The sequence below is a fragment of the Lutra lutra genome, chromosome 15 (assembly GCF_902655055.1).
Source record: "Lutra lutra chromosome 15, mLutLut1.2, whole genome shotgun sequence".
Taxonomy (NCBI): Eukaryota; Metazoa; Chordata; class Mammalia; order Carnivora; family Mustelidae; genus Lutra; species Lutra lutra.
In genome coordinates, this window is record NC_062292.1 from 18,845,350 (window position 1) to 18,989,528 (window position 144,179).

The 144,179-nt window shown below is 38.8% G+C and overlaps 2 protein-coding genes and 1 pseudogene across 3 annotated transcripts; 1 reads left to right on the forward strand and 2 right to left on the reverse strand.

The window, feature by feature from the left end:
* Positions 1–7,163: 7,163 nt before the first annotated feature.
* Positions 7,164–60,991, forward strand: DHX9 (DExH-box helicase 9). 2 transcript variants are annotated; one of them, XM_047704615.1, is made up of 28 exons: positions 7,164–7,301; positions 10,796–10,928; positions 11,434–11,574; positions 25,757–25,871; positions 26,849–26,961; positions 27,562–27,710; positions 30,053–30,099; positions 31,834–31,970; positions 32,269–32,358; positions 32,448–32,609; positions 32,758–32,835; positions 33,575–33,766; positions 40,364–40,505; positions 40,947–41,029; positions 43,541–43,697; positions 46,061–46,161; positions 47,700–47,913; positions 48,092–48,186; positions 48,475–48,548; positions 49,926–50,078; positions 53,091–53,251; positions 54,004–54,115; positions 54,714–54,875; positions 54,967–55,094; positions 56,506–56,735; positions 57,088–57,203; positions 57,911–58,111; positions 60,286–60,991. In XM_047704615.1, the coding sequence occupies exons 2-28, from the start codon at positions 10,818–10,820 to the stop codon at positions 60,680–60,682; spliced, it is 3,861 nt and encodes a 1,286-aa protein (XP_047560571.1). In that variant the 5' UTR covers positions 7,164–7,301; positions 10,796–10,817; the 3' UTR covers positions 60,683–60,991. The 2 variants fall into 2 exon arrangements, with proteins under 2 accessions (XP_047560571.1, XP_047560572.1); XM_047704616.1 differs by lacking the exons at positions 7,164–7,301; positions 10,796–10,928; positions 11,434–11,574; ... (1 more) ...; positions 26,849–26,961; positions 27,562–27,710 and adding an exon at positions 29,093–29,228.
* An 8,003-nt stretch (positions 60,992–68,994) lies between these two features.
* Positions 68,995–111,598, reverse strand: SHCBP1L (SHC binding and spindle associated 1 like). Its single transcript, XM_047705481.1, has 10 exons — positions 111,042–111,598; positions 108,759–108,908; positions 94,961–95,175; positions 93,984–94,070; positions 93,690–93,908; positions 77,669–77,774; positions 72,794–72,947; positions 71,263–71,513; positions 70,418–70,540; positions 68,995–69,543 (listed from the first exon to the last, which is right to left on the reverse strand). The coding sequence occupies exons 1-10, from the start codon at positions 111,459–111,461 to the stop codon at positions 69,292–69,294; spliced, it is 1,977 nt and encodes a 658-aa protein (XP_047561437.1). The 5' UTR covers positions 111,462–111,598; the 3' UTR covers positions 68,995–69,291.
* Positions 111,599–124,886: 13,288 nt separating this feature from the next.
* On the reverse strand, positions 124,887–125,419 carry LOC125085556 (60S ribosomal protein L23a-like; annotated as a pseudogene).
* Between the last annotated feature and the right edge of the window lie 18,760 nt (positions 125,420–144,179).

Below are 144,179 nucleotides of genomic sequence, written 5' to 3' on the forward strand. Positions count from 1 at the left end.
CCAGGGTCTTTTAAGTTCTTCCAAATCATAATCAGAAGACTCAACTATTCCTAAGCCCCCATTATTGATAATAATTGAATTAAAGGCTACAGAGCTGGGGCCACATTTTATTTTATTTTATTTTTAAATTTTATTTATTTATTTGACAGACAGATCACAAGTAGGCAGAGAGGCGGGCAGAGAGAGAGGAGGGGAAGTGGGTTCCCCGCTGAGCAGAGAGCCCCATGCGGGGCTTGATCCCAGGACTCTGGGATCATGACCTGAGCCGAAGGCAGAGGCTTTAACCCACTGAGCCACTCAGGCGCCCCTGGGGCCACATTTTAATAGTTGTTGAATAAAACTTGTTTTGTTGAAAATCTAATACTGCAAGCTGTTCAAAGGGCTGTGGTTTGCCCCATGACAGACGAAAACTAAAACTAAAAACAGAGGAGCCAAAGACGTAATCAAGAATGTTCAAGTTCAGGGCGCCTGGGTGGCTCAGTGGGTTAAGCTTCTGCCTTCGGCCCAGGTCATGATCTTAGGGTCCTGGGATCGAGTCCCGTATCGGGCTCTCTGCTCTGTGGGGAGCCTGCTTTCCCCTCTCTCTCTCTCTGCCTGCCTCTCTGCCTACTTGTAATCTCTCTGTCAAATAAATAAATAAAATCTTAAAAAAAATGTTCAAGTTCATAGCAACTTTATTCATATCAGCCCAAACTAGAAATTACTCAAATGCCCATCATCAGGGGAATGAAAAATTGTGAATAAAAAAACGGAGTACTAACAGCAATTAAAAAAAAAAAAAGTACATGCGTGAATCTCAAAAATATTATGTGGAGTCAAATAAGCCAGATGCAAAACAGATGCAAAAACTACATCATTCCACTTCCATGAAGTTCAGGAACAAGCAAAACTAACTCGTGTGGTAAAAGTCAGAATGGTAGTTACCTCTGAGAAAGGACACGAGAGAACTTTGTGGGTGATAGAAATGGCCAATATCTGGATTTAGGTAGTAGTTTTATTGGTGTACACACAGGTTAAAAAAAAGAAAAAAAAAGAGGGGTTGTAAATTTAAGGGTTGTTCATCTTCACGTATGTAAATACCTCAGTTAAAGGGATGGTAATTAACTGAATTAATTATGTATGAAAATTTGGGGTGAGTTGTTTTAGTATAGTCTGTATATAACTAAAAACGTGGTGATCTGCCAGAACAGTTCACCCCCTTGGGAGGGTTCAGGAAAGACTCACGCTTGTGGCCTATTGTCAGTTAAATCACAGACCTTTCTTATAGGGGATTGACTAAAAGTGGATCAGAAGGAATGAAATAAAATGCAAAAGCTGTGGCCACCAGCTCTGGTTCCAAGGGAGGAATTTGGATCATACGGAGAAATAACAGCCATTTATCCCCCACTATCCTCTCCTCCCAAATATCCAGTTATCTGTGCTGCAGACCTCTCCTACTCAGAGCTTAGGCCTTTACTCTAAAGAGTTGCCTTGGCCTGTGGTACAGATTCCCCTTGGAGAGGTCTTGTCTCGAACTGATAATCTTTGGAGCTCCTTGGCTGGGAAGATCATGGTGCTTAAGGCATTTTGAGAATAGACACTGTTCTGTTTCAAACTTTATCCAGTCCTACCTGACTTGACTTGTTACCTCTTTTCCTTCTTACAGGGGCATATAAGAGCCTGCAGTGTTCCCCTGATTCTCACATGGATTTCTTTTTGTCTGCTTTTCAGATGTTAGCTTAAATATTACCTTCTCAGAGATAATATTTTTAACCTCCAGTTTAAAATAGCCACCCGCTCAAATTCTATCCCAGCATTATATTTAATTCTCTGCATAGCAACTTATTATCAGTGAATATTTTACTTGCATCCTTTTTTATTATCTGGCTGCTAAAATGCAAGCTTTCATCAAATCTGTAGCTCTATGTCTTCATTGGTTTTAGAGAATACTTCTTCAAATACTGCTTTTTCTCCATTCTATCTCTCTTCCATTTCTGAAACCTTAATCATATGTACATTAAACCTTTCACCATGTTCCATTTATCTTTTAGGTTCTTTTATGTATCTATCATTTGTTTTTTTCTGCAAGGTAATCTGGATATTTTCTACTGGTCTATTTCCAGTTGACCAATCCTCTTTTCTGCTCTGTACAATCTGTTTTTTTAAGATTTTAATTATTGGAGAGAGAGAGTGTGTGAGAGAGAGAGCATGAGGGGAGAAGGTCAGAGGGAGAAGCAGACTCCCCATGGGGCTGAGATCCTGATGCGGGACTTGATCTCAGGATTCCGGGATCATGACCTGAGCTGAAGGCAGTGGCTTAACCAGATGCCCTCTGTATAATCTATTAACCCATTAATTGAGTCCTGAATTTTGGTGATTCTATTTTCACTTCTAAAATTTCTATTGATACTTCTCATTTATTTCAGCTCTCTGTAAATTATCTCCAATGTTTTCATATATTTTCTTGAACATATTAATCACAGTTTTTATAAAGTCTCTGATAATTTCAATACCTGAATCATTTATGGGCACATTTTTGTTACATTTTCTCCTCTTGATTTTCAGTCATTTGGCTTATCTCGTGGCTCGCCTGGAAACTTTTTTTTTTTTTTTTAATTAAATTTGGCCCTTAAAAAATTGTACAAGAAATAGGTCATTCTGTCTTCCTCTTCTGGCAGAAAGAGAAAGATAAAGCACTTTGGTCCAATGAGGAAGCGAGATGATTTAAGGCTGGTTTTCATTCCCCTGAGTTTGTCCTTCCTTTTAGAATCTACCTCTGCAGGGGGTGTCAGATGAAAGCCTGGTCTCTCTTCCTTGGTGAACTCCAAGTTTTGTCTCTCTAGAACCATAAGCCTCCTGAACACTCTACCTAGCTTTTCAGCCCTGTAGTCTGTTTTCTATGGGGCTTCTTGATCTCTTAGGAATCAGTAAATGTATCAAAGCAGCTTATCAAATGTATCAAACGTATCAAAGTGAAAAGTGACACAAAAGCTCTGCTGTTCCCTCTTTCCCAGGATTTTAGCCCCTCAGATATGAGCTGCCTTGCTTCTAATGCTTCAAACAGCTGTCTTATTTTGACTTTTTTTTTTTTTCCTTCAGATTTTGGAGTTGCTTCTGGGAGGACAGTTGGTCTAATAAAAGCTACTCTATCATACATGTCATCTCTAAATGCAAGTTCTATGAGAAAAAGATCTCATCTGTCTTATTTATGGCTGTTTCCTCTAGAATAGTGCCTAGTACCAAAAGCAAAAAAGAAACAAACAACAACAACAAAAAACAAGACCCTCAATAAACATTTATTTAACTAATATAAGAATTAGACCCTATATCTATCCTTGACATCTGTATTATTTACAGCCAGAGGAGCCCAGAATTGTTCATGTCTCTCTTTTAAAATAATTTCTCACCCTCATTCTCCCCTCTACAATAGACATCCATTCTAATGTGTTTAATGTGTATCTTTTAAAAATTTTTAGGCAAAACGTCTACTGTCGTTTTATTTTTTTTTAAGATTTTTATTTATTTGACAGAGAGAGAGAGAGAGAGAGAGAGAGAGAGATTACAAGTAGGCAGAGAGGCAGGCAGAGAGAGGGGGGCAGCAGGCTCACGGCTGAGCAGAGAGCCGGATGCGGGGCTCAATCCCAGGACCCTGAGATCATGAGGTTTAAGCCACTGAGCCACCCAGGCGCCCTCTACTGTCATTTTAAATTTACATAAATGCTGTTGTATAACTTATGTTGTTCCTTTTTCTTTTCACTACCCCTGTGCCCTTAAGCTCTGTGTATATCCAATTCATTTCTTCTGACAGCTGCATTGGATTCCATGGTTAACATCCACTGCATTTTATCTGTCTAGGGAAAGCACCAAATTGTCCCTAAGTCCCTGCCAATAGGAATAATGCTGTAATGAATATATTTTTAATCTTCTCTTACTTACACGAAACTTTCTTATATATTCATATACCCTGGAATTCAGGGTGTATATTCAGATATAGATATAGATATAGATATATATTCTGCCCCCTGATACATATATTTATCAGGGAGCAGAATAGTTTAATTTTAACATACACAGTTTGTTTGGCTAAGTAGTACCTGATTTCTCTCCAGAGTGGCTGTACTAGTCTACTTTTTTACTAGCTGGCCTGGCGAATCTTATATCCCAACATCATCACCAACATTCAACATTTGACAGTATTCACTTTCCTAACATTTGCTGGTCCAATGGGCATCTGGTGATATCTGTTTATTGTTTTCTTTGTATTTCTCCTGTTACTAATACTTTTGAGCATCTTGAATACACTTAGTGACCTGTTGGGTTTTCCTTTTCTGAAATTGCTTCTTGTCTTTTGCCCATTTTTCTGTGAGGATTGCTACATTTTTCTTGTTGATTTGAAGGAGTTCCCTGAATAGTTCAGAAGAGTTAATCATCTCTTGACAAGCTTAAACATCATGAATATCTTCCCCAACTCTGACAACTATGCATTAACTTCACTGTGTCCTCTTTTGAGGAGATATCCTTTAATATAATCAGTGACTTTTAATTTTTTGTCTATGGTTTGTACTTTTGAACTTTCCTTTTTTTTTAAGATTTTATTTATTTATTTGACAGAAATCACAAGTGGGCAGAGAGGTGGGCAGAGAGAGGGGGAAGCAGGCTCCCCACTGAGCAGAGAACCCAATGCGGGGCTCGATCCCAGGACCCTGGGATCATGACCTGAGCCGAAGGCAGAGGTTCTAACCCACTGAGCCACCCAGGTGCCCCTATTTTTTATTTTTTTAAAGATTTTATTTATTTATTTGACAGAGAGAGATCACAAGTAGGCAGAGAGGCAAGCAGAGAGAGAAAGGGGAAGCAGGCTCCCCACTGAGCAGAGAACCCGATGTGGGGCTCGATCCCAGGACCCTGAGATCATGACCTGAGCCGAAGGCAGAGGTTTTAACCCACTGAGCCATCCAGGCACCCCAAGGGGACTTTTTAAAATAGATCTTCCCATTCACCTGTCTGATACCCAGGTCCCATGGATGTACTTGTGAGAGTGGCCTAAGAGTTTGGCCCATAGGAGACCTTGGACTGGATACCCTCCTGCAATGCAGAGAGCATCCAACTTGTTTTCCTTTTTGGACTTTGCCTTTCTATTCTGCCCTTCCACTTCTTTTGCCTTTTTATATACTCTTGATGTACACCTACCCATTTTAACCTAATGTATTCTGGGTTTGGAAGTGAAAAGAGTATAAGGATTCTGGGAGGACCCTGAATGCAAGGACCCCAGCCTATTCAGCAGTGTAGGCCACTTCCTAAGACTCTGAAGTCAAGCTACCCCAGCGGTCAGGGAGTCTCTGTGAGCCTTTTACAAAACAAAACTTCATTCCTGTCTGGATACAGCACTGTCTATGGTACTATAAGAGTATTGAAGGGCGCTGGTGTTCATGGGTGTATGAGTCTGCTCAAACTTCACCAGCACACTCTTCCCCAAGACATCATGACCCTACTTAAATCCTAGTTCTGGTTGCAGGCTTTCTTATTCCATTCCCCCATCCCCAACCCTCTGCTTATTTGAGAAAAAGAAGAAGAGCAATGAACCAAAACATTCTCCCTCATTTCTCATCACCCATTTCAACTATAGGTGTTGGTGATTACCATCTCATTTTCCCTGGAAGAAATTTTGCCCCAGTCCATTGAGTTGGCATAAATAACTAATGACATGAGAAACTTTGCTAGTATTTTTTTATATACCCCACAGATTGAATTTAATCCATATCCTTATAACTTTTATACCCAACTCCATAACTAAGTCAACTCTTCCATAAGTTATTTCTAGCCAAAAAGGTCAATGTGGAAGATTAAGTAGTAGTTACACTGCTCTAGCCTGCTTTATTAACCTCATTAGTCATCTAGACAGTCATATACTGGGAACATCTACTTGTTGTATTGAAATCTGACCACACCGTACTTCTGGAGCAGGTTTTGGAAGTTTCATTTACAAACATTAAGCTCTAGTTGCTGGTTGCGAACAGCAACCTACAAAGGTAAGGCCAATTATGGCCCACAATCCCCTTGGGACTGTAGGTCTCACGAGCAAGACCCAAATTAATGAACCAACTCAATAATAAAATTTTACATAATCCTTGGAAAGATCCACTTCTGAAAGTTTTATTTATACTTAATACGTTGACACTTTTGCTGTATTCATTATCTGCTACAAAACATTTGTCAGCCATGTAGGCAGGTTGAATTCCCTTATTATAAATAACTATCGGGGAACCTGCTGCTTTAAGCACCCTGAAAGGTACAAAGAAATAAAAAAATTAAGGTCTTTCTCTGATGATTTTACTCTTAATCGAAGACCGCAAACACATGAAGAAAGTAAGAGTAAATGCCAAACTGTTATTTGGACTACAGGAGCAACAGAGTTTTAAAGGGGTTGATCACTATGAGCTCGAACTGGGAAAAAAAAAAAAAAGCAGTAAAAAGTGAAAAATCAGGATAGATGAGGTATGATGGGCCCAGACAATTGAATCTCTGAAAACAACCCCAACTGGAAGTATTTTGTATTGTTGCCTTTATGGGAAGCACTACAGTTCAAAAATGTAACAATGACTACTACAATAGCTAAAGATACAAATTATTCCAAAGGTTCTGGAGACAAAGCTTATCCAGTTTAAGCAAACACAAGCTTGCACGTTTTATCCACTCATCCAGCTGGTTTTTACCGAGCTCTTAAGATGCGCCACACACTGCAGTGAGTGGCCCCAGCTAGCCAGGCAGGTTTCCTGCCTTCACTGAGCTTCTTTCTTTCAGAAGACGTCGGCATTAGACTATCTGAATCACTACAATAACAAGACCTATTGAACACCAATTCTGTGCCAAGTACTCTTCATAGCACCTAAGATTTCCGGCTCCGTCTTCTACCCTTTATCTGTCATCAGCGGGAGGTCCCCATGATAGAAGCTACGAAATCTTTTGCTGCGTCAAATGCTTCAGGTCCCCACCGCTCAAAAACGTTCAAAAGCTAGGAACAAGGGAAGAATCCCGCCTCCAGCGCAGCAGGCCCAGCGCTGCAGATCTCCCTGGCGACCGCATGCGCCGCAGGGGCAAGGTAGCTGCGGCCCCGCCCCTCCTTCCGGGCGCCCTCCGCCCTAAACTCGCTTCGTGCGCATGCGTACGCGCACCGACCCCGCCCCCCTGGCGCCGCCGTCGGAGCCATTTCTCCGCCGCCTTCACGCGAGCTGCGGTGTGTTTGCCGGGTGTTTCTGACGAAGGCCGCGGCCACCGGCGGTCCTAAAAGGGCTGTGTTCTCGGACGCCAGGAAGCGGACGCCGGTAGGGGAGAGACGTCTTTGCTACCCGTTGAGGGGCGTGGGGCTCCGCGCTCCCGCAGCCGGGCTTTGTTGCGAAGCGCGGGCGGCGGTGGCGGGTGGGGGAAGGGGCGAGGCGGCCGCCGGGTTCCCGGATTGCGGGCTGCGTGCTGCTCGCCGCGCCACGCCTGCGCTGCCCGAGCCCGCGGTATAGACCCGTTCCCCCCCAGCCCCCACCCCAAGCAATGGCCATTCTCTTGTCCGAAGCCGCCAGACCCCACTTCCTCCTCCGGCCTGCGCGCGGCGGAGGCGCTGTTGCCGCTGAGTGAAAGGGGGTGCATGGCCGGGTGGTGAGCCCGCGGTGACGCCACACACACCTCGGGCCCTTCATCCATTCATCCGGCCACAAAGACCAGGCGCCGCCCTGCGGGCTCGGTGGTGGGGCCGTAAACACGTAGGGGCACAGCCTTTCCCCTCCCGCGCGCAGGTTTCGGTGGTGGTGGGAGGTGACGGGGAAACAAACGTCTGCAGGTTCAGTAAAAGGATTGAGGAAATGCAGCTTGTCAGGGGAGAAAGCTAGTTTCACCATGGTGGCAAGGGAAAGCGTTTCCGAGGAGGTAGACTTCGTAGCTGATACGTGGGCCCTGAGGTCGAGAATGCGTCAGCTCTGAAGATGCGGGGAGGGGGGAAGCAGAATGGCAGAGGTAAGAAGGGATTAGCGCTCGAGAACAGAGACTGGGAAGGAACAAAGAAGGCCATCTTAGCGGAGTGCGGAGTATGGTGAGAGGAGTGACGAAAATGGATTTTCGGGTGGTCAGAGTGGAGACGGGGATCTAGATCTAAATTTCCAGAACGTTATTGCGGTAGTCCAGGGTGCGGTAGTGGTGGCAGGGATGGAGAGAAGCGAATGGATTGGAAACCTGTTTTGGAGGCAGAATTGCGTGTAGGTCCGGAGTCAGACTACCTGGCTTGGAATTCTGGGTCTCCCGGTTAAGAGCTCTGTCTTCTCTGGGGCAAGGTATTCTTTGTCTCCGTTTATTCATCCGGAAAGGGGGAGAATAATCATAGTCTTTTCAAGACCTGTACCCCTAGGGCAAATAATACATTAAATGTTAATAAAAATAATAATCATAATAAAGTTAACTTTAAAATGCTAAAAAAAAATAATAGACTTATCTGTATAAGTATTGTAAGGGTTAAGGAAAATAGAGGATCCTCTAAGGTTACCGCCTGGGGCATTCTGAGGGTTCTCCCAAGGGATAGCTCTGGAGGATCTGGAGGGAGTGTACGACTCCCAAGTTGTGGCAGGAGTAGCTTGGTGGATGGCGGTGCCATTTTGGGAGGTGGAAACCCTTGGTCTCAGGGAAGAAGGAACAGGTTTGGGGAGGAAACTTAAATTGTTTTTACGGAGGTGTCAGGTTAGCATTTGCACATGAGTGCTGTGGTTGAATGAATTTGATTTTGGAGCTTTTAAAGAGAAAAGATGAAGTTTGCAGTATATATTTGGGCATCCCCTATTGTTGATACTGAATATAATGGAATTAGAGGAGACTGCCTAGGAAGGAAGGAATTTTATCGTGTAGTCCCTTTGTATTTCATGGTGCTCATTCGTCCTGAGGTCTTGTTTTTTTTTAACTATTAAGGAGTGGAATTTACAGATCAATAGGAGCTTTCCTCAGCTTTTCAGTTAAAAGGATTTCTGCAGGGTTAGCCTGTGCCTACGGAGTAAGTTTATACTGGGGTCCAGTTTTATGATGTTAGATTTAAGTGCTAACAAAATGCACTGAACAGAAGACAAAGGTTTAATGCTAGTAGTAGGGTTTCTTCTCACAGAAGGCCAATTTTTTTGCATATTTTTTCTGGATCTTGCCTTTTTAAAAAAAAAAATTATTTATTTTTGAGAGAGAGAAAGAGCGGTCCTGTGTGTGCTGTGGGGAGGAGGAGAGGGACGGTGAAAGAGAATCTCTAGCAGACTCCCCATTGAGCATGGAGCCTCACACAGGGCTTGATCCCACAACCCCGAGATCATGGCCCTAGCGGAAATAAAAAATCAGAGGCTTAACTGACTGAGCCACCCAGGCACCCTTCAGATATCTTGCTTTTATTTTTTTATTTTTTTTTTAATTTCATTTATTTATTTGACAGAGAGAGAGATATCACAAGTAGGCGGAGAGGCAGGCAGAGAGAGAGGAAGAAGCAGGCTCCCCGCTGAGCAGAGAGCCCGATGCGGGGCTCGATCCCAGGACCCTGGGATCATGACCTGAGCTGAAGGCAGAGGCTTTAACCCACTGAGCCACCCAGGCGCCCCAGATATCTTGCTTTTAATTTAGATTCAGATTTTAGACTCAACAGGCTCCATATCTTTTGGTATATTTATAGATTGGATTAGAGGGAGAGGGTCAACAAGTATGGTATGGTACACACCAAGAAAACTTAATAACCTCAAATTTAAATGAATAGCAGGAACTAAAGGAGAGATTTGGTACTTAACAGGTTGGTGTTTCTAGTCTAAGTACTGAATACTTATTGTATTTGGACTTAGTACAGTAATATACAGCGTACAACTTTGAGGACAGTCTACTAGGAGATATCTCAGAATGAGAATAAACTCTGATTTACACACAAAGTGATTGATGACCATTTCTCAATATAGTAGTTTGACTTTTAATTTATGCCTCCACAGTGGGTTAAGGTTAGGGAAAATTAAACATTCTATGCCCTTGTTTCTTGCTCTGTAGAGAACAGTAATAGTATTTACCATATAATTTTATCTCGCATTATTTGAGGGTTAAGTGAGTTAACACATAAGGTGCCTCTTGTAAAAGGTCGGACATTACATAGTTTTTTTTTTTTTTTTTTTTTTAAGATTTACTCATTTGAGAGAGCAGGAGTACACATGGGTGGGGAGGGGGAGGGCAGAGGGAAAGCGTCCTCAAGCTGACTCCCCTCCTAGCCCTGAGGCAGAGCCTGGCACTGGGCTCAGTCCCAGGACCCTGAGATCATGACCCCAGCTGAAATCCAAAATCAGCCACTCAACAGACCGAGCCATCTAGGCACCTCACAAAAAATGTTTTTAAGAAAAGGTCAGGGGTACTTGGGTGTCTTAGTTAAGCATCCAACTTTTGATGTCGACAAAGGTAGTGATCTCAAGGTTGTGAGCCCTCCGTCAGGCTTCAGGCTGAGCTTAAGATTCTGTCTCTCCCTCTCTCAAAAAAAAAAAAAAAGTCGGAATCACTTGTAGTCACGCAAAGATCACCATTTTGAGGGTTATTTCTTTTTTTAGTCTTGATTTATGCATATATACTTTTATGTAGTTCAAATCGTGTAGTTTTGTACCCTACTTTTTTGTATAATGTCATAGGGGTTCCAATTACGTCATTAAAATTTTGTCATAAGCAGTTTTAATAGCAGCATGGTAGAATAGCGTCTGTTTAACCTAGATTTTCAGTTGATTCCAGGTATTGGTCACTTGCATTGTTTGCTTTTATAAATAATGCGATTTAACTTTTGTTTTCTTAGGTTGGAAGAAGACACTTGAATCATGGGTGATGTTAAAAATTTTCTGTATGCCTGGTGTGGCAAAAGGAAGATGACCCCATCCTATGAAATTAGAGCAGTGGGGAACAAAAACAGGCAAAAATTCATGTGTGAGGTACTACAGAATGCAGTTTACATTTATGTGATTTTTTTTTTTTTTTACACTTATTTTGGTGTTAAGAAACTGTTTTCTGTTTGGAAACTGTGTTTTATGTTATTGTTGCTTGCCTGCTCTTTTGTCTCATTATAAATCATTTCCAAGTGAGCATTACTTTTAAAACAATCTGATAGGTAAATAATTCTGGTTAGAACATGTATCTTCCTCAGCTTCCACAGTACTAATAGTGCAGATTAGAAAAGTTGGATCAGCTGTTTTCAGTTTTACTAATTCCTGTAGAAAGTGGAGCAATTCTTGATTGCTTAAAGTCAAATTGCTTAAAATAAATGCACATGGAGAGCTTGTTCTTTGGTCTTATAAAATCAGATTTTAATGTGGAACATTCTGTTACAGAAGAAGAGAATATTTGAGCTACATAAATTACATATTTTTTAAGTCCCAGAATTAACCCAAGTCAATTTCTTCTAATACTTTTTTTTTTTTTTTTTTTGGACTGTTAAAGGTTCGAGTGGAAGGTTATAATTACATTGGCATGGGCAATTCCACCAATAAAAAAGATGCACAGAGCAATGCTGCCAGAGATTTTGTTAACTATTTGGTTCGGATAAATGAAGTAAAGAGTGAAGAAGTCCCAGCTGTTGGGGTGAGTACTTAGGCAGGCCAAGTACCTGGGATGAGTTCCTGAAGATTTTGATTTTAGTCTGATTATGTACCTGACTTGTGGGCTTGGGAAATTCCTTTAATCTGTGTGTCTTGTGGTTTTATATATTTCATTCATTCATAAACTGATTTTTCAGAGCCTGTTGTGTTCTGTGTACTTCCAAAGATAACTTTTTTTTTAAAGATTTATTTATTTATTTAACAGAGATCACAAGTAGGCAGAAAGGCAGAGAGAGAGGAGGAAGCAGGCTCCCCGCTGAGCGGAGAGCCCTATGTGGGGCTCTATGTGGGGCTCGATTCCAGGACCCTGGGATCATGACCTGAGCCAAAGGCAGAGGCTTTAACCCACTGAGCCACCGAGGTGCCCTAAAGATAACATTTTTTTTTTTAAAGATTTTATTTATTTATTGGACAGACAGAGATCACAAGTAGTCAGAGAGACAGGCAGAGAAAGAGGAGGAAGCAGGCCCTCTGCAGAGCAGAGAGCCCGACGTGGGGCTTGATCCCAGGACCCCAGGACCCCAGGATCATGACCTGAGCCAAAGGCAGAGGCTTTAACCCACTGAGCCACCCAGGCGCCCCTAAAGATAACATTTTAAACAGAATATAAAAATGAGGAAAACTTGAAGACACGGTGTTTACTCCCATTGATAATTCCTTATTACAGCAGAAAGAACATTCTATTTTATACAATGGCATACCATTCTTGTGTTGTTTTTTTTTTTTTCTTCAAACATTTTATTTATTTATTTGAGAGAGAGACAGTGAGAGAGAGCATGAGCGAGGAGAAGGTCAGAGGGAGAAGCAGACTCCCCATGGAGCTGGGAGCCTGATGCGGGACTCGATCCCGGGACTCCAGGATCATGACCTGAGCCGAAGGCAGTCGCTTAACCAACTGAGCCACCCAGGCGCCCCATTCTTGTGTTTTTGATACCATGATTACTTCAATTATATTGTATAAGTATGCAACAGACTCCTTTCTAGTACTCTTTTCTTAGAGGTTAACTTTATTTCTCATTTAATTAAAAAACGAAAATTTTAGTTTTCACAAAGATGAATTCTTAGCAGTATAAAAAAATTCACATTATGATTTAAGTAAATACCTAAAGTAACTTAAATGAAAGATTGAGTGTTTGTAAAACCTTTAGGAATAATATCTGTGTCGGTTTTAACAATTTATTTTCATCGTGTTTGTATTCTGACTTATTTATAAAGGTTGATATAAATGTTTTATTTTCTTCCATTGCTTTGACCCAGAAGTTAGGAGACTTACTCTCTAGTATATTGTACCAGTAGATAATTGCAGTTGGTTGGCCCATATGCAAAATAAAGGGATTGGACAAGGTGATCTTGGAGATTCTTCATAGCTATGAAAAGAATGTTGAAAATATCTTTCAAATACTTGGAACATTGGCATTTGCTCCATCTGTTATGACCTGTTCTGTATCTTTTAGCCTCTTCCTCTTCCTTAACGTGTAGGTTTACTCGTGACAAATTCTTATTTTTGTTTTATGTGAAAATGTTATTTTACCTTCTGTCCCACATATTTTCACTAGATGTAAATTCTAGTGTGCCATTCCCCTTTTCTTTTAGCACTTGTTTTCTTCCATTGTTACCTGGTGAGAAGTTAATTATGATCAAATCATTTCCCCCTATATGTAACATGTTATTTTCTTTCGTTGCATTAATTTTTTTCTTTGGTTTCCAGCAGTTTGACTATGATGTGATTAGGTGTGGTTTTCTTTGTACTTACCCTGCTTGGAATTTGCTGAGATTCATAGTAAATCTATGTCTTTTACAAACTTGGGGAATCTTTGGCTGTTATTTTTTCAAATACTTATTTTTGCTTCCTTTGTTCTCTTCTCTGACTTTTGGGACTCATGGTAAACTTCTTTGTATTATCCCAAAAGTCCCTGAGGCTCTTTCTTTTTTCTTTCTGTTCTTCAGAGTGAATGACTTCTGTTGCTTATCTTCAAGTTCATGGGTTATGCTCTCTCAACTCCCTTTTGCTCTTGTCTGTCCATCCAGTGAATTTTTTATTTCATATATTGTCTTTCTTGTTTCCAGAATTAACAGGTTGTTCTTGTTTGTTTGTTTGTTTGTTTTTAAAGAGATTTTATTTCTCTGGTGGCATTTCTTAGTGTTTCGTTCATTATAAGCATATGTTCATAATACGAATGAATTTTATGTCATTGAGCCTAGTTATAATAGCTGTGTTAAAATTCTTGACTAAATCTGACATCTGGGTCATCTCAGGTTGGGTTCTTTTGATTGTATTTTCTCTTGAGATTTGTTTACCTTCTTCTCTGTATGTTTTGGATTATATCATTGGCATTGTGATAATTATATTCTAGAGACCCTAAATAATGTTATATTTCTCGAAAGATTGATTTTGTACTGTCAAGTGATTTGTTTGGTTGTACCCCCCTGGCAGACACTTATCTTTTGGGTAAGAGCTCAAATCTCATTTCAGTTTTCTGATCCTTGCTAGGGAGCTTGGAGTTTGTCTTGTCCATGTGTTGTTCAGGGGTTAGCCAGTGATTTGGGCAGAGTTTATACACAGAATTTGAGATTCTTCCTTTTTTCTTTTCCAGGATTGCTTTCTCATTTTCTAGCAGCCGTAGTTTCCCCAAGCTTACATTCTCTGATTGTTTAGGCCAGAAAGACTGGGTTTTCTTTAGAGTTTTAACTGTCTCACATAGTCTTCCCTTAGGCTAAAAGCCATAGTAGACTGGAATTACAGCCTTTGCAATTTCTTGCTTTCTCATTTCAATTTTGATGAAGCTTCCAAGAATGAAGCAAACTGAACTGAGTCAACTTCTGAAGATAAAACTTAAAAGAAGTTACTGGGAGCTGCTAATTTATATCATGACTGCTTCTTAAAATTTTGTTCATGGATCTGATAAAATCTAGACCACTTAATATTTTTAAGGCCAAGCCCCTAGGGCACCACAGTTCTTTCCAGTTTTTGCTTATACACAACTCACTCTTTGTAGATAATTAAGCCGAAGAAGCCTGGGAATAAAGTTTGAAACAAGGTGAATAAAGTTCTTTGCATACCAAAAAATAAACTATCTTGTAGGCAGCATATAGGTGGTTCATGTTTTTTTATCCGCTCATTCACTGTTGTTTGATTGGAGAATTTAGTCCATGTACATTTAGTTATTAATAGGTGTGTGCTTATGCCATTCTGTTCATTGTTCCCTAGCTATTTCTCTAGTTTCTTTCTGTTCCTTTTCTTCCTCTCTTTGTGGTTTGAGGATTTTCTTTGTGGTATGCTTATACTCCTTTTTCTAATGTGTATTTCAGATTTTTGCTTTGTGATCACCATAATACTTACATGTAGCAATGAATGTTGTTAATGTTTTAAGTCAGTTAACTTAAGTTCTAAAGCACAATTTTACACTCTTCACCAGGATGGTTCTATATCTTTGGTGTGATAGTTTACATCTTTTTTTATTTTGTGTATTCTTTAGTTATTAAATTCAGTTATTTTTACTATTTTTGTTTTTTAACAAATATAGTATTTTTTAAATATTAATTTTTAATTTAAAAATATTAATTTTAAATTAATTAATTTAAAAAATAAATTAGTAAACATAGTATTTTTGTTCTTAACCTTCATACTAGTTTTATAAGTAATTAACCTATTACTTTTATTATATATTAGCTTTTCCACTGAGGTTTATTCTTTCATATTTCTTCTTGTTACCAGTAAGTGTCCTTTGTTTATGGTAAAGACGTCCTTTTAAAAAGATTTCTTTTATTTGAGAGAGAGCACAAGCAGGGGAAGCTGCAAAGGGAAAGGGAGAAGCAGGCTCCCTGCTAATCCTCAGTCCCAGGACTCTGGGATCATGACCTGAGCCAAAGGCAGACAGTTAACAGACTGAGCCACCCAAGTGGCCCAAGAAGTCCTTATAATGTTTCTTGTAAGGCAGGTTTAATGGTAATGAATTATTATAGCATTTGCTTGCCTGGGAAACTAACTCTCTCTCCTTTGGTTCTGAATGATGACTTTGCCAGATAACGTATGTTCTTGCTTGGAAATTTTTTTCCAGCACTTTGAATATATCATGCTACTCCCTTCTGGCCCACAGTTGCCGCTAAAAAATCTGCTCATGGATGGGGATTCCCATGTGTGTAATGAGATATTTCTCTTTTGCTCCTTTTTATTCTCTCCTTTCTTTACTTTTTGGCATTTTAATTATAATGTGTCTTGGTTTGGGTTTCTTTGCATTCATTTTTATAACCATCCAGGCTTCCTGGATCTGGTTGTCTTTTTCTTTCCCAGGTTAGGAAAGTTTTCAGCCATTTTTTTCTTCAAATAAGATTTCTGTCCCTTTTCTCTCTCTCTTTCCTTCTCCTTGAAACACAGTGATATTTTCCTGTAAGTCCCTTAAGGTATCAACATTTTTTGAGTTCCACCCCTGGCTTTGAGTTAACTGATCTTTTCTTCTTTTCCATCTGGTCTGCTATTTAACCCCTCTAGTGTTTTTTTTTTTTTTTTTTTTCAGTCCAGTTACTATATTTTTTTCATTCTCTATAACTTTTCTAATTGGTACTTTCTTATATTTTCCATCTCTTTGTTGAAGTTCTGTGTTTGTACATTCTTCTCCCCAGTTTGGTGAACATCTTTATGACCGTAATTTTAAAGTCTTTATCAGATAAATTACATAGTTCCATTTCATCAAGGTTTTATCTGTTTCTTTCATTTGAAATATATTCTTGTTTCATTTTGTTTATGTTGGTTTCTGCTTCTCCCAAGTCTTGAAGGAGTGGCCTCCCGTAGGAGATGAACTTTTTGTTTCAGCCCCAACCCAGCTCTTTGCTGTTTCTTAAATGTCTGTGCTTGTCCAAGCCAATATGTTGTATTTTTAATAGCTCCTAGTAGTTAAGGATGTGCTAATAAGATCACTCAGTGTCCCAAAGAGTAGGATCTCAGCACCTAGATTCAGGCAGGCTAGAAGCCAGACCCTCGGCAGCAGCTTTTAAAAGTATGTGACTATATATATGGTTCTGAGGTGCCAAAAGCATAAGCCCTGCTGGCCCCCAGAGCCGGGTAATCTAGAAGTGTTCCCTGGGCACCAGTTGCAAATATTTGGGCTCCAGATGAGTGTGTAATTTCCTTTTTTTGGGATATACCAACAAGCTAGAAGAAGGCAGAGGAAGATCACCAAGATGACATCTATAGCGTATGTCCTTCAGAGCAGCTGCATAGGCAGTGTGTGCCAAACTTGGAGCCTGCCTCTCTCACTGTACAGTGCCTGGTGTTGGTGACCTGCCAAGAACTGTTGCTCCAGTTGACATAGTCCCATGGGACTCTGCATTCCCAAGAATGCAAGCCCCTCTGGCCCTCCCAGAGCCAGGTGATTGCGGGGCATCCCTGGATGTTAGCCGCAAAAAGCAGATGCACGTAAAGCTTTCCTTCAGGAGACACTGGCGCTCTGGAGCGCAGTAGAGGGAGATAGCACGTTCCCTCAGGGGTCTCTGGGAAGGAAAACAGTCACCCCCTCGGTGCCTGTTTGATTGGAAGCCTACTCCTCAGACCACAGTCATGATAATTAGCACAAATAGGCCTCCTTCACAGAAAGACAGCTCCTGGATCTCTTCCCTCTTCCTGTGGCATGGGTATGATAGCTGTTTAAAGAGCGATCTTCAGTAAACACGGTATAACATATACACTTGTCAGATCACTATGTTATACACCAGAAACTAATCTAGCATCATATGTTGACTGTACTAAAAAAATTAATAATAAAAAAGAATGCTTTCTCCATTGGTTATAGTCTCGTGGGACCCAGGAGTGTAAGCACACTGGCCACCAGAGCCAGCAAAGTAGAGGTGTCCCCTGGTGGCCGTCATGAAATTTGAAGCCACAGACAGGTTCTTGAGCTCCTTTCTTTGTTCCTTTTTTTTTTTTTTTTTTTTTTTAAGATTTTGTTTATTTATTTGACAGAGAGAGACAAGACATTGTGAGAGAGGGAACACAAGCAGGGGGAGTGGGACAGGGAGAAGCAGACTTCCAAAGGAGCAGGGAGCCTGATGCAGGACTCGATCCCAGGACCCTGGGATCATGACCTGAGCCAAAGGCAGATACTTAACAGCCAAGCCACCCAGGCGCCCCTGAACTCCTTTTTAAAGGGTGATGCTGATTATTACAGTCCTGTGTGACAGGAACACAAGCTTCCCTGGCCTCCAGAGCCAGGTGATAAAGAGGCATCCCCTGTGCAGCAGCCCCCAAAATTGGGGCACCACACACATGTAAACCTTCTTTTCTAGGAGATACTGGTGCTGTGAAGCATGAAAAGATAGTTCTCACTGGTCTCCATTCCTGGGTAGTGTTCCAGCAGACTTCTAGATGTGTTTTTAAAGTAGATGCCTGTGCCTTGGGCCAAGATTTTACTGTAAGCTGGTGTCTCCTTCACTTTAAGTGTGGGTTCAGTTGGCTGCTTCTGAGCTGGGCCCTGGGACAGGGGACTCCAAGCACATAAGCACTTTAAGAGGCTTTTTACAGATTGCTACCTCCTTGTGGGTCTTGGAGTATAAACTCTGTTGGTTTTTAAAATTAGGTGTTCTGGACACTTGTTTCAAGTGTATATAGCAAATCTTGAGGGTTGAATTCTTTGCTCATCAGGGAGGAGTTCCAGATTGAGTTCCCACCTGGTTGTGGGTTGCCACATCTGAAGTGGGGTTTATGGCAAGATTGCTCCATCTTCCTACCTGGTGGGGTAGGATTTGTTTTTTGATGTGTTTTTTTTCCCCTTGTTTGCCTGATATGTAGTCATCACTCAGCTAGCTTTTAGATTCTTTTTTAATTTCAGAAACTGTTCGCAAATGTAGCTGTAGACTCCGTGTGTCTGAGGAAGTAGGTTCAGGATTTTCCTACATCACTATCTTGAACCAGAACGCTTGGTAGCCTAAAAAAATAATAGTTTAACTTCATATGCATTTCTTCTGTTATTTAGTAAATGGAATATTTCTTTACGATGTTCACTCTAATTTTTTTTTTTTTTTTTTTTTTTTTTGAGAGAGAGAGAGAGAGAACGTGTGTACGTAAATGGGGTGGGAGCAGGGAGCAGAGGGAGAGAATCTTAAGTTTAGCCCGGAGCCGGATATGGGCCTCTGTCTCACAACCCTGAGATCGTGACCTGAGCTGAAATCAAGAATTAGATGCTTAACCAACTGAACCACCCAGATGCACCTAATTTTCTTCATTTGAATTGTCTGTTGGTTTATTTATCAGCTCATTTTTATTAATTAGGTATATTATGTATATAAGTTCTAGGCTTAAATGTTTTTACAGTGTTTAATACATACTAATTACAAAAATTTTGCAAAACATACAAATTGTAAAGAAGGCAGCATGAATGAATGATGTTGTTGCCAATAGTTTTGGTTTTGCTTTGATATTTATTTATTTAAAGATTTTATTTATTTATTTGTTAGAGAGAGAGTGCACATGTGTACAAGCAGGCAGAGTGGCAGGCAGAGGCAGAAAGAGGGAAGCAGGCTCCCCGCTGAGCAAGGAGCCGGATGTGGGACTTGATCCCAGGACCCTGGGATCATGACCTAAGCCGAAGGCACCGGCTTAATCAACTGAGCCACCTAGGTGTCCCTGCTTTGATATTTAAATGTGAATTTTAATTGCTAGAATACATGTTGCATATACTGTTTGTATATGTATATGTTTGTTTCACTTAATGTAGTACGTTTTTCAGATCATTAGATTTTCCTTAGAGCCAAGGTTATACACTACCATACACTTTTAATACCCTCTTACTTATTTTTTAATACCAGTAGTCTTAACAATGTTTCAGGTATAAAATATGATTCAGCAGTTACATAACATCACCTAGTGGTCATCAGGACAAGTGTACTCCTTTACCCCATCACCTCTTTACACCCATTCCCCCCACCACCACCTACCTCTCCTTTGGTAACCATCAGTTGGTTTTCTGTAGTTAAGAGTCTGTTCTTGGGGGCGCCTGGGTGGTTCAGTCAATTAAGTAAGTGTATGTCTTCAGCTCCCGTCATGATCTCAGCATACTGGGATTGAGCCCACATTGGGCTCCCTGTTCAGCAGGGAGTTTGCTTCTCTGTCTTCCTCTGCCCCACTTTACCCCTCTTGTGCTTTCTGTCTCTCATGCTCTCTGTCTCAAATAAATCTTCCCCAAAAATCTGTTTTTTGGGTTGTGTCCCCCCCCCTTTTTATCCTTTGCTCCTTTATTTTGTTTCTTAAATTTCACATACAGAACTGTATCTCTGCTATTGCCATTTTGATTACTATATGTTGTGGAACTCCTTTGATTGATTTTGTTGGGGGATCTCTGTGTCTTCTGGATCTAGATATCTGTTGCCTTTCCCAGATTAGGAAAGTTTTTAGCTGTTATTTCTTCAAGTAAATTTTCTGCCCCCTTTTCTCTCTCTTCTTCTGGGATCCCTGTAATGTGAATGTTATTTATGCTTGATGAAGTCACTGAGTTCCCTGAGTCTGTCCTCATTTTGCATAATACTTTTTTCACTTATTTGTTCTCCTTGATTACTTTGCATTACTCTGTCTTCTTGTTCATTGATTTGTTCCTCTGCTTCTTCCAGCCTATTTATTCCATCAAGTGTATCTTTAGTATATGTCCTGCCGAAGCGAGCGCCATCAAGTGTATTTTTAATTTCATTTATTGTGTTCTTCATCTTTGATTGGTTCTTTATGTTTTCTATCTTTCTTAAAGGGTTCTCATTGATGTCCTCCACTCTTTTCTCAAGTTCATTGGGTATCTTTTTTTTTTTTTTTAATCATTGAGTATCTTTATGATCATTACTTTAAAGTCTCGATCAGACATGCTACTTATATCTGTTTTGTTTATGTCTCTTGCTGTGGTTTCCTCCTCTTTCATTTGTGACATACTCCTCTGTGTCCTCATTTTGCCTACCTCTCTGTCTGTTCCTTTGTTTTCGGAAAGTCAGCTACATCTCTTGATCTTGAAGGTAGTGGGCAGAATATGCCCTTTTAATAAGGTGGCACTGGCCCTTCTCCACAGGGGATGTGCAGCCCTCACGGAGACCGAGCTGGCTGGGGCTGTTCCACAAAGTGTCTGGAGGCAGGTGGTTAATACCCTCTTTGCGTCTACCTTCATCTTTAGTTGATCAAGAAATATGAAAAAGAAAGTCCTCCCTGTTTAGTTCAGGCTGCTGTCACAAAGGACCATAGACTGGGTGGCTTATAAACAACAGAAACATTTTCACGCTCCAGGAGGCTGGAAAGTGTAAGATCGAGGTTCTGGCTGATCTAGTGTCTGGTGAGCGCACACTTCCTGGTTCATGAAAGGCTCTCACTATATCCTCACAAGGTGGAAAAGGTAGGAGAACTCTCTCTTTTTTTTAAGCCACCATTTCCTTTTATGGGGCCCCACCCTCGTGACCTAATAGCTTCCCAAAGGCCCCACCTCCTAATACTATCACATTGGAGTTTAGGATTTCAAAATACTGATTTTGGGGAGACAAATAATACCTAATGTCACTGAAAACCAGGAAGTTATCCCATTCATACACCTCAAGACGAAGAAGTTGTTTATGGCAGAAGAGAATGAGGTAGATAGAACAGGATTTTGGACCTGGAGTGGGCAAGGTGGTAGAAAGAAGGACAAGTCATCACTAGTGTTGCCCACAGTTTTGTTTAGTTTTGTTTTTTCCTGGGATTTGGCTATTGGGACTGTCCCTATAGTATAAGCTGTACTTTGCCTTCACAGTCCTAACCTTGGAAGAGCACTGTGCTTCATCTTACATGTTATCTGTATAAAATCTTTCCATCAGAAAGATTGAAAGGAAAGACATGAGTAAAGCTATACCAGGCAGATGAAGTACAAAATAAGAGTAGCAGTGTTAATATCAAAGTAAACGTCAAGGAAGAAAGCAGAAAAGACAAATACTAGTTCACAGTATCTACCTATCTACCTAATAGTAGAAACGCTAATGTGTATATTGACACAACTAAGATTGTAATGTGAGAAAGTAGCAAAAAATCCTAAACATTAGGAAATTTAAACACTTGGTTCTAAATGAAAATTAAAAATTATGGACTATTTAGGTAACAATGTCAGAACTCTGGAAGGGCAAAGGAATTGTCATTTAGTCAAAGGAAATATCAAATACTTTCATTACTGCACAAAAAATAGTTTTTTAGATTAGTAAATGGGTTATTTTCTTTTTTAACTGGTAATTTTCAACTCAGGAAAATAAAACTGAGCAGGAAGAAATTAATAGAGATAAAATGAGAAATTGTAGAATTAAAAATAAAATTGATGAGTAAAAATCTTAAATGTAAAACATAGTCTATCCCAAGTCTAAGAAAATTGTAAATAACTGTAGATTCATAGTCCTGTATCAAAAACTCATGTGGTAAGATAGATTTGAGAATTCCGAATCTTTTAATATTTTAGAGAAGTAATATGGTGCACATGCCGTTATCTTATAATACCTCCAGCAAATCTGAAGCAAAACCTGGTAGTCTTTCTTGCTGTGTCATGTTAATGAGTTCTTAAGAGAAAAGTACCTGTCTATTCAGTGCTTGACTTAATAGAGGTTTAAAAAAAGGATTTGAGGGGTGCTTGGGTGGCTCAGTCAGTTAAGCATCTCCCTTCTGCTGTGGTCATGATCTCAGGGTCCTGGGATCAAGCCCCAGCCCCACATGGGGCTCCATGCTCAGCAGGGAGTCTGCTTCTCCCTCTCCTTGTACCCCTCCCCCCAGTTCATGGGTGCATGAGTGCAGTCTTTCATAAATCTTTTTTTTTTTAATTTTGATAAAATTAAATACTTATTACCAATAAAGTACTTAGGAAGTGGAGTAGAAAAGTACTTCTTGACATATTGAAAGTATCATCAAAAAAAAAAAAAAAAAAAAAGTAGGTGTGCCTAGCTGGCTGAGTTGATGGACCATACAACTCTTGATCTCGGGGTGCTGAGTTTGAGCCCCATTTGGGTGTAGAGGTACCTTAAAAATAAACTCTTAAAAAATAATTTAAAAGATATTAAACACTGTACTAAAAGCAGGTCATAGAGCAATGATGTTCAAAATGTTAGGTGGTCAGGGCACCTGGGTGGCTCAGTGGGTTAAGCCTCTGCCTTCGGCTCAGGTCATGATCCCAGGATCCTGGGATCGAGTCCCGCATCGGGCTCTCTGCTCAGCGGAGAACCTGCTTCCTCCTCTATCTCTCTCTCTGCCTGCCTCTCTGCCTACTTGTTATCTCTCTCTGTGAAATAAATAAATAAAATCTTTAAAAAAAAAAAATGTTAGGTGGTCATAAATGCATGCACATTTAGAAATATTAATGGAGTTTTTGTACAAAAATTGTTTCCAGTGGATTAGGGGAAAGAAAAGTAATATGGTGCACATATAATTCTTCATTGCAGACAGTTTGAGATGCATTGAACTAGGGGAATTTCTGTAAAGTTAAGACCAATCATATCACCACCAATGCTGTAAATAAAAAAATAAGAGGGATATATAATATAAGAGGGAAAATTGAAGTGTAAATATTATAAAGAAAAGGAAAAAATCCTATTCACTGTAATAATGAAAATTACAAAGAATTTTAAGAGTATATAGTTTGTGGGGTGCCTGGGTGGCTCAGTGGTTTAAAAGCCTCTGCCTTTGGCTCAGGTCATGGTCCCAGGGTCCTGGGATCATGTCCTGTATCGGGCTCCCTACTCATTGTGGAGTTTGCTTCTGCCTCTCCTTTGCTCCTTCTCTCTTGCTCTCATTCACTCTCTCAAATAAATAAAATCTTAAAAAAAAAAAAAGAAAAGTTAATTAAGAAAAATAATTGCTGGGGCGCCTGGGTGGCTCACTGGGTTAAGCCACTGCCTTCGGCTCAGGTCATGATCTCAGGGTCCTGGGATCAAGCCCCACATCGGGCTCTCTGCTCAGCCGGGAGCTTGCTTTCCCCTCTCTCTCTGCCTGCCTCTCTGCCTACTTGTGATCTCTCTCTCTGTCACATAAAAAAATAAAATAAAAAAATTTTAAAAAAATGCTTTAAAAAAAAAAAAAGAAAGAAAAAAAGAATTGCTGAAAAATAGCCAAGAAGAATTTTAAAAAGTTTAAAGTAGTAGCTGATCTGCATATTAATAAAGAATTTTAGTTATTGTAAATTAGAGTAATTATATTTACATGATACTATCTCCAAAATGAAATACATGAAAATAATGCAGAACAGGTCCTGGACAGGAAAGGCCATTTTTTGGTAGATATCACAGGCAGAAACTAGATTGGATTACAGAAGCAAAAACAAAATGCCTTTTTGGGCAATAAGCATTTACAAAGTGAAAAAAGAAAAAGGACAACAGAAATTATTTACAACTTGTATGACAAAGAGTGAAGTAGGAAGTGATGTGATTTAAAGCTTGGGCTGAATTAGCTTGAGGTAGAAGAGATACTACCTTCATGGAGGCCAGCAAGGCAACAGACAGGCTACTCCTAAAATTGAGTTTGTAGTGGTAGGCAGAAAATTGAAGGTTCCCCCTTCCTCTGTCACAGAGTCTCTTCGTTTTAGTAGCTCCGACTCCCAAGCTCAGTATGCACAACAAGATACTCAAGAAATAATTAAATTAAACTGTAGGTGGGTAAAAGGAAAATGAGCTTGGAAACATTCATTAGGCCTGGAAAGAAGAGGGATTAGGTGTTTAGATCCTTACCTGTGTGGCTTTTGTCAGGTTAAGTGAATTTGAGTATCTGGGCCACTGTGCTGAGTACCGTAAGTGATAGAAAGGCCATGGGCAGGCTGGAGACTGTCTTCTGATCAGGAAGGAGTCATTGATAGTTTTTGGAGAGGAGAGTACTGTGATCAAAAGCCTTTGAGATGGGGCGCCTTGGTGGGTCAGTTGGTTAAGCGGCTGCCTTTGGTTCATGTCATGATCCTAGGGTCCTGGCATCCTCCCACTGAGCAGGGAGCCTGCTTCTCTCTCTCCTCCTGTCTCCTGCTCCCTCTGCTTGTACTGTCTCTGACAAATAGAATCTTAAAAAAAATAAAAAGAAAATGTTGATGCCTTTTGACCCAGGAATTTCACTTGGGCAAATCTTTCCTGAAAAGAATAAGCCAGAGTAAAGTACAGAGGGTTTGTGGCAGTGTTTTAGAATTTAAGATTGGCTACAAGCTACATGTTCATCAACATGGTATTGCTCGTTATATGTACTGCATCCGTACAGTGGAGTAATAAGTTATTAAAATTCATGTAGATTATTAATCTTTAAAGAAGTAGAAGATGTGGGATGCCTGGGTGGCTCAGTCAGTTAAGCATCTGCCTTTAGCTCAGTTCATAGAGCCCCCACATGGGGCTCCCTGCTCAGTGGGGAGGCTGCTTCTCCCTCTCCTCTGCCTCCCCCCCCCCCCCCCCCCCCCCCCCCCCCCGCTCATCCTTACAGGTGTGTGCATGTGCGCTCCCTCACCTCTAACGTGTTCTCTCAGATAAATCTTTTTTTTTAAAGTAGATGTACACTATTTTACATCTTGGACGTGGCATTCTCTTTGGAAGTATCTCCTCTTCGTACTCTTCATTGTTCTCCTCACTTTTCCATATCTCTCTTCACTTACGAGTATGGTTTTGCCAGTTCACTTTATTTAAATAGTGATTTTGCACAGTCCCCTATTTCTCTCTTCTGCTTCATTTTTTTTCTGTAGTAGTGTATCATACTTGACATATTATGTGTCTATTCATTATTTAGTTCTGTAAGAATTATAATATAGCTATTTGAATATAGCTCTAAGTACAGAATATCTGTCTCTTTTGTTCATTTTATTCTTAGTACCCAGAACAGTGTTTACTCTATAGAAGGTTCCTAACAGATCCTTCTTGAATGTGGGATGTATTTATAAAGCTACTAAGTGGAAAAACGTTAACTATACACCATAAACCAACCCCACTTTTTGTGGAAAACTGTATTTGCTTACACATTACACATATAAAATCTCCAGGTGGAGAAGGATGAGTGATTTTTACTACCCTTATTCTTTTCTGCCTCAAGTAAGAGCATAATAGTTTATAAACATTGAAAACAAAGATGTTAATATTACGGGGTTAAGAACGGGTCACACATGGGCATTCTCTAAGTATAAGAACATGTGCTAGTCCCTGTGAGGGTAAAATTACTGATCCTGCCTTGATGTTTCCTCTTGCAGGTAGCACCTCCTCCCCCCCCACTTACTGACGCGCCTGACGGCACAGCAACTCCTGGTGGAGGTTTACCCACAACCATGGGAGGGCCTCTTCCTCCGCACTTGGCTCTTAAAGCAGGTAAGGGGTTTGTGTGTGTATGAGGCGGTAAGATACATGTGATCCTTCTTGGTCTTCATCTCTTTCTCATTTGGATAGGAAGATAACTGCAGTGAACTCTTAATGTTGAGACAACCCAGGGCCTTCATAAATTTGCAAATACCAACAGTGATTTCTCTTACGAAGTGTAATGTAGCTTAATTCCTTACTTTCATTAGCTTTTACTAATTTTTATTTCTGGATAGATTTTGCACTAGGGCTAGAACATTTGATTAAGGGTCTTATTTACTGCTCTTTCTTGTTTCTAACTTATTTCTACCAAATATATTGTAGACTTACACCTTGTGCATCCAAGGTGTTACTGAATTCTGTATATTATTAAAGCTTTTCTTGGTCTGCCCCAGTATAGGGTAGATTAATTTGGATCTTGGTCAAGTTACTTAAGTCTTAGATCCAGTATTTATGAAATGAGATTAACAGTAGTATTTATTTCATAAGATTGTTGTGAGGAATAAATTTTTTAAAAAGCATGTCATAGACTCAGTAGAGTTAATAATCAGGCAGTATTAGGTATCTTTAGTTACTCTGCTTTCTTACCAAAGTTCAACATTTTCTTAGACCTTTTCAGCTTCTTATCCTTATCACTAGTGCTAACAGGTTTCTCTCAAGGTCCTATTTAGGAAAGAAGCAGTTTGAACAGATTTAATCAGTTACCAAGTTTAATCAACTTAAAAATGTGTGCTAGATTGTCAGTCACTTATGATCATTGCTGCTAGCTCCCCTCTACATACCAGCCTTGAGATTATCAATTTAGACCTATATTTCAGTCATGAAACACTTTTCAAGAAAGTCATGAAGATTTGGGGCACATTTCCAAATAATTGAAACTTGGGCTTTCTAGTTACCAGAATGCCAAAATCTAAAAATAATCTTTAAAATATTTAGGTTCTTCCTACAGTTCGATTCATTAAGAGAACAATTATTTTCTTTCCTTACAGAAAATAATTCTGGAATTGGGGCCTCTGGCTATGGTCCTCCCGGGCCCACCTGGGATCGAGGGGCCAACTTGAAGGATTATTATTCAAGAAAGGAGGAACAAGAAGTACAAGCGGTAAGGCTATCATATCACCCTTTGTGACATACCCACGATTGTCCCTTACTACCTGGTTCACTGCAAGACTTAAGATATTCACAGCTTAATAATTTGGTGATTCTTCTAAGTCCCCTTGTTTGAGGCTACTTATTCACACAAGACAACATAAACCTAAGCTACCCATTAAATCTGGTCTCTAGAATTGCCTGTGAAACAAAACGGGTATTTTTCTTGTGGTAGAATGTGTCCTCATCTGTGTTACAGGAAATTGTAATTACCTTAGTAAACCTTATTTCATGAGCACTTAAAAATGTCTTCATAGAAAAGCTTATTTTTCCACTTAATATATATAAAGTGTTAAAGCTGACACAACATTTGTCAGGGTTTCTTAGGAATAATTTAAATATACATACATTATCTAATAACGTGTTTGTACAATGGGATCACCAGATGCAGCAAAAACTGATTCTGCTCAATTTTATCTAGGAATAGAAGCATTAAAAATAGTTTTTTATTATAAAGGATGGTACAAAGAAGGTATTTTTAATAAATTTCTGAACCTTAAATATGCATAACTAAAAGTAATGCAGCCAAATTTAATTATCATTGATTCAACAGACTTTAGAGTCAGAAGAAGTGGATTTAAATGCTGGGCTTCATGGAAACTGGACGTTGGAAAATGCTAAGGCTCGTCTGAACCAGTATTTCCAAAAGGAGAAGATCCAAGGAGAATATAAGTACACCCAAGTGGGTCCTGATCACAACAGGTTTGCTTGTTTCAGTCTTTTCCTTCTGTAGTAAGTTAGGATTGTTTTGTATAGTCGGTGTTCGATTTTTGTATGTGTTACCTGATTCAGTTTGTGGATTAGCATTGAATTGTGAAGATACTTTGCATAAGAAAAAGTATCATTGATTGGTAATTAGTAGTTTACCATGATTTTCATTGACGAGGCGGATTTTAGAAGTTCTCTGAAAGTCTGCTGTTGGTGTTGCTAGACTTCTAAGGTTCTCATTTGTATCTGAGAGGCAGAAATCGTAGCTTCCAGTGGTGGTTTACCCCTGATTTAAAAAGCAGCCTGAGGTGTGAGTTTATTCAGTGTGGTATTGTTGAAGTAGTTATAAGGATTATTTCTTTAATGGGTCATGTTAGATACGTGTCTTCTGAAGTCTGAGGTAGAGGGCATTGCATCTAGATCCAGATTTTCCTTTTGCTTTGAAAGTTGCCAGCTCTTAAGAGTCCTGTTGAGGTGTTGAAAGGCTTATTGTAAAGCTGAAGGATAGCTTTAGTCTTTGTATGTGAGTTAATTAGCTTACTTTTGTTCTGTTAAATATGTAAAACTGAACATAAAGGGAGGTCTTGTAACAGTTGACAGTATGTTTCTCAGCCTGCTTGCTATTCTTCCTGAGAGCATTCCAGGGTGTAGTAATTATTACTCCCAGGAAGGCTCATACGGATTAGACACTTCTGGGGGCACTATATTTTTATTGGAAGAGAAAGAAGGCTATAGTGGAAACCTTCTGGTTGATTTAATTTGCTGTCCTTTATTTATATGAAATAAATTATTCAAAATACATTAAAAGTATTTTCCTTGAAAATCAGTGTTCTCCCTTCGATGCATCTAGTAATCCTAAAATAATTATTACTAAAATAAAACTTAAATACTGTGGTCAAAATGATGTTCAGCGCATGGTTCCCCCTGCTTCCTGTTTGTTCAGTCCTGAATTCTCAAATACTTAATTTGACATCAGATTTTTAAAAACCCTTGGAGGTTATAAAGGATCCATTTGTTGATTTTTCTTTAATATTTTGTTCTTCTGAACTGATTAAGCTTATTAGTAGCACTTGGTGACTTTAAGAACAAATAAAATGTCTCTGAAGCTTGTTATAAACATGTTTTGATACCAATATTTTATCATTGACTCTTGATAGAAAAAGCATTGAAGAATTCAGGATATGACAATGAGGGAGGCAAAGACAATTGGGGGAGCTAGGACAGCATCTCCTTGTATGTCCTTTATTTAAAGGCATAACAGACAGCAACACCAGAGGTCTGTGTTCATACACACATGTGCTGCTGCTTAGGCTGAACTAAGCAATCACATGGAAAACTATTGTAAACTGATTTCTGGTGTCGCTGTTCCCCCTAGGTGGAGGAGAATGAGATTGAGTGCTGACTTTAAGCCTGGCTGAGAAACATACTGTCATCGGTGTCATTAATGAAAGGGTGGATGTTGTTCCCCTGAAAGCCAGTGGCCTTTGACCCCTGAAGCCCCTGTGCCTGAAGGTCAGTTCACAAGAGGTATAGGAAGGAGTCTAACATTTATTTTTTCTTAAGCCTTACCTAACCTTTTATTCACAGCACAAAGTCAAGGCTAGAATGTACCTGAGCAGTGGAAGGATCAGAAAGCATATAGTTTTCAAAGGACAGTTTTTGTTTTATTGAAACTAAATTCATCCCCTAGAATCTGCTAGCCATTTGAGCTCTAATTTCCAAAAATATTTTGTTCCCTGGTTTAAGTAAGTGTGATACAAATAAGCTAAGTTTTTTGTTATCAAGGGCTGCTTCCAACTGCTGGCAGATACCAGACCCCTGCCTCAGGAGCCACAGATACATGCATAGTGTTCGTATGTTCATGTGTATGTGTGCATGCGTGCCTGTATTTAGCTTATCTTAGCAGATTGAAGTCATTAGTGAGTGGCCCATGCAAAGCGATCTTAAAATAATCACAACTATAATTTAAAGAATTTGGGGCCGGTGGTGTTTTTTGGCCCCAGGCCAAGTGGAAAATTCCTTTTCATTGAATGTGTTCTAGCTGTTGAGACCGCAACCTCTGGAGTACGTAAACACAGAATCTAAAACCTTAACATTTTCTTTTCGTGAACAGTTGGCTTGTCAACTTTGATTATAGTTGTCTCGTACCATGTTGTACAGTATTTGAAGTTCACATATACTTGATTCGTTCTAGGATTGAACAGAAATAAGTGTTTACAGTGGCTTTTTGCTGTGACTTGCCTAAGCAGTTGGAAAGCCTGCCTGATTTGGGAGTCCTGGATTTAGTAATTTCTAACAGTAAAATTCCTAACCTTGTTTTGTATGTGTTGTTACAGGAGCTTTATTGCAGAAATGACCATTTATATCAAGCAGCTGGGCAGAAGTAAGTGTTACTGCTTTCCTAATACTCTGTCTTATATAGTGGAGTAATACATTAAAGTTTTCAGCCACATATATAGTCTTTATTAATTGAAAGGGTATTTTAGAATATTAGTAATTATATGAATTAGAGGGCCTAATTTCCCAGTTAGCAGGTGAAAAAAAAAGGATCATACTAGTATTATATTTCAAAGAGTAAGAGATGGTAGGTGGTAGGCTGCTCAGGAGTTTGCCAGTCAGAGAGCTCCAAAACATTTTTTTTTTCTCTACATAAATTTGTTCAGGGAGTTAGGTGAAATTTAGGAAGTAGAGTAGATGTAGAGTAGATGATAGCATTTGAAGCCCCAAGGTGGATGTGTAGCATTTAAGAATCTTAGAGGCAAGAAGAGGTGAAAAAGTTACCTTGAGGAAACAGGAATGGATTGGGGGCATTCATAAGGGAAATAAAAAGGCAAAGATAAAATTGTACGTATTCTCTATTTTTAATAAGTTTAAAGCGGGCAGTGTGTTATGCTTGAAAGTAAGGAACTAGCTTACTGGTTTTGTCACTAACATTGCTAGGACCCTGTTAACTTATCTGCAAATTGAGAGGAACAGCTTAAGATTCTTTTCAGTTTGAGAATTCTGCAACTAATACCTAAGGATTTAAATTTATAGTATATGAAAGATTTTCCTCATAAAATCAAATCTTCAAATGAATCATTAAGAGCTGGTGTTGAATTTTTTTATCCTAGACTTTAAAAATAAGTTAGACTTTGAGTAGACGGGATATTAAGGGAAGAGGATAATGGCAGTCCAACTTGTTGTGCTGTTGATCTGACCTTCAAAATTAATTTGACTGAATTGGCTAGTAGGCCTAAAAGTATCTGCTCCCCTTTCTTACCTTGTCTGCTCGTCAAGCTGAATGATACTAGAAAAGAGACTTGGTATTGGCATTTTCTTTAAGAATTTGAGTAGTTGCTGGCTTCAGTCTGGTGCCAGGATCCCCAAATTATAGGCCTCTGGCCAAATACAGCCCACTACCTGTCTCATAAAACAAAATTTTATTAGAACACAGCTACACTTGTTTGTTGATGTCAGGGGCTAGTGGCACACTTTGGTAAAAGGCCAGATGGTAAATATTTTAAGCTTTGCAGGTCACATGTACATAACCCATTGTTATTTTTGTCTTATTTTTTTACAACCCTTTAAAAACATGGAAGCCATTCTTAGTTCCTGGGCCCATAGTTTGTAAAACCCTAGTTTATGTATTGTCTCTGGATGCTTTCATGCTAGGCAGAGTTGGGTGGCTGTGACAGTATGTGTGGCCTGCCAAGCCTAAATTATTTAGTATCTGATTCTTTGTAGAAGATTGCCAATTCCTGGCACTCAGTAACCACTTTGGACCCATGTTCATTTCTTTCCTTGTTTTGCTTTTCAAAAGTTAAACTGCATTTTCTTTCTTTATTTTAACACTAGGTGATGATAATGACAGCTTGGTTGAAATAGGTTTTCTGCTTTTATAATGATTTGTCTGTGTCTTAGTATCTGCTTGTAATCAAGATGGTTATTTAATTTGATAAGCTGTTTGTGGAATTGCTTTTGGTTAGCAGTTAATGTGAAAAAGAACTTAGAGTATAACATACTCTGTAGTTCAGGGGCACTTTTGTATCTAAGCCCCTAGTTGCCTATGATGAGATGTTTCTTTAGTTGGATGATTTATCCTTTCCTTTTTAGTAATCCTGAACTTAAATTATAGGGATTTTCGCACGTGAACATGGATCAAACAAAAAACTGGCAGCCCAGTCCTGTGCCCTGTCACTTGTCAGACAACTCTACCATCTTGGAGTAATTGAAGCTTACTCTGGACTTACAAAGAAGAAAGAAGGAGAAACAGTGAGTCTTTATACTTAGTAGCCCAGGGGGATATTTTAAGATTCAGTTTAGCTTTTGATTAGTATTTGACTAAAGAAGTTATCTTACCTTCAGAAAGGAAAATCATCTCTACTAATCATCTCTCTGGCATGATAGAGTGGACAATGAGTAATCATTAGTCATTCTTAAACATCGAGGATGAACTGACTCGTTGACTTTAAGAATATTGTACACTACATGCTCTTAATCCTGCTATAGTAGATTTGAGTAGTGTTCATGTGTATGTTGCATAATTTTCATGGCTGTCCTTTTCCTGTAGGTGGAGCCTTACAAAGTTAACCTCTCACAAGATTTAGAACATCAGCTGCAAAACATCATTCAGGAGCTAAATCTTGAGATCGTGCCCCCGGTAAGCATACAGTTAATTCAGTACACCTTTGTATTAAAAATTTGTAGTCCAACAAGCAACTAGTATTTTTTTTTCTTATTTTTTAATAGCCTGATGATCCTTTTATGCCTGTCGTACTGAACCTCGGCAAATTGGCTCACTTTGAGCCATCCCAGCGACAAAACCAAATGGGTGTGGTTCCTTGGTCACCTCCACAATCCAATTGGAATCCTTGGACTAGTAGCAACATTGATGAGGGTCCTCTGGCTTATGTGAGTGCAACATTGTTTTTGAGCTCAGACTCTTGTGTTTTATTTTTGAATATATTTCATTAAGATGTCCAGATTTTTAAAAATGTTTACAATGTGAAGCTAAGTTACGTGCATTTGTTTGACTGACTGTTGCCTTCTCATTTTATAGGCTACTCCAGAACAAATAAGTATGGACCTCAAGAATGAGTTAATGTACCAGCTGGAACAGGATCATGATTTGCCAGCAGTAAGTCATGAATTATTTAGACGAATGGTGCCCAGAGCTTTAGAACTTTTTAGGTGTGGGCAGAAGAACAGTGAATAATATATTTTGCCCTTTCTAGGAAGTAGATCCAAAGGTACTTATCAAACCTCTAATTGTAGTCACCTCTGAGGATAATTATTTTAAGTTAAGGGCCTGGGATTCTTACTTAATGTAAATAGATTTGAGTAGTAACTTTTGGAGGGGACATATTTGACTATTTTTTGAGTACAATAGCATTAAAATGTTGTAAGAAGGGGACTGTATATGGAACGTCCAGGGAGAAAAGAGGAAAACAAGAGTGTGGACAAGGTCACAAGATAGATTCTTCAGAAATTCAGTGAAGAGAAGCAGTCTTTTATAGATAGAAATGTATGTTGTTTTATGCAAAAATATATTTTGAGTATGAAGTCAGTGGAAAGAAATATTTTTATAGAGATGAGAAATTTTTTAAGGATAAAGACAGTTGCTCCTAATGTATGTGTTGGTAAAACTTGGACTGCCATGGAGCTTTCCTAAAACAGATCTTAGGGGTACCCAGGTGGCTTACCTGGTTGGCCATCTGACTCTTGGTTTTAGTTTGGATCATGAGCTCGTGGTCTTGAGACTGAACCCTGTGTCGGGCTCTGTGCTCAGTGTGAATCTACTTAAGATTCTCTCCCTCTGTACCTCCCCTCCTCTCTCTCTCGTTTTCTCAAAAAATTAATTAAAAAAAAATATGTAGATCTTACAGGAGAGAGAGTTGCTGCCTGTGAAGAAATTTGAAAGTGAAATTCTGGAAGCAATTAGTCAAAATTCAGTTGTCATTATCCGAGGCGCTACTGGATGTGGTAAAACCACACAAGTTCCACAGTTCATTCTAGATGACTTCATCCAGAATGACCGAGCTGCAGAATGTAACATTGTGGTAACTCAGGTAAGTAGTAAGCCAGCTTACAAGGTGTATGTCTGGTGTTGGTCGATTGAGAAGTGGAAACACCTAGACGTCAGGTTATTTCTAATTCTTCGATTAACTCCCATTTGTAGCCACATTAGTCTCTTTAAAATTTAAAAAAAAAAAAAATTTAAGTCTTGTTCTAATTTCCTTCACTGATAAGCTGAACTGAACCATGTGGGTGATTCTTTTTGTCTGGGCTAAAGGGAGTCTTTGAGCCTAGAATCAGACAAGACTGAGAATACTTTCTTCCCAGGTTCACATGCAAATCTTGGTCCTCTCCATCTTACCTTAATACTCAGAGCAAGAGGGAAGCTAACAAAACAGTTAATCGTTGATTAACTGAATGCTTAACGTATGCCAGGTTCTGTTTTAAACAGTTGGTATTTTTTAAACACATGTAAAGTTTATTATGGCTCTAAGATATGCATAATATTTTATTTAATATTTCTGTTTCATTAAATTAAGGCACAAAGAGTTAAACAAATTGCCCAAGTTATTAACACAGGAAGTAGTGGAACTGGGATTCAAAACCAAACAATTTGCCTTTGGAATTCTTCCTTTTAGCTACTATACTGTATTACCTTACCAGCAATAAGTGATGCCTGTGAGTTTGTCCCAGAGCTTAGGGAGAAGCTAATTAGCGCTTCCAAGCCTTCTCAGTTAAAACAGTTTCCATCAGCTCTAACCCTCTACTTGGGCACCTAGATAGAGACCATTGCATAGAAGCCAGATACCACCTGTCAGTCTGCCTCAGACCTTGACTTAGGGATTCTTAACCTGGGGCACATAATTGATCTTGGGGAGGAGTAGTGAACCTCAAAATAGCAAAAATTGTTTGTGCCTGTACATTTATGTATATACATACAAACCATATTTTTTAAAATTTCTGAAATTGAGGTAGATCTTTTCATCGGTGTCTATGTTTGATGTGACAGTTGGGTTTTTTGGCCTAAAAAAAAATTACTGAGGGAATGAACATTGCATTTAAAATCAGTGCTATCTTAGTCTTTAAAAATATGATAGGTCTACATTTTTCTGAGAAAGGACCCTTAGCTTTCTTCTTCTCAAAACGTTCTTTGATTGTCCTTCCCACTCCCAAAACTCGTTATGAATCCTTTGCCTCATAGTGAACGTTCCAATCCCAAGTACTGTGACCAATAAAATGTCCTTGCTCTTTTTTTGTTGTTGTTTGGGTTTGGTGTGTTTTTTTTGTTTTGTTTTGTTTTTTTTGTTTTGTTTTGTTTTTTTTGTTTTGTTTTTTTGTTTTTTTGTTTTTTTTTTGTTTTTTTTTTTGGTTTTGTTGTTGTTGATATCCTTGCTCTTAATGCCTACCTGTCTTATAGGAGGTGTATTTTTCAGGAATGTCTATCGTTCAGAAGAGGAGTCTTGAGTTCTGCTCTGTACTCCCTTCTTACTATCACTCTCCACTTTTAATCTCAAAAACAGTTCAGTCGTATAGGAAGAGAATATGAGCTGTAAACCTGTGTTCTCACTCAGAAGTTGTTCACATGTCATGGGTAGAATAAAATCACTTCCTGCTCAAGTGAAGTGTTTTTTTCACTAGCCATCTGATATCAAAGCCAAGTTAATCTACCAAAAATCGCTTTTATGTGTTCTAGACAAAATAGGCTTTTGTATTACAGTCTTAAACTTTGTATAATTTGCTTTCTAGAATGTGTCCTTTCCCAGATAATTTGGACATTTCCAGTGGTTTTATCTGTGAAATGCACAGGTTTTGATGCATAGGCTGTAACAGATATAAGCAGTGAGATAAAGGGTGGAATGTGGGTCAAATGTTATTTTATTTCTTTGCATATAAAAGCAGCTTTCACTTAGTCCTCTTTTAATTTTACTCCTTTGTGAAGTGAGAATTATGAAATTGAAAGATACTTCAGAGAATTGTTCCATCTTTTTTCTCTGGGTAGAATGTTCATAATAGGTGGTCACTTAACTTATGCTTGAAAATTTCCATTGGTGTGGGAATGTAGCTTGTTTTCTGATTTTGGACGAATGACTTTGAACTGTCATAATGAATCTTTGTCTTAGTGCTTGTCCCAAAACCAGTCTGATACCTTTTTCCCCTTGATGTCTTTAAAAGTATGTACTATGTTTCCTTTGTCTTACAAACATCTGTAGTTCAGCCCTGAAGATAGGGTCTAAGATTGTTAACCACATTTGAATGCATTTGACATCCTACCTGGAATATAAAAGATGGGCCTGAGCATATTGATTGGTCATTGTAGGATATAGTTTTTAATATTCTTAAATTTTTTTAATAATACAAAGTACTTGAAGGGCACCCGGGCAGCTAGTTGGTTAAGTGTCTGCCTTCGGCTCAGTCATGATCCTGGGGTCCCTGCCAAGTGGGGAGTCTGCTTCTCCCTTTCCCTCTGCCCCTCCGCTCCCACTTGTGCACATTCTCCCCCTCCCCTGCTCAAATACATAAAATCCTTTAAAAAAAAAAAGTTAAAAAATACATAGTATTCTGTTAAGTCAATCTTAGATAACATTAGTAATTTTTGTAGCAATATCACTGTTGTATCTTTTTTTTCTCCCACTTAGTCATTTATAGGAAACACATGAAGACGTTACCTAGGTTTTTCTGTGCCTGGTTTATATGTGGTATCTCCAGTCATAGAGCACAAGCTAAGAGTTATTATGGACTTCTAGTCCATAATACATAAAACAGAATGGCTTAGGGGCACCTGGGTGGCTCAGTGGGTTAAGCCTCTGCCTTCGGCTCAGGTCTGGTCTCTGGGTCCTGGGATTGAGCCCCACATTGGGTTCTCGGCTCTGCAGGGGACCTGCCCCCCCACCCCCCACCTGCCTCTCTGCCTACTTGAGATATCTCTCTCTCTCTCTCTGTCAAATAAATAAATAAAATCTTAAAAAAAAAAAAACAGAATGGCTTAAACCATGACTCCTAACTTTATCACTTAACACTGGATCACTTATCACTATACTCTATAAATAAAGAGAGAAATAGTGAAGCCGTATGTGGAAAGGTAGATCTCCAGGTATAGGTAAAAGATGTTTTGCCGGTGAACCTTGCCTTGTATTTATTCACTGTGGGACAGTATGTAAAACAGTTACTGAAGCACAGTGAGAGAAAGGGGATAAATAATTCAAGGGATAAGTAGAGCACCTTCTTCGTAGGCTATCAAGTGGCATACAGTCAGAAATGTTTAAACATTCATCAGTAATCTTCTATGTTGAGCAGTGTTCTCCCACACAACGTGCCTATCCTGTGAATATTTGTAATGAGCCAAGGATTATGAAAATTTGAAGATTATTTTTAACTGTTTTTTTCTAACTAAAAGTAATGTGTGCCCACTGGGGGATAATTAGAAAATAGAGTAAATTTTAAAAGCAAAGCTAAGTCAAGAGCTCATCATCCAGAAGTAAACATTTTTTCTTAGATCTTTATCCTTTCAGACTTGATGTATACTATATGTATACCATCTTAATCTGTCCTCTTTGTGTAACAGTATACTGTGGTAGAGCAACAATATAATTCTATAATAACTTAATAATTTTCCATTTTATGCATGTTATTAAATGATGGAGCTTTTTTAAGATTGTTTCTAATATCTTGGTATTACATATGCTGAGATGAACACACTTGTACATACATCTTTTATACTCATTTGATTATTTCATTGGAATTTGTAAACATGGAATTACTGGGTCAGATGGTATACATATTTTAACTTTTTTTTTTTTTAAAGATTTTTTATTTATTTATTTGACAGAGAGAAATCACAAGTAGGCAGAGCGGCAGGCAGAGAGAGAGGAGGAAGCAGGCTCCCTGCTGAGCAGAGAGCCTGATGTGGGGCTTGAACCCAGGACCTGGGATCATGACCTGAGCCGAAGGCAGCGGCTTAACCCACTGAGCCACCCAGGCGCCCCCATATTTTAACTTTTATGCACTTTGCTATACTCACCTCAGGAAAAATCCCATCTAATTATTTTTGAATAAAAGAAATGTTTTTCTTCAGTATGTAGGTTTTTTTTTTTTTAGTTATTTTTATTAATATATGTTACAGGGGTACAGTTCTGTGAATATCAGGCTTACACATTTCACAGCACTCAGCACATACCCTCCCCAGTGTCCATAACCCAACCACCCTCTCCCTACCCCCCCACCCCCCAGCAATCCTCAGTTTGTTTGTGAGATTGAGAGTCTCTTATGGTTTGTCTCCCTCCTGATCCCATCTTGTTTCATTTTTTCCTTCCCTAACTCCCAAACCCCCCATCCTGCCTCGCAAATTCCTCTTACCAGAGAGATCTCTGATTGATTTATTTCGCTCAGTGTAATACCCTCTAGTTCCATGAACATTGTTGCAAATGGCAAGATTTCATTTCTTTTAATGGGTGCATAGTATTCCGTTGTAGATCTTCAGTATGTAGTTTAAATGGGTTTTTGTTTTAAAGTCAGGGCTATTGAGGATAATGGAAGCTGGGAAGTCAGAAGCATACAGAAATATGGGAAGAAGATTGTGAGGTTATTTGTTTCTTCGGGTGTTTGAAAGAGTAGTCATCTTGATAGTGATTTGTGTGTCTATTCAAGAAAATGTGACCCATAGTACTTCTGAAAATGGTTGTTTTAAACCTATGTTAATTTGTAACCTCTATCATGGGTGGCTTTCTTGAGTCTCTTAAGACAGTTGTGTTTGGGGGCCATATAGAGTTAAGAACTATAATAGGTACTGCTTAGGGAATATGTCATCTGCTGTCCATAGTCATTTTAGGAGGCTGGAAACTGTATAAAGATTGTAGACCTGAAAATAGCCCTAAGGAGGTAAAAGCAATCCCCGAGTACCCAAGAGCATATGAATATACCTCCTAAGAGTCAGATAATCTCATAGATTTGAAATTCATCTAGAAGCCAACTACTTAGTAGGAATGTTGAAAACTTTAGGAAAAGACAAAAATAGAGCAAGGAGGTAGGAGTGGTGTCAGGAATTTATTGTTTAGTATGCCTGGGTGGTTCCGTCTGTTGAAATTCTGCCTTCAGCTCAAGTCATAGCCCTGCATTGGGCTCCCTGTTCAGCTGGCGTCTGCTTCTCTCTCAAATAAAAAAAAATTTTTTTAAAGAATTTATCTGTTTGTAGAAAGCAGTGAACTTCTTAAAAAGTCCCAGAAAATGCAGTATTTTGTACGTTTAGTGGAATATCATTTTTACATTTCCTGATGTAAGAATGTTGTTGAACTTTTCTCTTAAGGGCTAAATCCAGACCTCAGTTCTTCATGTAACACTTATTCACAGTGAGGTGCAGAGTACAGGTCAGTAGTGGTCAGTAAAAGCTAGCATAGCTCAGCAAGTCAAGGCACATAAACCAGAGTATAAGCTCGGGAAAACTCAATACCATGTGTTCAGGAGGACATCTTTTAATCTCTTACCTTTGTGGACAAGATACATATAAAAACTAGGTGATTGTATACTTACCTATATTTGCTGCTAGCCCCATACCCTACAGGACCTTAAATTAGGGATATAAAAATTAACAAATCATGTTTTATATTGATTAAAAAAAAATAACAGCTTTAGTGAAGTTACTGAGGTTTTGTTTTGTACTCTTTTAAGGTGGTTATTTGTCTCTGATTTCCTAAATAGTCATGTCATAAGCTGGGATGATATCATAGTGGTATTTATATATGAAACTCAGAAAAAGTTTTCTCGAGCAAGGAACTAAAGTACAACCTGTCATCAAGAACTTCTTGACAAAATCAAATGCAAGGCAACTTAGAAACATTCAGTCTTTATAAATCTGCATGTACCTCCATATCTATACCTTCAGGGTATAGTAATAGTCATAGTATGTTTTGTGTACCTATAAGAAGATGGAATACTTCAGAAAATTTTATTTTCAGAAAAATTAAGGTCTAACACTTAACAACATTCCCCTTGGGCTCGGCATATTTATTGCTTGAAACAGTAATGCACACCTGGTTTTCCTCGCCATATAAGCTCGTCAAGAACAAGAGTGATTTAGTTTTCTGTCTCTAGCACTGTGTGTGGTACCTGATGCAAATATGCAATGAATAGTTCCTTTTTGAGTTAATAAAATGATTAAATGAAAGGTGACCATAGTAGATATGGCAAAGAAGGAGCTTATTTACCTTCCTAATACTTATACAGCTCAGATAAATAATTTTTTTAAACATGTACCTTCACTTTGATAGACAGTTACAAGAACTTCGATAAGTGCCCTGTTACCTTCCCTACTGGACAATTACTCTGAATATTAAGATTTGGGCCAATGGTGAAAACATTTTCTATAAAAACTTGAGAATTGTTTTATATACAATATGAAAAAAAGCATTTTTAAGAGTCTACTATAAAAAAAATATATATATATATATAAAAAAAAGAGTCTACTATAGACTGGTAATTTTTTTTGTTATGATTGTAAAAAATTTCGGAGCTTGTTAAAAATGATCATTACTATTATTCTTTGTGTTGATTGCTGAGCTGACAGTGGGACAGATTTACTACAGTAATTCAATAACCCTAATAAGCAAGTGTATCTGTAATTTTGCACCTTTGAGTCACTTTTTTCTTTCTTGTCTCAGCCCAGGAGAATAAGTGCAGTTTCTGTGGCTGAGCGGGTTGCCTATGAGAGAGGAGAAGAGCCTGGAAAAAGCTGTGGCTATAGTGTTCGATTTGAGTCAGTCCTTCCCCGTCCTCATGCCAGTATAATGTTTTGTACTGTCGGTAAGTAATTTGTTTTATTTTGGTCTTTGACTTGGAGTTTATATTGTATTATTTATGAAGAACCTTGGTAACAATGCAGAGGGGCTAGGAGCCAGTCTGAGAATTTTCGTTTCAGTAGAACTTGTGGCACTTTTTCTCTAAATGGAGAACATTATGTTACCACTGGTTTTTATAGCTTAGAGAAGATAAAATGTGCTTATGTTACCAGAGTTATGTCTTCTAATACTCTTTTTGTTGGACAGATGTGTTTCAGAACACAGTTACCTTTTAATAATTTAAATATACAGATTATTATTTCTTCCCTAAAATGATGCTGGGGTTATATTAACTGAAACGTAGTTGATTGTCTACATGTTTGTTTTGTTACACATTTTTATACCTCCCTACTTCAGTGAACATAGAAACTCATCTCCAGTTGTTCCGTTCATTTCCTTTTTCCAGGTGTGCTCCTAAGAAAATTAGAAGCAGGCATTCGAGGAATCAGTCATGTAATTGTAGATGAAATACATGAAAGAGACATAAATGTAAGTAATTTTGGAGTTACTGTAAAGTACTAATGTTAATATTCTGAATTAAAAAATCAAAGTAGAATGTCTTCCCTTTTCCCGCTTTTTATATCTTCTATCAAAATCAGGAGCTTTAGTCACCAAGATATTGGATACCTGTTTTTAGCAAGGCAAATAAACCTTTTTTTCTTCGTTAAATGCACAGAATTCTAAAAGTCCTCTTGTTGAATATCGTTGCAATGATCAGTAAGAGGTAGCATAATACAGCAGTTGGACTGTTTATGACTGAATCATTGATAGAATTTTAATCATTTTTCTTTGAACTGGAGATTAATCTGAGAAACATTTTTTAAGTTTTAAATTCAGCATAATTAGTAATATCTTTCTGGATGTTTGAAGCTCTGATCTTTTCAGATGTTAATGATAACCATGCCAAATTAGGAAAAAAATAGAATTTATTTCATAACCCTTCCCTTTTTTGGTCTTTGGCGAAATTTGTATACAATTACTATATAATTGTGTAGTTTAAAGGTTGGTAGCATAAAGCAATGATTTGTTTTTATGCCAGTATTTTACATATCCAAACAAAGGTATCCCTGAATAGGCAGTACGTCATTGAGACTGTTACCAAGCTGCTATTGCTCAAAACACTGATTAGAGGACCTTCTCTTTAGAAAATAACTTGTATAGCTATATATGTGCTATACTTTGACTTTTATGTCAAAAGCTATACTTTGACTTTTATGGTTGAGCTAAAATGAGTAAGAAAATTTGGTTTATTAGATAGTTTTTAAAATCTGAAATTTAATTTTTCAGTGAGGTAAAATTTTCTTGTCATTCAAAATCTCTTGAAAACTAGTTCTTTCTCTGATTAACTTAAAATGAAATGTTTCAGTATTATCTTCACTAGCATGGCAACATGCAAGTGTTTTTAGAGTTTATCCCAAATCTTACTGGAAACATCATGGATCATAATTACAATTTTCTTAAAAATAATGAGTGATTTTGGTCAGCTTTCCTTCGAAGTCTGTCAGGTATATGTAAATGTGCCGTTCACAGTGAAAAATGAAAAAATGCCTTTTAGAAACTTTTTATATTCTCTTTCATATGAGCCTTATCCTATCCAACTTAGAGACCAATTATTATAAATAATAGGGAATAGGAATATCGAACAGTGCGGCTGGATGAAAAGGTTAATTACAAAAGTCAGTTATGTTTTATGTATTATTTAAAAACGGCTAGAAAACAACTCAAAAGATAACATTGCAATAGTCAGAAGGTCGAATACTTAAGAATAAATCAACCCTATAGATACCACTTCTCCCCAAGTTGATCCAGTTTGAATGCAGTTCTAATCAAATTCCCATCAGGATTTTTCATAGAATTTAATAGGCTGATTATGAATACTTACAGGGAAGATTTATGGCCCGAAATAATGAGGATTTCTGGAGAAGAGAGAATGGATTGTCTTGGCTTCACAGATACCAGGACTTAATTCAAAGCTATAGTAATTGAGATGGTACAGGGATTGAAGGTTGTAATCATTGAGACAGTACATGGGTTGAGCACTGAATTATTCAGAATGTGGAAACATTGTGGGAACAGATGGTGTGTTGAATGCAGTGTTGGTAATAGGAGTGATGGCATGTTGGGTCACTGGTAAAGGGGAGTGGGTTCTTCCATAAATTGAGCCGGAAACAAATGTCACCATAAGGAAATAGTTGCAGTTGGACCTTGCCTCCTATCCAGATACAAAAATCAGTTCTAGATAAACTAAGGACTTAAATGCCAAAGCAATTTTAAACATCAAAAGTAAAAAATAGAAGTAAACATCTTGATAGTATTGTCCAATATAAACATATATTTATATATATATTTATATATTATATATATTGTATATGCACTTGTATAGATGAGAGAGGAAAGGTATATGAAAAGGACTAAGTAAGGTGATTCAGGATGGTTTTCTCTAGTTGAGGAAGACAGTGAAGGGCAGGAGGGCCACACAGCCAAGAAAAGTTACAAGTCGGAGTTACAGCTTTCGTGTTGTTTGGTAGGTAGATGGGTACTTTATCTTATCAAGTTGTAACTGTTTTGGCCATTATTTTGTTTGAACCAAATAAAAACTTACCAGTATTTTTAAGATTAGCTTTTCAGGTGGATTGATAACTGAGTTTTGGTTCATCTGGCTTTCCCTCTTCCCTAGTTAAAATTTGTATGACTACAAATATAAATTTCACTGGGAATTTTGAGATGAATTCTTTGCGCTCATTAATTTTTTATTCCTCTCCTTCTCCTACCTAAATAGCACTCATTTTTAATCCCTATTAAATTGTAGCTATTAGACTACAACTGTTCTTAAAAATACTACTGAATCCCACAGTAACCCTTTACCTTACACTTCTGCAAGCCACCAAAGAAACTGAGTTTCATTGATTTCTGCATAACACAAGCAAACTCTTAGTCTAGTCTTTTACTAGCATAAACTTATGCAGTTTTTTTTTTTTTTCATTTGTGTTTTTTTAATAGACCGACTTCCTTTTGGTAGTGTTGCGTGATGTGGTTCAGGCTTATCCTGAAGTTCGCATTGTTCTCATGTCTGCTACTATTGACACCAGTATGTTCTGCGAATATTTCTTTAATTGCCCCATCATTGAAGTTTATGGGAGGACTTACCCAGTTCAAGGTAAATAGTTTGGAGGTGGGGTGGGAGGGTGAACATCTTTTATGCATTGGATTTGGGATTTTCTTAATCTTGGAAATTGGAGTAATAGTTCAAAAGACATTTAAAATATAGGCCAAGGTAGAATATCAAATGCCTCATAGCATTCTTGGGCTTTTACTTAAGCAGCAGTGAGTACAATATGAAGAGCAGGAACAGGTTTCATCATTACTTGGGGAGTTGCCATATCCAGTAAGTTTCCTGCCTTTTCCTTATAGCAAAGATAACTTTTTCAGAATTACATACTGTCATGTGTAAATCATTATGGCCTGTAGATGTTTATGGGAAATACTATTAAAAAGTTTAAGCAGCCAGAGTCACATTACAAGAGAATCTTTCTTAGAGCCAAAGCAGGCATATGTTAAAATGACATTAAGGTGAGTGCGTCAGGATCAAGTATTTCTGATAGGTAAGAGCTCCTTTATTTTCATTTTCCCCCCTTTTTAGATTTATTTATACATTTTAGAGATCACAAGTGTGCAGGAACCCGTGGGCCAACTAGAGCAGGGCGAGCAGCAGACTCCCTGCCGAGTGCGGAGCCTGAGAAGCCTGAGGATAAGGGGCTTGATCTCCCCAGAGATCGTGACCTGAACTGAAACCACACATAGGATGTTTAACTGACTGAGCCACCGAGGCACCCCACACCTTTACTTCAGAATATTTTATCATCATTTTTTAGGATAGTCATTTAATAGTTTGGTTAAAAAAGTGAATTCTACCATAAATTGAGGGCATGAGAATAAGCTAAAAAATTTGCTGTGTGGGTATGAAATGATAAATGGCTATGTCAGGATACTGTTTTTTGAAATTCAGAACTAGGGGGAGCTCTGTAACAAAAGCCAGTGCAGTTGTATCCTGTGAGGGTAGGGGTTGACAGTTGTAAAGCTGTTTATATGTGTATTGAGATTGAAAAAATAAAGTGGATGGCAAATGGTGGAGCCAGGTTTATTATTGGAGTGAGAGATGATAGCTAAGTAGGAGGGAAGGCTTGAATGATCCATGTAGTATATGATTACTTCTGGAAACATCAGTAAGAAGTCATGTTACAAGTGAATAGATAAAGAAATAATTACAAATATGTATAGATACATGGGTGAGTATGCTTGCATATAATTTCTAGCTGTGTCTGCCGACCACAGTGATGTAGACAGAGGGACACAGGAGCCAACCTGAAAGAGCTGGAATAATTTGAACAAAAATAAATGAAGTAACATAGTATGGATTATAACCCTAAGGATAAAATAAATATCCATGAATCCATATGGTGGTTGAATAAATAAATGGGTAGTAAAGACACATTTCAGGGCACCTGGGTGGCTCAGTGGGTTAAAGCCTCTGCCTTTGGCTTAGGTCATGATCCCAGGGTCCTGGGATCAAGTCCCGCATCGGGCTTTCTGCTCAGCAGGGAGCCTGTTTCCTCCTCTCTCTCTCTCTGCCTGCCCTTCTGCCTACTTGTGATTTCTGTCTGTCAAATAAATAAATAAAATCTTAAAAAAAAAACAAACACATCTCTCGTATGGAATAATTCAAAAAAAATTAGAGAGATACTCTCCCTCTTACCTTAAAAAAGTAAGGCTTACCTCCCTGTCACTTGAGTGCCTCGTGCTTCTGTGGAGTATGGAAAGGGAGAAACAACAGTAACTTCACAGTGACTTGGAGTATACATGTATACTCTTGTATGTACTGTTTGTAGTAACTTGGAGGAACTTGACAAACACCACTTCAGGTGAACAAGTTTAGCATCATCAGTGATGAGTCGTACTGGTTGTAAGTACCCTTGATACAATGTGAAGAGTAGCACTTTGGGACTCAGCATATAGAGGGGAATTGTTATAGATCATTAGAACTATAGATTACGAGACATTTCTGGGCCTAGCTTAGAACCCCAGGAATATAATTGATCAGCAGATACTCCAGCTTTCCTGATGTAAGAGTTGTAACTAAAGGGAGCCCATTTTATGTGTACATCCTGATGGAGGAAGGGTGGACTGTGGTATATTACTGTATTCACAATCTTTCTTTCCTCATGGGAGGGTATAGCACAGTACATGTACCCTGTGGGCATTCCACAGATGTTTGATTGAGTATTGTATATTGAGGGTGTCCTGTCTTGCTTGGTGGGAACATGTAGGAGAGATACCTCACCTTCCTTCAAGGTTCAAGAGATTGGGACACTGAGTTTGGAATTATCACTGGAATTCCTTGCTAGTTATGAAGAATCAGATAGGTTATTAAGGTCGTTTTGAGTTATGAATTAGAAAATGAGTTTTGAAGACTTCTCCATTCTGAATGTGGACAGTACTCACCTGACTGGATTGTCTTGGCAGAATATTTCTTGGAAGACTGTATTCAGATGACCCACTTTATTCCTCCACCAAAGGACAAGAAGAAGAAAGATAAGGAAGATGATGGTGGTGAGGATGATGATGTAAGTGAATCTTCATGGAAAGTTTTCATTAGGGACGAATTGTTATTGTCATGAACAGAATGATTTTAGTAAAAACATGTAATGAATTAGCATTATAGAAAATTTTTTTAGGGGCGCCTGGGTGGCTTAGTGGGTTAAGCCTCTGCCTTCAGCTCAGGTCATGATTCAGGGTCCTGGGATTAAGCCCCTTATCGGGCTCTCTGCTCAGCAGGGAGTCTGCTTCCCTTCCTGTCTCTCTGCCTCGCTGCCTACTTGTGATCTCTCTTTCTCTGCCAAATAAATACATAAAATCTTAAAAAAAAAAAAGAAAAAAAATTTTTAAGTAACTATGAAGTCTGTTTTTAAAGTAGTTGATGTATTTTACTCCAAAGGATTCTGTGTTCAGTGATAAGCTCTTTTCATACCACAAGTTAAGTAATTTCTGGATAAAGGTTAAAAAGGAGGAAAAAGTAAGATGTTCAAAGGCCATATGTGGTTAGAAATAAGTCCCATTTTGCAAGGGTTTGTTTTCCATGGATCACAGTATCTGGCAAGCTGGTAGAAAGGCAAATATCTTGTGCCCCATCTCAGATCTACTAAATCAGAATGTACCTTTGACCAAAATCTCCATGTGATCCATATGTACAATAAAGTTTTCAAAGCAGCAGCTATCCTCCTAGATTAGAGAGCCTTTGTGTGATGACTTTATCAGATGGAGGGTATTAAAACAGGGAGTTAGGAGGGATTTCCTAAGAAGAAAGAGGAAAAAAAAGTGACACTTTGAGATTTGGACCAATGATAATGTAAAAATGCATCTTATATCTAAAACTTTGAACAGAATAAATACTGTAAAACAGCAATGCAGGATTTGATAGGAAATAAGCTGGAATATTTTTAATCAGAAGGTAAGAGGATATAAATGAATAGCAACTAGAAAGTTTATCAGGCAGAAAAAAGACCAGTTGTAATAACAACTTTCTTCTTACTGAAGGCTTGGTTTAGCACTGATTCTAAGGCAGACTTTTTAGAAAATACAGACCACATTGTTTTAGAAATAGATGATCAGATGAGCTGCCGGCAGGACACTTATTTAAGAGTTAAAGGACTTCATATTTGGTATAAGATGAGTCTGGGAGTTACACAGGGAGGTGTTGTGTATAGGTAAAGTAATCATGGTAATTGATGCACGGGACCATTGGAGCAGTTCATTAACTAGTGAGGAGAATATTTTTGAGAGACCAATGGGGTAAAGTCTTAAGAAAGAAATATACTTGGTGGAAGGAGCCATTAGAAGTTTCAGAGTCAAATTTAAGAGTTTGTGCTTGAATTTTAGATATTGCCTGTGGGAAATATTGGTCATGAGGAAAATTAAGTATCTCAGTACGTAGTAGGTTCTACATTTTTAGAAATTAAATTTCTTCTGTATGTCAGATACGACTAATCAGCTAGAATTAATAAGGACATTAGGTGTTATTTGAATGTTAAGGACAAATTTAAGAGACAACTTGTGACCTGTAGTCATTAAGACAGTTCAAAATACATCTCCCTGTTTTCTGCAGGCAAATTGCAACCTCATCTGTAGTGATGAATATGGTCCAGAAACAAAGATGAGCATGGCTCAGTTGAATGAAAAAGAAACCCCTTTTGAACTCATTGAAGCTCTTCTTAAGTACATTGAGACCCTTAATGTTCCTGGAGCTGTGTTGGTTTTTCTGCCTGGCTGGAATTTAATTTATACTATGCAGAAGCATTTGGAGATGAATCCACATTTTGGTATGTGTCTTTAAATTCTCACATATTTGACTGTGAAAAATGAATATTTTGCTTGTGCTTTGCCAGCATGTGAAAACAAAATGTAGTATTTTGTCCGTATTTGGATAAAAATATACATAGTATAGAGCAGTTTTAAAATAGACTATTTTTAGACTTTAACCTTTCTTTATTGTTATAGGGAGCCATCGGTATCAGATTCTACCTCTGCATTCTCAGATTCCTCGAGAGGAACAGCGCAAAGTATTCGATCCGGTACCAGCTGGAGTAACCAAGGTAAGTAGTAAACATTTACACTCACGGGGTTGGAAGTTACATAGATCTTAAATATTACAGCCTTCAGGGAACAACCCCCCCCCAAATTGCAGTCCACCTAAATTGAGGAGGGAAAGAAGGCGTCTTCTCTTCCTGAGCTTAGTAAGTTTTTCATTAGTCGGGTGGTGAGTGATTTTTTTAAGACTCATGGAATTCTCTTGTCACTTGTTACATAAGCAAATCCTTCTTTTAAGTGCATAACAGGAAAATATTTTCTGAAGTATAATTTTTCTTGATATTTCTTCACAGGTTATTTTGTCCACAAATATTGCTGAGACTAGCATTACCATAAATGATGTTGTTTATGTCATTGACTCCTGCAAGTAAGTTTCCAAGGAACCTATTTGCCTAGAATTAAATCTTAAGAATGTTCCATGTAGTATTTAGTATCAGGTAACAGAATCAAAATCACCCTTTTTTTTGAAGTCCCGTGTTTTCTAAATTATTGTGTCTTGTATATACTGGGTTACAGGCTAATTAGTAATTCTTGATGTTGATTTATCACAAGTCACTGTAGAAAGTTGACAAGACTTGACCCTTGTAACTTCTGAGTTTCCCACTACTCTTGTCTGCTAATATTTGCTCATTTCTCATTAGGTGTTTCTGTTGATCACAGCCATACAGTGACTCATACTGTTTAGTTTATAAAGATGAACAATATTTATCTTATAACAAATACCTACCTATGGGACATTTACTTAAGAATTAAAAGAGTTAGGGGCGCCTGGGTGGCTCAGTGGGTTGAGCCGCTGCCTTCAGCTCAGGTCATGATCTCAGGGTCCTGGGATCGAGTCCCGCATCGGGCTCTCTGCTCAGCAGGAAGCCTGCTTCCCTTCCTCTCTCTCTGCCTGCCTCTTTACCTACTTGTGATCTCTGTCTGTCAAATAAATAAATAAAATCTTTAAAAAAAAAAAAGAATTAAAAGAGTTCGTATTTGGTATATAATGAGCCTGGGAAATACATGAGGATGCATTGTGTACAGATAAAGTCCACAATTACATGGTAACTGATACCCAGGACAGGAAAGGCAAAGCTTTGTCATATCTGGCTAGCTTGTGCCCCATGTCTTCTCTACATAGTCCCTCCACCTCTCTGGCAATTGAGAAAGATCTGCCAGTGCCTGTTGCAGGGAGTGGTGACTAGCACGCAGCTCCCCTGCGCCAGCTCCAGTCGTAGTGCCAGCAGCCCGTGTGGAACGTTGAAGGACTGTGAGGTTGCTTAGGGTTTTGGCAGGACTGTGAGGGCACTGCTTGGTGAGGTCATCAACTTTTAGATCACAGATAGCCTGGAAGTTACACTCTTTGGGATAGACTTGGGTTGAATAATTACTCTTTACTCTTATGTATGTGCCACATCCTGTTTGAATGCTTTTCATTCATTAATTCACTTAATGTTTATAAATAAAAACTCTATGAGGTCAGTAAGAGTATTAGAGCCATTTTCAGATGAGGAAAATGGGGCACAGAAAGGTTAGTAACCTGGCCAAGACCATCGGCTGATAAGTGGCACAGATGTGTTGTTATTGCCTCTTAGAAGGTTGACAACTCAAGAGGGTGCGGTCAGATTCTTCCTGGTGCTGCTGTTCACAGGCTTTATGTCTGCACAGCTACCTAGAAAGCATCCATCCCTTAGCGGAAATACGGTAGTTATGTACTGGTGGTACATGTGAGTCTTAGAATTAGCCACTGTTTCCTATTTAGGCAGAAAGTGAAGCTCTTCACTGCTCACAACAATATGACCAACTATGCTACAGTATGGGCCTCCAAAACAAACCTTGAGCAGCGGAAAGGACGAGCTGGCCGTGTGCGGCCTGGATTCTGCTTTCACCTGTGTAGCCGAGCTCGTTTTGAGAGGTAAGACCCAATTCTTGAATAAAGACTGCAGATTTGTTTTTTCACCCCTTCATAGAGTACATTCCCCGCTGCCCCCATCCTGCTATGAACTTAAACTCAGAGCACATCAGTGCCTCCAGTTACACATATTGGAGGATAGATAACTTGGCTTAAATAACAAGATTGTGGCAAGAGTGAGGGGCGCGCCTGGATGGCTTAGTTGGTTAAGCGACTGCCGTTGTCGGCTCAGGTCATGATCCTGGAGTCCCCGGGATCAAGTCCCACATCAGGCTCCCTGCTCAGTAGGGAGTCTGCTTCTCCCACTGACCTCTCCTCTCATGCCCTCACTCTCACACTCTCTCACATTCTCTCTCTCCCTCTTTCAAGTAAATAAATAAAATCTTTTTAAAAAAAAAGATTGTGGGGGCACCTGGGTGGCTCAGTGGGTTAAGCCTCTGCTTTCGGCTCAGGTCATGGTCTCAGGGTCCTGGGATCGAGCCCCACATCGGGCTCTCTGCTCAGCAGGGAGCCTGCTTCCTCCTCCCTCTCTCTGCCCGCCGCTCTGACTACTTATGATCTCTGTCAAATAAATAAATAAAATCTTTAAAAAAAAGATTGTGGCAAGAGTGAAATTGTCGATGATGGCATGGTTGCTACTGATTTTCTGATTATTACTGATCTTTTAAAGGGAGGCTATGTGGACATTATTTTAGTTCCACTTATGTCACTTTAGGATTACTGATATTTATGGAATGGTTAACTTATTGAAAAATATATTTAAAAAATACTTTTATATTTACAGAAATCCCCCCCCCCCCAGTGTTAACACATCACTGTCTCTCAGAGGATCCTCTTCCTATGCCTGAGAAATAGAGGGCATTACTTGGATAAGGAAACTAAAACTTAAGGCACTTAGCTGACTTTTCCAGGACTGAAATCCAAGTCTGTTAATACCTTATCCAGTTTCATTTCTACTGTGTGCCTGTTGGGGAATGTTTGTGTTTGGGACTTTTTTAGTTAAAAAAAAAAAATCCTTATCTCTCTGAATTACAGATGTAAGATGCATAGTTAAGTGTTTCTGGATATCCACATGTGTGCGTTAGCTTTGACCAATTGACCAAAAGATAGAGTTGGGGTTTTATACATTTGTGTGTTTATCACAGTGAAGTGTTGTGCGACAGACTTAATTTACGTGACCAGATGTATATAATGCACTGCAGAAAAACCAAGGAAACGTTGATTTGCTTTTGTACTGGTAAGTTAGGGCTCTCTGATAATTGTAAATGTCAATTTATTTGAGCATCAGAAGTTAGCTCAGGAGACTGGCTGCAACATTTGGAAGATACCTACTTTTTAAAGGTTAGATTGTTCCCCGAACTAAAGAAACAAATACTGTACTCTAACATAGAGTGAAAGCCATCTACTAATTAGTAATGGCATGAAAAGACCTATAATGAAGGATTTTTGTTCTTTTCTCTATAGGATGAGGAACAGATAATGCTGTCTGCATTTATGTAAACCTTATTTAAGCTGACCTAAGTCTTGCCAGTGGTGTTGGAATCATTTCTAAATGGGTCCCATGAATCTTCATCACGAATAGTATATAGCCAATAAGTCTGAATTAAGAAATTTAGGGGGCGCTTGGGTGGCTCAGAGGGTTAAAGCCTCTGCTTTCAGCTCAGGTCATGATCCCAGGGTCCTGGGATCGAGCCCCACATCGGGCTCTTTCCTTGGTGGGGAGCCTGCTTCCTCCTCTCTCTCTCTGCCTGCCTCTCTGCCTACTTGTGATCTCTCTCTGTCCAATAAACAAATAAAATCTTTAAAAAAAAAAAAAAAGAAAGAAATTTAGAACATAGGCACGTAGGGGTGCCTGTGTAGCTCAGTTGATTAAGCATCCGACTCTTGATCTCGGCTCAGGTCTCAATCCTAAGGGTTATGATTTTAAGCACCACCACCCACCACCCCCCCACCCCCCCGCAAAATGTAGAGTCCTGGATTTTAATACCATTTGTACTTATTCTATCACATAACCTAAATACACTCTTTGGGTCTCTGTTTCCCCATTTTGTAAAATGAGATTAAGTTATTTAACTTTCTGTGCTCCTTCAGTTGAAAATGAAAGATAGCATAATGCCAAACACAGGATTTGTTTGAGAACTAAAGGAATTAATAATGTAAAATACTGAGAACAATACTTGGCACTTGGTAAGCTCCCAGTAAATGTTACCTATTATCATTGTTAATATTAATTTGTAATACAGACTTTTATTATTAAAATTTTTAAGGGTTAGATGATCTGTGAAATCCTTTCTGGTAGCACTAGATTTTATGAACCAGGACAGGAAGGTGATTGTGGGAATGTTAGTATTGGCCCAAATCTCCACAGAAAGTCTTACTACCATTTGTTGGGGTGGGAGGGTGGGGGAGGTGTTTGTTTTTGAGTATAGTTGACACCTGATGTTACATTAGTTTCAAGTGTACAAAATAGTGATTCAGCAACTTTATACCTTAATCTGTGCTTCTCACCAGTGTAGCTACCATCTGTTACCACATAGCGCTTTTACAGTACCATTGACTATATTCTCTGTGTAACTTTCATTCTTGTGACTTACTCATTCCATAATTAGAAGTCTATATCTCCCCCTCCCCTTCACCCATTTTTGCCTGTCTCCTCACCCTGTCCCCTCTGCTGTATCTAGCCACTGTTTTTAACCCATGTTTGTCAGCAGGCAAGACCCGAAGAAATTAATAGGTATGGGTAATAACAGTAAGGATTTGGGATAATTTTTCATTTTCCTTCACCCTCAGATGAAAATACCATCAAGCTATAATTGTAAAGTCATAAACCACTGCTCATGCAATTAAGAGGGTCTTGTCTAAAGAGTCTTTATAGTAAATACAAAATATTCTTTGATAATTGTAAAAGGATGAGGGAAGGTCAGCTCTATAAACCTGATTATCTCTGCAAAGATTTCATTAAACAGATGTGTATATACAAGAGTGGATGGTTATTTTATGCTTTATTTCACTTAGGCTCGAAACCCACATGACACCTGAGATGTTCCGAACACCATTACATGAAATTGCTTTGAGCATAAAACTTTTGCGTCTGGGAGGAATTGGACAGTTCCTGGCCAAGGCGATTGAACCTCCGCCTTTGGATGCTGTGATTGAAGCAGAGCACACTCTTAGAGGTACCTACAAATACAGACCTACCTAACAACTTGTTAATTGTGCCATTTGTCTTGTCCTGGCAACTAGCATGTAACTGATGAGTCAGGATACAAGCACCAGGCTGTGGTTAAGTCTTCCAGTGTTGCCTTACATACTTGATGTGGTCAGTTTTATAAAATGAGGTAAGAAAGGGCTAAGACAGGTCTTCTTTTGGTAAAAAATGTCATTTATTAACCAATATTTAATGATCAGAACATGAGTTAATCATGATACAGTATTTTATCTTTATCTGTAAAAACATCTATTTGTGTTTTCTAATCATGTCGTAGAAGTGGTGTAGTATCATGGGAAAAACTAAGAGCATTGTCCGGGGGAATCTGATTTTGAATTTTGAATCTAGTACTTATCTGCTGTGTGAACTTTGGACTTTTACTGTCCAGATTTCATTTCTCTCTAAAAATTATCAGTAGGTGATATCAGACTTAGATATGTACTTATGCCGTTACTTTAGTTTTTGTATGTATAGAGTTTGCATGGACTATTCAGTTTACAATCTACAGGGCCTAATTCTAGTACTTGCTTCCTATCAGGTGCTCCAGAATTTGGTTTTGTTGTGTTTTTGAGTGAGGAGAATCGTTGGCTATGGGCTTGGTGCTGGCAGTTGGTTTCACAGATAATGAAAGCTCAACCTGTAAAAAAGTGTTTCATCTTTACCTCAGTTAAAAGAGGTGTTTGTTACTATTTCTGCTCACAAAGAAATATCTCCCCACAGAACTTGATGCATTAGATGCCAATGATGAGTTGACTCCTCTGGGACGAATCCTGGCTAAACTCCCCATTGAGCCTCGTTTTGGCAAAATGATGATAATGGGATGTATTTTCTAGTAAGTGCTTTGTATTATTGCTGATACTTAAATGGTAGAACAATTTGAGAATCTTATTCCCCTCCCCATAAAAACAGGATGGGCTCAGAAGAAAAAATTAAATTCTTACGTATAGAAGTGGCATACTTCAGATACTAAGGAAAGAATGAAATGGGAAGAATGCATGGTTCCAGTAAATGGACAGCTGGGTCTAGCTTGTTGTGGGGAAAGCACAAGTTTCTCAACAGAATTGCAGTTCGTCTCAGGAGCATAAGTAGTTGTCTTTGAAAGAAAAATAACGCTAGGAAAACAGGTATATTTTATCAGGAAATTTTGAAGATTAGAGATTTGAGAAGATGGGAAAGAGAATAAAGAAAGGAAAATAAAACACTTGGTCATAATTTATGCTAAATATACATCCTTTAATATCAAAGCTCCTTATTTATTTTTTCCCTTTCCGCCTCTGAAGAGTGCAGCTGTAAAAGTTCTTTGTTAAGCCAGTCTCTGTGCTAATAAAGTGGTATCATAGCCAGTGAAGACTCTGGCCCACAGTGACAGTATTGCTCGTGAACTGCTGGAACAAGAGTGTGAAAAGACTGAATTTTCTTCTCTGTTTCAGTGTGGGAGATGCTGTCTGTACCATCTCTGCCGCCACCTGCTTTCCAGAGCCTTTCATTAGTGAAGGAAAGCGACTGGGTTATATTCATCGAAATTTTGCCGGAAACAGATTTTCTGATCATGTGGCCCTTTTATCAGTCTTCCAAGCTTGGGATGATGCTAGGTATGGGTTTGAAAGAAGAAAGTTGTAAGATGTGAGAACTGTCTCGAGTTTTTAATGTATTAGAGAATGACTGTTTATTAATCTGTTTTAGAATGGGTGGAGAAGAAGCAGAGATACGCTTTTGTGAGCACAAAAGACTCAATATGGCTACACTGAGAATGACCTGGGAAGCCAAAGTTCAGCTCAAAGAGATTCTGATTAATTCTGGATTTCCAGAAGGTAGGACTCTCACATTGTAAAGATCTATCTGAAGTGACATTTACGCAGCACATGCACTTGGCAGTGCAGGATATTTTAGCTTCAGACTTCAGACCCTGTGCTTTTTCTGTGATAATCAGATTTTCACATTTATTCATACTTTTTTAAAAAGATTGAAAAGGAAGCAAAAGGTTGTGATGCTCAAATTGTAATCTGCTATACAGGTGATTAATAGATGTTTTAAGAATTGTGCTACCTTGAAACATTTGGGGTTTTTTGGTTTTGGTTTTGGTTTTTTTTAGTCTCTTTTATCTTACGAAGAACAGGTGTAGCTTTTAGCAGTTGTAGAATAAGCAGTTTGTTGAATAACCTCAAATAGTGGTTTGTGAAGTGATTGATCGTTCTGCCCACATGTTCATGTTTAGATGTGAAATTTACCATGTTAAATTTTAAGTGCCTTTAAATAAGGTTTTAGTGTGCTGGGAGGTAAGATGGCTTGGATAATGTGATGAAGAGACAGTAATCTAGCTGTTTATTTCTTATATTAGTTGAGCTATTGAACTTTTGTTCTCCAACTAGATTAAAATTCCTAAAATTGGGAATTTCAGCACATAACCAGAAAGAGCTATGTAGTTGAGAGACAGTGTAGTTGGGCAAGATGGCAAATTTTAAAAGGATATGATCTAAATAACTTACAAAATGTTTTCTTCTGTTGTAAACCAAGTTTGTAGTTTTTTATCAAAATCAAGGAAAAAGGAAGGGCATATTTTGTATGATAGAATCCTCACAATAATCCTGAGATAAAGGTATTGTTACCTTGTTCATAGAAGAGAAAACTAACACAGAAGTTTAAATTACTATTGCAGGTTCGTTCAATTGGGAGGTGGTAAGATTAGAACTCGCGTTTGTCCAGCACAGAATATGTCCATGCTCTTAGTGGTCATGGTCATACTCCCAAATCATGATGAGAAATACTCCTAAAGCATAGTCTGGGTGAAAATATTAGCTCTCATCCAGTGGGCTCCCCTTGGATTGTCACTCCATCTTCTCTAGAAAGAACAGCTGTTTAGGAACAACAGATGTAATACTTTGTTCACCTGTTGGTTAACTCACTCGGAGAGTAGATGATTAACGGGGGATTGGGGTAGGTATCTGGGGTGCCTTTTTGTCTTTTAAGTAATCACTCCAGGCTTGTGTTGTGGTTGAGTCTAAAAGAGAATGCAAGTATTTTAGTCTTCTTGTGGTGGAGACTCCGCAGCATTTCTCCTTGAAATTAATGTGGGTGCAAGAGTTCTGAGAAGACAGGAAATTAGGCAGGTTATCTGAAAAAAGAGGTGAGAAGGAGTCAGTTGTCCTAATTCTCTTAACTAGTTTAAATGCAATATGAAGATTAGCCAGATAATCTGATATTTTTATGCCTTTCCTCTTACAGATTGCTTGTTGACGCAAGTGTTTACTAACACTGGACCAGATAATAATTTGGATGTTGTTATCTCTCTCCTGGCTTTTGGTGTGTACCCTAATGTGTGCTATCATAAGGAAAAAAGAAAGATTCTCACCACTGAAGGGCGTAATGCCCTTATCCACAAGTCGTCTGTTAATTGTCCTTTTAGCAGCCAAGACATGAAGTACCCATCTCCCTTCTTTGTATTTGGTGAAAAGGTAAGAAGAAGAAGAAAAAAAAAGATCAGTTTAGAAAAATTCATGTTGAAGGACCTGCATGGGCCCAGTACATTAAATATCTGACTTTGGATTTTGGCTCAGGTCATGATCTCAAGGCCCCTTTTCAGGCTCTGTGCTGAGCATGGAGCCAGCTTGAGATTCTCACCCTTTCCCTCTGCCCCTTACCACCCACTGAAAAGGAAAAACTTCGTTGAAAATCTACATTGTCATTACTTATTGTGCAGTGGGAACAGGAGTTTTCATTTTTGAAACATAGTTCATTATCACTGTATGGCCATTGATTGGCAGCTGGAATGTCATCTGTTTCTTCTTGCCTCTTTTTTGTCTACAGATTCGAACCCGAGCCATCTCTGCTAAAGGCATGACCTTAGTCACTCCCCTGCAGTTGCTTCTCTTTGCCTCCAAGAAAGTCCAGTCTGATGGGCAGATTGTGCTCGTAGATGACTGGTATGGATTTTTAGATGTGAACTCCAAACTGCATTCTTAGAATTGAGATCTAATAGGGTTCATCTGTTAATCTAACTTAATTTGTGAGATAAACATGACAAAATTTCATGACATAAATGAGATGCTTTATAACATTGTCTTTTCTTGGAGAATGGTGTATCCTGGTAGTATAGTTCAAACTCAGTAGTAAGTCAGTCCAGTGGAAACAAATGCATTAGGGATTGAAGCCACATCTGCCCCCATGCATACCACCCTAGGGCATTGGAATTTAACTGGAACTTGGGTCCTCCTTTATATACTCTGTATGTTGGCTAGAGACTACTGGTAAGCCTGTAGTAACCACCTGACAAAAATGTAATAGATCTTAGTGACCCGTCAGTAGGCTAAGTCGTATTCCTGAAAACTCCAGCAAAGTGAGTCTCTTCTTTCATTCTTTTATTGGAAGCTGAATGATCTGTATTGCTAACAGTATTTTGCTTGATAGACTTCCTGGTTTACGGTACATGCCAGTAGCCAGCTGTGTGTTTTAAGAAGTTAGTGTAAGACTCTTACCATTCTTCGTACCTGTGATTCCCTAAGTCTGGGGAGTTAAAAGTATTAGTACTTACAAGTTAAATTTATTCCATCACTTACCGTGTGTGAAATTGAAACAGTAGTCTTTTGCTGTATGTACCTTTCTTGTACTTTATCGTTTTTCTCTGTTTTAGGATCAGACTGCAAATCTCTCATGAGGCTGCTGCCTGCATCACTGCTCTCCGGGCGGCCATGGAGGCTCTGGTTGTTGAAGTAACCAAACAGCCTAATATCATCAGCCAATTGGACCCTGTAAATGAACATATGCTAAATATGATCCGCCAGATCTCTAGGCCCTCAGCTGCTGGTATCAACCTCATGATTGGCAGTACACGGTGAGTACACAGTAACTTCTCCTTGAACCAAGCAGAGGACAGTGACTTTTGCTGGCCTAAAATTCCCATAGTCAGCTAATAGAGGACTTGTTTATTTAAGTTAGAATTCTAGACAAACACTGAATATAGAATTTAATTCTGGTTAAAACACAGAGAAAAAAGGATGTTACTAACTTTTATCTCTGTTAATAGTATATCAGCGCATGTTGGAGATTGAAAGGGACCTTGAAAGTACAAAGTCCAGGGTGGGTCACATGACAGGAAAGCGACAGAGCCTAGACTGTTCTCTTTCCACAGTTCTGTTTTGCCATCTTTAATGAAAAAATGTTGATGGGCTAAACTGTTGCTTCTTCAAATGAAAAGCCTCAAGGTTTATCTTAGTAGGGAAGTGTAAGAATATGACTGTCTTAAAGATGAATAAAATTTCTCTTAATTCTTAGAATGTTTTATTTGGTTCACTTTTTTCCACATTTTTAATCTTTCTTTGCTCACAATTCTTTATTTGGAAATATTTGATACTTGCAGAGAAGACAGAAGAGTAGAACAGTGAACACTCATATAGTCCTATAACTTAAACTCACTAATCGTGAGCATTATGTGACACTTCGTTTCGTACATGTGTGTGCACACACATACCTCCTTTTTCTTAATCATTTGTGACTAAGTTGCAGAGGTTATGACATTTTACATCGGTATATTTCTTGTGTCTTTTAAGCACATAGCTATAATACCGTGATCACAGCCCCAAAATTTAAGCGTTTAGCAACACTGTCTTATATACATACTAAAATTTTTCTAATTACCCAGAAATATTCTTTAATTTCCCTTTTAAGGATGACTTACTGCTTTCAGTTGTAAACTGTTAATAATTTTAATATATAAAACTAGAATTCATGAAACATTCTGGGTCCCATTTTGCTATAAACGATTTACTTTTTAAATTTTATTAATCATACACATAGTATTCATTGTGTGCCAGGCACTGTGCTAAGTGCTTTTCTGATATTAACTCATTTTAGTATTTGATCTATCTATGATGTAGGTAGCTCCTTGTCTGCTTTAATCTGAATAAGGAAACTAGCACAGAAGTTAAGACCCAAGGCCATATGGCTAATGAATGGTGGGACTGGATTCAAACTAAGGCAGTAATGGCTCCTGAAACAGTGCTGTTATTTATTCTGCTCTACCTTGGTTCTCCAGTGGGTTTAATATAGGATAATTATTGAGGAGTCTTCAAAAAGAAATAATAAGTGTCAAAGGCAGATACAAATGTGGTGCTCATATGTATTTAGGAGAGAAGATTATTTTTGGCAGGAGGGATGGTGATTAAGAAGGCCTCACATGTAATCTGCTCTGTGAAGGACCAAAGTCCAGAACCTAGAAAGGATGGGATAAATACAGGAAAGCATTTAGGATGCGAGAATATAACGGTGGCTTGCATTACACTAGGGAGAATTGAAATGGGGAGGAGTAGATTAGGCAAGTTTGCAGGAAGTAGGAAGAATTGGTGATGGATTGAAATGGGGGGAGCAGGGCAGTGAAGGAGTGAAGACAGATCCTGGCTGTATTTCTGACTTGGACAGCTGCTGAATACACAATGCTAGTCTCTGTAAGAAAAGCTGCATGGGAAGAATAAACAGTTTGGGGTATGCTGAGTTAGAGTTGTTAAGTGAGACATCTTGATTCAAGCAGTTTTTCATTACCCCTCATTTTCTTTGTTTGCCACATGAAACATTGATGTGTAAACAAACCACCACAGGCATTGTTCAAAAAATGTATTTCAGAGTTAATGTAGGCAAATACTTGGTGATAAAGATTAAATAACACTGCCAACTCCCAAGAGCCTCTTCCTTACATGTTACTGCTTTTGTAGGATGCTGCGTAGCTGAGGCTCAGTGAAAGCAAACCCTCCATCTTAAGTTGTAAGGACATACTGCCAAATGGAAGATTTTTGAGAATGAACCAGAAAGAACTTTAGAAAAACAGACGGTTACAGTTGATGCATTGTGTAGCTACTATGGAGTAACAGATTTATTTCATTTTAGTGTGTATTTGTGCACCTGGCTTCATTTTCTTTATGTATTAAATTTTCAAATATAATTGTTTATATTTTATGACCAGTTGAGCTGTATTAAGGATCTTTTGCTAAAGAGGTGATTTTGTACTTTTCTTAGGTATGGAGATGGTCCACGTCCTCCCAAGATGGCTCGCTACGACAATGGAGGTGGATATAGACGGGGAGGTTCTAGTTACGGGGGTGGAGGCTATGGCACAGGAGGCTACGGAGGGGCTGGAGGCTATGTTGGTAGCGGAGGCTACGGTGGCGGCGGCGGTGGCGGCGGCGGCGGCGGCAGCGGCTATGCTGGTGGCTCCAACTCCTACCGCGGAGGCTATGGCGGAGGCTACAGAGGAGGTGTTGGCGGTGGCTATAGAGGTGGCTCCGGAGGAGACTTCAGAGGGTCGAGTGGAGGAGGCTACAGAGGAACGGGAGGATTCCAGCGAGGGGGTATGAGAGGGGGCTATGGGAGTGGTTATTTTGGACAAGGAAGGGGGGGAGGTGGTGGCTATTAAACTTGTCATGTCAGTGCCTATGCATAGACAGTTAAAAAAAAAAAATGCATGCTACCTGTTTTCCCAAGTTGTTTATTTGATGCCAGTAAGTAAACCCATTTTCCACCCATTTTGTGGCTCATTATAGTTTAAGGAAACCAAGCATATAGATTCATTAGTGCTTTTGTTTATATTATGTAAAATACACTGATTCTAAAACTACCACAGTTTGTATTTTTTCTTTAAGGAGTAAAGATATGCCTTTAAAATTAACTTGATATTTTCTTGGCTTTAGTTTAATACAATAGAAAATAAAAGTATTATACCAAATACTGGCCATGTAGTTCATTGTTGATGTTACATGTCATGTTGTTGACGTTACACTGTTACTTGTAGTATTTAGAATAAATAGCCTCGAAATAGAATTGTTCTTCCAGTAAATACTGGCCAGTGCACAATTTCACATGGACCTTTACCCCTTAATAAAACTTGATCTAGGCTGAACATTTTGGCTTTTTCCCAGCTTTGTCTTTGAAAAATCTAAGACCAATGTAAACATTCTCTTTTTTAAGTTAGTTTGCAGTGTGAAAATTAATTTTAATTAGAACTAAAAACCCACAAAATTCTTGAATTAAGGTTATGTTTAGTCGAAGAATGAAGGTAAGTGAAGTGTCACTAATGCATCAAGTTTATTTTAGTAGAGAGTTTTATACATGTATAACATTTTATAGTTCAATAAATTTTCATGTTTCTCATTTGAGATATAGCACAGTACAGTAGAGGTCACAAAGGCGTTGGATTAAATAGATGTGGACTCATCTTAAAGCTGCTCTGGGACATATGAATTATCTTGGGCAAGTTATATTGTGGATTAGAGTCCTTTTCAAAATCTTATTTTATATGTCCTTTAGATAATGTTGATCAGCTGATTATTCCTGCCTGCTTACAGAGTCTCAGACCTATATCTCCACCTGAGATTTCCTTTCCAGACTGAAGAAAACCACCTAATTCAACCTTTGCCCTATCTTATGTTGAACTGTGTGTGGTTTTGGGGGGGGTCTTTTGTTTGTTTGTTTTGCTTTTTAATCATGGAAGTTTCAGCTACTTAATTGCCAAAGCCTTAGTAAATTACCACATGTAGTTAGTTCTATTCCCAAAACACCTTCCATTTGTGCTTTTGTAAGCCAACTACCTGCTCTATTCCAGCTCTCATTAACTTGGATGTACAGTGATGCAGCAACCTCTTAACTGGTCTCCCTGCTGGAAGTCCTCCTGTCTACAATCCATTTCTCCATATGACAGCCAGAGTAAACATTCCCATTCAGATCTAATACCACTGCCACCCCCCCCCTCCCGGCCTAAACCAGTGATTCCTGCTCCAGTCTCAGTCGTCTTTACCAACTCTCCTTACCAGCCATAGCAGTTTGGTCACTGCACCGTGCTTTCTCTTCGCCTTTCATGCATATTGTGGAAACTTGTACCACAGAAAGTAAAAATTCATTAATGCCTCGCTTAACTGGTGCTCATTTCTCCAATGACTTCAGTTAGAAATGAGAAATCGAGATGACCAAAATGGTGGAGAGAGATGTCAAATTACATTCTATAAAGCTTGCAAGAACAACTTAGGCATAGTTCTAATAATCTTCGAGTCTTTGGCTAAAAACCTAAGGAAGTGCCTATGCAGATTTCTGTAATTCTTCTCTTTGTGACTGTCTCCTTTCTGTATTCTGCCCCATAAATCATAGCTATCCTCCCTCAACCAGCCTCTGTCTCTTCAGCTCCATGAGACTGCTTGTGCTGTGCTTCGTTCTTTATTCCTATGCCATGATTATCAAAATACCTTCACAGAAAGCCTGGGTGATCTTAGGGCTCATCTCATTTGTTTCGCTTAATTTGATGATCACAGTCCTGCATTGTTTGATTCCTGAAAGCAGCTGATTCAGATACATACACACAAACCTATACATATGAAGATCTGTATATAGTATTGTGTGTGGAGATAGTTTTTTTAAGAAATCATTTTTAAAAAGTCATTTGGTGTTCTACTTGTTTACATGGGAGTGGGAAGGAAAATAAATAGCAGACTGTTATCACTGTAAGTAGAAGTCAATTTAAGTCCATTTTAATTGTCAGTCCATTATAACATCATATCCAGAAATCATTCCTTCAAGAGAATGATCAGACTTATGGGGCAGAAGACCTCATGGAGTACTTTGTGGCGTATTAATACCTGAAGATTCACCCAATGTGTTACGGTTCCCTTCTCAAACCTTCCTCTGATCTGCCTAGAACAAAAAGAATATTCAGTTAAAGGGATGTTGCAGCAGGTGCAAGATGACTGAACAGTGTTTCCGAGATGAGAGCTGATTGCACCTCTCCTAGACACAGTATGGGGGAGAGAATTTGGAAAGAAAGAATATATAGAGCACCACACACGTACATTAGGGTTTGGCAGTATAGTGAGAGTTGGCACTGAGAAAATTGGGTCTGCCCTTCTAGAAATTAGGCAGGGATAAGAATGGACCTGTGATGGCATCTTACTTAGAAGCTTGAAGATTATAGCAGTGACAGCCCAGCAGCTTTCTTTGAGGCTTGAGGCTGGGGGTGATGTAGAAGGGAATTGCAAATTTCCTTTGGGCCCAGACAGAGGCCAAAAAGTAAACTGGGGCCGTAAGTTGATGGGCCATTTCCAGGAAGCCGTGCTGAAGAGCTCTCTGTGCCTAGAGGCTGTGTTGGCGTGTTTGTTAGCAACAGCTGCAGTTAATGGGATCTCCCATGCTGTGGAGCTGCACGTAAAACCCTCGGGACATCGCCTGTGCCAAAGGCACAGGCCAGGAGAACATGAACAGTGTGTCAGCTTAGGATCAGCACAGACAACTAGAAAGAGGACATGAACTGTAGCAAATCCCGTATTTGAAAGCCAGTTAGTTTCCCTGCCTTTGATTCTAGAAGCAGAATTGGGATTGTACGGCAGTAAAGGACACTAGAAATGAAATTTTGAATTGCACTGAAACTGACATAGGTTTTGGTTTTGACTGGAAATAAGGTTCTTGATTTCCACTGGATTTACCTGAAAGATTTGGCCAGAAGACAGGAGCGTTATTTAAAGTGTGTTTGTGTGCCTTTGATATTTGTGGACTGTCCTGTTAGGTATAGTGTAAAAGGTTTCTGACTCACATGGGGAAAATTTACTGTTGAATCTTTCAGAGCAAACTGAGGTTATCAGACTATTTTAGTGATGATTTCACTTTTAGGAAAGAATCTGCTTCCTGGGAATTAATTAGGGTGGAAAACTGGAACAAGTTGGTCACTCTAGGATTAATGTTCAGGGGAGATCATTCAGGAATTTCCAAACTTTGAAATTGCGTTTATTTCCTTCAAACCTAGAAATGAATTTAAGTATGGAGGTAATAAAGGAAATTGTCTGCATAATCCAGTGTTTAACACTTCTGACTTGAACCGGTAAACCTGTATTTTCCTTGTTAACCTGTAAAAATGTAAAATAACTACACTTAGTGATTATTTTTAATATTTTAGTAAATATTCAAATGACTGAAAATTTATACTTTTTTAAAGATTTATTTTTAAATCTTTTTTTTTTTTAATTTATTTTCAGCATAACAGTATTCATTGTTTTTGCACCACACCCAGTGCTCCGTGCAATCCGTGCCCTCTCCAATACCCGACACCTGGTTCCCCCAACCTCCCACCCCCCCGCCTCTTCAAACCCTTCAGATTTTTCAGTCCATAGTCTCTCATGGTTCACCTCCCCTTCCAATTTCCCCCAACTCCCTTCTCCTCTCCGTCTCTCCTTGTCCTCCATGCTATTTGTTATGCTCCACAAATAAGTGAAACCAAATGATAATTGACTCTCTCTGCTTGACTTATTTCACTCAGCATCATCTCTTCCAGTCCCGTCCATGTTGCTACAAAAGTTGGGTATTCATCCTTTCTGATGGAGGCATCATACTCCATAGTGTATATGGACCACATCTTCCTTATCCATTCGTCCGTTGAAGGGCATCTTGGTTCTTTCCACAGTTTGGTGACCGTGGCCATTGCTGCTATAAACATTGGGGTACAGATGGCCCTTCTTTTCACTACATCTGTATCTTTGGGGTAAATACCCAGTAGTGCAATTGCAGGGTCATAGAGAAGCTCTATTTTTAATTTCTTGAGGAATCTCCACACTGTTCTCCAAAGTGGCTGCACCAACTTGCATTCCCACCAACAGTGGAAGAGGGTTCCCCTTTCTCCACATCCTCTCCAACACACGTTTCCTGTCTTGGTAATTTTGGCCATTCTAACTGGTGTAAGGTGGTATCTCAATGTGGTTTTAATTTGAATCTCCCTGATGGCTAGTGATGATGAACATTTTTTCTTGTGTCTGATAGCCATTTGTATGTCTTCATTGGAGAAGTGTGTTCATGTCTGTCTGTCTATCTATCTATCTATTTATTTGTTTGTTTGACAGACATCACAAGTAGGCAGAGGCAGGCAGAGAGAAAGGAGGAAGCAGGCTCCCCGCTGAGCAGAGTCCCGATGTGGGGCTCGATCCCAGGACTCTGGGATCATGACCTGAGCCAAAGGCAGAGGCTTTAATCCACTGAGCCACCCAGGAACCCCGAAAATTTATACTTTTAAAATAAGAAATACAAGGGCGCCTGGGTGGCTCAGTGGGTTAAGCCGCTGCCTTCGGCTCAGGTCATGATCTCAGGGTCCTGGGATCGAGTCCCGCATCGGGCTCTCTGCTCAGCAGGGAGCCTGCTTCCCTCTCTCTCTCTCTCTGCCTGCCTCTCTGTCTACTTGTGATCTCTCTCTGTCAAATAAATAAAATCTTAAAAAAAAAAAAATACAATAAGGTTTGGTTAACCTTCTGATCTAAATTTTAAAATTTTTTGGCATTAGTAATAGTTTTGAGCATTTCAAAATAACCTAGAATTTCTAATGATACCTATCAGTGGCTTCAAAATTTTATTGGTAAATTTAAAAAATGTGCATCTTATGCAGCCACAAAATCTGAAATCACCAAAAAATTTATATTATAATGTTCAGTATTAAAATACTGAGTTACACAGTTTCCTGAGTTTTCTACAGAACAAATCAGAGTTTTCTATAGAAAAAAGCAACATATTTTGTTAAAAGACAACTGTTTGAGACTTCGGTTGAGCAATAATATGTGAAAGGAAACTTAAGTGTTACCCAAATCAGTGGTCGTAAGCTGTGGACTGAGAGGCTTCTTTGAGAATATGGTGATAGCTATGGGCTGTCCACCAAAAGGCGGGTACATAAAATTTACTTAAAATCTCAGTAGTTCACAGACTCTTGAGACCGGTCTTTATATTTCAGTTTAAGAACACCTGATTTGGTTCAGTCACTGAAAGCATAGTATATTAATGTAGTTTTTAGACCTGTCCTCAAGTGCAGTGCTTTCTGGTTGTAACCGTTCAGTCTAGTAAGGTGTCTCACCAAGAATGGCAGCTTGCTCCTTATCATCAGAGCAACTTGTCTGTGTCCTGTGCTGCCAGAGGAATGTCTTTCAGTCTTTTGATCTGTAGCCACCTGCCATTTTCACTGCCTCTACTTCATGAACTGACAGGCTCTAGTACCGTGGGTCCCATTCTGCTCTTCAGTTGAGTCTCTACTCTAGCTGCTGCTGGCGTGGTATGGGAAAAGAAGTCTCCACTCCCACTACCAGTCTCATAAGAAAAAACAAAAAAGGATTAAAAATCATCCCTTTTCATTGCACATCGCAGGCCACTCTTCTAATCTTGATTTGTCCAGTCTCCCACCTTTAGAGTCCTCTAACATTTTCATCCCCAGCAACTTGAAAGTCCTGGATTGTAAATCTTACTTCTGTTTTTGGCATAGGCAGAGACCCATGAGTATCATTCTTTAACACTAACAGTTATTACTTGGAATGCACATGCAGTGTGGGATGTAATGTTCCTAAGACCAGTGTCCGTACTCTATGAAACTTACAGTCTAGTAGGACAGCCAGATATGTACACAAAAGGGAAGGGCAGAGCAGGAATATAGAACCTTCCTTCCTTTAGGTGAGACTGAAGAACAGGCAGGAGAAATTCAAAGCAGAGAGGGACTCAGTCAATTGGTAATGCCTCTGAAGATGGAGGAAGGAAGCCAGAACCCAGGGAATGCAGCTGGCCATCAGGAGCTGGGAGCAGCCCTCAGCTGACAACTGTCAGGGAAACGTCTAAATCCTACAACTGCAAAAAACAACCCCGCCAGCTACCCAGATGCACAGGAAAGAAAGTTCCTGTCAACACCTTGATTTTAGCCCAGTGAGACCCATGTCAGACTGCAGCCTACAGAAGTAAGATAAATTGGTGTTAAATCTTTAAAGTTGTCATTTGTTACACTGGAGGGGAAAGTAGAGACGGGAAGGTAAAGGAGATGTGAAATACTAAATTTCTTACATGCTTTTGCGTGCTTGAGAAACATGAGAGTAGGGAACACGACCTACTCTGAAGTGGGCCTGGAAAAGAAATTGGTTGGAAACCAATGGCGGCAACACACAGAAGGCAGATGACCGGTGAGTGCGCGTTGTGCTCATGCAAAGCTCTTGCTGTTTTTGCTCTCAAAAGATCCTTTGTCCATCACCTCTTCTGGGAGCCGAAAACAGGTAGAGGGAGATGATTGGAAGGGAAAATGCCTCCCCTTACAGCTCATTAAATTCATTATAGAAAGACCGTTCTTGTTAAAGCCTCCATGAAAATACCTGCAGTTATCTCATGTCACCCAGTGAACAAGGCCTTGTGTAGAAAAAATAAAAGTCTCTTGATGAAACTGAAGAACAACCATGCCTAATTTGACTCTCAAATCAAGAGATTCTCTTTGACAAACAGGGTCGCCATTGCTAAGTTACACATAACGTGAAGTAAAAAAAATCGAGGAAGGAAAATAAGTGTGTGAGCCCGAGTGTTTATTTCCTTTTATATACTAAGGCCAAAAATAAAATCAGTATAAGTACTGCTTTGTAGAAAAGACCACTAGTTGTATCTTAGAAAATGAACCCCCCCTAGGGGCACCTGGGTGGCTCAGTGGGTTAAAGCCTCTGCCTTCAGCTTGGGTCATGATCCCAGGGTCATGGGATTGAGCCCCATAATGGGCTCTCTGCTTGGCAGGGAGCCTGCTTCCTCCTCTCTCTGCCTGCCTCTGCCTACTTGTGATCTTTGTCTGTCAAATAAATAAATCTTTAAAAAAAAAAAGCCCCTATTTTAGAGGACACATAACCTCTCCAACTTAAAGATTAACTCTTAAAAAATGCATAATTTCTAGCTTCAGTTGTAGTTAGGTGGAGCCATGTAATTAGATTCTAGTGGGAGGGAGGCATGAAAGTTGGAATAATGTAATTGTAGGAAGGTCCTATCTCCTGCTGCATGGTTGGAATTTAAACCATGGCTTGAACTATTGCTAACTTGCTATCTTGGCCCATGTGGTGATTTTGAATGGAAACCATACAATGGTAAGACAAGATGGAATTCTGACATTACAGGTTTTTTAAACATTTTTTATTTTATTTATTTATTTATTTATTTATTTTTTTAAAAGATTTTATTTATTTATTTGACAGAGAGAGATCACAAGCAGGCAGAGAGGCAGGCAGAGAGAGAGAGGAGGAAGCAGGCTCCCCGCTGAGCAGAGAGCCCGACGCGGGGCTCGATCCCAGGACCCTGAGATCATGACCTGAGCCGAAGGCAGCGGCCTAACCCACTGAGCCACCCAGGCGCCCCTAAACATTTTTTAAATACTTATTTGAAAGCGTGAGCAGGGGAAGGGGCAGAGGGAGAAGCACACTGCTGAGCAGGGAGCCCAAGGCAGGGCTTGATATCCTAGGACCCCAGGATCATGACCTGAGCCACACAGGCAGATGCTTAGCCGACTGAGCCACCCAGGCACCTCTATATTTCCATATTCTTTATCTCTCATTTTGGATTTCCTAGTTGCAGCTGAACCAAATTCTATCTAATATAGTGAGTGCTATAGTGCTGTCTTACCTTATTCCAGTTCCTAGCTGGATAAATGGGAATGAATCAGAATTAGCTATAAAATTTTTTTTCTATTACTAATATAGAACACCTGATGCTTCTTACTAGACTAAGACTATCAAAAACAATGTTTAAAACCAAATTGTTTTGGAATTAAATAGTGATGATGGTGGTACCTATATACTAAAAATATACTACATACTGTTAAATTATAGACTTCAAAAGGGTGAGTTTTATGGTGTATGAATTATATCAAAAGTGTTACTGGGGCCCCTGGGTGGCTCAGTGGGTTAAAGCCTCTGCCTCCGGCTCAGGTCATGATCCCACGGTCCTGGGATAGAGCCCTGCATCCGGCTCTCTGCTCAGCATGGAGCCTGCTTCCCTTCCTCTCTCTGCCTGCCTCTCTGCCTACTTGTGATCTCTGTCAAATAAAATCTTTAAAAAAAAAAAAAAAAAAGTGTTACTTAAGTTAAAATGAATCATCCAATGAAAGCATTAGAATGTTTAAATATTTTTTAATTAAATAGGTTTTTAATTTAAAACCACCATTTCTTTGGGATATGAGAACTATTTACTAAACAAATCTCTGAAATATAAAACATTAACATAAATCCACATACTTTAACTTGTGACTATTCTGATATCCCCCTTCAAGTTTGCTTCTATTTTATTGTTGTTCATCTCCAGGTTCAGATTCTGCATTACCCTGGAGAGCATACTGTCATCTTTTTTATCCCCTGAAGCTGCCCCTTTGTTGAGGGCTTCTTCTGCTACAATAAAAAATTGTTCAGTTGGTTGAAGAATGCTTACACCATAGCCATTATTGTTGTAAATATGATTATTAGTCATCTTCAGTTTTGGTGCTGGAAGAACCTGTTAAATTATTCAGGGAAATTAGTTTTCAATAATTTCTATAAAAATAAAATACATACTCTAGAATTTATTCTTAGGTTTACATGTTTCTTTAAAACAACAATCTGTTTTAAGCAAGCAATGTTTTCCTCACACTGCTTATTGTCATAATAACCAAGGAAATCTCTAATATTGAAATATTAAATGAAGTTTTCAATTTATTTTATATAGTATAACTTTAATATGTAAAGCTTTATATATAAAGCTTTAATATAACAAATATATATATAAAATATATATATAAAGCTTTAATGTAACAAATATAAAAGTAATTTCAGATACTGACAATGCTAAATTTTCAAATAATAATGTAATTTCAAATAATTATATTTAATCCAGAATTCTAGGGAAAATGTTCATCAACTACACAAGTCTAGAGAGGGACCTAGAAGAGTAGAACAAACAGAAGTAGAAAGGAATGGGAAGACATTTCACTTATAGATTATTGCTATTTTAATTGACTATTTTAATTGACTAGCTTAAATTATTTTACAAATTTTGAAAGACTTAAGTTTTCTTAATATATTTATTATTTTTTTATTTGCTTTACTTTCCAAAACATATTACAGATCTGCCCAATAAAAAATCTGAAACATTTTTATAAAAGCAAAACTATCCACTTCATCAGTTATCTGCTAAGAATTTAAGTTGAAACTATTAAATTAGAAGGCTAAACTTATTTTATATCAGCCATCATTTAAACTATATTTTAATTATCTCTACTATTCTTTTCCAGATCAATAACAGACTAAACCTTGTCTAGACATAATATTTTAGCATTTTTGTGATAATTCAATTCTTATAACAACTCTATATTTAAGAAATATGAGAATACCTTCATATTAACTCCACCTAAGGTGCTTTTTGAGTTATCACTGGTTCTGAGGTTATTACAATGATGAATTTCATTCCCTTCTAAAACAGCTGTGCTTCCAGGGTACAGTTCAACACCAGCACCCTGTAAATTAAAAGCAAAACAATCTCAAAACACACATGTACCTCCAAAATTTTCTTTAGATTTAAAAATTGTAATTCTATTTTACCACTCTCGACACACTAAGTTACACAAAAATAATAGTGCATGTGATGATTTACTTTAGAGATAATGTTTTAAAACGTTGAAAACTAGTATTAATCTGTGTTAGAAGATAATCGGGCCTAGAAGGAGGGTTGTGGTCACACAGTCTCACTGAGTCACATTCTCTCCCACCCAAATGAAGTCTTTAGGAGGGAGCCAAAAATCTCTTCAGAGCAATTTTTTCAATTGTTATAAAAATTTTTATATATTCTAACTCCCTCAATGCTACTAATGTCAACTTCCTCAGTTTAGTGGAAATTAAGTCATTCTGTTAAAACATCCTATTTTCATCATTTAATCTTTTCATTTAGTTTTGCAATACTTCAGTGGTCTTTGTTAAGTAAATGTTAACAAGTTAACTGACTCATGATCTGTTTTGTAGCCACCAATTTCTAGATTTTTTTAAAAAATCACATTTAAAGCCAGTAATTCTTTGGACTTAACTTAGTTCATTTTTCCTACGTGTGCTATGATGCCCTGTACTTGTGCTGATTTTAGCAGTTTCTAAGCTTGATTATAACTCAATTCAAAGGTGAAGTAACTTATCCTTTGCACAGTAAGTTATCTATTGTCAATAAAGCGGTCTTTATAAAAGGAAATACCTGGGCACCAGTTATTTCACTGTCTGTAATTGTCAGAGCAGCCCCTGTCAGAACACACACTCCTGTTCCTTCACATTTTAATATACAGTTTTCTAGAGTCATGTGACCAGACTCCACCACCACAATACCATCAACGGTCCCTTGTTGTATCAAAGAGAGATGCATTAGCTTCACGTTATCAGCTTTAGACACCACGAAACTGTCATGAGAAGGTTCAGAAGTAATCATAATTTCCTCTCTTTTTCCAACTCCTGATTCATTGAGACAAAACAGAATTAATTCAGTAATCCCAAAGTTTAAAGTCCTTTAGTCAAGTCATTCAATAATACTTTTTCTTTTCACATATTTTTAATAAGTAATATATCTAATTATATACTTAACTATAATGTAATCTTTTGTCCATATTTGATGCCATGATGGGAGAATCTGGGTTTATAGTCAATATAAATGTACCTGTATATTTATTCAATATTCTTATTCCATAATACATTTTCCTAAGTTTTCCTATTACATAATCAATAGTCATTTAAAAAGTGTCTAAGATACAAAAATAACTACCTTACCATGACTAAAAAAGACTGTCATGTGAATTAGGTTATAAGAGTAATCATATCCACAATTTTGATCTAGAATAAAGCAATCATCTAAATTTAACAACAGTGCAAAAATAAGGGGTCGTAGCGTCAAGGCTTTAAGATTTGAAAATGATATACTCCTTATTACGCATGCAGTTCAGCAAAATACTAGTTACAGTCATCAAGATCTAATGAGTTTTTGCTCAATTCTTGAATTGATAGGCAAAGCCTCAGTCACCTGGTTCTTTTTCTTTTGGTCAGACAGTGGGAATATCCTTACTTCAATGTTAAACAGCAGAATTAAAGTTACTAAATAGGTTCAGAACCTAAAAGAAATTTTAGTAAATTCTTCTACTTTAGCAAGTTTGCATGTGAATTAACCTGAGAAAATGCTGAATATGTTTTAATACAGCCTTACATTTGGTTTTTCTTTTTATAAAGACTTTATTTATTTCACAGAAAGAGATGGCAAGCAGGCAGAGAGGCAGGCAGAGAGAGAGAAAAGGAAGCAGGCTCCCTGCTGAGCAGAGAGCCTGATGTGGGGCTCGATCCCAGGACCCTGGGATCATGACCCGAGCCGAAGGCAGAGGCTTTAACCCACTAAGCCACCCAGGCGCCCCTGGTTTTTCTACTAAAGTGATAAGAAATGCAATAGAGGAAGAAAAAGTAGTTTGGGTTAAAATATTACAAATAGGTTTTTTGTTTTTTTTGTGGTTTTGATCTTTTTAGAATCTGTGTTTGTAGTGCTACACTGTCATGGAGAATAGTCTCATTGATTTGCTTTGGTACATTATGTCCAAATGAAGTCACCTGTACAGATAATATACTCATGAGCATGTGTGAAAATCTTAATTAAAAAGATACATAAGGGATTTTTGTGTTAGGCAAATCATGTTTATAGTATATAATTTTTCCAGAATACATTGTTACAAAAAGATGGCAAAGGATGCCCTAACCCTTTATAATGATGTCGTCAGTCAATAAAGCAAGATTTACAGCTTGATATTCTCCTGGAAAAATAACTACTGTATCTCCACTGTAACAACTGTCCAAAGCCAAATCCAAATCATCATGCTGTTGGAGAAGTGTGTCTGAAGATAAGTCCTTTACCTGAAAAGAAGAAATAAAACAGTACACTTTTAACAATGAATTAAACTGAAACAGGTCATTTTAATCAGCTAACGTATTGGTGACGTGTGCTTTTCTCAAAGACTTACCTTGTATATTACACTGTAATACACTGTAAATATGTTTTTATGTTCATTAAATTGTTCCAACTATCAGTGCATCAACTAAGGGAATGGTGAAATGGGGTTTTCTTTACAATCACTAATAATTTTACAGCTATGAAAGACTGTGTGCCAAGAAGGCAGAATTTGAACTAGCATACATATTACCTCCCAAGCCTCACAACAGTTCTTTGAGGGGAAATAATATCCCCTTATCAGGTGAAGGACTTTGAAACTCAGTGAGATGAAATGATTTGCCCAAGGACACAGAGTTGGTGAATGGTTAATCTAAGCTTTAGATCCAGGACTTTATGACACTAGATCTCTTTACAGTCTACTACTTTATTTTCTTTAACTCAAACTAATCCTATAATTTTAGTAAATCAATAAAACCTTATATATTAAATACTCTAGAACTAAATAAAAGATACCAGAAATCCACTTAGAGTAGAAAAGGGAAGAGAACTTCATTATTAGTACCATAAAGAGTGGGGAACTCTCAAAATAAAATTTGAAAACTAAAAATATATTCTGAGAAAATGCCTGTTATTTTATCCCTATAGAATTGGCATTATTGAGGGTATGTGAAATGGTGAGTGCTATGAAGTATGTAAGCCTGACGATTCACAGACCTGTATCCCTAGGGCAAATAATACATTATATGTTAATAAAAATAAAAAAAGAAATGGCATTATCATTCATATATCTTTTTTCTTATAAAGTGGTTAGAAGAAAAACAAAAATGAAAATATAACAAATTGAAATTTTAAGCTAAATAAAATATATAGATATTTCCTTTTTAGTCTTTTTCCCATGCATATACTCGTTACTCCTAATACCAACATATCATACCATACGTATACATGGCTTTGAATCCTGACTTAAAGACTTACTTATTTCAGAGAGAGAGCATGAGTGGGAAGGGCAGAAGGTGAGGGAGAGAATCTCAAGCAGCTCCAGGCTGAACACAGAGCCAAGAGTCAGATGCTCAACCAACTCCATGACCCAGACAGACACCACTGAACCCTGACTTTTCATTACATCATATCTTCCCATGTCTTTATTTTTTCAAAGGCTAATTTTTAGTCATTACATAATAATGCATCATATGGGCATATCAGTTTTTCATAGTTGATTTTCTTACTCTTATTTAGATGGTTTGCAGTTCAATATTATGAAAATACTATGACAAATAAATCCTTATACACATCTCTAGTTAATTCTTTGGATAAATTATCAGATGGGGGAATTATTGTGTCAGAAGTATAAAAGATTTTGTGTCTTGGATACATATTGCTAAATTGCCCTCCTGAAGAGTTTAAACAATTAAAATTTGGTTTGAGAACTCATTTTGCTGTAAACTCATCAGCATGGGGTTATCTTTTAAATTTACAAAATATTTGCCACCTTAATAGGCAAAAATCCTCATTGCCTCATTTTAATTTTCATTCATTTGATAAGCAAGAGTGAACATTTTTTCCATATATATTTGGAACTCATAATCCTTACTAATTCAGCAAACTACTATATTCATTTATGGTGTATTCTAAATACTTTGGTGGCAGAGAGCACAAGGATTACCTCTAAATAATTTGGAAGAACTCAAAATCCATCTCACTTATATTTTTCTTATTCATGAAAATAGGAAACCCAGGAGAAAGAAGTTTGTGAGGGGACATAATGAGTTTAGTTTTGATGCCAGTTAATTTGAAATACTGGTGGAGTCACTAAGCAGAGGTATCCAATAGACTGCATATAGGAGTCTAGAATATAGGACTAACATTTGGGCATAAAGATCTGGGAGTTACTTAAGCATAGGAATGGATAAGATTAGCTACAAGACTGTATGAAGAGGGAAAGATAGCACTCTAGGATGGAACAATGAAAAACATTAAAAGAACAGGCAGAAACAAAAGAAATCTCAAAGCTGAGGCTAGGAGTAGCCAAAGAGGTGGTAAAATCAGGACATCGAGATGTCAGGAAAGGAGGAACGAGTTGATGATGTCGGGTGCGGAAAGGTTAAATGAGATGGCGATCTTCGAGTTGTGCTTAGTGCATTTAGCCACAGCTTGGTCCCACATCGACCAGAAGGGCATTTTCACTGATGTTCTGGTGGCAGAAACAAGATCACTGTGAGTAGAGGCATGAATGTGAAAGCAGTAGAGACAGATAAATATGTCAAGAAGTTTTCCTATGTAAAAGAAGAGAGATGTGGTATTGAGGATGTATACTGTTTTATTATTTAAAAAAAAAATTGAATACATCTCAGTACATTTAGGAAGGAAACAGAATGATATAAAAGAGAAGTGACGTCATGGAAATGGTGGAATGAAGAGCTCCAAAAAAATGGTTCTTCCACTGAAGCAAATATTAAGTTGGGAAAAAAAAAATGACAGAATCAACATTTTTGGAACCCTGGAACCTAATCAAACACAGCAACCATGCAAATGCTTAATGAAGAGGCTGTCAAAATTTGGTAAAAAGAAAAAAATGTGGTTTTGCTTAGCTGCCTACCATCTTCTATTCCCCAGCTTGGCAGCAGCTGTGAAAAGAACAGCCCGTGTTTCTGTGGCTGGCTGGTCTGAAGCAGGCATGGGGTGGGGGAAATATGAACCTTATTCTCAAAAACAGTGCGGTTGTGAGGGGCAGCTTTGTCTGTCAAGCATCTGATTCTGGATTTTGGCTCAGGTCTTGATATCAGGGTGTTGAGATGGAGCCCCTCATCAGGATTCACACTGGGCATGGAGCCTGCTTAAGATTCTCTCTCTCCATTTCCTTCTGCCGCTCCCTTGCTCTCTTTCTTGGGGGGGGGGGGAAGTGTGGTTTATTTTGAGACCAGTCAGTATCTCAGGGGAAGGACTGACAAAGCTGACTTGTTTAATATCCTCCTCAGAACTGAGCAGCAATATAGGTATCACTTGATGAAAGCATTTAAAAACATACACTACCCATAGCTGTCTGGGGCAAAGGAAAAGTCTGCAGAGGAGGAGGCTGAGAAGGAAGATTCTTGGGGAAACAAGGGCTGAAAAGCACAGGGCCAGGGCTGGATGCATGCTCAGGAGAGATATGAAAGCACCCCAAGCTTTGCTTCCCACTGATCTTTGGGCCCCATAGAAGCAAGAGGTGAAAGCCAAGGCAGAGTTGTAAGCAGCCTGGCTCAGCTTTGAAGGAGTGCCTTAGCTTAGAGCTAATTTGCAAAGACTGTGAGATATTTTTTGTTTTTGTTTCTTAGCTACTGGTGTTTATGGAAATTTGTCAGGTAGCTGGTTACCTGCTGAGATTACATAATAGAATTTCAGTAGCCACACGCAAAAAGAAATACAGCTTTTGCAAAAATAGTTTGGAAAATTTGCTAACCATATGGACAACTGCAGTCCTCAAAAATTAATAGAGCAAACCCTGGGGATAGGGTAGACTGATTTCCAGAGTTATTAGATTATAATATTCAAAAAACCGAGTTTCAACAAAAAAGTTACAAGACATTCAATGAAACAGGAAACTGGCCCATTTGCAGGAAAAAAGATTTATAGAAACCACCTCTGAGGAAGCCCAGACAAGCCTTTGGATTTATCAGACAAAAACTTGAAATAAACTGTCTTAAATATGCTCAAAGAGCTAAAAGAACCCATGGACAAAAAACTAAAGGAACCAGAAGGGCAATGAACAAATAGACAATATCTATAAAGAAATAAAAATTACAAAAAGAACCAAATGGAAATTCTATTGTTGAAAATCACAATAGCTGAATTAAAAAAAAAAAGAAAAAACTCACTAGAAAGGCTTAGATACCATATTTGAGTGGGAAGAAGAAAGAATCAACAAATTTGAAGACAGGATGATTAAAATATCCAGTCTCAGGAGCAGATAGAAAAAAAGCACAAAGAAAAATAAACAATGTTGATGAGACCAGTGATACACCATCAAGAATACAAACAAATGTATTATAGGAGTCCCAGAAGGAGAAGAGAGAGAGGAGCAAAAAGAATATTTGAAGAATAATGGTTGAACACTTCAAATTTGTTGAAATCTGTGAATCTACACATCCAAGAAGCTTAATGGGCATCAAGTAGGATAAACACAAGCCAAACCAACACATATGATCAAACTGTTGAAAGTGAAAGAATCTTGAAAGCAGTGAAAGAGAAGCAATTCGATATATACAAGGCAATAGGATTAATGGCTGATTTCCTAACAGAAGTCACAGAAGCCAGAAAACAGTGGGATGACATATTTAAGGGGGGTTGGGTACTGTCAACCAAGAATTCTATATCTAGCAAAACTATCCTTCAATAACTTCTCAAATGTATGAAGCAGCAAGACTGTGGATCTGGTTCAAAATGGTATCACTCTCAAATGCAGTCTTTCTCATATTTGTCTCCTATCCTTTCCATAGTTACTACTAGCATAGTGTCTAGCAATAAGGTTTGTACTCAGTAAATAGTTGCTGACATTTATTTATTTAGTACTGATTATATGTTAATCACTGAAGCGGATGTAATGGGAGAAAGAAGGCATTAAGGTCAGACAAGAACCCTACCCTCAAAAAAGAGGGTACACAACTACAACTTAAATGAACAAATAGGGATAAAGTGCATTTCTTACCATGTCAGTAGTCATCACTTTTGCCACAATATGTGTTATAGTCTTTCCAAAATCTCTTTTTCCCTTCCGGCGCCTCAGAATTCTTGGGAAAAAAGGTCCATGAACTCTAGAGTTCAAAACATTTATTATGACGATATTAACCTGAACAAGACTCAAGCTATGCTTACTTATAAAATAAAACTTGGCACCAAGCATCTTTGAGAAGTAGATTTCACTTATTTTAAGCTCCTTGAGAGCAATGAGCAACTTGGGAGCAATGGAATGATTAAAATCTTTTAGATAACTGAATGTTTACACTCTCGAACTCTAAAATCTTTTCATTTTCATGGTTTGTACCTGGAAATCTGTATGTAACCCACTAAAATCAACACCTGTCACCTCAAATCTTTAATACAGTAGAAAATTTTCCTGATTATACTTTCATAGTCCACTCAGTTGTGGACTCAAAACAAAGCAAAGATCAGTTAGGTCTCCGATACTGAGGCATAAAAATGTTTAGAGAAATGCCCAGTTTTAGATACTGTGTTCAACTAACAAAGTGTTTTGTTTCAAAGGATATGGTCTCCGTAGATACGTTGACTGAGGCCTCCCAACAGAACAAGTCTAGCTTCTCTCTGAGTTGTGTATGTTTTTAATTATTATTGTTTGCTCTTCAGCAGTTCTGATTCCACTCTTTCTTGTCTTTTGGCTCTTCTTTGCAATTCCTGTTTTCTAACTCTTAATCATGTAAGTGTTATCAAAAGAAAGAAAGTTTGAGTATAATTTTTTATCATTACTATCAGCTGAAAGGGACACTCCTTTACCGACAGATGTAGCTTTACTAATAATCTCCTTAGGTGTCATATTTTGAGTTCTCTGCAGCACATTTTCATTACTGCTTGACACTCCTGGAAAGCAGCTTTAGTACAAATATGTTTCAGCTTCAAAAGTTTCATTGAACATTTCAAAAGTAAACCCATTCAGCATTTGTATACCTATTTAAGCAAGTGATTATGATCTTGAGAAAGAGAACTACTCACACATTTCTTCACCATATACCTGATCACTAGCTGCTCAAAGAGTACAGCATCCTACGTTCAGGAAATACAGTAGTTTATCATGCAATCCTAGTTTTAAAATCAAAAGTATGTATCAGTGGTTTTTTTTTTAAATCAAATTTATTAAGGTATAATTTACATAACACTCATTTTAAGTAAACCATTCCATGAAGTTCCACAAATGTGTATACCCACTTAACTCAATCAAAACAATCAAGATATAGAACATTCCCATCACACTGTTAGGTTACTTCATTCATCTTTGCAGTCAATCCTCCACACCTATTCCCCAGCAACCATTGATCTACTTTCTGTCATAGATTTCCGTTTCTTGGATTTTTTTAAATGAAATTTTAAAGTGAAATAATATATGACACACTCTTTTGTGTCTGGCTTTTTTTCATTCAGTCTGTTTTGAGATCCATCATTTATTTTGTGTATCAGCATTTTGTTTATATTGCTGAGCAGTATTTCATTACTGGATTTTGTGTTTACAAAAATCATGTCATCTGCAAATAGACGTAATTTTATTACTTCTTCCTTTCCAATCTGGATGGCTCTTTTCTTGCCTATTGCTCTAGCTGGAACCCCTAGTTCAATTTGAATAGAAGTGGTAAGAGTAGACATCCTTATCTTCTTCCTGATCTTAGTGGGGAAACATCCATTCTTTCACCTCTAAGTAGGATTTAGTTAAAGGTTTTTCATAGATGGCCTTATATGAGCTGAAAAATATCCCTTCTATTCCAAGATTTTTGAAAATTTTTATCATGAAAGCATTGAATTTTGTCAGATTCTTCTTCCATGTCTATTGAGGTGTGGCTTTTGTTTTTTATTTATTAATATGGTGCACTATATTGATTCATTTTGGAATAAATCCAACTTAGTCATAGTGTCTGATCCTTTTAATATGTTGCTAGTTGTTAGTATATTATTGAGGATTTTTGCATCTATATTCATAAGGGATATTATTCTGTAGTTTTCTTGTGATGTTTTCCTAGTTTTGGTATTGGGAATAATAGTGGCTTCACTGAATGAGGTGGGCAAGTGTTTCCTTCTATTTTTTTGAAGTTTGTAAAGAATTGGTGTCAAACCTTTAAATATTTGATGAAATTCACCAGTGAAGACATCTGGTCTTTGGCTTTTCTTTGTGGGTAGTTTATAATTTGCTAATTTTATCTCCTCACTTGCTATAGGTCCCACTAAGGTTTTCTGTTTTGCCTTGAGTCAATTTGGGTAGATTTTATATTTTCAGGAATGTGTCCACTTGATCTGGTGATCTAATTTTCTGGCATATAATTGTTTGGAGTATTCCTTAGTAATCCTTTTTTATTTCTGTGCAGCTTTTTACGTAATGTAAGTTTTCAACTTAGTTGGTGAAATATCAACTAGGAGCACTATTGCTGGCTCATATGCTTAGATCACACTAAGCTTTTAAGAAACTACTAAACTATCTTCCAAAAAAGCTGTGCTGTTTTGCATTCCAATCAACAATAAATGAGAGTTCTTGTTCCACAACCATGCCAGCAATTGGTATTGTCAAGGTTTTTTGGTTTGTTTCTGTTTTTGTTTAGTTTTTTGGATTTTAACCATTCTAATAGGTAAGTAATGGTATCTCATTCTTTTGATTTGCAATTACATAATTGCAATGATGTTGGGTATCTTTTTATAGGCTTTTTTTTCCCATTTGTATATCTTCTCTGGTGAGGTGTTTGTTCAGAATGTTTGTCCATTTTTAATTGGGCTGTCTGTTACTCACAATGAATTTTAAGAATCTTTGTATATCTTAGATACAAACCTTTTATCAGATATGTATTTTACAAATATTTTCTTCAAAGTTTTGCCTTATCTTTAATTATCTTAACAGTGTCTTTCACAGAGCATAAATTTTTACTTTTAATATAAATGTCCAATTTCTCAATGTTTTTCTCTCACAGATCATATTGTCAGTGTTTTACCTAAAAAAAAACTCATTGTCAATCCAAGATCACCTATGTTTTCTTCTATGATTTATTCAAGTCTTACAGTTTTATTTTATATTTAGGTCATTGGATCATTTTGAGTTAATTTTTGTGAAGATGTGAGGTCTGTGTTTACATTCATCTTTTTGCATATGGATATCCAATTAATTACTCTACAGCACCATTTGTTAAAAATAATATTCTTTCTCCATTGAATTTTCTCTGCTCCTTTATCAAAGTTCAGCCCACTCACTATATTTGTGTGGGTCTATTTATGGACTCTTTTTTTCTGTTCCATTGGTCTATGTGTCTAAGCACCAATACTGTGCTTTCTTGATTACTATAGTTTTACAACAAGCCTTACAATTGGGTAGTATGAGTACTCTCACTTTATTCTTCTTCAGTACCATGTTAGCTCTTGTAGGCTTTTTGCCTTTCCATATGAATTTTAAGAAATAGTCAATACCTACAAAATAGCTTGCTGGGATTTTCATTAGGATTGCAGTGAATCTACACATCAGGTTGGGAGGAACTGACATTTAACAATATTGACAGATAATATCTCTCATTTACATTTTCTCTGTCATCATAGTTTTGTAGTTTTCCACATGTAGATCCTATACATATTTTGTTAGATTTATACCTAAATATTTAATTTCTTGGCTTTATTTTAAATGATATTTTAAAAATTTCAAATTATTACTGATATATAAGAAAGCAAGGGATTTAAAATGTTAACCTTGCTATACTCATTGGTTCCAGGGTTTTATTACTGTTGTTGATGATGATGATGATAATGATTCTTTGAGATTTTCTATGTAGGCAATTATGTTACCTGCAAAGAGTTTTACTTCTTCTTTCCTAATCTTTTATCTTCTATTACATCTTTTGTTTCCATTTCTGTATATCTTTTATTTCCATTTCTTGTCCTATGTATCTTTTATATAGGATATATCTTTTATTTCTGTATATCTTTTGTTTCCATTTCTGTATATCTGTATATCTTTTATTTCCATTTCTTGTCATATTGCACTATCTAGGACTTCCAGCATGATACTTAATAGGAATGATGAGAGAAAATATCCTCACCTTATTCCTTGTATTAGGGAGAAGTTTCCAGTTTCTCACCACTAAGTATTATGTTTGCTGTAGGGTCTTTGTAGATGTTCTTCATCAACTTAAGGAATCTATCCCTTATTATTGCTTCATCTATCAATTACTGAAAAAGAGACGCTAAAGTCTCCCAACTATAATAGTGAATTTTTCTATTTGTCCTTGCATTTCTGTCAGTTTTTGCATCACATATTTTGGTATTCTGTTGTTGGGTGCATACACATTAAGGATTGCTATGTTTTCTTGGAGAACTGAGCCCATTATCATTATGCAATGCCCCTATTTATCCCTGATTTAGTTAATTTAATTAATCCCTGATTTAATTAAACTGGTTCTTCCCAAAGCCTGCTTTGTCTGAAATTAATATTGCTAATCTAGCTTTTTAATGACTGTGTTAGCATACAGTATCTTTCTCTGACTCTTTAACATTTCTAAGCCTTTATATTTAAGATTGATTTCTCATACATAACGTACAGTTGGATCTTGTCTTTTTATCCACTTGGACAATATCTTTTGATTTACATATTTAGACCATTTGCATTTAAAGTGTGATTACTGATGTTGGGGCACCTCCCTCTGTTTTTATCTTATTTTATTTTTCCTTCCCTTCTCCTGTGTTCATCTGTTTTGTTTCTTAAATTCCATATTTGAGGGAATCATATATTTGTCTCTCTGACTTATGTCACTTAGGATTATACTCTCTAGCTTCATCCATTTCTTTGCAAATGGCAAGATTTTGTTCTTTTTGATCACTGAATAATATTCCTTTTTTTAAAAAAAATAATATTCCTATGTGAGTGTGTATGTATGTGTGTGTGTGCGCACATGTGTGTGTATACCACATCTTTATCCACCCATTAATTGATGGACATTTGGGCACTTCCCATAATTTGGCTTTTGATAGTCCTGCTAAACACTGGGGTGCATATGTGCCTTTGAATGTGTATTTTTTTTATCCTTTGGATAAATACCTAGTATTGCAATTGCTGGGTCTTGGGTAGCTCTATTTTTAACTTTTTGAGGAATCTCCACAATGTTCTCCAGAGTGGCTGCACCAGTTTGCATTCCCACCAACAATCCAAAAAGGTTCCCCTTTCTCCATATCCTTGCCAACACCAGTTGTTCCTGAGTTGTTAATTTTAACCATTCTGACAGGTGTGAAGTGGTATTTCATTGTGGTTTTGATAAGTATTTCCCTGATGATGAGAGGTGTTGAGCATCTTTTCATGTGTCTGTTAGCCATCTGGAAGTCTTCTTTGGAAAAGCATCTATTCATGTCTTCTGCCAACTGGATTTTTTTTTGGGTGTTGAGTTTGATAAATTCTTTTTTTTTTTTTTTTTTTTAAGATTTATTTACTTATGGGGCACCTGGGTGGCTCAGTCGGTTAAGCATCTGTCTTCTGCTCAGGTCATGATCCCAGGGTCCCGTGATGGAGCCCTGCATTGGGCTCTTTGTTCAGCAGGGAGCCTGCTTCCCCCCCCCCCCTGCCTATTTGTGCTCGCTCTCTGTCAAATAAATAAAATCTTTTTTTTTTAAAAAGAGATTTCATTTATTTGTTTGGGCAGGGAGGAGCAGAGGGAGATTATCCTCAAGCAGTCTCCCCGCTGAGCATGGAGCCTGATCCAGGGCTTGATCCCACGATCCATGAGACCATACCTAAGCCAAAACCAAGAGTTGGACACTCAACCAACTGAGCCACCCAAGTGTCCTGAGTTTGAAAGTTCTTTATACATTTTGGATACTAGTCCTTTATCCTATATGTCATTTGCAAATATCTGTTCCCATTCTGTCAGTTGCCTTTTAGTTTTGTTGGTTGTTTCCTTCACTTTGCAGAAGTTTTAATCTTGATGATGTGCCAGTAGTTCATTTTTGCTTTTGTTTTCCTTGGCTCAGGAGACATGTCTAGTAAGAAGTTGCTGCAGCAGAGGTAAAAAAGATTGCTGCCTATTTTCTCCTCTAGGATTTTGATGGTTTCTGGTATTATATTTAAGTCTTTCATCCATTTTGAATTTATTTTTGTGTATGCTGTAAGAAAGTGGTCCAGTTTCACTCTTCTCTATGTCACTGTCCAGTTTTTACAACACCATTTGTTGAAGAGACTGTCTTTTTTCCATTGGATAGTCTTTCCAGCTTTGTTGAAGATTAGTTGGACATACAGTTGTAGGTCCCTTTCTGGGTTTTCTGTTCTGTCCCACTGATTTATGTGTCTATTTTTGTGATCAGTACCACACTGTCTTGATGATCGCAGCTTTTTAATATAGCTTGAAGATCAGAATTATGATGCTTCCCACTTTGCTTTTCTTTTTTCAACATTACTTTGGCTGTTGAGGGTCTTTTCTGGTTCAATACAAATTTTTAAATTGTTCTAGCTCTGTGAAAAATGATGGTGTTATTTTGGTAAGGATTGCACTGAATGTGTAGATTGCTTTGGGGAGTGTAGACTTTTTTTTTTTGTGATTTTATCTATTTATTTAACGGAGAGACATAGTGAGAGAGGGAACACAAGCAGGAGGAGCGGGAGAGGGAGAAGCAGGCTTCCTGCTGAGCAGGGAGTCCAATGCGGGGCTCAATCCCGGGACCCTGGGATCATGACCTGAGCCGAAGGCAGCCACTTAATGACTGAGCCACCCAGTGCCCCTGGACTTTTTTTTTTTTTTTTAAGATTTTATTTATTTGAGCAAGAGAGTGTGTGACAGAGAGAGAGCACACAAGCAGGTGGGAGGGGAAGATGAAGAAAGCAAATTCCCTGCTGAGCAGGGAGCCTGATGTGGGACTCGAAACCCTGGGATTATGACCTGAGCCAAAAGCAGACGCTTAACTGACTGAGCCACCCAGGCGCCCCAGGAGTATAGACGTTTTAACAATATTTGTTCTTCTAATCCATGAGCATGGAATGTCTTTCCATTTATTTGTGTCTTCTTCCATTGCTTTCGTAAGTGTTCTATAGTTTTCGTTGTGCAGATCTTTCACCTCTTTGGTTAGGTTTATTCCTAGGTAGCTTAGGGTTTTTGGTACAATTGTAAATAGGATCGATTGCTTGTTTTTTTTTTCTGCTGGTTCATTACTGGTGTATAGAAATACAACAGATTTCTGTACATTGATTTTATATCCTGCAATTTTGCTGAATTCATGTATCAGTTGTATCCATTTTTTGGTGGAGTCTTTTGAGTTTTCTATATTTTTCTATATTTGTCTATAATATATATATATATAGTATCATGTCATCTCCAAATAGTGAGAGTTTTACATTTCTGCCAGTTTGGATGCCTTTTATTTCTTTTTGTTGTCTGATTCCTGAGACTAGGACTTCCACAACTGTGTTGAACAATAGTGGTGAGAGTGGACATCACTGTTGTGTTCCTGAACTTAGGGGAAAAACTGAGTTTTGAGGATATTGAGTACATTGAGGATATTAGCTGTGGTGTATATGGCCTTTATAATGTTGAGGTATATTCCTTCTATCCCTACTTTCTTGAGGGTTTTTTTTTTTTTAATCAAAAATGCTATATTTTGTCAAATTTTTTTCTACATCTATTGAAAGGATCATATGGTTCTTTTTAAAAAGTTTTTTAAGGATTTTATTTATTTATTTGACAGAGATCACAAGTAGGCAGAGAGGCAGGCAGAGAAAGACGGAGAAGCAGGCTTCCTGCTGAGCAGAGAGCCCGATGTGGGACTCGATCCCAGGACCCTGAGATCATGACCTGAGCTGAAGGCAGAGGCTTTAGCCCACTGAACCACCCCGGTGCCTCATGGATCATATGGTTCTTATCCTTTATTAATGTTCTAATACTTTATTAATATCAACCATATTGATTGATTTGTGGACTTTGAACCACCCTTGCATCCCAGGAATAAATTCCACTTGATCATGGTGAATAATCCTTTTAATGTACTGTTGGATTCCTGTTGAGAAGTTTTGTATCCATGATCATCAGGGATATTTTTCTGTAATACTCCTTTTTAGTGGGTTCTTTGTCTGGTTTGGGGATCAAGGTAATGCTGGCCTCACGGAATGAATTTGGAAGTTTTCCTTCCATTTCTATTTTTTGGAACAGCTTCAGGAGAATAGGAATTACTTCTTCTTTAAAGGTTTGGTAGAATTCCCTTGGGAAGCCATCCAACCCTAGACTCTTGTTTGTTGGGAAATTTTTTTATTACTGATTCAATTTCCTTGCTGATTATGGATCTGTTCAAATTTTCTATTTCTTCCTGTTTCAGTTTTGGAAGGTTTCCTGTGTTTCTAGGAACTTATCCATTTCTTCCAGATTGCCCAATTTGTTGGCATATAATTGCTCATAATATTCTCTTATAATTGTTTGTATTTCTGTGTTGTTGGTTATGATCTCTCCTCTTTCATGATTTTATTACTTTAAGTCCTTTCTTTTTTCTTTTTGGTAAGTCTAGCTAGGGATTCATCAATTTTGTTAATTCTTTCAAAGAACTAGCTCCTAGTTTCGTTGATCTGTTTTTGTTTCTTTTTTTGATAACTGTATCCTTTATTTCTGCTCTGATCTTAATCTTTTAGACTTTACTAGCTGTTCTTTTTCCAGCTCCTTTAGGTGTAAGATTAGGTTGTGTATTTCAAACTACTTGAAGAAGGCCTATATGGCTGTATACTTCCCTCGTATGATCGCCTTTGCTGTGTCCCATAGGTTTTTGACTGTTGTGCTTTCAGTTTCATTTGCTTCTATGTATTTTTTATTTCTTCTTTAATTTCCTGGTTAACCCATTCATTTTTAGTAGGATGATCTTTAACCTCCATGTATTTGTGGTCTTTCCAATTTCTTCTTGTGGTTGGTTTCAAGTTTCATAGCACTGTGGTCTTAAAATATGCATGGTATGATCTCAATCCTTTTGTACTTGTTGAGGCCTGATTTGTGACCCAGTATGCAATCTATTCTGGAGAGTGTTCCATGTGCACTCAAAAAGAATGTGTATTCTGCTAGTTTAGGATTAAATGCTCTGAATATGTCTGTGAAGTCCATCTGGTCCAGAGTGTCATTCAAAGTCATTGTTTCCTTGTTGATCTTCTGCTTAGATGATCTGTACATTTGCTGAGTGGGGTGTTAAAGTCCTCTACTGTTATTGTATTGAGTTTCTTTAAGTTTATTATTAATTGATTTATATATATGCCTGCTCCCAAGTTGAGGGCATAAATATTTACAACTGTTAGGTCTTCTTGTTGGATAGACACCTTTTTTATGATATAGAGGCCTTCTTCATCTCTTATTACAGTCTTTTTTAAAAATCTAGTGTATCTAATAGAAGTATGACTACTCCCTCTTCCTTTTTTCTTTCCTTCCCTTTTTTTTTTTTAAGATTTTATTCATTTATTTGAAAGAGACACGGTGAGAGAGGGAACACAAGCAGGGGGAGTGGGAGAGGGAGAAGCAGGCTTTCTGCTGGGCAGGGAGCCCGACTCGGGGCTTGATCCCAGGACCCCAGGATCATGACCTGGGCCGAAGGCAGACACTTAATGAATGAGCTCCCCAGGTGCCCCTCCCTCTTTCTTTTGATGTCCATCAGCATGATAGATGGTTCTCTATCCCCTCTCTTTTAATCTAGAGGTGTCTTTGGGTCTAAAATTACTTTCTTGTAAGTAGCATATTGATGGGTCTTGCTTTTTTTTAAAAATCCATTCTGATATCCTCATTCTTTTTATTGCAGCACTGAGTCCATTTACATTCAGATTAATTATTGACAGATATGAATTTAGTGCCACTGCATTACCTGTAAATTCGCTGTTCCTGTAGATTGTTTCTGTTCCTTTCTAGTCTTTATTGCTTTTGGTCACTCTTTCCTGCTCAGAGGGTCCCCTTTAATATTGTTTGCAGAGCTCATTTAGTGTTCATGAACTCCTTTAGCTTTTGCTTGTCTTGGAAACTCACGCTCTCTCATTCTATTCTGAATGACGGCCTTGCTGGCTAAACTATTCTTGGCTGCATATTTTTCCAATCTAGCACCTTGAATAGATCATGTCATTTTTTTCTGGCCTGTTAAATTTCTGTGGACAGGTCTGCTGCTAACTTTATGTGTGTGCCCTTATAGGTTTGGGACTTTTTGTCCCTAGCTGCTTTCAGAATTCTCTCTTTATCTTTGTATTTTGCAAGTTTCAATATATGCCTTTGTGTTGGCCTGTTTTTGTTGATTTTGAGGGGAGTTCTCTGTGCCTTTTGGACTTGAATGCCTATTTCCTTCCCCAGATTAGAGAAATTCTCAGCTATAATTTGTCCAAATAAACCTTCTGCCCCTTTTTCTCCTCTTCTTCTGGGACTCCTATGTATGGATATTACTGTGTTTTGTGGAATCACTGAGTTCCCTAAATCTATGTTCATAATCTAATAGTTTTCTTTTCCTTTTCAACTTATTTTCTATAATTTTATCTTCTGTATTACCTGTTTGTCTTCTGCTTCTTCTGTCCTCATTGTGATTGCATCCAGTTGGTTTTGCATCTCAGGTTCAAGCATTTTTTATTTTGGCCTGACTAGAAACCCTCAGCCAGGGTTTCTCTGGTGTCTTTATGCTTCTTTCAAGCCCAGCTAGTATTCTTATGACTGTTCTAAATTTTTATTTAGGTACATTGCTTATATCTGTTTTGAGAAAATCCCTGGGTTTGATTTCTTCTTGATCTTTCTTTTGGGGAGAATTCCTCCATCTTGTCATTATGTCTAGGTTTCTGTCTTTTGCGTGTTATGAAAGCTTGTTTTATTTCTGCTCTTGAGAGTAATACTATATTAAGAAGGGGTCATACAATGTTCAGGTCCTGGTGCTTCAGGAACTGTTTCTGTGTATGCTGTGTGCTCTCTGCTGTTGTGTTTTGGCTGCTCTTTCCCACAGGTCAGTCCTCTAAGAGTTCCTTTTTGCTTGTAGTGGGCAGTATTCAGACCTTTAACTAGGCGTGCTTGGATTTGTTAAGTCTGATAAAAAATTTAAAAAATATATCTGATCTAAGAAAAGAGAAAAGGAACCAAAAAAAAAAAAAAAGCAAAAGGAAACAAAAACCTATAGCCCAATTCTAAAGAATACAAAAGAAAGAAAAAATTAAAGAAAAAAGCCTGATTTAAAAAAAAAAAAAGAACCATATCAACAAATGAACAAAACAACCATAAGCCTGACATCAAAGGAAAAAGAAACAAAAAAGAATATATAAGAAATTAAAATAATAATAATAATAAAGTAATAAAATTGAAAGAAAGAAGGAAAAAAGCCAGCCAGCCTGGTCCTATTTCCACCAGAACTGGGCTGACACTTTGGAGTGCTCTGTGGTCAACAGACGTGGTACATGCAGGGATGAGGGTAGGGTGTTGGTCTTCTGAGGGAGGGGCCTTCTGAGCTGGTTCACAATCAGACCTGCCTTTGCAAAGAATCTCCTGCTGAGTGCAAGAGGGGCAGGGTTTTGTACAAGCCACTCCAGCGTCCACTGGACGTACTGGGTTTCTCTCTGAAGTCCATCCATGCTAGTAGAGGTGGGGGAGAGACGGTGTCACCCTATGCTCTTTTCCCCAGGGAAGGGAACTCAGCCACAGATGTTCAGGATGCTCTCACAGAAAAGTAAACAATATCCTCTCATATGTCCTAGGCTTTTGTCAGATCACTGCCCTCAACCTGTCTGTGCTCAGCTGTCAGCCCACGTGACATCCCAGTTCTCCTGTGTTTTATCTCCGTCACATGGCTGGGATTCAAAACTCCAAATCTTAAAGGTCCTGGCAATGCATGGACTGCTTCCCTCCTCTGGTGGAGACCCTTGTGGTATGCTTGGCACCATTCTGTCGCAGAAAAGCTGTCTCATGGCACATGCTCGGTGGCTGAAGTCTTGCAATATACATTTTAAACCAATTTTAGTCCACCTTCAAATAACACTATGCTACTTCATATATAGTACAGGTACTTTTTAACAGAGTAGTCCCATTTCTCCCCTCAGTATATTACTGTCACTTATTTTACCAATCTGTACACTATTATCACCCAATACCATCATAACTAGTATGAAATGGTGTCTTCTTAATAAATCGAGATAAAGAAAAATAAAAGATTTTAATTTATCTTTATTTATTCTTTCTCCAAATCTCTTCTTCCTTCCTATACATAGATCTGAGTTTCTGACCTTTAGCAATTTTCTTCTTTTCATTTTTCTTGCAAGGTGATATATCCCCCCAAGTTTTTTTTTTCTTTTTCTTTTTGTCTAAAGAGCTATTATCGTTTCACTTTCGAAAAATATTTTCACCAAATATATAGAATTGTAGGTTGATATTTCGTTAACACTTTGAATATTTCACTCCTCTCTTATCTTGCTTGCATGGTTTCTTATAAGAAATGCATTTTAATTCTTATTCTTGTTCACCTATAGATAAGGTGTTCCTTTCCTCCTCAGCTTTTTTATGTATAGTTTTCTTCAGTTTGAATATGATATGCCTATGTGTAGGTTTCTGGTATTTATCATTCTTGGTATTCTCTGAGCTTCCTGGATCTATGGTTTGGTGTCTACATTTAATTTTGGAAAATCCTCAACATTATAATTTTTAAAGGTTTTATTTATTTATTTGACAGAGATCACAAGTAGGCAAAGAGGCAGGCAGAGAGAGAGGGGGAAGCAGGCTCCCTGCTGAGCAGAGAGCCTGATGCGGGGCTCAATCCCAGAACCCCGGGATCTTGACCTGAGCTGAAGGCAGAGACTTTAACTCACTGAGCCACCCAGGTGCCCCAATTCTCAACATTATTAATTCACATTTACTCTGCTGCATTTGCTCTTTTTCTCTTCTGGTATTCCAATTACACATATGCTGCACCCTTCGAAATAATTCCACAATTCTTGGACGTTTTTTCTGTCCTTTTTTTTTTCCTTTGCATTTCAGTTTGAAAAGATTCTGTTGACACAGCTCACTCACTGACAAGCTCACACACTCACAAGAATCAAGCTCACTGATTACTTCCTCAGTTTCATCCCATCTATTAGTAAGCCCTTCAAAGATATTCATCTTTTTTATTTAGTGTTTTTTAATTTCTAGCATTTTCTTTTAATTCATTCTTAGAGTTTCTGTCTTATGCTTACATTATCTATCTGTTTTTACATTTTGTGTCCTTTTTTCATTAGAGACTAACATTAATTAGGCATTTTAAATTCTATCTGATAAATTCCAAAATCATAATTGAATCTGGTTCTGATGCTTGCTTTCGCTCTTCAGGCTTGGGTTTGTTCTTGCCTTTTAGTATGTCCTGTAATAGTTTGTGGAAAGCCAAGTATGATATATTGACTAAAAACTGAAGCAAATAGGCTTTTAGAGTGCGACTTTATATTAATTTGTCCAGGAGGTAAACTGTGTTTAATGTTTGTTATAGCTGTAGGTGTCAGAGGCCTCACATTCCTATGTTTCCATATTTGTGTCTCTTCTGTTGCCTTTGAGCTTCCCTAAAAACTCCTCTTTAGACAGATTTTTTGTCTTGTAGTTCTTTTAGTTATAATCCAGTTACTACAGGAGCCTAGCTAATGTGATTGGTGTGGTATGGTGGAGAGGAATTGTTCTATAATCTTATGATGAAATATTGGTCTTTTAGTGGGTCTATGTCCCTGGACTGTGACCTTCAGAAGTTTCTTAGTGCCCTCCTCTTCCCAGATATGGAGGCTAGAGGGGACTGGAGTCAAGGAAATGCCCTTCTCCCCTCAGTGGGAAAAGGCTCTGGTAAAATCTTCCTCCAGGGAACAGATCTTTGTCATGGAGATGCTTTGGGTATATTTCATAATAGTAACTTTTCCCATCCCCAAGGTATAATGGGATTTTTCTTGACTCTTCACCAGAATTCCTGGAGGCAAAACCCCACAGAGATGTGGGGTATCTCCCTATGAACTGCATCCCTCCAGCAGTTTCTCACTTGCATACTAGTCCGCACTCAACCTCCAGCAGTTTATCAAAATTACCATTTGTGTTCTTACAGTTTATGGCTCCAGGTTGTTATCTGTTCCAGGTAAGCAGATCTTGGTTGTGATTCTGAATTTACTTTTTTCTCTAGATTTCAAGGTGGTGGTTTGCCCTGTGACCTCAGTTTTCCTATGGGTCCAAGAAAGCCATTTTTGGTTTGCTCAGCTTTTTTCTTTTTTAAGAATGGGAGAGGTAATTAGCAAGCTCTTTACATGTCAGAGATGCATCTGAAAATATTTTGTTTTTTAGCTTCCATTTCTCTGTTGATTCTCTGTCCATTTGTTAACACCAGTTTTCCTGTAATTCATTGAATATATTTAAATAACTGCTTTGAGGTCTTTGAAATCTAACCCCTGGGCCCATTCAAACTCATATTTTAGTAAATGTCTTTTTTCCTGGGTATGGATCTAATGTTCTGGTTTCTTTCCATGCCCATTAATTTTTGGTTGAACACTGGAGACTCTGGAAAATATATTCTCATAACTCTGGATTGTGTTTTGTTCTTCTGAGGATTGTTAGTCTTGTATTCTAGCAGGCAGTTAACTTGTCTGGGCTCAAAATGCAGCTGACATCTCTGTTCAGTTCTCTCAAGTTCCCATGCTTCAACTACATACTTTTTTTTTAAGCATGGGTCCCAAATTTTTCCCCCACCAATGCTAGCACAGTTTAGCGGTCAGTCAAAAATTTGGGCAGAGTTCATGCTAAAATTCTAGATCTCACCCCTTTGGCAACTCTCTTCTTTCAAGATATCCCACCTATATTTCCAGCTCTTCTGCCAGCTTTGAACTCTGTCCTTCACCATCATGAAATAGTTGGACTGCATTTTTTGCTGCCAGAGCTATGAGAACTGGTGATCCCTCTAAGACTGAAAAGCAACAAATTCCCATTTCTTACCCATTCCAAGGATAAATACATTTCAAGGCTGTGGCCTCCTTTGGTTATTTTACAGTGCCTTCAAATACCTGGATACTTTAAATATATTTTTGTCCAAATTTTATAAGTGTTATCTATGTAAGGGTTTGACCAATTAACTTACTCCATCACTCCCAGACCTAGATTCTTTGTGATTATAACTTTTAAGATGAGAGAACCCTGTGTTGCCCTATGCCATTAGAATCTGAAGTCTAGTGATGATAGCTTGTATTCAAATTCAACTCTTGTTGAATCTTGATTTCTACATAAGTAGATTTCAAAAATCTTATCTATATTGACTTCCCAAAGTAATCCCAAGGTTTTCTTAGATAGGAATCCCAATAACAACATCAAAAATAGACATTAAGATGGGATTCTTAATGATTAAAAAAATAAGTCAAATTTAAAAGAAAATATTTAGGCTAACAGTTAATTGTTGGACAAGTAAAATGTGGCTCAGAATTTCTAAGGCACAGACGTGTACAAGTGGAACCTAAGTCAGATGTCCTTTGGCTCCATTCAAAATTTTCCATTAACTTTGAAACCACAAGCAAGAGTTCCTGTTTCCTCTCTATCTAAAACAAAGACAGAAATATGTACTTTACTGCATAGTACTGTGAAAATATTTTAAGACATTTTGAAGTATTCTGGAGAATGATGCTAGTTAAATCTCCACTGTTTTATCATAAAAAGAACTTATCAATTTATGTTGGTTAAAGAAGAAGAAATTAAGAGGCAGCCAAATTAATCAACTTTCTCTTTACTTTGCCTATTATATGTGGTAGAGATCTACCTCCTCTTTTCTTAGGCTTTGGCCAAAGTCAAGACTGTAAAGTTGAAAGATTGAAAGATAAGAAAAGAATAAGATTGATAACATGTTTTCTTATCCAAGGAGCCAATGATTTCAGTGAACTCAGTTATATAAAAATAATTTTCCAATACTAGTAGTTGCACTTTGTTCTTATCTCAAAAACTGGACATCTCATTTTATAATCTACTTTAGTCAGGGTAACATATATGACAAGTGATAGGATAAAAGAATGACCATGTAATCTTTCTGTTTAAAATAGAGCAAATTATTACCGGAGTCGTAAATCTTCCCACATTTTCAGTAATCCACAGAGCATTACTATCTCATAGTATTTTTTCCAGCATTCAACGGCCTCTTCTGCAGATGGATCTTCCTTAATATTACTCTGATACTCGATAAGCTCAACACGTTTGTTTTTATATTTCTCCAAAGTTTTTTTGAAACGTTGTGCAATAGGACCAGGTATGGTTCCATCTTGTATATCACACCACCTGAAAAGTGTCAATATAATTACAATGTTTATCTTATAATAATAATGTGCTGAGTTCGTTTTTAACTATACTTACAAATTAATTCTTTCTTCAATCAAAGCAGTGTAATTCTCACAACTTTCTTCATCATCCCAGTCCCTCCAAAGAAAGTCATAAAAAAACCTATAATGAATAAAAATAATTTAAAAGTGATCAGAAAGAGACAATACCATGTATATAATTAAAGACAATCTCATGTCAGAATTCTTTGTATGAATTCTAAGAAAAATGTTTTTAAATGACTTTTTAGTGAACTAGTATTAAAATCAAACCTTTAAAAATTAGATTACCTAGATTCTATTTGAGGTTACTACAGATAATATTCTTGAAGTGGTAATGAAAAATATTTCCAAATTTCCTAGATTTTGGCTATGGTTTTATTAACAAAGAAATAATACTTAAGATGTAATCAAATTTGTATATTCAGAGGAAGCATTAGAAAAATAAAAATATGCCCCCAAATACTCTGTATTACATTTTTGGACAGCTTCTCTCAAATTGTATCAACTTTTAAGGAGCAATCATAATGTAGATGATGATATCTAGTATTTGTAATGCCCTTACATGTGAAACATAAAATCTAATATATTTAAGATGCTTAAATGTGAACAAAATTTAATGTTACTTGTGTCTAGCATTTTTTTAAATCAATTTTCGAAAAAGCAAGATCAAAAAATGGCAGACTTTTCATTGCCCATGTATAATACTTCTTCAAAAAATGTTAAAAGAAAAAAAAAACATTAAAAGAGTTACAAATATGTTCATTAAAAATGAATAGGAGCACCTGGCTGACACAGTCAGTGAAACATGTGACTCTTGATCTTGGAGTCATGAGTTCAAGCCCCATGTTGGGTGTAGAGATTACTTAAAATAAATAAATAAACTTAAAAAAAATGGACAAATTGAATTCAGCAGTGGGTAAAAATGAAATCAATAACTATTTATGAAGCACTTGTATATTTACAAATTAACTTTGGATATGATAATTTTTAAGAGGTAAAGAGGTCTAATACCTTACAACTTCCAGGGCCAGAGCAATATCATGTATATCAGAATCTTGTCCTTCAACAGGGTATACTTCCAAGAGAGGCACACTATGCTCCAGTTCTTCTAAAATCTCATTGACCAAATCCCTTGGAATATTTGCAATGTTAGAAGAAAAGGGCTCAGCAACAGATACAGTAACTTTGAAACAAGATGATGAGCTTTGGTGTGGTTTACAAGTTACCTAAGATAAATATAAAATTTGTAATTACAAATCAAAATAAACCACAGGATTTTTTCCTCACACATCCTCTGTTTATAAAATTTCTTCTTTTAAATTTTATGACCTCTTTAATCACACAGAAATTATAGATCAATACTAAATAAAATACAATTTTTCAAAACCCTCCCTCCCTCTTTCCCTCTCCTTTTATTTCTCTTTTTTCCTTTCCTTTCCTTCCTTCCTCTCCCTTCTCCTCTCATTTCCTTCTTTTCTTTCTTTTAGTTCCAGTGTAGTTAATAACGCTATATTAGTTTCAGTTGCACAATATAATGACTCAACAATTCCCTATATTGGTCAGAGCTCATCAAAGTAAACATTATTACTCTGCAGTTATTTCACCTATCCCCCAACCCACCTCCCCTCTGATAAACATCTGTTTGTTTTCTGTAATTGAGAGTTTGTTTTTGGTTTGTCTCTGGTTTTCTTTCTTAAATTCCACATATGAGTGAAATCATATGGTATTTATCTTTCTGTGAGTGACTTACTTCACTTAGCATTATACTCTCGAGAGCCATCCATGTTGTTGCAAATGACAAGATTTCATTCTTTTTGCGGCTATATAATATTCCATTGTGAATATATATACACATTGTCTTTTTTTTTTAACTATTTTTTTTATTTTTCATTTTTTTATTTTTTCAGCATGACAGTATTCATTATTTTTGCACCACACCCAGTGCTCCATGCAATCCGTGCCCTCTACAATACCCACCACCTGGTGCCCCCAACCTCCCACCCCCCACCCCTTCAAAATTCTCAGATCGTTTTTCAGAGTCCATAGTCTCTCATGGTTCACCTCCCCCTCCAATTTCCCTCAACTCCCTTCTCCTCTCCATCTCCCCTTGTCCTCCATGCTATTTGTTATGCTCCACAAATAAGTGAAACCATATGATAATTGACTCTCTCTGCTTGACTTATTTCACTCAGCATAATCTCTTCCAGTCCCGTCCATGTTGCTACAAAACTTGGGTATTCATCCTTTCTTTCTTTCTTTCTTTCTTTCTTTCTTTTTTTTTTTTACAGCTTTATAAACATATATTTTAATCCCCAGGGGTACAATTCTGCGAATCGCCAGGTTTACACACTTCACAACACTCACCATAGCACATACCCTCCCCAATATCCATAACCCCACCCCCTCTCCCAACCCCCTCCCCCCATCAACCCTCAGTTTGTTTTGTGAGATTAAGAGTCACTTATGGTTTGTCTCCCTCCCAATCCCATCTTGTTTCATTTACTCTTCTCCTACCCCCCATGTTGCATCTCCTCTCCCTCATATCAGGGAGATCATATGATAGTTGTCTTTCTCCGATTGACTTATTTCGCTAAGCATGATACCCTCTAGTTCCATCCACGTCGTCGCAAATGGCAAGATTTCATTTCTTTTGATGGCTGCATAGTATTCCATTGTGTATATATACCACATCTTCTTTATCCATTCGTCTGTAGATGGACATCTAGGTTCTTTCCATAGTTTGGCTATTGTAGACATTGCTGCTATAAACATTCGGGTGCACGTGCCCCTTCGGATCACTACGTTTGTATCTTTAGGGTAAATACCCAGCAGTGCAATTGCAGGGTCATAGGGTAGTTCTATTTTCAACATTTTGAGGAACCTCCATGCTGTTTTCCAGAGTGGTTGCACCAGCTTGCATTCCCACCAACAGTGTAGGAGGGTTCCCCTTTCTCCACATCCTCGCCAGCATCTGTCATTTCCTGACTTGTTAATTTTAGCCATTCTGACTGGTGTGAGGTGATATCTCATGGTGGTTTTGATTTGTATTTCCCTGATGCCGAGTGATATGGAGCACTTTTTCATGTGTCTGTTGGCCATCTGGATGTCTTCTTTGCAGAAATGTCTGTTCATGTCCTCTGCCCATTTCTTGATTGGATTCTTTGTTCTTTGGGTGTTGAGTTTGCTAAGTTCTTTATAGATTTTGGACACTAGCCCTTTATCTGATATGTCATTTGCAAATATCTTCTCCCATTCTGTCAGTTGTCTTTTGGTTTTGTTAACTGTTTCCTTTGCTGTGCAAAAGCTTTTGATCTTGATAAAATCCCAAAAGTTCATTTTTGCTCTTGCTTCCCTTGCCTTTGGTGATGTTCCTAGGAAGATGTTGCTGCGGCTGACGTCGAAGAGGTTGCTGCCTGTGTTCTCCTCGAGGATTTTGATGGATTCCTTTCTCACATTGAGATCCTTCATCCATTTTGAGTCTATTTTCGTGTGTGGTGTAAGGAAATGATCCAATTTCATTTTTCTGCATGTGGCTGTCCAATTTTCCCAACACCATTTATTGAAGAGGCTGTCTTTGTTCCATTGGACATTCTTTCCTGCTTTGTCGAAGATGAGTTGACCATAGAGTTGAGGGTCCATTTCTGGGCTCTCTATTCTGTTCCATTGATCTATGTGTCTGTTTTTGTGCCAGTACCATGCTGTCTTGATGATGACAGCTTTGTAATAGAGCTTGAAGTCCGGAATTGTGATGCCACCAACTTTGGCTTTCTTTTTCAATATTGCTTTGGCTATTCGAGGTCTTTTCTGGTTCCATATAAATTTTAGGATTATTTGTTCCATTTCTTTGAAAAAAATGGATGGTACTTTGATAGGAATTGCATTAAATGTGTAGATTGCTTTAGGTAGCATAGACATTTTCACAATATTTATCCTTCCAATCCAGGAGCATGGAACATTTTTCCATTTCTTTGTGTCTTCCTCAATTTCTTTCATGAGTACTTTATAGTTTTCTGTGTATAGATTCTTAGTCTCTTTGGTTAGGTTTATTCCTAGGTATCTTATAGTTTTGGGTGCAATTGTAAATGGGATGGACTCCTTAATTTCTCTTTCTTCTGTCTTGTTGTTGGTGTAGAGAAATGCAACTGATTTCTGTGCATTGATTTTATATCCTGACACTTTACTGAATTCCTGTACAAGTTATAGCAGTTTTGGAGTGGAGTCTTTTGGGTTTTCCACATAGAGTATCATATCATCTGCGAAGAGTGATAGTTTGACTTCTTCTTTGCCGATTTGGATGCCTTTAATTTCCTTTTGTTGTCTGATTGCTGAGGCTAGGACTTCTAGTACTATGTTGAAGAGCAGTGGTGATAATGGACATCCCTGCCGTGTTCCTGACCTTAGCGGAAAAGCTTTTAGTTTTTCTCCATTGAGAATGATATTTGCGGTGGGTTTTTCATAGATGGCTTTGATAATATTGAGGTATGTGCCGTCTATCCCTACACTTTGAAGAGTTTTGATCAGGAAGGGATGCTGTACTTTGTCAAATGCTTTTTCAGCATCTATGGAGAGTATCATATGGTTCTTGTTCTTTCTTTTATTAATGTGTTGTATCACATTGATTGATTTGCGGATGTTGAACCAGCCTTGCAGCCCTGGAATAAATCCCACTTGGTCGTGGTGAATAATCCTTTTAATGTACTGTTGAATCCTATTGGCTAGTATTTTGGCGAGAATTTTTGCATCTGTGTTCATCAAGGATATTGGTCTGTAGTTCTCTTTTTTGTTGGGATCCTTGTCTGGTTTTGGGATCAAGGTGATGCTGGCCTCATAAAATGAGTTTGGAAGTTTTCCTTCTATTGCTATTTTTTGGAACAGTTTCAGGAGAATAGGAATTAGTTCTTTAAATGTTTGGTAGAATTCCCCCGGGAAGCCATCTGGCCCTGGGCTTTTGTTTGTTTGGAGATTTTTGATGACTGTTTCAATCTCCTTACTGGTTATGGGTCTGTTCAGGCTTTCTATTTCTTCCTGGTTCAGTTGTGGTAGTTTATATGTCTCTAGGAATGCATCCATTTCTTCCAGATTGTCAAATTTGTTGGCGTAGAGTTGCTCATAGTATGTTCTTATAATTGTCTGTATTTCTTTGGTGTTAGTTGTGATCTCTCCTCTTTCATTCATGATTTTATTTATTTGGGTCCTTTCTCTTTTCTTTTTGATAAGTCTGGCCAGGGGTTTATCAATCTTATTAATTCTTTCAAAGAACCAGCTCCTAGTTTCGTTGATTTGTTCTATTGTTTTTTTGGTTTCTATTTCATTGATTTCTGCTCTGATCTTTATGATTTCTCTTCTCCTGCTGGGTTTAGGGTTTCTTTCTTGTTCTTTCTCCAGCTCCTTTAGGTGTAGGGTTAGGTTGTGTACCTGAGACCTTTCTTGTTTCTTGAGAAAGGCTTGTACCGCTATATATTTTCCTCTCAGGACTGCCTTTGTTGTGTCCCACAGATTCTGAACTGTTGTGTTTTCATTATCATTTTTTTCCATAAATTTTTTCAATTCTTCTTTAATTTCCTGGTTGACCCATTCATTCTTTAGAAGGATGCTGTTTAGTCTCCATGTATTTGGGTTCTTTCCAAATTTCCTCTTGTTATTGAGTTCTAGCTTCAGAGCATTGTGGTCTGAAAATATGCAGGGAATGATCCCAATCTTTTGACACCGGTTGAGACTTGATTTAGGACCAAGAATGTGATCTATTCTGGAGAATGTTCCATGTGCACTAGAGAAGAATGTGTATTCTGTTGCTTTGGGATGAAATGTTCTGAATATATCTGTGATGTCCATCTGGTCCAGTGTGTCATTTAAGGCCTTGATTTCCTTGTTGATCTTTTGCTTGGATGATCTGTCCATTTCAGTGAGGGGAGTGTTAAAATCCCCTACTATTATTGTATTCTTGTCGATGTGTTTCTTTGATTTTGTTATTAATTGGTTTATATAGTTGGCTGCTCCCACGTTAGGGGCATAGATATTTAAAATTGTTAGATCTTCTTGTTGGACAGTTCCTTTGAGTATGATATAGTGTCCTTCCTCATCTCTTATTATAGTCTTTGGCTTAAAATCTAATTGATCTGATATAAGGATTGCCACTCCTGCTTTCTTCTGATGTCCATTAGCATGGTAAATTCTTTTCCACCCCCTCACTTTAAACCTGGAGGTGTCTTCGGGTTTAAGATGAGTTTCTTATAGGCAACATATAGATGGGTTTTGTTTTTTTATCCATTCTGATACCCTGTGTCTTTTGATTGGGGCATTTAGCCCATTAACATTCAGGGTAAGTATTGAGAGATATGAATTTAGTGCCATTGTATTGCCTGTAAGGTGACTGTTATTGTATATTGTCTCTGTTTCTTTCTGATCTACTACTTTTAGGGTCTCTCTTTGCTTAGAGGACCCCTTTCAATATTTCCTGTAGAGCTGGTTTGGTGTTTGCAAATTCTTTCAGTTTTTGTTTGTCCTGGAAGTTTTAATCTCTCCTTCTATTTTCAATGATAGCCTAGCTGGATATAGTATTCTTGGCTGCATGTTTTTCTCATTTAGTACTCTGAATATATCATGCCAGCTCTTTCTGGCCTGCCAGGTCTCTGTGGATAAGTCTGCTGCCAATCTAATATTTTTACCATTGTATGTTACAGACTTCTTTTCCCGGGCTGCTTTCAGAATCTTTTCTTTGTCACTAAGACTTGTCAATTTTACTATTAGGTGACGGGGTGTGGACCTATTCTTATTGATTTTGAGGGGGGTTCTCTGAACCTCCTGGATTTTGATGCTTGTTCCCTTTGCCATATTGGGGAAATTCTCTCCAATAATTCTCTCCAATATACCTTCTGCTCCCCTCTCTGTTTCCTCTTCTTCTGGAATCCCAATTATTCTAATGTTGTTTCGTCTTAAGGTGTCACTTATCTCTCGAATTCTCCCCTCGTGGTCCAGTAGCTGTTTGTCCCTCTTTTGCTCAGCTTCTTTATTCTCTGTCATTTGGTCTTCTATATCGCTAATTCTTTCTTCTGCCTCATTTATCCTAGCAGTGAGAGCCTCCATTTTTGATTGCACCTCATTAATAGCTTTTTTGATTTCAACTTGGTTAGATTTTAGTTCTTTTATTTCTCCAGAAAGGGCTTTTATATCTCCTGAGAGGGTTGCTTTAATATCTTCCATGCCTTTTTCAAGCCCGGCTAGAACCTTGAGAATCATCATTCTGAACTCTATATCTGACATATTACCAATGTCTGTATTGATTAGGTCCCTAGCCTTTGGTACTGCCTCTTGTTCTTTTTTTTGTTGTGAATTTTTCCGCCTTGTCATTTTGTCCAGATAAGAGTTTATGAAGGAGCAAGTAAAATACTAAAAGGGTGGCAACAACCCCAGGAAAATATGCTTTAGCCAAATCAGAAGAGATCCCGAATTGTGAGGGGGGAGAAAGGGGATAAAAAGGGGTTCAGAAAGAAAGAAAAAAAAAAAAAGGAACTATTAAAAAAAAGAAAGCCGATAAAGAAAAAATATAAAAAGAGGAAAAATATATATATATATATTAGATAAACTATTTAAAAAACGTTAAAAAAAGAAAACGGTAAAAGTTAAAAAAAATTTAGCAGAAGAAGAGAAAAAGAAAAAAAAATTGAAAAAGAAAAAAAATTAAATTAACTGCAAGGCTAAAAAATCATGGGGAGAAAGCCATGAGTTCCGTGCTTTGCTTTCTTCTCCTCTGGAATTCTGCCGCTCTCCTTGGTAGGTGAACTTGGTCCTGGCTGGGTTTCCCGTTGATCTTCTGGGGGAGGGGCCTGTTGTAGTGATTCTCAAGCGTCTTTGCCCCAGGCGGAGTTGCACCGCCCTTACCCGGGGCCGCGCTGAGTCATCCGCTCGGGTTCGCTTTCGGGAGCTTTTGTTCCCTGAGCGCTTTCCGTAGAGTCCGGAGGACGGGAATAAAGATGGCGGCCTCCCGGTCTCCGGCCCGGAGGAGCCGAGAGCCCGGGGCCCCACTCCTCAGTGCGCCCTCAGAGAACAGCGCCCAATGACTCCCGTCACCCTGGCCTCCGGCCGCGCTCCGAGCTGACCGAGCCTGCGACCGGTTCAAGGCAACCCCGAGCTGAGAGTCACTCCTCGGCTCTGTCTCCGCAGCCGGCTTCCCCGTTCTAATACCGGTAAGCTCTGCGACACTCAGACACCCCCGATCCTTCTGCGACCCTGCGGGACCTGAGGCCGTGCTGACCCCGCCTGGGCTTCACCCCAGTTAAGCCTCTGGAGCGATGTCCCTCAGCGGAACAGACTTTTAAAAGTCCTGATTTTGCTCCGTTGCTCCGCCGCTCGCCGGGAGCCGGCCCCTCCCCCCGCGGTCTATCTTCCCGTCGCTTTGGATTCACTTCTCCGCCAGTCCTACCTTGCAGAAAGTGGTTGATTTTCTGTTTCTGGAATTGCTGTTCTTCTTCTCTTCAATCTCCCGTTGGATTTGTAGGTGTTTGCAATCTTTAGATAAGCTATTTAGCTGATCTCCCGCTACCCGAAGTAGTCTCAGCCTGCTACTTCTCCGCCATCTTGACTCCCTCCCTATACACATTGTCTTAATCCTTTCATCTATCACAGCACATTTGGGCCACTTCCATAATTTAGCTATTGTAAATAATTCTGCAATACACTATTGGGTATTTACTCAAATAATACAAAATACTAATTCAAAACTAGTTCTATGTTTAATTTTTTGAGGAACCTCCATAATGTCTTCCAATGGTTGCACCAGGTTGCATTCTCACCAATAGTGTGCGGGGGTTCCTTTTTCTCCATATCCTCAACACTGTTGTTTCTTTTGTTTTTTATTTTAACCATTCTGACAGACATGAGGTGATATCTCATTGTAGTTTTGATTTGCATTTCCCTGATGATCAGTTTGAGCATCTTTTCATGTGTCTGTTGGCCATGTCTTCTTTGGAGAATTGTCTGTTCATGTCTTGTGCCCATTTTTTAATGGGATTGTTTTCTGGCTGTTGAGTTGTATAATTTCCTTTATACTGTGGATATTAACTCTTTATCAGATATATCATTGGCAAATATCTTCTCCCATTCCATAGGTTGTCTTTTAGTTTTGTTGCTTATTTCCTTTTCCGTGCATGACCTTTTTATTCTGATGTAGTCCTAGCTACTTATTTTTGCTTTTGTTTCCCTTACCTCAGAGGAGACGTATCTAGAAAAATGTTGCTATAGCTGATGTTAGAGAAATTACCACTTGTACTCTCTTTTAGGATTTTTATGGTTTCAGGTCTCACATTTAGGTCTTTAATTCATTTTGAATTCATTTTTGTGTATGGTATAAGAAAGTGGTCCAGTTTCATTCTTTTGCATGTTGCTGCCCAGTTTTCCCAACACCATTTGTTAAAGAGACTGTCTTTCTTTCATTGGATATTCTTTCCTGCTTTGTCAAAGAATAATTGACCATATACTCGTGGGTTTATTTCTGTGTTTTCTGTTCTGTTCTATTGATCTATGGTGTCTATTTTTGTGCTAGTACCATACTATTTTGATCACTACAGCTTTGTAATATAACTTGAAGTCCAGAATTGGGATGCCTCCAGCTTTGCTTTTTTCCTATTTTCATGATAGTTTTGGTTATTGACATCTCTTGTGGTTCCATACAACTTTTAGGATTGTTTATTCTAGCTCTCTGAAAAATGCTATTGGTATTTATATGAGCATGAAATGTCTCCATTCCTTTGTGTCATTCTCAATTTCTTTTATCAGTGTTTTATAGTTTTCAGAGTACAGGTCTTTCACCTCTTTGGTTTATTCCTAGATATCCTATTGTTTTTGGTGCAATTGTAAAGGAGATTGATTCCTTACTTTTCTTTCTGCTGCTTCATTATTGGTAAAGAACTGCAATAGATTTCTGTATGTCAATTTCATATCCTGCAACTTTACTGAATTCATGTATCAATTGTATCAATTTTTTGGTGGAGTCTTGGGTTTTCTATAGAGTATTATGTCATCTGCAAATAGTGAAAGTTTTACTTTTTCCTTGCTGACTCGGATGCCTTTTATTTCTTTCTGTTTTCTGAATGCTGTGGCTAAGACTTCTAGTACTGTGTTGAACAACAGTGGTTAAAGTGGACATCCGTCCCTTGTTCCTGACCATAAAGGAAAATCTCTCAGTTTTCCCCACTGAGGATGATATTAGCTGTGAGTTTTTCGTATATGGCCTTTATTATGTTGAGGTATGTTCCCAGTTTAGAGGATCTTTAATTTGGACACATTTAAGGGATCTCTCAGTGGATTCTGGAAGCTGGTTGCTTACCTGATTCTACTGCATCATAGTTCTAAAGAGGGAATAGTAACTGTGAACTATTCTCAACATTTACATCTTACTTTGTGGCTATTTCCACAAACTCCTATCTTTAGTTATAGAATCCTTGGTTTTATTTGTTATTTATTATTTTTATTTTTGGGGGGAGGGGCAGAGGAAGAGGGAGAGGGAGAGAATCTTAAGCAGGCTTCACACCCAGCATGGAGCCCAATGAGAGGCTCAAAATGGATTAAAGACATAGAGAGCTTAGAGAACACAGGCAGTAATCTCTTTGACAACAGCCATGGTGACCTTTTTCTAGATAATGTCTCCTGAGGGAAGCGAAACAAAAGCAAATATAAACTATTGGGATGTTATCAAGATAAAAAGTTTCTGCACAGCAAAGGAAACAAGCAACAAAACTAAAAGGCAACCTACTAAATGGGAGAAAATAGTTGCCAATGACATATCTGATAAAGGGCTAGTATCCAAAATATATAAAGAACTTAGTTCAATAGCCAAAAAACAATCCAAGTAAAAAATGGGCAGAAGATATGAGCCGACATTTTTCCAAAGAAGATAACCAGATAGTTAACAGACAAATGAAAGACTCAACATCTCTCATCATCAAGGAACTACAAATCAAAAGTACAATGAGATATCACTACACACCTGTCAAAATGGCTAAAATCAACAACACAAGAAACCATAGACGGTAGTGAGGATGTGAAGAAAGGGGAACACTTGTGCACTGTTGGTAGGAATGCAAACTGGGGCAGCCATTCTGGAATACAGTATGGAGGTTCCTCAAAAAGCTAAAAATAGAATTACCCTATGATCCAGCAATTGCACTACTAAATACTTACCTAAAGAACACAAAAATACTAAGTCAAAGGGATACATGCACCCCAATGTTTATAGCAGCATTATCTACAATAGCCAAATTATGGAAACAGTCCAAGTGTCCATCAACTGATGAATGGATAAAGATGATGTGGTATATATCCATATGTGTATATGTATATGTGTGTACATATATACAATGGCATATTACTCAGCCATAAAAAAGAACAAAATCTTGCCACTTGCCAAGACATGGATGAAGCTCGAGGGTGTTATGCTAAGTAAAATAAGTCAGTCAGAGAAAGACAGGTACCATATGATTTCACTTATATGGGAATTTAAGAAATAAAACAAATAAGCAAAGAGGGAAAAAAGAGAGAGAGAGGCAAACCAAGAAAAAGACTCCTAACTATAGAGAACAAACTGATGGGGACCAGAGGGAGGGTGAGTGGGGTGGGGAATGAGTCAAATAAGTGATAAGGATTAAGGAGTGCACTTGTTGCGGCAAGTCAAGCACTGGCTGTTGTAGGTAAGTGTTGAATCACTAAATTGTACATTTGAAACTAGTATTATACTGTATGCTAACTAACTGGAATTTGAATAAAACTTAAAAAAAAAGATTCTCTAAATTTATTGATAGTGTCTACACATGTTCTTTGTACAAAATGTTTACAAATCAACCATAATACACCAACTACTGTTAACCTTTTTATCTTCCAGTTTTATTCCTATGTCCTTATATAATTTACACAATTGGATCATACTGAATATCTAGTTCTGTAATCTTTTATTTTTTTATTTTTATTTTTCAAAGATTTTATTTATTTATCTGACAGAGATCACAAGTAGGCAGAGAGAGAGGAAGGGAAGCAGGCTCCCTGCTGAGCAGAGAGCCCAATGCCAGGCTTGATCCCAGGACGCTGGGATCATGACCTGAGCCGAAAGCAGAGGCTTTAACCCACTGAGCCACCCAAGTACCCCTGTAATCTTTTATTTTATCTTACATATATAATGAGTGCTTTTCTAAATCAATAAAAGTTTTTTGTTAACGTTTTATGGCTACATAATATTCTATTTTATGGATATATCATTTATTTAGCCAGCATCTTATTTTTAAAGTTTTATGATATTACTAATTTTTAATTTTTTAAATATCACTGTGATCACTCAATATATAAATCTTTTTCTGCATACCTGATTTCTGTAGACTAAATTTCTAGAAATTAAGCGAACTTTTTCATTTTTGTTTATTTGTTTTTATGTGCAATGGGGTCTATTTATTTTTGTTATTTTTATTTTTTCTAGCTTTATTGAGATAACTGACATATAATGAGTGAACTACTTAAAAAAATTTTTTTTAAAGATTTTATTTGACAGAGAGGGAGAGAGTACACAAGTAAGCAGAGCAGCAGAGAGAGGGAGAAGCAGATTCTCCACTGAGAAGAGAGCCCAATGTGGGCTCAATCCTAAGACTCTGGGATCATGACCTGAGTGGAAGGCAGACGCTTAACCAACTAAGCCACCCAGGCACCATTTTGTAACCAAGATTAAGGATATGCCAGGTTTTCTTCCAATCAAATATTTCCAAATTTTTTGTCATTGAATGAATCTGTAGTAGCCAGAATAATGGCCGTCAAAGACATTCATGTCTTTATACTTGGAACCTGATAATATATTAATATTACTTTACATAGTAAAAGGGACTTTGCAAGTATGATTAAGGTTAAGGAGTTGAAATGGGAAAGTTATCCTGAATTACCCAGCTGGGCCCATTGTAATCATAAATCTTAAAGGACATGCACTTTTTCAGCCTGCAAAGAACCAGAAAGGTAGAATCTAAGGAAGACTTTGAATATGAAGAGAGGGGGCCAGAAGTCGTGGAATGCAGGAAGCTTCTAGAGGCTGGACAAGACAAGGAAACAGATTCTTTTCTAGAGCCTCCAAAAGGGAATGCAGTCTTGCCTATATCTTGATTTTACCTCACTGGGTCCATGTCAGATTTTTTCTATTGAAGTGTAAGATAACAAATTTGTATTGTCACCAAACTTATGGTAAATTCTTACAGCAGCAACAGAAAACTGAGCATCTAAAGAAAAAGAGAATGAGGTCCATAGAAATAAATTATTCTGACTTCAGAAAAAGGAATATCATATAGCAACTATTGATACTTCAATCCAAGTAAGATTTAAGAAGCTTTGGCAGACAAAACAACATCTGAATTGCGCAGCACTTAAGAGCTAGTTTTACTGCCATGTAATTCAAAGAATTAGAACCTGCCAATATACTATTCTGCTTTTTGCTCTGTTCTCCCCTTTTCTTCCTATCTTTCTAGTATTTACATTGGCAATCTCTAGAGAATGGGCAATCCCTAGAGGATTCTAGGAATCTAATTATGTATAATCTTGTTATTTTTGGAGTAAGAAAGAGAGCAAATAATCAATGTATTACATGTAAGACCTTAGAACTTGATATAATTTCTAGATAATCTAATCCAGTGAGTTTTCACATAAGTTTAAGGATCTTTCAAGTATTTATGGCATATAGGGGCTATCATGAGGTGTTAGAAGAAAAGCCATCCCCCCTTTTTTTTTAATTGCTAGAATGCCATCCCCTTTATTTCAGTCAGAAATGTCCTGCTTTAATGTGTTGTGTATGTCAGGCTTCCACATAAAACTTGACTAAACCCTCCCCCCCCCGCAAAATGTTAAAGATACCAATGTAGTACACCTCCTCTTATCTTATCCGTGTGAAAAAAAGTCCAGAGGAGTTATGAAAGTTCCAGGGAAAAGTTACTCAAAATCTGAGGTTGAGCAAAACTCAAAGAAACACTAAAAACAGAATATTATTGAAAAACTAATCCCAAGTCTCTATATTTTTTGTATAGTCTCTATGATAAAAAAATATGCCTTTTCTTCTCTGTAAAAATACCACTAACTTACTTTTTCATAGCACATAGAAGTGAATTATTTTCAGGTAGTGTGCAATGTAATGAATTTCAAACACAAATTTTTCTGGTAACCAAAACAACAGATTTGAAATATCTGAGGTAGGGATACCATTTGTGATTATAGATATTAATGTCTATACAGGGAAAATTAATCTTTAAGGGTAACTTATGACATCAAATATGCTACAGTATTTAACCTATAGACCTAAAAAAGTAAAATCTTACCAGATGAAGGCCTGGAAGTTGATGTACTAAAGTTGAAGTACTAAAAGGGTACTTTTCATGGGAAATTTCAAATTTTGCCAATAGTTTTCTAATCCATTTTTTCCTGTCTTATTCTACCTAAACCTCGTAATTCAGATAAATGAATTTAAAGGCAAATGATGGAAAAAAAAGGCCCAAGTCTGTTAAAGCCTAAATTACTAATTTAAAGAAATGCACTTTTGCTTTGTGAGCAATTGAAACTAAGCTAATAAATACTGTCTGATGTACTAGATTCCATTTAATAATTAACTGTGCCCAGGTAAATGGATGCTAATATCCCCCCTTCTTTTTACACTATTAATCTGCTTAGAAAATTAAAATAGACATTAACCTTTGTCAGCCTGCATTTAAGTATCAAAGCCCCAAATTAGTAAGGTCATATTTTGATCTTCAAAAGAACTAATAATTTCACTCAAAAGAACAAAGCTCAGGTAAAAGTTATTTACCTCAACCAGTATACCAACAAAAGGGATAGAAGCTTCTTCATATTTCACAAAGAATAACTCAGGATTCGTCTTCCAGACTCCAAACCATTTGTCCTTCAACTTTAATTTTTCTGATAGATATTTACTCATAGCTTCATCAGCATCTTCTGCCTAGCAAAAGAAAAAATGTGTAAGTATATAAAATTATAGATTAGTATATAAATATTTTTACTGATTTCTATTTAAATATGAGATGGATATACCCTTAAAAAATTAAAAAAACAGTTATCTGTTACCTGGAAAGTAACAGGTTTTAATTGAATCAATGTTTACTGGAAAATACCATAAAAATTAACTTAAAAGAGATCCATTCACTCAATAGAGTAATTCAGTGCTGAAACATCTACTTGCTATTTTTTTTTTTTAATTTTATTTATTTGACAGAGAGAGATCACAAGTGGGCAGAGAGGCAGGCAGAGAGAGAGAGAGAGAGAGAGGAGGAAGCAGGCTCCCTGCAGAGCAGAGAGTCCGACGCGGGGCTCGATCCCAGGACCCTGAGACCATGACCCGAGCCGAAGGCAGCGGCTTAACCACTGAGCCACCCAGGTGCCCCTCTACTTGCTATTTTTAAAGTAATTTGTTTTATTAATCCACTAAAAAGAACTGTAATTATACATTTAAAAATAGTAATTATCTTTTTAAAAAACAGCAATTATTTTTCTGAACTTTAAAGATACAATAACGTATTTAAACAGTACATAAAAATTTAAAACAGCACTCCATCCTATAAAACAAATGAGCATATTAAGCATTCAACAAACACTACCCATTTGATTTTTTTAAAATTCAGTTACCTCAAGGATGATAATCATCAGGAAAGCTATTGTGAAACTCAGTCATTAGAACCGGTCTGATTAATGGCACAAAATTTTCTATAAAAGTATTTCAGTTGCCTTTCAGAGACTTCCTCTTCTCCAACCCTCATTATCAGATATAACTTGGCCATTAATACTGTCCTAGTTTTATGTTAAATGTGTTCTTAGAAATAAAATTTTCATCCGATTGTAAAATACGTTTCACCTACAGAAAATCTGAAAAATGCACAATCTGTAAGGAAAACAAAACCCACTCCTGATCCTGACAGCCCAAATAACCATTCTTGCTAATTCCTTCCAGTCATTTTTCTGTGCTTGTAATCATCCTGCAAATGAATCATGTTTTGTTTTGTCTCCTGGGTTTTTTTCTAATATTATAGTGTAAGCTATAACTAATGTTCTTGAAAACCCAATTTTTTCCTCTGCATGGGTCTCCACTATATGCAGCCACAAGTTCTTTACTGCCCCATAGTCGGAAATTTAGTTTCTAATTTTTCAAAAAAGATTTTATTGATTGATTGATTTGACAGACAGAGATCTCAAGTAGGCAGAGAGGCAGGCAGAGAGAGAGGGGGGGAAGCAGACTCCCTGCTGAGCAGAGAACCCGTTGCGGGGCTCGATTCCAGGACCCTGAGACCATGACCCGAGCTGAAGGCAGAGGACTTAACCCACTGAGCCACCCAGGTGCCCCTACTTTCTATTTTTTTTTTTTTTTTAAGATTTTATTTATTTGTCAGAGAGAGAGGGAGAGAGAGCGAGCACAGGCAGACAGAATGGCAGGCAGAGGCAGAGGGAGAAGCAGGCTCCCTGATGAGCAAGGAGCCCGATGCGGGACTCGATCCCAGGACGCTGGGATCATGACCTGAGCCGAAGGCAGCTGCTTAACCAACTGAGCCACCCAGGCGTCCCTCTAATTTTTAATTCTAATACATACCAGTGTCCAATATCTTTGTACACAAATTCTTCTATAACTTAAAAAAAAAAAAAGGCTAGAAACAAGATATTTGTTCTCTTCAGTGTTACGAGGTGCGTGTATCCTGGATACGAAGCATCCCAGATGGTCTGGGAACCCCCGAGTGTACACGCGTGCAGTACTGTCAGGTCAAAGTCAAGGCTCGGCCATGGTATCCTTATGTGTGGACACGAGTCGTTAAACGAGAGAACTAAGACGCAAACCAGGGCACCAAAAAGGCCTGTCGATCTAAGACGTCCACTGGGGCACTGACTAAGACCTAGCGATCTTCATCTCTTGGAAGTTGCCAGAAACCCGGCAAACGCTCTACCAGGGCTGCCCCCCTCACTGACAGTGGTCTGGCTGCGGGAAAAGCCAACGGTTACTGGCTCTGGGCCAGGCCGGGTGCCTCTGGCTCGGCGGAGGCCCTCCAGATGCGAGGCCGCGTCCTTCTCGGAACCGCAGGCCGGCCCTCACCTTGCAGCCCTGCAGCACCTCGTCGCAGTACAGCGCCACCTTCTCGTCGCGCCACATCCCCCTCATGGGGGACACGCAGACCGGCGGCAGTGGCTGCGCCTCCTCTTCATCCTCTTCGGGCACCGACAGAAGGGGCTCCTCCTCCTCCGCCTGTTCCTCCCCCCCCTCGCCGTCGCCGTCGCCCTCGGCCTGAGCCGCCGGCAGCAGCTGCAGCCGCCGCCGGGCCGCCTCCCGGGCCGCCTTCCCTTTCACGGGCCGCGGGGACGCCGCCACCGATCGCACCGGGGATGCGGCGCTCTTCAGGGTCCCCACCAACACCGAGTCTCCGGTGGGCGCGGACACCCCCTTTTCGCCTCGCCTGCCGGGGCTGACGGTTCGGACGGAGTCCTCCGGCGCGGAAGCCCTGGCCCCGGACGCCATCTCCTCACACCGCGAGGACCAGCTGCAGCCGTTAGTCCCTTTTCCCGCTCTCAGCCCGCTGGCCAATGAGCGAGCGCCGCCCGCGGAGCCCGCAACGAGCGCGGGGCCTCGAGGGGCGCAGGGCCGGGTGAGTTGGGGGATGGGTGTGGGGGCGGGGGCGGGGTGGAGGGGACCGCGGCCCGCGAGGTGGTGCGGGGCCGCGGACGCTGCGGGGCGGGGCGGGGCGGGGGTGGACAGCGTGGCGTTCCGTGCGGCGCCCCCGCTAGGTGGCGCCGGGGCGCAGGGCGCTCGCCCTAACCCCACGCCGCTCCTCTTGGACCTACCCAAGGAGAGAATTCTCTCCCCAGGGTCCCCTCCGTTTTCAGGGTGCTTGTGAGTCACCCCCAGGTCATCGTGACCTAACTCATGCCCCGCCTACACTGCACACACGCACATCTGCACAAACACGATCTGAAAGAAAATTCAGTTTTACGCTGGGGACTCATAGTAAGTGGAACCCTCTGCTCATGACCAAAGGACACTCTAGTGACAAATCCAGCGATCTAGATTTTTCCCAACCTGTTCACACGATTCCCAATATAAATCTGCCTTTACATTTTGAACAAGACACTCACATTTTGCCAAAAAGGGTAGGTTAGTCAATTTTCTTGTCTCTGTTGTGCTGCTCAAAATTCTCATTAAAGATTATATTATGTAACTATTCAAGTAGATTCAAATTTCCAGCTGGGAGGAATGTATGCAAACTAAGAATACCCTCACAATAAAAGTCTGCTCAAGATAATACATTTTGGAGAAGAACAGAGACCACTCGTTTCTGTTATATTACTATTAAATGTGCATAGAGCCGGTTGGAATAACTTTTGTTTGCTCTCTAGCTGTGAAAAAACTGTACCAGGGCCAACAGCTCCCACAACGAACAGCATTGGGAAAACACCTGCCTTCCTTCACACTCATCTGGAAGAACACTGTGTTAAATTTGGAATTTATTTTGAGGAAAATATTAGTCTTAATATCATGTTCAGGGAATAATTCCATTTATCACATTTGACTCTATGTTTATTTCCTTTGTCAGCAGTCCTGGATTTTGTTTAAAATTGTACTTAGCTACAGGGGCGCCTGGGTGGCTTAGTGGGTTAAGCCACTGCCTTCGGTTCAGGTCATGATCTCAGAGTCCTGGGATCGAGCCCCGCTTGGTGCTCTCTGCTCGGCGGGGAGCCTGCTTCCTCCTCTCTCTCTGTCTGCCTCTCTGCCTGCTTGTGATCTCTCTGTCAAATAAATAAATAAAAATCTTAAAAAAAATTGTACTTAGCTACAGACTTCACTTACTGAAAGTAAAATCTATTTACCCTAGCATTTCTTCAAAAAGTATGTTTTTTAAGACATTTTAATACATTGTCATTAGATTCAGAGTAACAGAGACCACTTGTCCTAGTCAAAAGTTTAAAAACAACAGCTTCTTTCCAAAAAAACAAACCAAACCAAACCAAACCCAAACAGATATTTGTAGGAACCTGCTATGTGCCAGGCAACACATAGATGTCAAAGTTATAGAAATAAAAGACTGAGTTCTGGGTGCAGATGGGTTAACAGATGATTGTGTTTGGTAAGGACCTTGATTTAAAAAACATATTTAGGGGCGCCTGGGTGCCTCGGTGGGTTAAACCTCTGCCTTTGACTCGGGTTGTGATCCCGGGGTCCTGGGATCGAGCCCCTCTGCTGAGCAGAGAGCCTGATTTCCCCTCTCTCTCTGCCTACCTCACTGCCTACTTGTGATCTCTCTCTCTGTCAAATGGATGAATAAAATCTTTAAAAAAAATTTAAAAAACACATATGTGTGTGTGTGTGTATTCTGCAAGCATATATTCTGCAAGTGTGTATATATATATTTTTTCTTATATATATATATATATATAAAGTATATATTTATATTTTTTTCTAACCCCTTTATGGGAAAAAAAAGACCTTTATTCTCAGAAGTGATACTTAAGCTGAGTCTTGATCATGAAAGCAATATCTGTGTCATTTTGAAATAGGAAATTTAAATCAGTTTTACTTCCAATGCTTGGCAATAACTACTGTTAGATTTTGGAATATTTTCTTTCGATAGTTTTTCCCATCACATTATTACATAGTTTAGATCATATTAACTTTTTAATTAAACTTTTATTTAGGCTAAGCATTTTCTTATTACAAATTATTTAAGTACATTATTTCCAATAGCTGTGTATAATTTCCATAAACCCATACTTTTAGGTGTTTGAGCTACATTAATTTCCATAATAATGAATATGCCATTTTGATATATTTGTACTAAGTTTTGCCTGTATTTTGTATCCCCCACACTCACCCCCCAGGGAAAAGTGGGATTCCCAAGTCAGGATGTGTAAACATTTTAAGGCTGCTAGTATTGCCAAGTTGTTTCCCAAAAAGGATGTGTAGGAATTTCTACTTCCATTAGCAGATATAATTCGCAGATGGACTGTGTTATGAAATAGTAGATTATAGACACCTAAGCTAAGAATAGAATGGGAGATGGAGTAGGATAAACCTTCCAGGCAGAGAGTCATTAGTGATTTTACAGAAGGGTAAAAGAATTTGGTCTAGGTAGCTTAGTATGACTGGATTAGAGGGGGCAAACTGGTACAAAACCTCAGGTTGGAGAAACATACAAAAGCCATCTCCCAGAGGGTCATGTATGTTATGTGTATAAAGAGCTGAATTCTAACCATACCGAGAAACTCTCCCTTACCTAACTTGATATTCCACTCTCTGATCTAGCACCCTCAGTATCCACTCCCACATAAACTTTCCCAGGTCATGCCAGTACATGTTGGCCAGTCCTCTCTGGCTGGACCCAGTACATCTCTAGCTGGGTTAGGTTGTGTCTTCACCCTATTTATTGGACTGGTGGGCTGGAGGGGCTATGGGGTAGGCCCTCAGTGGTGCATGTAGTCTTCCAAGGCAGAAGCCTATGTGTCATCTGCAAGCACGGGGGACTCTAGCTTTCAGTGGGGAGAAGTGAGCTCAGAGGATTCGGGGGAATCTGGGGATTCAGTTATCTCCCATTGCATCAACCAGGATATCCTCATACCAAGGCTTAGGATCTCTCCCTCCCAATCAGAGCCTGACTGGTTTAGCAATCCTGCCTCTGAGAACTCACCCTTCCTTGGAACTCCATTCCTTTCTTTTTTTAATTTTTTTTTTAAGATTTTATTTATTTGAGAGAGGGAACATGAATGGGGAAGGGAAGGAAGAGAAGGAGAGAGACTCTCAAGCAAACTCCCCACTGAGCATGGTGCTCAAGGCAGGGCTCAACCTCAGGACCCTGAGATCATGACCTGGGGCTGAAGTCAGACACTTAATTGACCAAACCACCCAGGCATCCGTGGAACTTACCCTCATAAAAACCCCAGAGCCCATGTCTTTTCTGCCCTTCAGCTATGAATGAGTCTCTTTATGTGCCGCAATGGAGGCCTTTCTGGCTTTGACACTTCACCTTAAATTGGTTATCTTGGCATTTCTTTGTTTTATGCCAGTAAATACATAATACTCAGCAAGAGAACATTGATTCCATCGTCCTTACAACACTGTCTCCACCAAACCACTCCAGTTCCTGACATCGGACCACCAGGGCGTTCTCGTCCCTCTCACCCACAGCGGAAGTTGGAATAATTGCAATGACATAGCTTGCTAAGAGCCATCAGTATACCATGTACCGCCAAGGACAGTGTCCTCATTGATGGTGGTCTAGAAGGTGATTCAGCTCCAACATGTCATTTTATAATCCGCTTCCATACTGTTTGTCTTAGCTTGGGTCCCCTGGGAGGGATGAGAGGCAATGATTTCCATAAGGAGAATTTGGGGAGGTTCTTTCGAGAACGATATCTATAAGGGAAGGAGGGAATCAGGAATGGACAGAGAACTGTGGAACTATGATGAGTTTGCAGCAGAGTTCTCAGCCATTCCTCCTGGAAGCTCTGGGCTAGGATGGCCCTTTTGAGTTCTGGCCAGGGATGGCCCTTTACATCCATGCATCTTCCTGTCATTGGAGGTGAGCTGCCCACAGAGAGAGGCATGACCTTGATGTGGTAGCTCCCTTTGAAGAAGCTGCCAAACTGTCTTCCAAAGCAGCTGTGCCATTTTTGCGTTCCCACCACCAATGGAAGAGAGCTCCTGTTGCTTTACATCTTCACCAGCGTTTGGTGGTGTCTGTGTCCTGGCCATTCTACTCGATGTGGAGTAGCAGCAGCACCTTTTGGCAGAGGGTAACTCCCAGAGAGGGCTTTAGAGGTGAGTTTTCAGCGTCCAAGAGAGTGGATATCTTGGTTCTTTTTTTTTTTTAAGATTTTATTTATTTATTTGACAGAGAGAAAGATCACAAGTAGGCAGCAGCAGGCAGAGAGAGAGGGGAAAGCAGGCTCCCCACTGAGAAGAGAGCCCAATGCGGGGTTCAATCTCAGGACTGTGAGATCTTGACCTGAGCTGAAGGCAGAGGCTTTAACCCACTGAGCCACCCAGGCACCCCTGGATATCTTGGTTCTAAAAGAAGGCTTGGGGAAGCAAAGGAGTTCATCCACTCCACATAGTTGTCAGACTGCGTTATAAGAACAGAACTCTATTTTGGTAGAGTGGACTTGCTGTGGGCTCCTCCAAGCCATTGGCCTCTAACACAGAATTAAGTCAAGCACTTGAGCTTACTGTCTAGAAGTCAGTTGGTTTTAGCTCTGGGTATTAACGGGACATACAGAGTGTTAGCCATCCTCTCTGTAAGCCCGGGGTTCAAGGGATTTGAGGGATAGAGACAGGCAAAGTTGTTGAATGTCCATGTAGCTGATCTCACTGGGCTCATGTCTTCGAGCTTTCTTTTCCTCCAGCACTTTCTCTCCATTCATGTCTTTGGGGAAGTTATATTGAAAAATGAATGGTCGAGAGCATGGACTCTGGCCAGACTGCCTGGGTTCTCTGACTTCTCTGAAGTCAAGGTAAATTTCTCCTCCTCTTTAAGGCCTTTTGCTTGCCAAAATGGGGCTGTAATACCAGTCTGTGGTAAGGAGTTTCTGCGCCCTTGGCCTTGTGTTTGAGCCGTGCTGGCGGCACATCCCCTCTGATGTTCGGTCAGCTTCTGCTTTCCCAGAGCAGTTCAAAAGACTCTTGCATTTGGTTAGTGATTCTCACTGGCACGGCCTTGAGTGTTCCATGAGGCCAGCTCTGTACTCTATCTTGGGGTTGAAAAACTCATTTCCCTTCTTTCTTCTTGGAGACTTTTCCTTGAATTGGCTCTTCCTTCCCATTGAAGTGGTGAGATACAAGAGGACGATTGTTGAGCGGGTTCCCAGGTGGAAAGGGCAGGCGGCGGCCTGGCTTGCACAGACACTGAGCTAGGCCTGCCTTTGAGGTAGAAGAGAGTCTGTGGTTCCTGCATACGCGGGCTAGTTTCCACACTGGGCTTTATGGCGAAAACCTGCTGGCCTTGTCTTGTTTCTCACAAAGACCTTCTGCCTGATTGTGGCAGAATTGAACTTGAGAAATCTCAAGTCCTGGGTATCTTTCTTTTCCTCTTGTTTCCAGGGATCTGACCAGTAGCCATTGTCCTGCCTTGCTCATGCCCTTTTCTTCACCTTGAATAACCTTCCTGTTTGTCTCTACCTGTCAGAATTCTCCTAGGCCAGGTTCCAATACACCAGCCTTCATGAGAACTAAGCTTGTTCTCTGTGCGCTCAGAGTACTTTCTGCACAGTATTATCAACATTGAAAACCCTTCATGTACAGGGACAGATACATTTTATCTCTAGTACTTAGCACAGTCCTTGGCACATAACTAGTAAGTTTGAAGAATGGTACCACTATAGGAGTATAATCAATATTTTTTCCAATTTCTGAGTGAAATGTGTATCTGTTCTTCTCCTCCCTTAGTGTGTTACTTCCTTGATGCCCACCCAGGATCAGTTCTACTCATCTTTATGTCCATTACAGAACTTACTTAGTATGTGGGTTAAATTCTACAAATTAAGGGGAATATTCACAGGTTTTTATTCTCTTCAGGTCTGAGGGACCTCTACATTAAATCCACAGGCTGTCTCCAATATACAAATGATCTACATACAAAAGCTTATTTAAGGGGTGCCTGGGTGGCTCAGTGGGTTGGGCCTCTGCCTTCGGCTCAGGTCATGATCTCAGGGTCCTGGGTCGAGCCCCGCATCGGGCTCTCTGCTCGGTGGGGAGCCTGCTTCCTCCTCTCTCTCTGCCTGCCTCTCTGACTACTTGTGATCTCTCTCTCTCTGTGTGTGTCAAATAAGTAAATAAAATCTTTCAAAAAAAAAAAAAAAAGCTTATTTAAAAATTAGAACTCATTAGGGATGCCAGGGTGTCCCAGCTGGTTAAGCGGCTGCCTTCAGCTCAGGTCATAATCCTAAGGTCCTGGGATCAAGTCCCGCACTGGGCTTCTTGCTCTGCCGGAAGCCTACTTCTTCCTCTACCTGCTGTGCCCCCTGCTTGTGCTCACTCTCTCTCGGATTAAAAAAAAAAAAAAAATCAGAACTCATAATTGTCTGTCTGAAAGATATTTCTGATCAAAACTTCTCTTCCTCTTTAAAAAACAAACAAACAAACAACTTATCTTCCTAGGTCACTGTGAAACAGAAAGTAGGCTTATAAATTCTTTCAGTCTTCCAATCTCTGAACATTAACTCTTTGAGATCTTCTTTTTTCTTTTTTGCCTTAGAGGGAAAAAGCAAAGCACTGACAAATAATAACACCTAGCTGTAGACAAAACAAGAATAGATAACAATTGGGGCACCTGGGTGGTCAGTCAGTTGAGCGTCTGCCTTTGGCTCAGGTCAAGATCTCTGGGTTCTGGGGTCCAGCCCCGATGGGCTTCCTGCTCTGCGGGGAATTTGCTTCTCCCTCTGCCCCTCCCCCTGCTCCTATGCTCTGGCGCTCTCTCTCTCTCTCTCTGCCTCTCCTTTCCTTTCAAACAGATAGATAAAATCATTTTTTAAAAAAAGAATAGATAAGACTCACTGACATTTCAGAGATTCACCCAGACTCAGAGTTTCCTCGAGGTTTCATTTCCATGTAGGATAGGGACTTGGGATCAGGAGTAGACAGATCTACTGGACATAAGTACAGAGATGTAATAGGGGCTGGGGTGTAATACAACCAGCTCTGGGACTGGGGAGATGGATGAAAAGACAGCAGAGACTGGAAGGATTCACCTTCTTTCCCCCCTAGTGATGACTAACCTGAATTGAGGGGAAGAGTTGGGACCAGAATTAAGAGGAACTGAGGGATCCCGTGTAGCAGAGAGAAAAGAGAAGAGAAGTTGTTTCATGTGACAGATACGTATTGTCCACCTACTCTGGCTGGCATGGTGTTACATGCTGGGGACACAGCAAAATTCACAAAAATCCCTTAGCTTGCATTCTGGATAAGGGAGATAAAAAATAAACATTTTTTTTAAAGTAAAATTCCCAAGAGAAACAAACACTTGCTCACATGAAAACTTGCACAAGAATGTTGAGAGCAGATTATTTACAATAGCCAAAAAATAAAAAGAACTCAAATGTCCATCAGTTGATAAACAAAGAAAATGTGGTGTATTCCATATAAGGGATATTATTCGACCATTAAAAGAAATCAAGTACCAACACACACAACACAGAAGAACCTTGAAAACATGCTAAGGGAATGAACTCAGTCACAAAAGCCCACAGAACGTGTGATTCCATTTATATGAAATGTCCTGAATAGGCAAATCTCTAAGGACACGATTGCCTAGGATTAGTGGCAGTGGGATGGCTCAAAGGAAAATGAGGTCTTCCTGCTAAGAGGTCCTGGAGTTCTTTTAGGGGTGATGAGAACATACTATAATTGCTTGTAATGAAGGTTGCACAACTTTGAGAGCACATTAATAATCATTAAGTTGTAGGTGTGAAATGGGTGAATTGTATAGTATGTGTATTAAAATAAATTTGAAAAAGTAAAATTTATAGTAATAAGCCTCTGAGAGTGATAAAACATATGGCAGGAAGCAGAGATGGAGGAGTTTTGATATAATTTTTACTCAGAGTAAGGAGGGTAGGTCTCACCCGTAGGTGACATTTGAGTAACTACAGATCCAAAGGAGGTCAGAAGGAAAATATTGGACTTTGACATTGAAAAGGGAAGAAACTTTTTTCCATCACTGAGTTACTTCCAGAGAGCAATTCAGATAAAAGGAACACAGGGAAATGAGGAGTAACTACAGTTTTAGAAAATCCATAACACAACTAGCGTTATTATTTTCACATTTCCTCACATGATAAGCATTTAAATAAGGCTCACGTTGGTCGGAAAATACTAAATGAGTGCATCTGGGGATTTAGGAATTTTAGAAGTTTTGTATGGTGGAGGAGATTGGTTTTTATTGTTTTGGATAGGATTCTGCAAAATGCTGTTGTATTTGTTTCTCCACTTGTTTTTCTCAATTGAATAAATAACGAAATATTAATCAGCACTTCAGTCAGCAATTCATTCTCAAGTACTTTAATTTTTCCTCTCTTGAAACATGAATTTTTCCCTCTCCCTTTAACTCTTTGACCTTAACTCTATAAACAAATACTCTGCACCAGGGACCAGGCAGGTGCAGCTCTCTTGGAAGCATGTAACGCCTCATTTTTGCCAGAAGAGGGCACTGGAGAGCTTTCAGGCCGTTTTAAAGGCGCCAATCCCAAAGGGCTAGGTGGAGCCTGAAGCGATCCTTCAGCCCAGCCTGCCCCAGTCCTGATTCAGAATCAGACTGCGCAGCACTTTGTAGCGGACAAGCTCGGACACATCTCTCTAATGTCTAACACTTCTCTAACCACAATCTTCAAACTCTGACAGTGTGTACTAACTCCCTGATACTTGTTCTGTGTTCTGCTTTTGTTTTTAGCTGTTTTTGAGATAAGTACAGATTTTAATTTTACATTAACCCCACAAAAGGAAACAATCACCAGACATGTTTTCGGGGCACATAAGTTCCACTAAAGAGAGGCAGTACAGGCTATGGACAGGGAGCAGCCTAAAACCGCTGACACTAGCTTTCCTGGTAAACAGCTAACTGCCCAAACTTGCCTGAATAGTGCTCAGAAGTCTTACATTTCAGTCTGACAGTAAAGGACACTAAGTGACAGGGACAATGGCTAATTAGCCTACATTTCGAAAGGTGCCTAGATACCTAATAGTAGGGCAAGCACATAATATTCATAATGATCACTGTAAAATATTCACCCCCAACCACTGTTGATAGAAGTCGAAACCGTTAAAGACATTTAGGAAGGCAATCTGGCAAAATCTTTCAGAGTGTCAAACGTGTTTAACTTCAGTCCAGCAATGCCATCTTCAGAAATCAGTTCCCCAGAAATGGCTTGTCTATGTGCATAAAGGCATATGTAATGATCACAGCGATGATAATAGCATTTAGCCCTTACTACGTGCCAGTTTGAAGAACTCTACGTATATCGACTAACGTGATTCTAAAAGTAGCCCAGTGATCTCTCTTCATTGTTGAGGAAAGAGGCAGAGTGAGGTTAAGTAACAGCCATGAGGTGGTGGAACCAGGATTCAAATACAGGCAGTGTGATTGCAGAGTTTATGCTCTTAAGCAAGACCCTTAAGCAAGACGTGGGCAGGACAGGGTATTGTTTCTAATAGTGTAAAGCTGGAAACAACCCACGTCCATTATTAGTGGAATACCTGAGTCACCGATGTTACATCCATCTTACCAAAATGAGGTCAATCCAGATGAACTGACTCAGAAAGAGCCCCAAAGACATATTGTAGGGAAAATAGCAGGCGGATGGGGGGTGGGCAGGCAGGAAGCAGTTCTCGGTATAATACATATAATATGATTCCATGTATGGTTCCTTAAATTTCATATTTGTATTTGGATATATGTACAAGTATAGAAAAAGAGTGGAAGGACTTTAGAGACATCAGTCTGTACTAGTTGTAACCTTTGTTTCTTTTTAATTTTTTTATAAAGATTTTTATTTATTTGGCAGACAGAGATCAGAAGTGGGCAGAGAGGCAGACAGAGAGAGAGATGGGGAAGCAAGCTCCCTGGCGAGCAGAGAACCCGACGCAGGGCTCGATTCCAGGACCCTGAGATCATGACCTGAGCCGAAGGCAGAGGCTTTAACCCACTGAGCCACCCAGGTGCCCCTAGTTATAACCTTTGGGCAGGACAGTGGTATTGGGGATGGGTGGTGTTTGTAAAAGGGAAATTTCAATGTTTTACCCTATATAATTCTGAAGGACTTAAATGTTTTGAAATAAAATGTATTTATGTACTAGAAGAACAGCCTTTCAAAGAGGGAAAATGATACAGTTTAAAAATAGAAGGCCATCTTGGCAAGCAGTCCAATCAACCCCTTCACATCACAGATACGGAAATTGCGGTGTGAAGGAGTAGAATGCATATGCAGCGGCCGAGCTGAGCTAGAGCCTGCCAAACCCCCTCCTGCCCCTGCGTTTTCTGTGTTGCACCATTTTGCTTTCACCCTGGGGGAAACCTTTGAAAACAAGCTAAGCTCTATCCTTTTTTTTTTTTAAGACTTTATTTATTTGATAGAGATCACAAGTAGGCAGAGAGGCAGGCAGAGAGAGAGGGGAAAGCAGGCTCCCCGCTGAGCAGAGAGCCTGATGCGGGGCTCGATCCCAGCATCCTGAGACCATGACCCGAGCTGAAGGCAGAGGCTTTAACCCACTGGGCCACCAGGTGCCCCATAGCTAAGCGCTATCTTAATGTGATCTCACATTTATGTTTTATTTCAGAGATTCTAATCATCTGGCCTTTAAAAAGTTTTGGAGGGTATATAATGTCAGTCATTCGATCAACAATTATTTATTAAATCACATAATTAGAGAGTACTAATTAGATGCTCATTGTTTTATGTCAGGTACTGCGCTAGGCCTGGAAGGACCGTGGGTTTTTTTGTTTGTTCGTTTTTATGTCAGGTTTTTACTTAAATTCTAGTTTGTTTGGAAGTACAATGTTGGTCAAGTTAACAAAAAAAAAGCAGTTGTTGCCCTCAAGAATTCTGGACACATGTTCACCACATAAACACGTATGGATTAACCAAAATGCAAAGCCGCGCCTGATGGAAGAAAATGCACAAAAATATTAATGGCATTAGGATTGTTAGGGTGTTTTATGCGGTTCTTTACAGATTTCCATGTTTTCCTTTTTCCAGAAGTTTCCAATTTGCGTGTAATTCTTCCACACTCAGAAAAATGTATTTTATTTTATTTATTTATTTTTTTAAGATTTTATTTGTTTATTTGACAGAGAGATCACAAGTAGACAAAGAGGCAGGCAGAGAGAGAGAGAGAGAGAGAAGCAGGCTCCCTGCTGAGCAGAGAGCCCGATGCGGGACTCGATCCCAGGACCCTGAGATCATGACCCGAGCCGAAGGCAGCGGCTCAACCCACTGAGCCACCCAGGCGCCCCAGAAAAATGTATTTTAAAGAATCAAGTAGTAACACTTTGTCTGCATCTGAAGCATGTGGAATTATATGGCAAGGGAAGAAGGTCATTATAGTGGAGGAAATGAAATGTTTCGGGGGTAGGGGAGGAGAAAAGGCTTGGGCAAGCTGTTCTGTCCCTGACACTAAACCGTAATTCTATGGCATTCTCAGAGAAAAGGCTTCTCAAAGGGCACTGAATAGAGGTGGGAGACACCTTTTGTCACACTCAGGGAACATCAAGCTGTATACTTCAGGGGAGAGGGCACTGGAAGCCAGGTACACACTCGCAGGTCAGTCCTCGGGCTTTGGAGATAGGCCCTGGGCTGTGCAACCTTGAGAAATATACTTGCCTCTCTGAACTTGTTTCTCTGTCCATAAATGGGAAGAAGATCAATATCATACCATTGGGTGGTTATGAGAATTAAATGTGATAATATATGTAAGAAGAGGGACACCTGGGTGGCTCAGTGGGTTAAGCCTCTGCCTTCAGCTCAGGTCATGGTCCCAGGGTCCTGGGATCGAGCCCCACATCAGGCTCTCTGCTCAGCAGGGAGCCTGCTTCCCCCCTCTCTCTCTCTTCCTGCCTCTCTGCCTACTTGTAATCTCTGTCTCTCTCTGTCAAATACATAAATAAAATCTTTAAAAAATATATGTAAGAAGCTCAAAACCAAAAACAGAATTAAAAACAAACAAACAAACAACTCAGAACCATGGTTGGCACAGAGCAGTGCTTAGTAAATGTGAACTCTTGCCTGCTGCAGAGTTCAACAGCAGGACCTGATTCTTATTCCCTTGACCATCTCCTCATGCCCACACACAGTCCACGCACATACATGATTTTGCACACTAAAAACACAGTCCAGGCCAGTGAGAAAATGTCATCAATACTATTTCAGGCAGTCATACAAGTTAGTTGATTTTCCTAACAATCGGACCAGAAATAGAACAACCCGACATATTAAAATATAATAATAGAGAATGACCCCCATGACATTTCTTTTCACATTATTGCTTAGGGGTCCTCTATGTCCAGAGAAACAGGTCTTAGGACACGTGGCTGGCTCAGGCGGAAGAGCTTGTGACTCTTGATCTCGGGGCTGTGAGTTCAATTCCCACATTGGGTGTGGAGATTACTAAAAAAACTAAACTTAAAAAAAGAAAATAAAGGAAATAGGTCTTAATATTTTACTCTATCCATTGCTTTATTTTTCAAATTCTTAAAAGGAACCAATAATGGAAGGACTCTGGAGAAAAGTGGCCATGTGGTAATAATGTAAGAAGGGTTAGTCCTGCGTGCCAGGGCGTCCAAAAAAGCAGAGGCTTGGATACTCCCCTGACATGGGAGCAGCAGAACCGTCTAATTTGAAGAGACCGCATGGGCCCAGACAGGGAGGATACCCACGGCACCCATGAGGACGTAACTCTCACTCATTGTCCAGCACCGGAAGTTTGGGGTTTCAGCACTTTGTTGCTTTGAAGAACCATTTGTAAAAGACTCTTACCTCTGTGTAATAATGCAGCACCTGCTAGATTTTGAAGGATAGTAAAACAATGCATTAAACCTACAGTGGAGGGGCGTCTGCCTTCGGCTCAGGTCATGATCCCAGGGTCCTGGGATTGAGCCCCACATCGGGCTCTCTGCTCAGCAGGGAGCCTGCTTCCCCCTCTCTTTCTGCCTGCCTCTCTGCCTACTTGTGATCTCTCTGTCAAATAAATAAATAAACAAAATCTTAAAAAAAAAAAAAAACCTACAGTGGAATCATAAGATCACTTTCCAACAAGTCACTGACTGCTAAAAGTGTTCTTGGAATCTCGAAGGAAGCCAGACTGGGTCTAAAGTGAGCAAAAACAAGAAACAGAAACAAGGAAAGCCAGAGCCCTGATCCAACTCTTCCTGAAGCTTGGAACCATTTCTGGACTCTTCAGTTAAATGGGCCAATTTTTTTTTTTATCATGAAAAAACTGTATTTAGATTTAGCCAGCTGGACTCAGTTTAGATGATCCCAATTTTGTTGGCAACATCCAAAGCATCATAGTCGGGGGCCAGCTGAACGTATGCCTTCTTCTCTCCATCAGGCCTGATTAAGGTGTTGACCTTGGCTACATCAATGTCCTAGAGCTTCTTCACAGCCTGTTTGATCTGGTGCTTGTTGGCCTTGACATCCACAATGAACACAAGTGTGTTGTTGTCTTCTGTTTTCTTCATGGCTGACTCAGTAGCCAGGGGGAACTTGATGACGGCGTAGTGATCAAGCTTGTTTCTCCTGGGGGCGCTCTTTCGAGGGTATTTGGGCTGCCTTCGGAGACGCAGAGTCTTGGGTCGTCGGAATGTAGGTGATGTGCGGATCTTTTTTTGTGTGACTGTGGACGCCTTTCAGCACCGCTTTCTTGGCCTTCAAAGCCTTTGCTTTGGCTTTGGCTTTGGGAGGGGCAGGGGCTTCCTTCTTAGCCTTTTTAAAAAACAACCACATATTAATGAAGCAAACAGGTCTTCCGTAGAACAAGTGAGTTTCCCATTCTGGTTTTGAGTCTCAGAACCAAATTTGTGGACCATGAACTGATGCAGAGTCACACCAGAGTTTTTACACTGATATGTTTGTTCCCTATCATTAGCAATTCCAAATTCTATTCGTTTTGGAATACTTCTTAACTCATATTTGCTTACTATATATTTAAAAATCGAAGCTGTATGTTTTACTGGTGAGCACAGTCCGTAAGTCAGTTTAGTGGTTGGAGGTTTGGAAAGCTCACCAAGCCCAGGACTCCGTGCTGGGGGAGACGTGCTGGAACACTTGGCCGACCTGGGGCTCCTGCCAGATGGGGGGTGGCTGAGGGAGCAAACACTGACCCAAGGAGTCACTCACCCACCTTTCTGCTGTGGATTTGTTGCTGGAAAGAACATATCAAACCTTGAGGAAAGGGGAAATGAGCTACATTTCAGATAAGGAACTGTTTGACTTCAACAGGATTTCTCCGTGCCCTTCTCTTTGATCTCAGAGAGAATAAGAGGAAAGAAACGTGCTCATGGAGGGGTAAATGAGAAGAGCAGCCATGACTTTGCCTCGTGAATGTCAAGAAACTCTAGTTCCTGAATAATGGAATGCTGCTAACTGGCTTTTGTCTGTTTAGAGTTAAAAAACCTCCTTTAGGCAGCCCAGGGAAGAATATAGAAACAGAGAATTGGAAAACTCCAGCAAGGATAGTTCAAAGCAGTTTCCAATTTGACTTAGAAATGTAATTCATGGGGGCGCCTGGGTGGCTCAGTGGGTTAAAGCCTCTGTCTTCGGCTCAGGTCATGATCCCAGGGTCCTGGGATCGAGCCTGCATCGGGCTCTCTGCTCAGCGGGGCGCCTGCTTCTTCCTCTCTCTCTGCCTACTTGTGATCTCTATCTGTCAGATAAATAAATAAAATCTTAAAAAAAAAAAGAAAAGAAATGTAATTCATTTTATCTCATAGCCGTGAAAAGTTAATGCCTTTCTAAAAAAACCTAGAATCAGAGGATAACTAATGGACTACAAAAAATGGAATGGTTTGAGTGATTTGGGATGGCTTGGGACACACACCCCCTCCTTGATATAAAACAACTGAAAGTTCCATTGAGTTCATAATCTAGTGCATCTTCCCAGCCAAGAACTGAACACACCCCGCAGATTGGTCTAGGCTTCTTTTCTTGCCTTGTCTCCAGCTTAACTTTCTTTATCCCATACCTTTTGTACCATTTCTTTTCTTTTTTTTTTTTTTAAGATTTTATTTATTTATTTGACAGACAGAGATCACAAACAGGCAGAGAAGCAGGCAGAGAGAGAGGAGGAAGCAGGCTCCCCGCTGAGCAGACAGCCCGATGCCGGGCTCGATCCCAGGACCCTGAGATCATGACCTGAGCTGAAGGCAGGGGCTTAACCCACTGAGCAACCCAGGCACCCTCAAATGGTATTTTTAAGAAAAATCTAATGATGCCTTTTCAGCATTCAGAACTCAACCTGAATCCCACCATACACAGTTGTACCACTGTGAGCAAAAATCCCAGTTCCTAAAAGAGGTTAAGAGAATAAATACTTCATGGAAGTTGTTTTTAGCCAGAAAGTAGACACGATCAGACAATGGCGCATGGTTGCGGTATTTTTCGAATCTGAGCTAAATTCAGCATGGTGTGTTACCAAGCTCAATTTACTCAGCACAGAATGTTCCAATTCACAAGGAGGTGTGGGGAAGAGCCTCAGTTCACTTCACTTGCCACTGGAAATTTTGGAGGAAGACTAAGTTTAAAAGTATTTTTCTCATTCTACAGTTTACTTTTGGTTTTTAAGGACTCTGTGGCCTCTCAGGACATCAAGGCAAAGCACGCTTGTTTTTGCTGTGAAGTGACAGTAACTGACGGGTGGTTTTTCTAAAGACGCAGTATAAGGTTGCATTTGTCAGCAAGCTGTTAGACATAAACTGTCGATTAACCCCTACTCAAGGTCTGATGTTTAACTTCTCGAAGTAAACATTTGCAGGTCACAGCAGTGACTGTGTAGGTTTTACATATCCCTTCAGGTGAGCAGGTGAAAGTAGTGATGGTAAACCACACATTTGCTCAATGTATCTGTTCCCTGTGTTTAAGAATTGAATGTGAATTAGAATGATAAAGGAAATCAGTCTCTTAGCTTCTAAATTATAAACTCATAATCATTTCAAGAAAAATATATATAATTTTATGAATTCAGGGTGGAACTGTGGTTTTTGAAATTTAAGAGTTTTGCAGCAGAAAACAAAATCTTTAAAAAGTTTCAGAAAAGATCCTTACTTTGGTTTTTTTTTTTTTTTTTTTTTTAAATTCCAGGACACAGTAGGAATCCAAACGTTCTAGTAGTTGCTAGATCTCTGGAAATAATTACCTACCAAGAGATTAACACCTCTCAACTAGTTAGTGGCCCAGCTGTACGCTATTGTTTGCTGGTAAAGGAGCTATTCATTCATGGAGCTGAACCCACCAAACCAAACAAAGGGACTTTTGGTGGCTATTCAGGTAACTCCAAGCCAAGAAAAAAGGGTTGCCTCACTTCCTCAAGACTGAACTTTTGATCAGTGCTGTGTGGTCTAGCTAAAAAGTTTGTGGGTTGTTTTTTTTTTTTAATTTTATTTAATTTTATTTTTCTTCAGTGATCCAAAATTCATTGTTTATGCACCACACCCGGTGCTCCATGCAATACGTGCCCTCCTTAATACCCACCACTGGGTTCACCCAAGCCCTTACCCGCCTCCCCTCCGAAACCCTCAGTTTGTAGTTTGACGGAATTTTAAACAAGGTTTTAATGGCATTTCGGAAGCCAGCAGCGAATAGCCTCCAGTAAGGAAGCAGGATAACAAGACAGATTGAGTCAGGAATTTATTAAGGAAATTTGCCTCATTACTACACTGTGCATAGATCTCTTTCTGACATCTACTGTCAAGGCTGGTGAATATTTTACAAATAATAATAAATTATTCACTTCAGCAAATCGGAGGATGTAAAATGGGTCTTATTCATAACTTTCAAGTTTTTTGTAATTACAATGAGGTTGAGTTTGCAAGATGCTGGGGTACAAGAGAGAAAAGATTGACAAACCCCTGTTCCTGTGGACCTTCCTTGTATGCCATTGGTGGAGACAGACTGTAAATATCTTTTTAAAATGTATTTTTTTAAAATTATTTATTTATTTATTTATTTATTTAAAAGATTTTATTTATTTATTTGACAGAGAGAGATCACAAGCAGGCAGAGAGGCAGGCAGAGAGAGAGGAGGAAACAGGCTCCCTGCTGAGTAGAGAGCCCGACACGGGGCTCGATCCCAGGACCCTGAGATCATGACCTGAGCCGAAGGCAGTGGCTTAACTCACTGAGCCACCCAGGCGCCCCTTAAAATGTATTTTTACAAGTTGTGATGAGTGTTTTGAAAGAAAGAAAGTACTGAGAAGAAAATAACAGAGGGAAATTAATTAAATAGGCTGATCAAGGAAGTCCTTTTTGAGCTGGGGACTTTTATTTATTTTTTATTTTACTTATTTATTTATTTATTTATTTATTTTAAGATTTTATTTATTTATTTGACAGAGAGAGATCACAAGCAGGCAGAGAGGCAGGCAGAGAGAGAGAGAGGAGGAAGCAGGCTCCCTGCCGAGCAGAGAGCCCGATGTGGGGCTCGATCCGAGGACCCTGGGATCATGACCTGAGCCGAAGGCAGAGGCTTTAACCCACTGAGCCACCCAGGCGCCCCAATAAAGTGAGGTTTTAAAACAAGTAAATAATATTTGAAGTCACAGAGATGGATGGGTTCACCGAGAGAACATATGGATATTGGGGAGAAAAGAAAGGCCTCAGGAAGGACTTCCAAGGAGTTCCCATGTTGAGAAATGGGATAGAAGGGTTAGGGGGAGCTAACAAAATAAATCAAGAAAGACCTACCTTGGAATATGAGCAACGTCAGCGGAGTTGACTGTTCCAAGAACGACTGGGCAAAGTGTTTCAAGCAGGGAAAAGCCATGTTAAATACAATTGAAAAACTGAGCATAATGAGAATGGAAAATTACCCATCTGGCACCATGGAGGTCTTTGGCAATCTTGACATGGGTGTTTAAGTGCAGCTGAAGGGACAAAAGCTAGATTAAACTCTAGAATCCAGAAATTCCACCCCTCAGTTACTGGAAACAAGAAATTCTTGCATGAGCACCCCAAGAGAGACTCCTATAGAAGATGGTCATAACTGCTTTGTTCACTGGGGCAAATGACTGGAAATGACCCAAGTTTGCATCCTTAGAAGAATAAGAAAATAAGGGGCGCCTGGGTGGCTCAGTGGGTTAAAGCCTCTGCCTTCGGCTCAGGTCATGGTCCCAGGGTCTTGGGATCGAACCACGCATCGGGCTCTCTGCTCAGCAGGGAGTCTGCTTCCCCCCTCCCTCTGCCTGCCTCTCTGCCTACTTGTGATCTCTGTCTGTCAAATATATAAATAACATCTTTAAAAAAAAGAGTAAGAAAATAAATTGTGCTGCACTCATGGAATAGAATAGTATAGAGTAATAAGAGTGATTTCTTCAATGTGGGTAAATCATGTTGATTGGGGGGAAAAGGCATCAGAAAAAAGTATGATTCCATTTATAAAGAGATTAGAAATACATTGTTTAATGATTTCAGCTGAGGTCATGATCTAGGGGTCTTGGGATTGAGTCCCAAGTCAGGCTCGATGCTCAGTTGGGAGTCAGCTTGAAGATTCTTTCTCTCTCTCTCTTTGCCCCTCCTCCTGTTCACACTCTCTATATCTCTCTGAAATAGATAAATAAATCTTTAAAAATAAAGTATAGATCTAATAGCTTTTTTATTCTTTAAATTTTTAAAGAGATTTTATTTATTTATTTGAGAGAGAGAGCCCAAGCTTTGGGTGGGAGGGTGGTGGCAGAGGGAGAAGCAGACTCCCCACCGCGCGGGGAGCACAATGGGGGGCTAAAGGCAGATGCTGAACCAAACTGAGCCACCCAGGAACCCCCAATATCTTTTTTTAAAAAATGTGAATTATCCAATTGTCCCAAGATCATTTACTGAGTAGTTCATCATTTCCCCACTAGTCTACATAGCTTTTCCCATCATATACCAAGTTCCCAAATAATCATTAATCTGTTTTTTTTTTTTAAAGATTTTACTTATTTATTTGACACAGAAAGAGATCACAAGTAGGCAGAGAGGCAGGCTTGGGGAAGCTCGGTAGCTCCCCGCAGAGCAGAGAGCCCGATGCGGGGTTCGATCCCAGGACACTGAGATCATGATCTGAGCAGAAGGCAGAGGCTTAACCCACTGAGCCGCCCAGGCGCCCCCATTAATCTGTTTTTGATTTTTCTATTTTGTTTTATTGATCTGTTTGTCCCTCTACCCCTGCTTCTGAGTTTGAATTTCTATAGCATCAAACTAAATCTTGATAAGCAGTTGGGCAAGTAAAAGAAGGCTTTGTTTTTTAAAGAGAAGTCAAAACACATTATTAGAAGAGAAAGATATTAAACCGAGAAGGGGCAAAGGCCTTAAAATGCTATACTTTATTCTTCATCCATAAGGGCTCAGTATCATTTTCAGTATTCAGAGGAGAATGAACAACATGCTTTCTCTGAGCAAGATTTGTTTTGGAACAAACTGGAATATTCGTGTGACAACTAAAACCAACAGAGGAGTCACACTAGACAAGACAGGAACTTGCCCTTTTGTATCTGAGGCATTCATGCAGAGTCTTAATCTTCTTCCGAGCTCTGATCAGAAATTGGTTCAGGTTTTTTATGAAGTGAGCAGATGTTAAGTAAATCACCTGGGTGAGGTTCTTACTTTTTATCTGAAATCTGTAAGTACTACTTAATGAAGAATATGCCAAGCCATAATTAGAAGTAACAGAGATATTCTGTTTTGAAAGATTTCTAAATTAATAGAAATTATGACTTTCATTAGTGGTTCTTTTTTTTTTTTTTAAGATTTTATTTATTTATTTGACAGGCAGAGATCACAAGTAGGCAGAGAGAGAGAAAAGAGGAAGCAGGCTCCCTGCTGAGCAGAGAACCCGATGCGGGGCTCAATCCCAGGACCCTGAGATCATGACCCGAGCTGAAGGCAGAGGCTTTAACCCACTGAGCCAACCAGGCACCCCCCATTAGTGGTTCTTTTAAAAGTCTCACAAATATCTCACATCTGATCTGTATTTGAACAAGTAAATCACTCTTGTAAGCATAATTTTTTAAATGATAGCGGTAGTTTTATGACAAGTTAGTGTATTATAAACTAATAAACATAGGATAGATTTGGAAAACTAAGGCCAGAAAGTCACCCAATACGTATCCAAATTCCAAAGTACATCCATGTTGTAGCATGCTCTGAATTTCCTTCCTTTTTTTGGCTGAATAATTTCATTGTATGCATAGATCACATTTTGTTTATTCATTCATCTGTTGATGGATGCTTGGGCTTTTTCTTTTACATTTTATTTATTCATTCAACTGTTGATGAACACTCGGATTTTTTCTATCTTTTCTTCTACCTGTTTCTTCTTTTCTATTGTCTATCTTCTGTGGCCATTGTGAATAATGCCGCTGTGAATATCGGCATACAAATATATTTTCGAGTCTGCTTTCAATTATGTTAGGTATATTCCCAGAAGCAGAATTGCTGGATCATATGGTAATTCTATTTTTAACTTTTTAGAGAAACTCCATATTGTTTCCAAAAGCAGCTGCACCGTTTTAAATTCCTATGAAAAATGCACAGGGTTGCAACTTCTCCACATCCTTACCAACACTTACTATTTTCTGGTTTTGTTTTGTTTTGTTTTATTGTTTTTTAAAGATTTTATTTATTTATTTGACAGAGATCACAAGTAGGCAGAGAGGCAGGCAGAGAGAGGAAGGGAAGCAGGTTCCCTGCTGGGCAGAGAGCACAATGTGGGGTTTGATCCCAGGACCCTGGGATCATGACTTGAGCGGAAGGCAGAGGCTTTAACCCACTGAGCCACCGAGGCGCCCCTCATTTTGTTTTTGTTTTTGCTTTGTAATAGGTATCCTAATGGGTATGAATTATGATTTTGATTTGCATTTCCATAATGATTAGTGATGTTGAGTAACTGTTCATCTTTTAAGTTTTTTTTTTTTTTAGATTATTTATTTATTTATTTATTTGACAGACAGAGATCACAAGCAGGCAGGGGGGGCAGGAAGCGGGCTCCCTGCTGAGCAGAGAGCCCAATTGGGGCTCTCGATCCCAGGACCATGGGACCATGACCTGAGCGGAAGGCAGAGGCTTTAAACCCAGTGAGCCACCCAGGCACCCCCATCTTTTAAGGTTTCTAATACAATTCATGACTTTTACTTCTTCCCAGGTAATGGAAGGACCTGAGAACTTTTGATTTCAATTTTCCTCTTACTGCCTATGTGCTCCTATCATTGTGTAATTTAATTCTACATATACTTTAAAATTCCATGAGGCATTATTATTGTTTTGTAAAGTGACTATTGATTTGTTTTCCTGAAAATAAGAGCTAAGAAACATGTGCTATGCCACATTTGCTGTTTGTTCTCAGATCCATTTTTTTCTGTTCCCCTACTTTTCACAGGGATTGCATTTCCCAGGCTCCCTTGCTAACTGATCCCGTTAGGTTCCTACAAATGGGAGGCACTGGCAAAAGACTGGAAGGTAGCATAAAGGGAGAAATCAAGCCATTTTTCTGCTTCTCACTCTGCTTCAGGTGATCTCTCCATCAGTCACTGTGCCTTCTCTGTGGTTGTAGGTCCTACTCGGTGCCCCTCTCCCTGGCATCCAAGCACCCATTGGGCACTTCCTACTGTGGTTCTATCCCCCTGCTGCATGGTCTTGCCCTGTAAGCTCTGATAAGAACTCCTCATTCCATCGCCCCTGCTAATACCTGGGCGGCCACCCTACCCCTACGAGGCTTTCCAGGGCCTTCCTCACTTACATAACCAATCTCTGTATTAAGGTCCTTTTGTTCAGAGTTCTGAGAATAGTTCCCATTTCCTGACTGGACCCTCTTATTACACTCTACAAAATACATTCGTTCACCAAGGTTTAGCATTAAGAAGCTGTTACCTAGTTGTCCTGAGCAGAGATCCAAAAAGAGAAATGCAGTAAGTGGTGTGTTGATTTTAAGTCTGGAGAATGGTGTGGATTGATTTTCATTCTATTATAAACCTTGGAAGCCGCAAATCAATGTTTGCCAAATAGGAAGAAATAAAAACTTGGGTATTTAGGGGAAGGAAATGTTATTTTTAAGAATCTAAGTTACCTATTTAAAACAATAGAATGCTTAAAAAAGAAAACCTTAAGAATATATAAAAATAAGCCAGTTTCCTCTGAAATACTGCATTATTTCCTTTATGAAAAAAATCAGTCACTACCTATTTAGAAAATTAAAATATTCAATTGTTTTTAAAACAAATTTAAATTTATCAAGTTTAAAATTTTTAATTTAAAGTAGATAATAAAAAATCATGAGGCACCTGTTATGTGCTAGGCAAGTATTATGAGACATACAGGATGAATAATGACAATTCAAAAGACAAAACAAAACGCTAGAAGAAAAAAATGTACATATCTGGAAATCCATGCATAAGATTAGCCATCATTTAAGTTAAATTTATTTATTTATTTAAGGTTTATTTATTTTAGAGAGAGAGAGAGTATGTGCATGTGGGGGCAGGGGCAGAGGAAGGGAATCTTCAAACAGACTCCCCGCTAAGTGTGGAGCCCTAAGTGGGGCTTGATCTCATGACCTATGAGATCATGACCCATGAGATAACGACCTGAGCTGAAAGCAAGAGTCAGATGCTTAATGACTGAGTCACCCAAGTGCCCCAACTTAAATTAAATTTAACTAACATTTATCTAATACCTATTCTATTTTATATGGAATCAGAAGGAAGATTTATTATTAGGATACTAGTGACATAATGCTGATTTCATTTTTTACCACTTTCCCTTTTGCTCCCCCCATTCTTGCTAGACTGGACTTACTGCTATTCCTTAAACAAGTTACACATGCAGCAAAGACAATGGGAGATCATACATGAAAGTATATAAAATACAGGTATAATATAAAAATAACAAAATATATTAATAATGGGTGCCATGTGTCTTATTTTTTTTTGGAGAAACAGATATGGAAAAGGACATGGATTTCAGTATGTGTAGACAGATACGAAAATACAGATAAAATACAGATAAATATAAAACACATACATTCTCTAATTTTTGCTTAAAGCAGCAATGCCTCACCCACAATAGCAATGAATACACCAACTGTCCAGAAATTGTCTTCTAAATACTATTATTCTCCACTAAATGGAATCAGGACTCCTTATAAAAATGGCTTATTCAAGAGTTGGTGCAGGGAAAGTAAACGATGAGACTGGGATATTTTACTATTCCAGACAAAAAATAAGAAACATACAAAGAATGATGGGGACATGCCAAAAGATCACAGAAGTCTATTTGAACGGAGTTCCCATTGGCCAAAATGGGGACCATATGAGCAACAGAATGATGCTTTTAACAGGCTGTGAATTCATGAGTCTATTGTAACATAAATTAATAATTGGATAAATTGAAGGTTTGGTGAAACTTTACATTGCTTGGAAGTACCACTTTACAAAATGCTTATTAATGATAAAGAGAAATAGAGTAACTGAGAAGTAGAGAAGTTTGGTAGCCATCAACTCAAGTGATCAGAGTTAAATGGAACAAAAAAAAATTCTGTGTGCTTGGATTGGATGGAAGGAGAACAGAACATTACTCCTGTGATGTTCCTAACAAAGAATTCAGTAGCTGAGAGCATAAGGAAATCTCACACAAATCCAAATTCAAGGACATGCTACAAAACAACTTGCAAGAAATTCTCAAAAATACCAAGGTCATGAAAGTGAAGGAAAGACTAAGGGACTGTTCGGTACTGAAGGTGTCTAAAGATCCATCACAAATAAACGTAATAGGTGATTCTGGATTGAATCTGTTCCTTATAAAGGAATCTGTTGCCTGTGAAGGGTTAATTGCCTGATTTTGATGGTTGTATTGTGGTAATAAATTCATAAAGTAATTTTACTGTTGGGACATCAAGTCAGAAATTTAACTCCAAATGATTTAGGAAAAAGTTCTTTGTAGGATATTTGCAAATTTTTTCTAAGTTTGAGATGATATCAAGATAATAATGATACATACAAAGAAAAAGAATGGAACTCTTTCACAATCTTCTGGGTCAGGAATTCAGGCAGGACTTAGTTTTTAGTTAGTGTTGTGTAGCAAAAGCTGGGGTCACTCACTCAGCTACATTCAAATAGAAGTTGTGCTAGAAGTTCCAAGTAGCTTCACTCACTGTCTGGCTCCTATGTGCTCCTCCATGTGTGCCCCTCTGGACCCCTCCACACACAGTGTCCCATCTCTCAGGAGTCTAGCCCAGTCTTCTTTCAGTCTGATAGATGGATTCCCAGAACAAGAGAAAAAACGGCTAGTCCTCTTAAGGTCTTCTCCACCTGGCTGGTGGTCGCATAAGTGTGTTCACTTTATAAAAATTTAATCAGGCTGCATACTTAAGACTTTATTTTCCTTATACTATGTTCGGTGTACTTCAACAAAAAAGGTAAAAATAACTTATACTTACTGTTTGCAGTGTTCTAATTACACATCCTCCTTTTTTACTTTTTTAGTTAACAACCTCTGATAGGCAAATTCTTCTTGGAATGAAGGTAAGATAGTAACATAATCACATGTATTTGACAACCTTACTTTTTTTTTTTTTTAAAGATTTTATTTATTTATCGGACAGAGAGAGAGATCACAAGTAGGCAGAGAGGCAGGTGGTGGGGGGGAAGCAGGCTCCCTGTTGAGCAGAGAGCCCAATGCGGGGCTCGATCCCAGGACCCTGAGACCATGACCTGAGCCGAAGGCAGAGGCTTAACCCACTGAGCCACCCAGGCACCCCAACAACCTTACTTTCTAAATATCTCTCAAAATAATCTAGCACATATAAAATGGATATGTTTGCCTATTCCTGGAAAATAAAAACCTATGCCACCTACATATTTCAAGACTCTAGGAATTTTCATTTAGTTAACATAAGCAAGAAAAAGTATCACCAGCTTGTTGGCAGTTACCTTTAACCATTCTTTCTAGGGAGAACTAGAGAATGGCTTTGACTCATATCCTTTTTGCTTGCTAGGAGAACTGGCTGGCTCACAAATATTTATTAGCCTCCCACTCTGGAGGAAGCCTCTTTACAGGTTTGCCCCCAGGGAAAGACGTGCCTGGTCCTGTTCTCAAAGCCACTCAACAAGAGGAAGCCTGCTTGGAAACTCGCTCCAGGGAGATTGTAATCTCTGTAGCCACAGGCTCTGTTCCTGCTCAAAGGAAGGGATCTGAGAATAAGAGAGAGAAATATATTTTAAACAAACCTGGTTAAGATAGATTATAACTGAATGAGCACCAACTTATGGAAAATTTAATGCACGAATTACCCCCTTAATGGAGAACAAAAAGGCTGATGGAAGTTACTAGATTAAAGGTAAAAACATGGAATGCAAAGGTAAGTAATCTAATGTTTCATTTTGTTTGTTTTTTAATGAGTAGCTAAAAGTAAAAATAAACAAAACAACCAAAAGAAATTTATAAATAGATATGCAGTCAGGGTCACTGAAAAAGAGATGTACAGCTAGATGTATTCTGATAAAATTTATGGATTGCAAAGATAAAGAAATTATATATACTTCAAGAAAGAAAAATATTTATCCATAAAAGAAAGATAATCAGACTGGTAGGTTAGTCCAGATGTTCATAAAGATGTATGAAGTTTTGAAAACAAATATCCTTTGATAGAATTTACAGGTTACGTTTTAAAAGAATGAAGTATTTATTCTGCCTATCCAGAAACATGATCTATCTCTCTAAGTGTCATATTGTCTTTGTGTCTTTGAGTAAAATTTTATAGTCTTCTTAATTTGTGTCTTATTTATGTCTTAATAGATTTAATCTTTGGCCTTATATGGGTTATTGTGTGTTTGTTTTGACATTGCTTGTTTATTTTTTTATTACATTTTTTTAAGATTTTATTTATTTATTTGACAGGTAGAGATCACAAGTAGGCAGTGAGAGAGGAGGAAGAAGGCTCCCTGCTGAGCAGAGAGCCCAATGCGGGGCTCGATCCCAGGACCCTGGGATCATGACCTGAGCCGAAGGCAGAGGCCTTAACCCACTGAGCCACCCAGGTGCCCCTTTCATTACATTTTGTAAGTAATATTAGTAGTACATATTGCTAAAAATGATGACCATTTATCTATCCCATTTCAAAATTTATCCTGCATTTTTTCTTATCTTATTGCATTGCTTAGTACCTCTAGGACAGTGTTGATATTATCAGTCTTTTTTTTTTTTCCCTGACTTGAATGGGATTGCATTTAATGTTTCACCTTTAAATATGAAGTCTGCCATAGAGTCTGGTAGATCACTTTTATCAGATATATTTGTAGCTTACTAAGGTTGTTTATATTGTGGAATTTTTATTGAATTCTTTTGTTGGTCATCTTCTGAGATGATTGCTTTAATGTAACTGTTAATGTGGTGAATTTCATTCCTGGATTCTGTAAAGCTGATGCATCTTTATATTCCAGCAATAAACCTAATTAGGCAAGAGTACTCATGTCTTCATATATTACAGAATCTAATTTGCTACTAATTATTTAGCATTTTTGCATCTTTGTTCATTAGTGAGACTGCCATAATTTTATTTTTGCTGTGCTATAATTGTATTTTAGAACTAAAACCATGTGTATGTTAGATTCATAGAATGGGATGGAAAAATTTTTTAAGCACATGTTCCTGAATAGTTTGTACAACATAAAAATTATTGAAACTGTGAAGAAATTGTGTCATTAATTTTTTGGAGTGGTTCTTTGACAGATTCTAATTTTTTCTAAGGTTTTAATGTATTTATTGTTTCTAAGCCTTCTTGAGTCAAAAATAACATTTATATTTTCCTAGAAAATCATCCATTTCAAATAATTTGTCAAGTTAGTTTTGTGTAGTAGTTAACAATATTATCTAAGAACACCTAATCTTTCTTTAAGCAACTGTGCCCCTTTCTTGTTTTTAGTGGTGTTTAATGATTTGTACTCACTGTTTTCTTGACTGTTTTTACCAAAAATTTTTCTATTTTATTGGTATTTTCAATGAAGTGGTTTTTGTTTTCTCAATTAAGATTACACTTCTGTTTTTGGTTTTGGTTCTCTATCAGTTCTCTCTTAGTTTCTTTGTTCTTATCGATGATTTATATTTACATATTTGGCTATATTTTGCTATATTTTCCTTTAGCTTCTTGAGTGGAATATTTAATACCTGTATTGTATTTTGTTTTAATTTGTAAAAATGTCATCAAGGTAATATATACAAATAGATAAATTATCAAGTAGTATTAGAGGCTTACATCAAGAAATAGTAGCCTTGGTGGTGGGGTGGGGGTTGGCACTGTTTATAAGTGCCAACCGCCATACTTGGCCCCATGGTCCACCCTTGCCAGGTGGCCAGACTGCCATACCCCACCCAAACCACCCCGCCCAACTGGAAGGTTGCAGCCCTTGCCAGAGCAAGGCCAGCCAAAGTGGGAAGGAGCACACAGCATGGGCTCGCCTGAAGAGAGGAGCCCAGGATGGGGGGGGTACACCTCCTAGCAAATTATTGGAACATACATGAGAAATGGCTGCATCCTGTCCTTGTGTGTAATCTGATCTGGCACAGAATGTAGGTGCTCCAGGTGTATCTGCTGGACTACTGACCTGAGGCAGGGACCAGGTACCCTCTAGTGCCCTCTGCTCCCCACCGCTCGGGCCTACCTGGCAGACAGTGCAGTGCCAGCAGGTCTCCATGTGGTGCTTGCACTCGTTGCCGGTGTAAACAAAGCAGTCCTTGCCCTCGGTGCGCAGCTCCACCAGTATGCACGTGGTGGACCACTGGACTTTTTGGAGTGGAAAGAACTACCAGAGCTCGTCCCTTGTGAGGATAAAGAAGGCAACTGATAGTCAGGATCAATGGTGTGAGGCAGGGAGCTGGCGCCAGGGCAGGTAATCAGAGGGATCGTGGAGAAGACAATCTGACTCTAGAACGAGAGCACTGCACTGGATCAACAGCAGCAAACAGGTGAGTGGAGCTAAATATCCACAAGGCTGGTGATTCTTGAGTTAGTTTACAACCATACAAGTCCTTACAATACAGCCCTTGCTTTTTCCTGCTCACAAACCTCCGGTCCTTTCTCTGAGAATGATTACAATGGGCCTAAAATCTACATCTTCTTATCTTCTCATTTAGTAATTCCTTCAAAAGAAGAACCATCTAGGTCAGGTAGAGTGCATGGACGGTGGACACTGCGCCTCAACAGGTCTACTCGAAAATGCGGCCCATAGTTCAATCTGAATCTGATCACAAGGAAACAAGTCAGATCCAAATTGAGGGATATTCTACAAAACAACTTTTGGCCTTGACTTTCAACAAAATGACCATGTTACGAAAGAAAAAGTCAGGAACTGAGACAGGGCACCTCAACTTGACACGTAATCCTTGGTTGGAGCATAAGGACCAGACCGTAGATAGTGGCACTCCGGGAAGTTTCCTGAGTGCAAAGCCCTAGTGTGGTTAAGCAGGGGAGGTCTTCTTCCTTAGAAAGAGCTTGCTGAGCTACAGATAAAGAAAATGTAGCAAAATGTTAGCAATTAGTGAATCTAGGGGAGGGAGACCGGAGGGGTTGTTATGGAACTTCTTATAAGTTTAAAATTCTAAAAAGTTGGTAGGGGTGGGAAAAATAAGCAAAATCTTCTTAGTCTTTGCTGTGGAAACAGCAAAAGTTTTGTTCAATGATGTCTGAAAAGACACAACCACCATTAATTCCCATAACCAGTAGTGGAAAGGCAACAACAGGAAGCTGGTATTGCACATCTATTTTACATTAATTAGTATATAACGGTAAATTCTATTAAACTGAAAAATGTAAAATGGTACCTTCAAGAGATCAGAAACTCGTGAGCAACCGCTGTGCTGCCCACTATAATTCTACCAGTTTCTCAGAGACTGAACATCTGTGCAAACTGTCAGTAACACTGGTAATATACTTGGACAGCAAGTGTTTGCATAAAACAAGAGTCTTTTTAAGATAAGACACATTTCTAGAAAAAGAATGTAGGGCAAGAGAGCACACTGAGTAGAGACACCTCTTGAACAGTTGCCAAAAGTTAAAAGCATCTAGGGAGGACTGTAACATGTATTTGACCTTATAATATTGGGTATAAGATTATGGCTCAAAGAAAGCGCTCATAAAACAAGGAAGAACATTTTGAAAAGGGGATGCCCGGGAAAACACAGAATCTAACAAATGGAGAATGCCTGTAACAACTCATTCAAAATAGAGGCAAATAAAACCATCTGGTGACTAAAAGAGAGCGAAATAAAAGAAATAGTAGCCTTTTCTCTTTCTACCACCAAATATAACTTCCTAAGAGCAGCCATTTTCACCTTTTTTAGCTGTATCTTCTGCTATTCATCTCCATCTTTCTAAAATTATGTTATTTCTCGACTTACCAATTTTAGGTAGAGCCTATAGATTACCTATTATGGTAGTTGAGAATTCACTTCTTTTTTTTTTTCCTCAAACAACAAATATTTCTCACAGTTCTGGAGGCTGGGAAGTCCAGGATCAAGGGGCCAACTGATTCAGTTTACAGAATTCTTTTTTTTTTTTTTAAGATTTTTTATTTATTTGACAGAGAGAGAGACACAGTGAGAGAGGGAATCCAAGCAGGGGGAGTGGGAGAGGGAGAAGCAGGCTTCCTGCTGAGCAGGGAGCCCAATTCGGGGCTCCATCCCAGGACCCCAGGATCATGACCTGAGCTGAAGGCAGATGCTTCGTGACTGAGCCACCCAGGTGCCCCGAGGATTTACTTCTGTACTTCCCTTTTTCCATTCTCAAAAAATTTTGTTAAAGCAATATTCAATGTTATATATCATTCTGATATGTAAATATTGTTCACTGTTGTGCAAAATAATGTACTTTGATGATAGTCCTTTCTGTAAACCCTCTGGTTTTCCTGCAAGTAATAATTGCCTCCTTTTTAAAATTTGCTTAAGTTTTTTCTGTACATAGCTCTGTTTTCCAAATGCTACTACCATTTATTTTTCCAAATCATCTAGCAATCTTTCCAAATGTTCCATCACATCAGATAGTCTATAAGTTCCATCTATTTTGCTTTTTGCCTTTGTCCCAAAGTCCACTGTCCTCCTACTCTAATATGAACCACTTGGCCCCTAAGCCTGGTGTGTAGTCGTTAAGATGGGCATTTCTTTGTCATTCTCCTGTGGCAGATCTCGTGTTTCCTAACTCCCACATCTATTGTTATAGCTTCTTAACAGTCTAGAGAATATGCTCTAGCTAGTTTAAGCCCAAAGAAAACTATTTGATTTGTGCAGTCATTGAAAAAGCTGAAGGAGGAATCTCTAGGTCAGGTTTTCAGGACCGGGGTCCCTGGGTGGCTCAGCGGGTTAAAGCCTCTCCCTTTGGCTCAGGTCGTGATCCCAGGGTCCTGGGATTGAGCCCCGCATCGGGCTCTCTGCTCAGCAGAAGGCCTGCTTCCCTTCCTCTCTCTGCCTGCCTCTCTGCCTACCTGTGATCTCTGTCTGTCAAATAAATAAATAAAATCTTAAAAAAAAAAAGTTTTCAGGACCTCTGCCAAAGTCATACCATAAAACTAGGTACTGTCGGACTCCGTCATGATGAGGGAGCTGCTGAATCAGGAAGCTGCTTCCACAATGGCTGGCACCAGAACCAGGTCACCTCTGCCACATCAAAGTTGCTGAATCTAAAGCTGCCTGCTAGCTCAGGAGGATCCCTGGAAATCAGGGATTTCCAGGTTAGCTGCCAGCGCTAGAACGCTGTCTCCTCTTTACAATCTATATCAGTCTCTATTCTCACAAGATTCAGTTCCAAGTCAAATTCTTTCAAAGTACATATGCTTGTCCCAATTCACATAATCTCAGTCTAGAACCTTAGATGCAACTTAAATCTAAATTGTAGGAGGAATGTCTTTCTGCTTTCCAACCGCTGCACTACGGGAAGGCATTCCAGGGCAAGGGTAACAACACAATAGGTGTTGTGCAAACCATTCCACTGTGTGTGCGATGGTCCTCCTGGTTACCCAACATCTACACTCACCATTCTTCCCATACCTAAACTTCCAACGACAATGTATTCCCACTTAATACAATGCACTGTACTTTGTACAAATGAAAACATCCTTACCAACTTTCAAAAAGAGGAGACCCAAAATCTCTGTCACTGCTTCCGTTTCTGGGTGATGCCCTTTCTTCCTATAGTTCAGTCTCAGACCTCTCTTGATAACCTATGACACGTGGACGAAATAAACTCACCTCTACCAACACACTTTGTATAAAAGCAGAGGAAAGAAAAAGGGAAAAAAGGAAAATTAGTCATTATGCAGATCTTCCATAATTTACAGTGGGGTTGTGTATGGATAAGCCCATAATTAAAAATATCCTGTGTAAAAAATGCATTTAATACACCTAACCTACCAAATATCATAGCTCAGACTAGTCTACCTTAAAAGTGCTCAGAACACTTACACAAGACTATAGTTGGGCAAAATCATTTAATGCAGAATCTATTTTTTAGACATCCTCATGTAATTTATTGAGTACTGTACTGAAAATGAAAATGGGTACAAAATCATTGTAAGCGTGCTGGTTTGCTCATGATTGTGTGGCTGACTGGGAGCTGGGCTCACTGCTGCTGCCCAGCATCACAAGAGAGTAGTATATTACATAGCAATGGCCTGGGAAGGATCAAAATTCAAAATCTGGAGTATGATTTCTACAGAATGTGTATTGCTCTAGCAGCAATGTCTTTATAGGTTGGTCAGTAAGAAATAAAAAGTCGGAGCTGCACACCCAGGTATGGCACATATTAACTCTAAAATGCAGACAATCCCACTAAATGTTGTGCCTTTTCTTCAAAGTAGAGTTTTAAGGTGTATCACTGTATCTTTCTCTTTGGAGGGAATATCCTGCTGTGACTCAAATAATTGGAATCTTAGAAACTTTACTGAGGTAGCAGGACTATGCATTTTTATGGGATTTGTTTACCATTCTGTGGCACACATGACATCTGTTTATCAAGATAATGAAGGTGTAGTACTGTTCACATTAGTAAAAGCAAGCTGCTTTTAGAGTTCTCAGCTTATTAAGATAGAAAAAAATGCATTTATAAATCAGTAGCTGAATATAAGATGTAGAATTATGTTGATTTGACCCAGTAAAGAGACCATAGGTACAATTGTCTACTCTTCTTCTTCTTCTTTTTTTAAGATTTTATTTATTTATTTGATGGAGAGATAGATCACAAGTAGGCAGAGAGACAGGCGGGAGTAGGGGGGATGCAGGCTCCCTACCGAGCAAAGAGCTCGATGCGGGGCTCGATCCCAGGACCCTGAGATCATGACCCGAGCCGAAGGCAGAGGCTTAACCCACTGAGCCACCCAGGTGCCCCAATTGTCTACTCCTCTTGATTAGGTTTATGACACCGGGACCTATCTGTCTTCAGCACAGGCCAAGGTCAAGTTCAATGGAGATAAGATGAGGACCACTACATCTTGTTTTTTCAAGTTTTTAAAAACATTTTAAAGCACTAATTTCAAGGATT

Excerpts from the sequence above, each read along its gene's own strand:
- DHX9 (XM_047704615.1), top strand. The coding sequence starts at position 10,818 with ATGGGTGATGTTAAAAATTTTCTGTATGCCTGGTGTGGCAAAAGGAAG. Across the intron at positions 25,872-26,848 it reads GCACTTGGCTCTTAAAGCAG|AAAATAATTCTGGAATTGGG; the intron begins GTAAGGGGTTTG and ends CTTTCCTTACAG. Across the intron at positions 54,116-54,713 it reads ATAATGGGATGTATTTTCTA|TGTGGGAGATGCTGTCTGTA; the intron begins GTAAGTGCTTTG and ends TCTCTGTTTCAG.
- SHCBP1L (XM_047705481.1), bottom strand. The coding sequence starts at position 111,461 with ATGGCGTCCGGGGCCAGGGCTTCCGCGCCGGAGGACTCCGTCCGAACC. Across the intron at positions 71,514-72,793 it reads TGACGACATCATTATAAAGG|GAGTTGGAAAAAGAGAGGAA; the intron begins GTTAGGGCATCC and ends TCAATGAATCAG. Across the intron at positions 69,544-70,417 it reads TAGGTGGAGTTAATATGAAG|GTTCTTCCAGCACCAAAACT; the intron begins GTATTCTCATAT and ends ATAATTTAACAG.